Below are 116,049 nucleotides of genomic sequence, written 5' to 3' on the forward strand. Positions count from 1 at the left end.
GAAACTGTTACACATTCTGGCTGTGAGGGCCCGAATGCTGCGATAAAATATGCAGTCATATGCAAAACATCCTGGTTTAAATTACATAATTTGTTGATTTTCTAAGTGAAAATAAGTGTCTGCTCTACAAGGAAGGAATATAAATTTAAATGGGATATATCTGCACATTTTGGTGAACAATTTATTTTTTATTAGCAGGATTTAACAAAAACACAAAACGTAAAATGTGCCATAACTTTTGTACAAGCCATGTTTTATGTTTTATTTTTCCCCAATATGTTAAATTCAGAAAAGAAACAGCAATTGTGTATTAAAATGTGCAGAAGTGAGTTCACTGTTGAGGATGTGTACTTATGTTCACTTAGAAAAGCAAAAGTTGGGTACCCAAACTTTTACATATGTCTGCATTCTTAATGTTAATCCACAGGAAACTCTCACCATATGTTGTAAAAAGCTGTTTTAACTTTAAAAAAATAGTGTTTGGGCCTTAAAATTATGAGTTAATGGAATTTCAAATACTAAGTTAACAGATGTGTTGTTTGCCCTATCAACCTATTATTTGAACTTAAAATTTCTTGGCAGTCTGGACACTAATGCTTTTTTTAAGCACAGAAGGATGACATGAGTGTATACTGTGATTGGTTTAACTGGCCAAGGTGCAAATAAAATAATTCTAGACATATAAATATTACTCAAACAGCAAAATCACAATATTGTCAATGTCTCTCCATTTTTGTCATTCTTTTTTACGTAATTTAAAAATACTCCAGTTGTTCTTTGCATTACGTTAAAATTTAATAAAGTAGATTTGGTCCAAAATGACTTGGAAATAAATCTTGTTACATTAACTTCTTACATGTTAAGGATGTTTTTCCTTTTCTTGTAAACTGCTTTGGAGATATGAGGCTGTTGTTATGACAGCAACAATATACTCAATTTGAAAGGAAAAGTACTGAACTCTTCTAAGTTCTATGATTCGAAACTAAAACATATATCCATAAATGATAAGGAACAAAAGCAGTATACAAAAATTTAAACATTAATAAGCAGTTGATAATCATCTCCAATGTGTCCCATGGGATTCAACCTTCTGATTTGTAAAATTGGAGCTGGGCAAACTTGATGAACACATTCTCAAGCAACTATCGCAGCTTTGCCTTTGCACAGAGTGGATATATCCGTTGAGACATTATAGTTTACTGTGCTATTACTGTGTTCTTTCCAAGCTCACCAGATGTGCAGCTTAACTGGTCCTACGTGCAGAGCATGTATAAGCAGACTGGATGGCCAGCAGATGGCGCACTCACCTCTATTTTTGCAGGCAAGAGGTTGATGATGTTGGGATGTTGGCCCAGCTTGCATAATACCTCCAATTCCCCAGCAAAGTCCTGGTGGTGATTCTCTGAGGCAAACTCTGTATGAAAATACACAGAAAATACGGGTATAAAACAAGTATATAAGAACAATGGTGTTTTTGTAGGTTTATTATGTTTGGATGAGGGAGCATGAGTATGAGTCACCTTAAGAGATTCTCTCCTCAGTAAATTTTCAATTAATGGCTGTCAAAACAAAACATTGCATCTCTAAAGCAGTTGCATTAATAAGAGAAGAAAAAATGTCCATTAGTTTACATTTATTAATATAATTTTTAAAATTCATTTTCAATTCATCCGTTTGTCATGAAATATTGACACAAGGGCAGCTGGCATTTCCAAATAGTATAATAAAAGTAATAAATAATAAAAATAAAAAAATTAAACAAAGTTACAAAGTTAACTGTATTAAAACTGTAAAAAAGTGCTGATCTGTGCCTTAGAAAAAGAGCTGTTCTCAGACCAGCAGCTGAAACAGGCTCAGCTGTATATGTACACTCACCGATCTGGAAGAGGGCCAGTAGAAGAGGACCAGTAAGGCTAGCAGGATCGTGACACAGGTGACGCCCACCGAACCAACCACAGCCCACAACAGCTGAAGATCTTCCGCCATCGGCCTGCCAACCCGCTGAGCGGTGGGACTAAAGATGACAGAGCCTGCCAGACACATCAACACACATCAGTTACCTGTATTTTTGGCAGTTTCCCTACATTAATATATTATAAATAACAACAAATAAAAAATAATGAAATAAAAAACAATAAAGCAAAAAAGCAATACAATCACTCCATTCTAAATAAACATACTGACAGTAATACGTTCAAATGTGCTTTTTTGCTGTTACGGATGTAGATTCACATTATTTTATCAGATCTGCATTGCAATTTTATGATGTAAATAATGTTTCAGGCAAGTGCACTCATGCTGTGTTTAAATACCACTAACTTTGGATACAGCGCATTTGATTCACGTTATTTTACTAGACAAATTGTCATTTTGGCCCATTAAAGGGCAAATAAAGTTGTTTATATTGTAATTTTTATATAACATAATATTTGGCTGATCAAAAGTACTCAACATGTAATAGTGTGTTTCATATGTGCGTCTAATAAAAATCAGCTGAGAAATCAGCCAATTTGGCTGTAAAGAATCAGCCAGAAAAATTCATGATCATTGTATACGTACTTGTTATACATCCATGTTAAATTATTCTGTCTGTCTGTCTTCATATGTTTCAAAAAATATAATGAGGCAAGAAGCTTAAAACAACTAAAATAATGAACAGAGCTGCAAATGACTCTAAAATGACTGAGACAATTATAAAACATTTAGAATGTCTTAAGAATGTCTCTTATTTTTATATCACAAATCACAGAGCAGATAACTTAAATTATTATTAGTAGACATTAACAACATATTAATCAATCAATAACCTTGGGGAAGAGGGTCCTGGATTGGATCAGAGAAAAAGAGCAAAAATTTGCCTATGCAAATTTAGAATCCGGGCCAGTCTCTCCAACAACAAAGCAAACTTGGATTGGCAGCTTTCCAAATCAGAATCAGTTAAAATTTCATGATACCACAAGCAAAGCTTATATGTCTCCCTAACATTTCCTCTACACTACACTCTCAAACACTCAATTTACCAGCCAGTAAAATCAGCCTGAATCCCTCTGAGCCCACCAATCTGCTTAAGTGGGCCACAGGCAGCATTAGAAAGCATCTACTGCCCTCCACTAGTTTTGAGACCACCTAGTGGCCAAAAAGAGTTGTTTTACATTATTTTGAGCCAAATACCCTGCTAAAGCAGGTATAATACAGCATAAGAGGACGTCCCCCACTCTCTGCTAGTTATGAGTGCCACCTAGTTGTCAGATGAGTTGCTTTACCCTGACTGTTAAGGCAGATGTGATGGGGCTTTGAAGCAGGCCCAAGGCTGGTACATGCTTTAGACCCCGTTTTTCCAATATTCCTCATTTCATGATCTTGTCCTTTTATAGGTCACTGCTCATACATTTCCTTCTCTTTGTGTTACAGTAAACTCACCTGGACAGTCAGTCTCCATGATGGCTTCTGGACCCTCAGGCCCCTCCCCTTTGTCTCCTGGCCTACTGAGCCACACCTGGACTAGATACCTGGTTGTTGGCTTTAAGTTTCATTAGTGTAATAGAATCACTGCTGTACACTGAAAAAGAAGAACAGGAAAAGACCATTATACTAAGCAGCCTTCTTTTACAGGTACTGATTATATTGTTAATTTATTTTATGATCCTACACAAATGCACTGATTTCAAGAAAACGGTTTGACAAAATGTTCTTTTCCCACCTCTGATGGAGGACCAAGAGTCTCCTGTATCCATGGGCTTGCAGAGCAGCTTGGTTGACACAGTAGGGCCATCACCTCTGTAGCTTTCTTTTGGCTTCACAACAAGCTGTTTGCTTTTCTTCTCTATTAGCTTTAGAGGAGTGGTGGGACAGAGGGGCTCTAATTGAAGACAAGCAAAACTAGAATATATTCATTCAGTGATGCCCATTTGTTGGCAACGACACCATATGCTAAAGGAACTACATTTCTTGGAGAACACTTGTTTATATCAATAATTATTAATAATAACAAATTATTTTCTGAAAAATTGTGTATTTTATCTTATTTTTGTTAGCCACTGTTTTATAAACAAAATAAACCACTTTAGGCTGTGCGTTACTGCGATTCCCATGATAAAATTGCAGTAGTACTTGGCCTCTCATGGCTTTTTGCTTTATTATATCTGCCCTAATAAAAAAACACCTAACTGAGCTACAGAAATGACAATGAATGCAAACATTTTGATATCTCAGTTATAAATAATCTTTTTTCTTTCACCTTCCATGTATAAAATGCTGTCAGCTACTCCATGATGCGTCTGTGTAAACTTCTAATTCTATAATGTGCTCTGAGCTGTAGGGACGATTGTACATCAATTTTCAGATGTATTCCAGCTGTTATCAGCCCTTTGAAAGCTTAAAACATGGTGCTTATAGTAGTGCTTTAGGAAAAACTCCATAGTGCCTTAAGTTAAAATGTTTAACCACTGTATGATTTTTAAACTGATGCTTTATTGAATGTCTTCTGTAGATGGTTAGGTGTTATAAAGCAACAGCAGCATCAATTTGCAGCTGATCTAATGCTATTGTTTTAGACAAAGATCAGAGATAAGATTATTGTAAATGCGAAATGTGAATTGTGGTGATACACATACCATAATATTACAGATACAACTTTAGCACATTTTATATTTCCCAAACAGATTCAATTTCAGTATGTTAGATTTTATGCTTTTTCCCAGTATGTTAAACTCAGCAAGTAAATAGAAAATGTGCAATAAATTGGGCTCAGGTTTGCTTGCTGTAGAGAATCTTTTCACTTAGAACAATAAACAAAAAACATACTTTAGCTGTGAGTGTTCACACTTTGTACTGGTCAAAATATAGTATTGATATTTCCTGAGTAAATCCCACTGACAGTGTTTATCAGGTAAAAAAGTAAATCCTTAATTTATAATTCCTAAATGTTGTCTATAATGTGTTTCTGAACAAAATCAATTCAGTAAATCTGCACAACTTTAATTAAATAGCCTGTTTTGAGGAAATCAATGACATAAATTAAACAATTTACATTTGTGTTGCCACATAAGCTATACAGCTAACAGTATGACAAGATATAATACAAAACTGCACGAACAGACTGACATCAGAGGAGCTTCTAGGTTTGGGCCGATGTGCATGTTAAAAACATAAACTGTGATGTCCTCAATTTTTTGGTAAAACATCTTTACACCTAAAAATAATTTTAAAGCTGTGAAATCATTGGAATATACATTATGAAACAATCAAGTAGATCTGAATAAACACACTTAGTACCATAACATATAAAACTGAGTGGATATAATTAAAATCCTAAGTCAAAGCTATATGTTATATGTCATGCTGATAGTGGTTAAATGGTGAAAACTTTTTTTTCCTTACAATGCCCTTTATGTACCTCTCTGCCTGGCACACATTTTGTGTTGTTTGGGTTTGCAGCGTTGCATCACACGGTGTCAGAGCTTATGTGAGTAACTTATTCACCAGAGGAGGTTGTTACGCAGGTTGTTCTGCTTCGGCGCCAGCGGGTTCAGTCCCTCTCTCTCTCTCTCTCTCTCTCTCTCTCTCTCTTTTCTTCAAGTTGCTGCAACTCATTTTTGTATTCTGTTTCAAATCGATATGGCTCTACGACATTTTGGAAACAGACCTTATCGGAGTGCTCCACACTGTTTGCCATCTTCCAAAAATAGGTAAGAAAACTGTAGAAAAAAACAAATGAACAACACCAGGCAACACTGGAACTACAGAAAGCGAAAAGATTGAAAAAAAGATTAAACAGCTGTGCGTTTTCACCCAATTCCCAATATAAATTTACCAAGATAACACGGCATAAATGAGATTCCATGATAAATTATTATTTTCAATGATTATTTTTAGTTTGAGTAAACAGTAAACAGTCATACTGATAAATACTTTTTACTGAAATAAATACTGCAGTACTAACCTTTTTTGAACCTTTTCGCTTTCCTTTGTGTATCTGTTCAGTAAATGCGTGCACCCGAGGACCTGATTTGTCAATGGGAATGTGAATTTGAGGGGGAACAGAATTGGTTAGCCGTGTTGAACAGCTGTAGCTACAGGCTAGTAACTACAAAAGCATGTTAGCATTTGCGCATTAATCGAGAATTGAGAATGTGGTTTTGCATGATGACCTCTTGTGTTTGCTGAATGGAAAATCCACTCTGCAGAACTGAAAGCCTTTTAAAATGTAATAAAATGTATTACTCTGCACATTCAAGCAGAGCTCTGCTTACTGCTTTACTTCCTAACCATCATGTCAGAGAGATCTGAGCAAAAAATCGGATTTGAGCAATGAGACCTGTAATGTGAACAAACCCACAAGCAGATTCTCTCTCTCTTTGGCTGTGTTCACATTACAAGCCTCATTGCTCAAATCCGATTTTTTGCATTTACTAAACACTATATTTAACAGAACTTAACAACAGATTTTTTTTTAGCTTTTTTATTTTATTCTTAATTCTAGTCTGTTCAAGGTCTTCTCAGTAAGTTACTTATGGAAGTGTATTTCACAAGAAATTAAGAAGAGAGTCCAATACAAAATCAAAATTTAATGTGCTGTGATGGATATTGTGATGACACGTCGTCAAGACTGTCTACACTGTCTGTTCCATGGAAATGGTGGCACAGGGGCCTCTGTTCTCTTGTAGGATCTGGGTGATGTCACAACTCCTGTTGAAGGGGGAGCAAAGCCAGAGTAAAACCTGCAGAGAGAAAGGAGAGTCCATTAAAGCTATAGCTAATCTGAATGTCAATGTACTTATTGGTACAGAAATGAGAAATGGCCATGTAAATATTGTTGAAGTTGCATATGCATATTTTAATGGTTGATGGTAAGCCAATAGTTTATCGTCACCCCTGTAATCTGTATTGGAGTGCTCCAGCCTCAATCAGGGCGGGGCTTAGACTAGTGGGTGTGCACTGCAGCTGTGTCCTCACCTTTAGGTTGCACTGTAGCTTTAGCTGGAGGGAAACAGAAGGCTCTACATGTCATGAAGGTTAAGTAGTGCCTGAACTGAAAGCCTTACCACCCCACACCTAAACATCTATGCTATGAACTATGAACTACAACTGCATTACAATTCCCACAATTCACCTAGGACTTACTTTTTAAATTGTGCAGCTTCTTCTTCTCCTCCAGGTTGTGCTGTAGCTTCTCCATCAGCTCGAAGTATCTGAAGAAGGTGTCCCTGGGCCAGACGACCTGCTCGCTCTCCTCCTGCTCCTTGATCACGTCTAAGTATTCCATCACTTTGCTCTCCCAGTCTACATCTCTCTCGCCTGGGGAGCAAAGGGAGCTGGATGCTGAAGTCTTCTGCTGGATCGTGGTTCGGCTCATTGTCCTGTTTATGATGTCAGCTTTGAATGAATCTGCTTTCTGCTGGATCTCAATCAGCTGCACCTCTTTCACAAAGTCACTCCTGATTGCTTGGAAGCTGCTCACCATGAAGCCCACAAAAAGATTGCGGAAAATGAAGGAACCAATTATGAGCCAGATGATGACAAAGGCGCCACAGGAGATTTTGTTCAACTTTGGAACCTTCCATCCATTCTCCAGCATGACATTGCTTATGCCTGCAAAACTCTTAGTGTAGGTGAGGTTTTGAATGTCAGATTGAGCATGTTCTTTAAAGAGTGGAATGCCCGTCACAGCGAAGATGTACATTAGTATGAGCAGAAACAGAAAGACAGGAAGCAGATCCTTAAAAGATTTTGTGATAGCCAGCAGAGTGGGTCTAATCTGCCTGAATTTTGATGTAATCTTCAGTCCATGAAGGACTCGTAAGGTGCGGAGAACCTTCACAATTCCAAGAGCTCTCTGGCTACTGCCGCCAAAGGCCATGACGTTTCAGGGAGGACCGACAGAAAGGTGAGAAAGAAATCAAAGATGTTCCATGTGTTTCTCCAAAACTGCCAGAAGTCCTCTATCCATTCCAGCAGTATCTCCAGGTAGAAGATGGCTACTACAACCCAGTTAATGCCGATGAGCACTTGGTTACCGAGGTACAGGTCAGGCTTGTTGGAAATTTCTGCCTGGACTCCCATCAACACAGTGTTCAAAAAGATGAGAAAAATTGTTAACCTGGTAAAATAGTTGTTTTGTAGGATCTGGTGCACGTAAATGTTGATGGGAGGGAATTTTAAAACTCGCTTCTTCAGTCGTTCCCATTGGCTGACATCAACAGCGATGGTGGTGCGAGCCTGAGGAGAGAGCTCCCTTCCCTCCTGGTCTTCCACATCAATTGTGACTTCAGTGCTTCTCTTCACCTGTTGTTCGAGCTGGTAATATGCTTCTTTGACAAGTTTTGCTCGAATCATTTCCACCCTCCGAAAAAATGTCCTGGCCCTCTCGTGCTGGTAATATGGAGCACTTTGAAACTCCTCAGTGTCCATCTTGTCTGGGAACTTTCCATGACTTCCTGTTTCACTGGTGTGTATATATATATATATATATATATATATATATATGTGTATATATGAGGTGACACCGAGGTCAAATTTCCTTAGTTCCCTTAGTTCAAATAAGGGAAAAGTGTGTTATAAGTCAGTGAATAACTATAAAAAATGGGCAATAATTTAAAAGTTCCAATCAGCTGGAACTGTGACAAACTTGCCTGGATGAGAACCCAAGTTTACTTCACTGTTTGGAGAGTTACAGAAAAAAGTAGCAACGTGGGGTCACCAAATCTGTCTATCTCGGCCAAGAAACTAAAAATGGGCCGTCATTAGATAGTCCAGCAGGACAATGACCCAAAACAGATCCACACAAACATAGTTTACTGAACACAAAATCAAGCTTCTGCCACGGCCATCTCAGTCCTATGATCGAAACCCCATAGCAAACCCATGGGGTGAGCTAAAGAGGAGAGTGCACACGAGAGGACCTAGGACCCTGGACGATCTAGAGAGATTAACTTGATTAGTTACTGATTAGTTAAGTGTTAATTAAGAAAATGTAAACACATAGTTACAGTGGTTCAAGATTGATTGCTAAATTATTACACTTTTATTGCAGTTCATTATGCTGAGAAGTAATTGGTGGAGACCTGATATGTTAACACTTGATTCCTTTTTACTTATGCATTAGTTAAGGAATCGTTAATCAGGTAAAAAACATTGTATTTTATTATAGTACGTTAATAAATCTAATGAATGAAAAACTACTATGGTAGTACTTGATTACTTATTGTGAAGTTAATGATTACTAAAGCATTAAGGAACCATATTGTAAAGTGTTTCTGACAAACCATTTCAACACACAGACAAAAGCCAAACTACAGTTAAGCTACATCTATCCCAACATCTGAACCAGTACAAGACAAAACAAAGAAAATTTACTGTATATGTGCAATATAGGAGTGCGTTTAAATGTGTATACAAGAGATTGTGAGCGTGGGTAGGGAACTGAGCACCCACTGCATGACAGGTCCAGTGCATGTGGCTCACTGAAGGAGGAAACTCTCTCCATCTGACATCATATATCTGGGAGTCGACATTGTATAAATGCTTTATTTATAAAATGAAACAATTTCCAGTTCTGTAATGTCTTTTAGTTGTAAATGTAACATATGCTGACATGCAAAAGATTGAAACAGGCTCTACTGCTAGATAATATTAAAAAATAAGGTGTTTTCCAAAGGAAGCACCAAGATATAAGGTACTCTATATGTACATACAAGGAAAGTCATCCAAAGTCAAATATATACATGTGGCAGTGAAATGACTATGGTACACTTTGTGAGTTTCTCTTTCATCATCTCAAGTGCTACATAGAACGTCTGGCATGGCATCTCTGTCCATTGGAAGGAACTGTATTAAGATGTGTGTCCACTTCAGTACTTCATAAAGCAACTCTTCCAAGAGAACGATGAGTCCACTGAGTAGTTCAAATCCCCACAGACCCCAGCAGGTACAATCATATAAGGACAATATGTTAGGCTCCACAGCTTTTTTAGCATTCAAAGGCCAACGACCATCCTATATCACCACGTAATGAGACCATCCACCTCTAACCAACGGAAACAGAGGCCCTACAAGTGTCCTTTCACAGTCTTTCCTTTATAACCATGTGGTTCTGGTCGAGAGTGGCTTTGAGCGATGAAATCGGGCAGGAGGCGGTTGGCAGTAGCGAAGTGCCCTGCTGTGGTGAGCCTCCCTCGGACTGTGGAACCTCCTGGAGTCTGGGGGGGCGGGTAGTCAGGCTTCCTCTGCAGTTGCATCTATTCCAGCATAGGTGAAGTTCTCAAAGAGAGCCATGTTGACGTAGGCCTGTAGGGGAACGCATAGCAAAAAAATTGTTACCATTATTTCATGTAGTTAGCCAAGACATATTTGGTATCACACTGTTTGACATACAGTTCTCTACAGAAATGGACAGAATGACATTCTATAGCAGTAGCAGCCACTTCTGAACTAGAATTTTGTCCATAGTTGTCTCCATTTTTATAGTCATATGATGTCAGAAACAAATAAACTAGTCTGTATGAGATGTATTAATACTTCAACACAGTTTGAGGCAAGCGTATGATGAATTAACAGATGAATTGAGAGATGAATGGCAGTAAACTATGAAGCATGAGATAAATATGATTGAAGGGACGGAAAGATTAATTGATCACATGTCCAGATTCCTGGTTCTTACCTTCCTGGCCTCCTGCATCCTGTTGAGCTGGACTGATATTTGAGAAAATGGTGGTCGCTCATAAGGCCTGTCTCTCCAGCACTGTCTCATCAGCTCATACCTAAACAAAGAAAGTGTTCCTTAAAACGTAGCTTCTAACTGCAGCCAGTGGTGTCTAAACAGACTTTGATCTGTTCTGTCATTCCATCCCTTAACAATTTGTTCATCACGGAAACTCACATTGCAGTGATAAAAATATGATTAAAATATATATGCAACCCTATTACACAGCATGCCTCTTTGCTCCTTGACTGAGTGTAGGCGTTGTTCAGAATTATGTCAACTGTTAAGCCAATCAAATTGCTGAAACTCTTGTCCAGCACATACTGCTTCAAATTTTCAACTGGACTGGACATGTTATTATACAGCTATATTTATGTTAAAACAACTTCTCTCTTTTTACTGATTTAGTAGTAATAATAGGTCAGAGAAAAAGATTGTAAACTTTAAACAAATAAGACTATAAAAGCACTTGAAAAGAAGGCCCTTACACTTCATCATCACAGCTCCTTGGCTTCTCCATCCTGTAACCTTGAGGAAGCTTCTCATAGAGCTCAGCACAAGTCATCCCACAGTATGGAGTCCCACCTGGCATAAAACAGATCAATAAATCACTTATTCACATACTGCAGCCAGTGCAGCTTATATGCATACACAAAGCCTAATTATACTTCTAACACTTTGGCTTGATGTTATGGAAAATGATAAATGATGTTGCATAACACAAAATGTTGCTTCATGTTATGGATAATGTTGCATGACCACCTGTTTCTCCAACATCTACACAGTGCCTGGCGATTGTCATGAAACCCTGCTTCAGACTGTTAACTCCATAAATTACAAGTGTGTGGACCCACAATTCAAATTTTCACTTTCATAACAACTTATCTTTCTTACATACATTTCATACATAGTAATTAAAGAATAATTCACACCAAAGTCTTAAAATTAATAGCTGGATAATAAGCCTGCAATTTAAGAGGTTAGTGCGTAAAGAGTGTCAATAGAGTCTACATCAACTTTGTTAAAATCGCATGCTAAATAAATTCTGAAAGCTTGAACACTTTTACCATCCACCAGTCCACATTTTCATAGAATGGCCAGTTTGCCTTTATCACATCTTTTAGCCTGACACTAGAAGTTAAGGCTGTAGTGAAGATATCAACAGCTGCCAAAAACACTGTACAAAGACAGTGGTTTTCCTAAGATACATCTCAATTAAAGAGGAATGCCACCAAATTTTCAAAATTCCTGCATGATTAAACTGTTTACATGTAAAAAATTACAAAAAAGTCATTCAAAGTGGTTTGACTTGAAATGCATCATTCTAGATCAATTTACAGAGTCAGAACTGCTCACAGTGGTGGTGATAGGAACCAGATGTCCAAAGCGTTTAATGCCTCTAAAAGCTACATCAGAGAATTATCACATTAAATGGTTACAAATACTTTACTTGCCGGAGACATTGCTATATGATAATTTTGCAATAAGGTTTTGGCCTAAAAAATCTTTTTAAATCAATTTATGGCGGAGAGGTACATGCAATGTGTTGTAAAGCAAAAGAGTCCCTAAAGATTTTTTTTTCTTGATTTACCACTATCAACACTGCATATAATAACTCATGTGTGTAGACACGTGTAGGTTCACTGGTTGTTTTGGATAGTAAATAAATGGCTATATTTGGTGTGTAGTCATTGTGACCCCTGGTTCCTATCACCACTACTGTAAAAGATCTGAGTAAACCATTTCACCTCAAATTACTCTGAATGACTTCGTTTCGACTCAGCGGTCAAATTACGGAGACATTTTGAAAAACTGGTGGAATTCTCTCTAATACGAGACACACATCAATCTGTAATGTGTTTATCACTGTTGGAGTTTTAGTAGGGGTTGAACTTTTACTATGTAGAAGAGAAGAGAGAATGTTGTTAACTGATATAATAATATAGTAATATAGTAATATAATGCAAACTTACCTAAACTTACAATCTCCCAAAGAAGGACCCCGAAAGACCAGCTAAGAGAGGCAGAAAAAGTGAAGGAGAGATTTCTGGTCATAGCCATGTCCAGAACCATGAGTCTTTCAAATTTAGAGCTGAGGATTTGTTTTACATGTTCAGTACTAGCTTTCTGAAGTGAAGCGTTTGTGAGAAAAGGTGTTCCTATAGAGTTAAATGTTTTCCTGGTAAAACTTCACATTTTCTTTTTCTTGTTGTCATTTTACAATACAAATGAACTAAGTGACACTTACACATCACTCTTTGTGGTGTACACACTGTAGTTGAGCGACTCAATAGCCATCCATCGCACAGGCAATCTCCCCTAAGACAAGAGGAAGCAAACTGATTAGTACTGTACTTTTGTTTAATAGTGCTGAATTGCTGTGTGAATTATAATCATGTTCAATTACTGTGTGTTAACAGAAGTAAATTCTATTTCAGCACATTCAGTTTCAAAACATACAGCTGCATACAGTACTGTGCAAAATCGGAGACCACTCTTCATTTATTTTTGTCAAAATAGTCATTAAGCACAGGTTCTTAATTTTTCAGGTGACATATCTGAAGAGATTAGATATAAGATAATCTACTTGCATAAGGAAGAGGAAAGTCAAAAGAAAACAAGGGCAAAAACAGGAGTTTCCAAAACTAGAGGTTACAAAATTGTTAGAAGATGAAAATGGGTCTTTTGGTTTTAGGTCATCAAAACTGTCAGGTAAACAGTACTTAAAGCTTTCATCCTTGAGAGAGAGGAGAAAATCAAGCTCCTCTCTTGCATCAGATCAGAAAACATCCACTAGTGTTTATGTCTATCCTTCCACTGTGAGAAGACTCACCGCTATAGCTTTGAAAGGATGTGTAGCTGTGAAGAAGCCATTATTGAGGAAAGGAGGAAATAAAAAAACGAAAATTCATACAACAAAGAAGCTGCTGGTGTTCTCAGAACAATGGACTGGGCAACCAGAATATCACTGAATGTGTTTGGGAGTACCTGAATCACAAAAAGTAGAAAATACAACAAACTTCTGAGACTGAACTTTGCAGGTATGTCAAAATATCCCTGCAGATTTCTTCCAAAATGAATGAAAGCTGAATGAAACACTAAATACTGGAAAAAACGATATTATATTTAGGTGTTTAGGCTTGTGAATAATCTTCTGTTAAATGTGTTTTATGTTTTTTACTGATGCTGAAAAATGAATAACTTGTACCTAATGGCCGTTTTGACTGGAAATGAATTAAATGAAGGGTGATCTCTGGCTTTTTCACAGACTTGTATATAGTGTCTGTCATTCATCTCTGCTTAAGTCATTACTTTGCCTGTATCTGGTCAGGCTCTTACATTCCACAACTGAAGTGCAAAAAGAAGGTGTAAAGTGGCAGACTGGTGATACACACTGTGTATAATACATTAGATAGATTAAATATTGCTTGGCTAGATTATGTCTATTACAGAAAAATATTTTGAGTTAGTTTGAAATACTATTCATTTGATTCATGAAATTTCAGATTGATTCAGCAATGTGAGAAGACTCTTACAAATTCTAATTTATCAATCCACCAAATGAACCAAGCACTTAAGGCTCTTATATATGCTATAATAAAACTTTACTTTACCCACCATGGTCTTTTTGACATACACTTCCTCCCCTCGTGACAATCCAAAATCAGCAATTTTTGCCACCAGGTTTTCTCCAACCAGTACATTCCTGGCTGCCAAATCTCTGTGAATAAACTAGCAGCACATAAAAAGACAAAAAATGGTTTTACAGCAGTTCTGTATGGGGAAATGTTTACAGGCCACACCATTTGAACTGACTAGAACATCAGAAAAAGTAACATTCAGATACTACTGATACTGATAAATACTAATAATACTAATACTAATAAAACTGATAATAATACTCATAATAATTGCTAATCTTGAAATGAAAATGAGAAGTAAGCCCTCATTCACTGTTTGGTGCTATAGCCAGTGTGTTTGTACCTGTTTGTCGCTAAGGTAATGCATGCCGGTTGCCACATCAACAGCGAACTGCAGGAGCTGCTGGGATGTGAGTGTGGAGGCAGTGCCATGTTCTTTAGCGAACGCTGGGTCTGTCTCCAGAACACGGCTTTTTCTCAGAAAGTCCAGAAGATTTCCATACGGAGCATATTCAATAGCAATGTATAGGTAACCTGCAGACCAAAAGAAAAAAAAGGCATAAAAAAAACTAAAAATCATTCTCAAGCAACTACCACTGCTTTGCCTTTGCACAGAGTGGATATATCCCTTTATATAGTTTACTGTGCTATTACTGTGTTCTTTCCAAGCTCACCAAGTGTGCAGTTTAACTGGATCTACGTGCAGAGCACATATAAGCAGACTGGATGGCCAGCAGATGGCGCACTCACCTCTGTTTTCGCAGGCTCCTAAGAGGTTGATAATGTTGGGATGTTGGCCCAGCTTGCACAATACCTCCAATTCCCCAGCAAAGTCCCGGTGGTCGTTCTCTGAGGCAAACTCTGTATTAAAATACACAGAACAGGTATAAAACAGGTATATAAGAACAATGGTGTTTTTGTAGGTTTGTGTTGTGGTGCTCATTAGTTTAGAGTGTTAGAGCCTCACCCTTGAGCATTTTGATGGCAGCGCTTATTTTGGTGCCATCCTTCTTGATCATAGCTTTGATGACCTGGCCAAAATTCCCCTCACCAATGACATCCTCAAACTTAATGTCCTCCCAGTCCAGAATGGGGTAAGTGAGGGGTTCCGGGGTGGGCTTTGGTCGTCGGGTCAGTGTGAGGGTTCCCGAGTTGAACTGCAGGATGGTCTCTTCTCCCTTTGTATGGATGTATGTGTATTTTTGGGTTTGGAGGGTGGGGGTGGAGAGATGGGGTTGGATTAGGAAACATGAGGATTCTCTCTTCAGTCAACTTTCAATTAATGGTTGTCAAAACAAAACTTTGCATCTCTAAAACAATTGCATTATAAGAGAAGGAACAATGCTCATAAGTTAACATCTAATAATATAACTTGAAAATTTTCATTTTCAGTTGATCCATTTGTCATGAATTTAAAGGGCACCTGTCATTTCCAAATAGTATAAAAAGTTAACTGTATTAAAACTGTAAAAAAAGTGCTAATCTGGGACTTTACTTTTGAAAAAGAGCTGTATTTAGACCAGCAGCTGAAACAGCCTCAGCGGTATATGTACACTTACCGATCCAGACTGGTAAGTGAACGTGCGTCTGCGTTTGACAATGGATTTGCGGATGTAGAAGAGGGCCAGTAAGGCTAGCAGGATCGTGACACAGGTGACGCCCACTGAACCAACCACAGCCCACAACAGCTGATGATCTTCTGCCATGGGCCTGACAACCCTCTGAGTGGGACTAAGGATGACAGAGCCTGCCAGACACATCAACACACGTCAGTTACCTGTATTTTTCCTAGATTCCCTACAATAATATATTACAAACAACAAAAAATCAATAAAATCACTTCATGCTAGATAAATATAGTGACAGTAATACAACCGTTTCCTAAAAAGTTGTGACGCTGTGCAAAATATAAATAAAACAATGCAATGATATGCAAATCATGTAAAATCTGTTTAACTGAAAATACAACCCCATTTCCAAAAAAGTTGGGACACTGTGCAAAATGTAAATAAAAACAAAATGTAATGATGTGCAAATCATTTAAACCCTATATTTCATTGAAAATGGTTCAAAGACAACAAATCAAATGTTGAAACTGAAAACTTTCAATGTTTTTTTGAAAAATATATGCCTATTTTGAATTTGATGCCAGTTGCTGTAGTTTTGAAAGGGACATGTTTTCCTGTTCTTGCTTGATATAGGATGGTCTCCTCTGTCGTCTTTTTCATTTCATAAAGCGGCAAATGTTTTCAGTGGCGATAGGTCTGGACAGCAGACAGGCCAGTTTAGCACTGAGACTCTTTTTCCATGGAGCCATGCTGTTGTAATACAGGCAGAATGTGGTTTGACATTGTCTTGCTGAGGAAAGCAAGGCCTTCTCTGAAAAAGATGTCGTCTGGATGGCAGTATATGTTGTCAAAACCTGTATATATGGTTCAGCATAAATGGTGCCTTTACAGTATAGAACACCCATGCCATGTGCACTAATGCACACCTATACCATCATGGATGCTGGCTTTTGAACTGTGTGCTGATAACAAGCTAGATTGGCTTCAACCCAGAGGATGAAGTGTCCATGATTTCCAAAAAGAATTTCAAATTTTGATTGGTCAGATCACAGGATACTTTTCCACTTCACCAAAGTCCATTTTAAATGAGCTCAGGCCCAGAGAAAGTGGCGGTTCTGGATCCTGTTTATATCTGTTTTCTTCTTGCGTGGTTGCATGAACTGTCTTCTTGCGGCAATGAACTGTGTTGACAGACAAGGTTTTCAGAAGTGTTTCTGAGCCCATGCAGTGATTTCTATTGCAGAATCATGCCTGTTTTTAGTGCAGTACCATCTGAGGGCCCAAAGATTCACTCATCCTCTCTGGGATCTCTTTTATTCACAATCATGTTACGGACCTGTTGTCAAATAACCATCAGGTGTGTTTTTTAGCATTACACAATTTTACCAGTCTTTTGTTGCCCCAACTTGCCCAATTTATTTGAAAGGTGATGCTGGCATCAAACTCCAAGTGGGCATATATTAAAAAAAAACACAAGAAAATTTCTCAGTTTTAACATTTTATATGTTGTCTTTGTACTATTTTCAATTAAATATATGGTTTAAATGATTTGCACATTATTTTTTTTATATACATTTTGCACAGTATCCTAAGATTTTTGGAAACAGGGTTGTATTTTCAAATGTGTTAGGAATGCATAATTAGACTTAACATAAACTGACTATAAAGCAATCAGCAGCCTTTTGCTTAAAACAAGATCAGCTAATTTATTGTTTTTACTTCACATTTGATTCGTGTCATTTTAATAGGCAAATGATTTAAAACGGAAACATTTAAAGTGACAGTTTGGCCCATTAAAGAGCAAACAATATTGTTTATATTGTAATTTTTACATTATATAATATTTATAATAAAGAGTAGTAATAAAATAAAACGTACTGGAAAGTGCTAGTGTGTTTCATGTGTTCATCTAATAAAAATTCAGCTAAAAATAAAAAAAAATCAGAATAGGTCAAATATTTATGATCAGTGTATACCCATTTTTTATGTGAAACTGTCTGTCTGTTCACGTTTCAAGAAAGATAATAAGGCTAGGAAGCTTAAACAACTAAAATAATTAACAGAGCTGTAGATGACTCTAAAATGACTAAGAAAGTGGTAAAAACCTCTAGAATGAATGTAAGAATGCCTCTTATTTCACATTACAAATCACAAAGCAGATAACTTAAATTATTATAATTAAAAAACAGCACCATATTATTTAGCATTCAATAACTTTGTATTGCTTCCAAAAAAACTTAAATTATCTAAATTATTTAAACCTACAGTGTATAAGTTAATATTGTACATAAAATAACACATTTTATTAGTTTGACAAGTGATTCCAAACTTATGAATGATAAATATGTATTTAAATATAAGGCAGCTACAATATACGATAAATATAAGGCAGCTTCCTGTGACATTTTGTAAGCTACTCTATGAAGTTCATTTATAGACATGTCTAGAGTTCTGTCCACCATTCTTTTCCTTTAGCTTCATACCATCTCCTAGGGTCTCGGCTTGCACAAATTTGCTCCACTCTCCAGGCACACTGGAAAAAGCTCGCACCCTGAACTGGTACAAAGTGCTTCCGTTCAGGGTGGTCACATCCTTGGTGGTCTTGTTCCCATCATCAGTGTCCACCCAAGGATACAGGCTGTCCTGGCCCACTGGCTTGTATTCGATGATGTATTTGACAATACCTCCGTTGGGATCATCAGGAGGCTGCCAATGAACTCTCACTGCGCTGATGGACAAGGGTTTAGCCTGGACATTCCTTGGGGAAGAGGGTCCTGCATTGGATCAGAGAAAAAGAGCAAAAGTTCCCCTATGCAACTTCAAAATATTGGTCAGTCTCTCATAACAAAAATGCAAACTTGGATACACAGCTTTCCAAATCAGAATCAGTTAAAATTTCACGCTGATGCCATAAGCAAAGCTTACATTTCTCCCTAACATTTCCTCTACACTACTCCCTAAAACAATCCATTTCCTAGCCAGTACAGTCAGCCTGAATCCCTCTGAGCTCACCAATCTGCTTCAGTAGGCAACAGACAGCATTACAGAGCATCTACTGTTCTGCACTAGTTACAAGTGCCACCTAGTGGCCAAAAAACAGTTGTTTTACATAATTCTGAGTCATCTACCCTGCTTAAGCAGGTATAGGACAGCATAAGAGAACATCTACCACTCTCTGCTAGTTATGGGTGCCACCTAGGGGTCAGAAAGAGTTGCTTTACCCTGGCTGTTGAGGCGGATGTGAAAGGGCTTTGAAGCAGGCCCAAGGCTGCCACAGTTGACCAGCCGGACGACCACTCGGTAGTCGCGGTGGTATTCCAGGTTGTAGAACTTTGTGGAGAGCACAGTGAGCAAGGTGGTCTCCTCCCACAGCTTCTCTTCGTGCGGTCCGTAGAGCTGCACTAAAAAGCCACTGGCCTGTTTCAGGCTGCTGGGCAGGAGCCACTTCACAGTGACGTTTCTCCCTTCTTGATGGCTGAAATCAACCTCCGGCCTGACCGTGGGCTCTAACGACAACAGAATATGCAGTCAGGGCCTATCTACTGCGACTGGCAGCTAAAATAACTCTCCTCATTTCACTACCGAAGCCTCAGCACCCAGTCAAGCAACACAGCAAAAACAAACGGACCCAAAATCAGAGGTGTGGACTCAAGTTTGACTCGAGTCACAAACTTGATCACTTGAGACTCAACACGACAAAATCAAGAAAGACTTGCGACTCAACTTTGACTTGAACACCAATAACTTGGACTTTGACTCAGACTTGAGCCTCATGACTTGGAAAGACGCAAGACCCAAAGTGGAAGAAACATGGAGAGGCGTCTGACTGCAGATTAACACACAGCCGGTTAGTTTTCATGTGAATGAATTCGTTTCCTGCCATGAATTTAAAAACTGCAATGTCGTCACATATCTGTTATTGTGCTTATGCTTGGCTTGTTTTATTTCAGAAGACAAGTGAAGCATTAGAGTTCAAGTTCGCCTCCGTAAGCTAGAAACACGCGAAGCATCAATAAGCCCTTGCTCAGCGCTTAAACTCAAGTCTAACTGGAGAAACTAACCAGGCAAACTGACCATTTTCCTTATGGCAGCAAGTCAAAAGAAACATAGTTCTTTCTAAATTACCAATTTTAACAGCTTCTGCAGTTAAAACAAGTGCAACATTCACCGCAAGGCTGAATTTGACTTGTTATTCGCCAGCTTCATATTCTAATTTGCTGTTCCACCTTAAGTTAGTTGCCAGAACATAACTGCCGCACCATTTTAAGTGGAACAGAAAATTCGAATAGGAAGCTGAATAAAAAGTCAACTTCTGCTTTGTGCATTCACTATAACTTTGATGTCTTTTCTGTAAACTTTTTTCAGCTTGGTCGTTTTGCTTTCTGTTGCCATCTAATTCAATTCAAACTAGCCGCTGTTTTAAGTTTGCTGAGCTAGTTTTAGCTATGAACCAATTTTTTAATCCTAGGCACCCAATGTTCCCAAAATAATCAAAAATTATTATCTTCAAATACAATTTTGAAGTAGTATAACTGAGTTTAACAGTACTTTGAAAATTCTTTTTGTGTGTAGTTGCACTACTCTTTGTGTATACCACATGGGCCATGACTTGAATCGAGATTCGACTTTCTTGACTTGGGACTTGACTCGGGACTCGAGTGTCAAGATGTACTTGTCACTTGTAACTTAGTGACTTGTTCCCACCTCTGCCAAAAACACAGCCTAGCCACTCATAAAAAGTAACCAGGACTTCAGACTGCTTGTAAAATTCCTCCTATTAGTTACAACCACCATAGAAACTTATATCTGAGCCTATCCAGGCACCAATGGGGACGGTGACACTGTCTATTTATGCTTGTAATGTTTTAGCCCCTGTTTTTCCTACATTCCTCATTTCATGATCTCCTCATTTTATATGTCACTGCTCATACATTTCCTTCTCTTTGTGTTACAGTAAACTCACCTGGACAGTCAGTCTCCATGATGGCTTCTGGACCCTCAGGCCCCTCCCCTTTGTCTCCTGGCCTAGTGAGCTGCACCCGGACTAGATACCTGGTTGTTGGCTTCAAGTTCATTAGTGTAATAGGATCACTGCTGTACACTGAAAAAGAAGAACAGGAAAAGACTAAGCAACCTTCTTTTTTCAGGTACTGATTATATTGTTAACTTACTTTATGATCCTACACAAACACAGTGATTTCTAGAAAACGGTTTGACAAAATATTCTTTTCCCACCTCTGATGGAGGACCAGGAGTCTCCTGTATCCATGGGCTTGTAGAGCAGCTTGGTTGACTCAATAGGGCCATCACCTCTGTAGCTTTCCATTGGCTTTACAACAAGCTGTTTGCTTTTTTTCTCTATTAGTTTTGGAGGAGTGGTGGGACAGGGGGGCTCTAATTGAAGATAAGCAAAATTAGAATGTATTCATTCAGGGAAGCCCATTTGTAGCCAACCAGAACTGAAAAAATTCCTCACCTTTAACAGTCAGATTGAACTTGCGGGAGTCCTGCCCACCATTGGTTGAAACTCGACATTCCCAGAGGCCACCATGCTCATGTGTCAGTCGTTCAATTTCAAACTGGGCAGTGCTCTTGTTTGAATCCATTGTGGTGCGGGAGGCCTATCAGACCAACAAATTACTGGCAATTTAGGATGCTATATTGTAAACAAGCTGTAGAACAGCTTGCCTCAACCAACCTGAGCTACCTAATTTTCCTCCTACATCTCACATGGAAAGCTCATGATAACACTTTAATTTGATGGTCCATTATAGATGCTTTGTAGAAGCTCATCATGAATGTATCTGTCATAAAAAATCATATATAGTAAATTCTTTTTACTTTTTGCTAATCCTAATTCACACTCTCACTCTAACCTTACCCTCAACCAAAACCTGTCCAGTTTGTTAGCAGTTGTGCATGAGTATTTGTAAATAAGCCCAAAATGACTAGAATAGTAGCTCTTTGTTCACCTTGAGCACTGTGCTGTCCAGCTTGCGCAGCTCGATGCTGGTGTGGCTGGGAAGAGGATGACCAGTTGCAGAACACAAAATCTTTGGGCTGGAGTACAAGTTCCACTCCAGATTGCTATCCATGTCCAGGATCTGTGGAGCACGATCTAGGAGAAAAAAACAAACAGATGAAAAGCCACATAAAGAAAGAGATTCCGCTGATGGTGCAGGCCAAAAGAAGAAAGATAACACCAAATACTAACCTAATTTCTCACAGTGCTGTCCTCTCCAGCCAGTGGGACAATGGCAGCCACTGAAGCGATTACATTTCCCCTTGTTTTTACAATTGCAGCTCAGCAGGCAGTCAGCTCCATACCTTCCTTCAGGACAGGCTAGAAATGAACAAGGTAGAAAGAGTACTAGACTTTTAATGAAGATATTATTTTCAGTATTTCTGTGGGATTGTTTCTGTTGGTTTACTTTTACAAAAAAAATATTTCTCACCTACTTTTACATATTTGAGGCTTCTTTTCTTATAAAACCACTATTTTTAGAGCTAATTAACATCCATCAGGAAAATGTAAAGAGCTTCCCTATATGTTTACACTGTTTGAATTTTTAAACGGCTCTATTTTTGCTTCATTTAAGTCTTAAACCTGTTTAGTGTAACAGCATTTAACAAATTAAATATTTAATATAGTACATTTTGAAGGTACTTTCAGGCTGTGGATGGGTCTCTCTAGTTATATTGCCCAGGAGAAGAATTCAGCTAACAGAGGAATAATTGTTAGTGGGCTTAAGTTTGGCCAGTTAACAGCAGTAGAGTTGTTTCTGGCAGATTTTAGCTACACCTGTGAAAACGTCAGCTGTAGAGATTTCTGCATGGGCCTGACCATGACATTTATAATCTTTATCGTACTGTATGCTGCTAATAATAACCACTAAATACTCTAAGTCTTTTAACTGTTTAACTTTTTTGAACCGTTAAACTTACGTTTGTCACACCGATTTCCATGCCAGCCACTTGCACAGGAGCAGCCATAGGGGTCAACAAGGCAGAAATTCAAACCCTGGCAGCCACTCTCTGCCTTACAGGACTCCTGGCAGTTCCGACCAAACATTCCTTCCCGACAGGCTGCAAGACACACCAAAAGGGAAAGTTAAGACATTTTAGTGGAAGGTTGTAAAAAGGTTCTTCGCAGTGAATAAACTGAACAAAATGGGCTTGTTGGACATTCATGAAGGGCCTCATTTGTCTCACTGCAAACAAACAGGTTTTAGTGCTTAAATAACTAATCATTGGTTTGTCTGAAACACTTGAATGCTTAATTTTACCATTTTTTACAGTTTATTTAGACTGAGCTGATTTCTGTGGCTCTCCTGCCACCTACCTGTCTCACAGCGTGTTCCCATGAAGCCCGGAGGACAGACACAGTCGCCGTCTCTGTCATGACAGACACCTCCATTAAGACACTGAGGGCATTCCTTGTCACAGTCTGTGCCCCATTTGTTCTTTGGACAGGCTGGAAAACATACACAGACAAATCATGTAAGCAACAAAAAACATGTACTAACTTACTCTTTGGAATTAGTATCAAATAAGTGATGTGGGGTTGCCATACCTCGAACGATTAACCGCATCAAGCCTGCATAGAATGGGCCGTGCCCTACATAACTTGCACTATAGATCCCTGCATTGCTCTGTTCAACATTATTCAGGGTAAGAACGGCTGTGCGATTGTGGACGTCTCCCCAATGGGTCATATAGTAGTAGTTACCTGGAACATTTAATAATATTAAACATAAATACAGTTTTACTCATCAGTTTTGCTTACGCTCACCTATTAAGTTTGTTTTTTGTTAACATATATTACACTACATTTGCATCACTGCTTTTAAACAATGTTAACTGTGCTAAATATTGTACAATGAGATGGAAGTCAAATATTTGGACTTGAAAATACTTCTCACCAATTCATCCAAGAACACATTCTGCATCTGCAGACTTCTTACCGTTGAATTTCCATGTGACATCTCTTTTCTCAGTGCCCAGGACTTCCATTTCCACATGCACCATGTCTCCTTTATTAGCCATCAGAGAGATCCTCTGTGGTCTAAACTGACCTAAAGCAAATACAAATGTGGCCTGATATAAAGGCTTACTTCTTTTCACTTTGATAATTTTGAAAAAAAAAGTATCTAAAACTCATAAATTAAACTCTATTGCACATGTCCAGTGACAAAACTATATATGTAATGTGTAGTCATTTACATGTGTCATAGTTGCTGATGAATGTGACAACTGCACGGTGGTTGGACCCCTGGTTGGAGTGGCAGTAGAAGATGCCCTTGTGCTCTAAGTTCGCGAAGCCAGAAGCCACCACTTCCTTAGGCTGAAGCTTCTTCACAGTCAAAGGGGGCATGTCTGTGACACGGATTATGCTGTTGTCCTTTGTGATGCTAAGCTCCAGTCCATCAGTGTTGCGTTCCCCAGAGATGCAGGATAGGAGAAAGTGCTGGTGAGAACTGGCACCATTTGATGTCATGGTAAGATCCATGACCGCATCTGGAAGATATATGTATGTAAATCGTCAAAGACCAAAAAAATAATCTCCGATTATCACTTGAATACAGCAGCTGCTCTTTACATTGTGTCATGATGTACTGACCAAAAGAAAGGCTCCAAACTTTCTTTTTACATTAACTTCCATGAAAAGTTAGAAATGTTTTTTACTTCCCTTGTAAATTTACCATTTTGGAGATACAAGCTTTTCTTTTTTGGAGGCTATGTTTGTGTGCATTTATATATAATTGCTGTCAGAACAAAACCTCATATTTCTGAACTTCTAAAAAACATCCTTAACTTTAAATGAAAGTTAATGGGCAAACTCTTATTTTAAGTAATTTTGGACAATTTCTTTTGGTCCGTTCGTCATGAAATTTTGACATAATCTGAAGGCCTACGGGTGTTTTTTTTTTTTAAATCACATAAAAATGAAAAATTACAAAAATAGAGATACAAGGTTTTGTTCCAACAATGATGATATTCACTATTCACTTTCTTCAAATACAACTCGCTGATTAAAAAATGCACATAGTGCCAAGCAACCTATTGCACCTATTACAATATTACATGGCCAATGGGACTTTAGTCGTGGTTTAGTCGTTTTCCATAAATTTAACCCTATCAGTGCATACTACTGCTTAACATCCAGCATGTACATGATAAACGATAAGCATACAATTACAAGACTAGACAGTATTTGTGTTTAATGCAGTTCTACACACCTTTAAAAGGCATCAACACCACTCAAAATTAAGGTAAATAAAAGAGTTATTTGGAATGATGCCATACAAAAAACACTTTTGTTTCTCCTAAGAACTTTTCAATGGATGCTTCTTTAAAGAGCCATTTTTGGGAATTAGATGTGGAGAAGCTTTTCAAAGCTTAACAAACCTCCACATGATGTAAATGTTCTATAACAATTGAACATTTTTTCCTAGACCTGTACAGCCAAGCCATAAACCTTTAGGGAACCTGTCTTTTTAAGAGTGTAACCTAACTTTACTGAACCAAATCCTGCTAATGTCCCCCAATCCACTATTGTCCCTCTCCTCGTGGTACGAACAATGCCAGGAAACAAGGATGAGCCACAGGCATCTACAGCACACACTAGTGTAAGACTGACGTTCAAACCTATGTTATAGAGGTTATGTTTTAGTACTTTTGTGTCGTGTTGATAAAGTTATATGGTACACCAGTTTAATTCTGCTTCAATTTTATTACACTCCATTATGTTTACGTTTACAAGACAATTCTCCAAAAGGACATCTCTGGGGCTCCTCACTGTGATTTTTTTTGTCACAGCTCGAACTCTTTCCCTGAGGGCGTGCTGTTAGGGCCTTATCAGACTTACAGTTTCACTGTTAAACAAAATTTTACTGATATTCTCACGATATTGCCAATGTACGTCAGGCACGGCCTCAATGAAAGAGTGAGAATGCTATGTAGATTAGCAAATCATTAACAATAACTGTGTCCAGAAATTGAAGTTTAAACAGTTAACAGATGCAGTAAGAAAGTATTTTTTTAGAATCCCTTTTCAAAAGACTGTAGAAATCCAGTGTCTTGTAATAGTAATTAGTATCCAATAGACCAGCGGATTAATGCAGCTTCTGAGTAAAGAACTTCGTATGTGATCAGACCTCTGATCTCAAATAGTCTCCAGAGGACTGTAGGTAATTGAACTTACCTAATGTACTGATGAGACAGAACAGGCCAATGAGGTATATCATTGCTTAAATCCAATTTGTGTTCCGATCTGAAAATCCAAGGGAATTATCCAAGTAAAACAGGCGTCAAAAATTACCACATTCCAGTGGAGTTTTCCAGTTTGCTAGGTGACGGTGCGCGTTACTGCGCATTTCCAATTAGAATTTGATGTTTGGATAAAATTCTCTGTCACATGAACTGGCCTTTCTCACTGACTGTTCACATTACACATGCAGTCTCTACTCTTGGCTCACTGTCCACTCCACTCTGTACTTACTCAGGGTGGGAAAGGAAGGAAAAGGCGTAGAGAGAGAGAGGGAGAGAGGGAGAGTGTGTGTGTGAGAGAGAGAGAGAGAGAGAGAGAGAGAGAGAGAGAGAGATTAAAGTGAGCACATGTAGATTTGCAGAAGCTCAGCATTACATTCTCACTCAAATGGGCTACAATGATTTTATCACAAATAACCAGCATTAACATCATTTGTCCAAGACAGTTATAGCAGCATTTCCATAACAACAAACAATAGTGAGCAATAATAAACTACGCAACTGAAATAGCAGGACACACAGATAAATATTCAAAGATTAAGTAACAAGTACAGTGTTTGTGTTCAGCTACCACCCTGCAGAGTTAGCTACAAGCCTAATCTAACACACCTGATAACGTAGGTCTTCAGGGGCATCTGAATATTAGAGCCAGGTGTGCTGGTATTACACTTTCCAGGTCAGTAGTTGATATAAATAAATAAATCATTTTATTGAGGGAAAAAAAATTGTAGAAAAACAGTTGTAGAGAAGGCAGTTATCTTGTAGATGTTTATCACCTCTTAGGGACACAAAAACTCACTAAAACAAAATTATAAGACAGCACATCCAGGTTGACAAGTTAGGTTTGCCTGAGAGTCATTACAAATGTAAGCCCCTAGAGTTTCCTACACATCATTAGAACTGTGAGTGGAATCTGAAAAAATGATTGTGGCCCATGGAGTCACTGGTATGATAAATAACAGAGGCACAGCAGTGAATCTTCAATGGTGTAAAATAGAAAGAGAATCATTAATGTTGTGAAGGCATTTCGCTTTCACAGAACCTGGAAACCCTACCAGCATACAGGGCATCATGGAATGTTTTAGAGAAAATCCTGACTGCCTCTGACAAGAGGCTAAAACTGGGTCATCACTGGATCTTCCATCAGGAAAGTGCTCCAAAGCATTCCCCAGATCCACATAAAACAGCTCGCAGACTACAAATCAAGTTTGTGAAATGGTCATTAAAACCTGGGTTGGGCTGAAAACAAGAAGTGAACACCAAGGTCTGGAGATATTCCGCATGGATGAATAATCTCTGATTCCTTGCTATACGTGTCCTACCTTCTCAAAAATTTGGCAAAAGTGAGAGATGTTATCTTGGCGAATCTCAAAGATGTCAGTAATTATGACAACTTTTTAAAAAATGTTTTATTTAGATTCTTTGTAGAATGAAACAAAAGGACAGAATAACATCCCCCACACCCCCAAAAAAACAACCCATAATAATGACAAAGCCAAAGTCCAGAAACTGTACATGCACAGCAACCCATGCCAAAAAACAAAAGAGACAAAAACAGAAAATAAAAATACAAAAAACGATAACAAGTATTACTTTCTGGACAGTTTGGAGAAGAAATAATTGAAGTTAATTAACAAGAGGAATGTCATAATTGATTAATCTGCATTGAAGGTGCTCCGTGAAAGGGTCCCATACCTTTTTATACTTCTTGATTGAACCTGTATTATTACAACCCTGTTTCCAAAAAACTTAGGACCCTGTGCAAAATCTAAATAAAAACAGAATGCAATGATGTGCAAATCTTTTAAACTCTGTATTTAATTGAAAATAGTACAGAGGCAACATATCCAATGTTGAAACTGAGAAACTTTATTGTTTTCTGAAAAATATTTGCCCATTTAGAATTTGATGCCAACAAGACATTCCAAAAAAGTTGGGACAGGAGGAACAAAAGGCTGGTAAAGTTGTGTAATGCTAAAAAAAACACCTGGGGATTGATTGCCAACAGGTCAGTAACATGACTGGGTATAAAAAAGCATCCCAGAGAGGCTGAGTCTTTCAGGATTAAAGATGAGGAGGGGTTCACCACTCTGTGAAAAACTGCACGGGCAAATAGCGCAACAATTCAAGAATAACATTTCCCAACATAAAATAGCAAAGAACTTTGCTTTTCATTATCTACAGTACAAAATAACATTAAAAAATTCAAAGAATCTGGAGAAATCTCTGTATGTAAGGGACAAGGCCAAAAACCAGCATTTGTTGGCTGTGATCTTTGGGCCCTCAGGTGTCACTGCATTAAAAACAGACATCATTCTGCAGTGGAAATCACTGCATGGGATCAGGAAACAGTTTGTCGCTGCATCCACAAATGCAAGTTAAAACTCTAAAAGGCAAAGAAGAAACCATACATAAACAGGATCCTGAGACGCCGCCACCTTCTCTGGGCCTGAGCTCATTTAAAATGGACTAAGGGGGAGCTGAAAAGAGTCCTGTGGTCCGACAAATCAACATTTGAATTTTTTTTTGGAAATCATGGACGCTATATCCCCTGGGCTAAAGACCATCAAGCTTGTTATCAGGGCATAGTTCCAAAGCCAGCATCCGTGATGGTATGGGGGTGCATTAGTGCACATGGCATGGGTGACTTGCACATCTGTGAAGGCACCATTAATGCTGAACGATATATACATATTTTGGCAACATATGCTGCCATCCAGATGACGTCTTTTTTAGGTAAGGCCTTGTTTATTTCAGCAAAAAAGTCCTAACTACAAAGCAGCGATAGAACATAGTAACAAATTGAGAGACAAAGTATTTAGAATATGGTGGTTTCTGCATGAGTTCATAAAGTGAATGCTCTTGAGGCTGAGGCTGAAAATTGGGTATATTATGTCTAACAAACATTGAAGATATCAGAAAAAATGGGCTTAAAGAAGATTAAATATTGCGTTCATCTGTGAAAATGAAGCAAAATATTGGCCAACATATAGTTTTTTTAAGTAATCTTAAACCCTTTTGCCACGGTGCCATATTGATCACACCTGGAACAAAGTTCTGATAGCTGACACCATTTTTTAGAGGAAGGAAAATATATTAAAGATTTTTTTTTCTCAATTTCCTCCAAAAGATATGAGGTATAAGTGCAATTGTTTCAAAGTAGATTTATGCAGCATTTTTTTCTTCATATAAATTGGGTAAAAGGAGGTTACCAATGAATCTGGAGGGAACTGTACCCATTTCAACTCATCATCAATTTTATAACATGGTATTTTTACCACGTTAGTGATAATAGATAATCAGTGCTGATACATCAGTTATTCCATTAATATATATTTTTATCATTGCCATATCTATGGCCATGGGCACAGGAAATAATAATGATATAATAATATCAAATAATAATAATGGGTTCCTTCTGGTCCACAGCTTTGCAGAGATTAGCACTTTCCTTCTTGTTACACATCAAATTCTAGTCGTGAAGGCCTTGCTAAATACCTGATGAGCTGAATCAGTTGTGTTTAATGTGGCTATGGCTGTTTAATCAAAAACTTTCTGATTATTGTCATTTTGCATTTAAATCATTCTGATGATTTCATTTCTATGAGCATCTGCAACAATTAATCATGTTTCACAATTAAGGGACTACATTGTTGATTATGAAGAAAATTAAAACATTGTTCAATATTTGTATTATGTGCCAAATTGAATGCAGATTTTAAGACTAGGATAAACCAAATGGTCGAGGTAACAATTAATCTTCATTTTAGGATTTGTGCCTTCAAGAGGAAGCTGTGCAAGCACCCTCATGGTATAGTAATTGTGTTTTATATGGGCATTCTTCAAGGTCTGTTTCAGTGAGGCTCAGCCCAACTTCACCCTGGGAATAGTGCTGGTTGTTAGGCTTTGGGTTTCACAAGCTTTATCGCTCCTGGGTGCTCCCCCTCGTGCAGTACTACCACCTCAGAAGTAACTCTGATCTGCATGCATCTCCACAGAAATGGAAATCCTATCAACAAAGCACTGATAGTCTCTCTAAAAAAGCATCCTATTGCATAATGTTATTTTGAACAACAACTAAATATGATGTCAACAGTAAGGGGTGCTAATAACTTGCTAAACCAAGTTAAACCAAGGGATTAAGCTAGGGTCTGTTATTAGGATTGTTAGAGTAATAGTGTTATTAGAGTAATTTGATGGCATAGTGGGTAATGTTATAACAGGACACTGGAGACAAGGGTGCAATGAAGCATCATGCTCTCTCTCTTGATAAGAGTGTCTGCCATGTCTTAGTTTAGCTGATGGTTCTACTGTACATTAAAAATTAACAAATTTAGTCACAGTGTATGTCCATTTGCAACTTTGCGCCATCCCATTCATTTCAGTGGAGAGCTCTGCCTCATTGTGCACTGTGGCGAATGCAGCCTTGACAAGTTCAGCAGATTCCAATTTTAGTTAAATGCATGCAGCTGCAACAAGCAAGAGTAGATTGACGCATCAGATGTGTGTCACACATAAAAAAAATCCCTTTCAGACATGAAGGAGAAGTTAATAACAGCAGTGTCTGGATTATATATCACTTTAGTTTTATAAAGACATCAAGTCAGAATGCTGTGTGGCAGAAAGTTAGTTTAAAAGAGTACTTTATTGTTCTTTTCCTCCATTTCCAAATGCCCACATGCAGCAAGCAGAGAGATCTGGTGCAAGAAAGTGTATGTGTGCCATTAGCTGCAGAGTCCCAGTACCCTGTATAGCTTGTTAAGATCCTGCTACATGCCCAGAATTACTAGTCATGATCCAAATGTTAGATGTGAATGTATATTTAAAACTGAATTAGTCTATGAATAAAACAAATTCATAGAACTGTGTCAAACCTACATGTAAGCTATCTGCATGATGGCACTTTTTTGCCACATTCCTCTGTGCTGGTCATCTCTGCTTGCCACATGTGGGTGTTTGTGTGACATTTCTGAATCGAAATGAATGAAAAGAACAATGAAGTACTCATTTAAGCTCCACCACCAACACAATCTGCATGTTTCCGCTATGCAGCATTCCGTCTGTTGGTGTCTTTATAAAACAAAAGGGCTAAAGTGTATCACGTACTATACTGGAAATCCAGACACTGCCCTTATAACGCCACGTTCGACCTGACTCAGAAAGGGTAAAACATGGACACCTTGAAAGCAAGTATTGTTAGCAATCAGCTAGCCAGCTAACATTAGTTAAATGAGTAATAAGTTTAACCTTCACGATATTTTTAGCTTCTCAAAACAGTGGTATTTATGGTCAGTGTTAACCAATCAGTGTCTGTATGTTGACACATCTAAAAAAAATCTTATTTAAAAGCGGTTCTTTATTACTATTGACAGTGTGAGCAGCCATGTTGAGCTGACATCCTACGTTGAGCATGCAGCTGAGAACACAATCCCGAGTTTTTGAGTAGAAATTTCCAGTTAAGGGGGGATTTCCTTTATTTTCCTGGTTAGATATGGACAGTTCTGAGTAACGAGCTTCAGTTGAATTTAGCATTAGCTTCTCTTCATGTTTGAAAGGGATTTTTTATGTGTAACACGTGTCTGATGTACTAATCTACTCTTATCTGACTGGCTAGATGCAATACAGCGACCACACTTGTCTGCATAACATTGAATCTGCTGAACTTTGCTGCAGCGCGTTTTGGCTGCCTTCACCGCAACGCAACCCGTCATGCACCACATGGATGTGGCAGAGCTTTCCATTGAAATGGATTGTAATATTCTGAATGTGCCTTTGGATATATGAATAAGTAATAAAGTCAGTTATGGATTCCCTTTTCTTACATTTTATATGACAGGAGAAATGGTATAGTTGTTTTGCCAAATCCCTTCAGTGCCATTTCTGTTATTACAGTTGAACTGTAATTTGCTTGGAACAGGAGTATATTGCTTTAGTAATCTGTGTGTTCTTGCCTGACCATATGCAGTCTTAATAATGCTGACACAGCATAGTGCACATGTGCAGAGCTTTTGGTTTCTTCTGGTTTGGAGATTTTTGGGTTTTTCATAATATCCCAAAAGGGCAGACACTCTGATAATCTTACAATAACACCAGATGGACTTTTGCTTTTCCATATTATTCTTGTCCACAGTGGAAGCACAGCAAAATTGAGCAGCATTGGTGTTGCACGTCTCTGGTTCTTCTGTCAGTGTGGTAGGCGAAGTCAGGAAATGAGGAACAATCTCAGCCTGTTCTGTTGTGTCTGAACGGTCAGCCACCTCTACTGTAATTGTGGGGGAAAACACCAGAGACACACGTTTGCGCACTCATTTGTCCCACTCTGGCGCACACTTTGCCAATTTGTGCATGAGCAGGCTTTGAAATAAGCGATTTGCTGTTTTCTCTCCATTTCCTGATAACCTCACACAATCAAATGTCGACTCAGAATGACATTGTTTGGGTTTTCCTGTTTTGTACTGGTCTAGGAGTTACAAGGCGAAGGAGCAGAGGCTGAGGATTTGGCCATGATTTACAAAACAGAACTTGCATGGGGTGTTTGAATTTTGATTTAGAGTCCTAATATTTAATTCTAATGATATTTTTAGGAACGCTTACTCAGATGTACATGAATCAGCAGAATAATAAAGAAAGGAAATATATTGCGACTTCTTATCAGTGAAGCCACAGCTCAGGCGCTGGAGACATTTGAAGAGCGGAAGGGGATTCACCTCAATCTTTTGTTTTCACGGTTGCCTTCGGAGCAGTGAACTTGACACTGCTTCAAATAGCAACTTGTTTTTCTGGGGTCATTTCCTGTGTGTATGGTCAGAGAAATATAAACATTGAAAGCCATTACACAAAACTGTAAGATACAAAATTTTTTGCCAGGTCACCAAAAAACACCTTATTGTGTTTCTTATTATCAGACTTGCCAATTGTGTCAAATGAACATTTTAGCTAGAAATGTATCTCTGAGTACTGAAGGTCAACATGGTATGGCAAAAAAAATGGTATTTTATGCATTGCGCAAGAAAACATTTTATACAACAGTCCTGGCAGCACAATCTGATTGGTTGAGGAGCGTTCTGCCCATGCTGTTTTTTTTCCACAGTAACTATATCATTCCACTGAGCATGAGCACATCTTGCAAGTTGCTTCAGGCTGCAGCTATCTTTACTGCTACTTTAATCTATCCTACTTCCACCTCATTCAAAAACACAAAATAAACACATTAGATACCTTCTACAAGATAATATTTGACCTGCACCATGTTTAGTCAGATTATGCAAGGGAGTAACAGCAGGCCTGCATCAAGCTCTGAACCTGTTGTTCCCCTAAGCATGCATTTCGGTCAGCAGCTTTGACGGCAGAACAACTAAACAAACTAGAATTAGCCAGAAACAAACAGAAGAGTGATGTGCGTTCCAGCCCTGTTCAGTGAGTCAGATCAATTGGTTTAGCGCAGCAGTAAGAGTCGGCTCTTTTGGCTCACAAATTGCTTTTCATTCAGTTCCATTGTATATTTTATTAGCAAAACTAGCGACATATCATTTACTTTTCCATAAAATTTTAGTCTTTCTTCTAAATAACTATGTAACAAAAATTGCATTTTTTGTTTATTGACAGATGTGCACTATGCTGTGTGAGCATTAAGATAACTGAATATGTTCAGGCAAGAACAAACAGATTACTAAAGCAATAAACTCCTGTTCCAAGCAATTTTTTGACAATTAGTTACTTAAAAAGAAATTGAATACACCAAATGTTCATAAGTAGTTTTACTGGATATATTTTGAGAGGAAGCAATCAATCCAGCAACCAGTCATCAATAAACAAAGGCAGATAAAAGTACTTTGGAACTACTTATTTGGAACTAATGTGGCACACTAGAAAACACGGCTAAGAACTGCATAAAAAAAAGCTAAGGACAAAACAAGAGAAAAACTAACACGACCAGCAGCAGGTCTGGGGTTACCGGGAGATATTGAGAAAAAATACAGAAACAGCCTTTTGATGTAAGTCGGCTCCCAACTTTCATCTTAAAAAGCTCAAAAAGCTGACAAATCACTAGACGAGAATACTATTCAGCAAACAAGATGAGCTGTGAAATGCTTCACAAGCTGGCAGGAACAAAACGATATTCAGATTAATCTGGCAAATATTGGAAAAGCTGAGCTGAACCTGACACTTCAAAGGTTTTATGCCTCTAACCATACAGCAGAAGGTTACTAGTTTTACAAAGTTTTATTACACACTTCAATAACCTAAGAATAGCTCAACCAGTTTGCATTGAAGTTCCTGTAGTTACTGAATAATAAGCCTTAGTATGCAATAACCCTGGGATTCTAAGGGGTTAAAGCACATTTGATACAACGTTGAGGGCTTCTTTGCTTTATTTTTTCTTTCTGTTGCAAATCTGAGCAACAGAACAAACGATTCAGAAATACCACACTTTGAGTGTCCTGCAAAATAATTAATTATATTGCTGTGCAATTCTTTAATTCCAGACTCTATGCATGGTTAAGGCCAACTAACCTTGACTTGACTAAAACAGAGATTTATGTAAGAATAAAAATGTGGATGAACTGCAGCTGTAGCTGCACTGCTGTTTATTTGTGTGTGTGGGTGTGTGAACATGTAAATGTGAAGTTCTGCTGATGAAGTGTACAGACTGTTTGGAAGAGGAAGCCATGAGGGAAAGCAGTGAATGCTGTGTCAATACAGTCTGGGTACTTTGAGTGAGGGTGGGTGTTATAGTAAGGGAAAAAGAGGGGGGGGCTCTTAGAGGGGTTTGGGTGGGAGACTTGGCCTCCATACCTTTCCTCAGCCTACCGCCTATTGTCTACCAGCCTTTTGTTGTCTTACTGTAATTATGCCTCCTATTTGTTGTAAAAGTGATGACGGCTGCTGATTATTTTCTCTCAAGGTGGATGACTGTAGGCAGACGTCTCAGTTCCTTTGTCTTCACACAGGCTCCCTATATAGAGTTCAGGCGTAAATACAGCAAGCTCTGGGGTGAAATCAAAAGATTTTATGACTTCATGTATTTGCATTATTCACATGCATTTTGTTTTATGTGGTTATTATTATTCTTTTCCTATCCTGCAATTTGTCCAGCCATCTTCCCAGTTCTATTCAGGTAAAATAAATAAATATGGTATGCTTATTAAAGGTGCATGCCAACATTTTTCAAACCTCTGTGTGCCACATTGGTAGCATGCATATGATCACGGCAAAGCGACTGCCCATTGACTTGGGAACCCTTGTTAATTTGTATTAAATATGATCATCATAACTGTTGTATTTAAACTTTGCAAGTATTACAGTAAAACTCTTACTAAGTTTTATGCTTAGCCCACAGAAAATGATGAAGATAGATACAGCCAGGCTAGCTCTCCTATCTGGTAGGACTGATCTGAAGGCCTAACATGTCAGATTAATCACTAACATAATTAAGAACTGACAGTAAAATCAACCAATTACATTTTGATTTACAATGGTGGGTAGGACCAATTTTGTGAGAAAAAGGCATGTAGGCCTTCTGGAAGTTTTAGATATGCCACAACTGTGAGTACAAGTGGTAGCCTGGCGAATGCTTGTCAGTCAGATGTTAGAAATGGAAAATAGCAGCAGCAGCTCCATGCCAGGGCTCTTTACTGAAGTACTCACTGTAAAACTTACAAGATAAAAGATATATTATAAGATAAAACATATATTAATATACAATACACACACTTCAAATAAAACATGAAATGCCTTTTACAAGCTTCACATCTTTTATCTACAATGGCCAAAAAAGGTTCATGTGAATTGCTATTAGCTTAACATTAACATAATACTAAAATATCATAGAGGTGTTTTTGTATTCCCCGTTTTTGACATTTAATTCCCAAACTGAAGGCCTAGTGCTAATAATCACGGTTCATCCCTAGGCTGAGATTTTCAGTTTTTCTAAAAGAAATTTTTCAAAATGACTGTCAGAGGTAATCACCCTTATACTACAAATGCAGCAGAGATTAGGTGGAAAAATGCTGGATTTGTCATTCCTTCTGCCCCTTAAGCTTCATGTCCATACTGTAAGGATTATTATTGCGTTATTACATGGAAAACAATGCAGTGGGGTTAATATTATATGATAAGAGTGAGAAATAGAAGTCTGAGAGGTTGGGGATGAAAATTGTAATATTGTATTTAATATGTTACTGATTTAAAGAAACTAAACCATAACAATGTAGTTTGCAAAAATCCCTTAAACAGTCCTAAAAGAACTAAAATCAGCATAAACCATGCCACAATCTGGAATATTTCAGTTTAATGTTTGTGTGTGTGTGTTGGTCAGTTGTAATAGCTGTGTGGCTTAGTGAGAAAGTTTGTATTAAATTCCCATTTCCACCCATTGTAATGGGAGCTGGCAGGTTTCCACACGCAGCCCTGTGCTGCTCCAGTGTGAGAGAAAGAGAGGCAGCGGGTGATATAAAGGGCCAGGCACCAGGGCCACAGTCCCTACTGAGGAAGCTCAGCCGTGGGACCCCAGGAGGTATGGGTGCTCTGATAGCTCCCTTCAGACTCTGCAGGAAATCCCCCAGCGATAAAGGTGAAGCATATCGGATCAGCCATGAAAACTCTTCTTAAGCAAATCTATCATCTCCTTCCACACCGAAGGCTGTTTACGTGCACCATATAGCGAACAGGGGGACTTAAAATGGCACTCTGGTGAAAGCTCACACAAATCCAGCTTCACTATAAGTTTCCCACTGGAACAATTCTGTCAGCTTTCCCTGCTTCTGCTGCAGATGATTTATCCGTCCATGCATCCGTGGAATAATAAACACAGTGGCAGAGGGGAAAAAGAAGATGTCTTGGATTTTTTACTCAGTCAGCTAGTTGCAAAGTGCCAGAGCAGAGAGGATTTCTGACAGAAAGGTCAAGGACATTAACAATGGAACAATATAGAGAGCTTCTGAAGAGACAGAAAGAGGGACAGAAAGGGAAAGACATGACAGCATCTTGTCGACAAGACTACAGAGCGTCGTTCACATCTCTGCTTCAAAGCGATTCCACTGTCATTTTAACCTTATGGTATCATCTGTACAATGTGTATTTGAACAGGGCCACTAAGAAGCCTGAGGAAAAGCACCTATTCTTCAGAATATGCACAAGCCGTCATCACCCAAGCATTCTTTTATGTATCCTATGTCTAAGGGTCATTTTGGGCAGATATATACCAAAACTAATCAGAAATCAGTCCTTGTAACTCAAGAACAGAAGAGGCAAGAATGCAACTTGGCATTCATCCTGTTTCCTCTGTTCTAGGTCATGTCATATATGTGCCATACAGTGTTCATTTCAGTAGTATCATTGAGCACACTGCAAATCTATACAGCGTTGACATATTAACAACTCCATTCATTTTCTGCCATATCGGAAAAAACATTGTAGATGAACTTTCAAGGGCTTGAGGGTGGCAGCATGTCATAGGAAGCATGTTTCTCTTAATGCCTGTAATCTCTGAAACTCTGAAATAACAACTGCCACATATGGCACGGAGCCTGACCTCCAGATCAGAGAGCTTGGGCTCTCTCAAGCACAAGGCGGTGGCACTGTAGTATTGAATTCTGCTTTTACAACAGCTTGTAAGAATAAAATAAACACAGTTCCAGCTTTCTATATTGGCTCAGGGTGTGGTGGTGGTCAGGTGGAAATCCTTGTTCCGGGCTTAGCAGGGCATCTCAGCATGAGCCCTCCCGCTTCCCTACTGGGGGCACAAGTGACCTCCACCTACATGGGCTGGAGAGAGACCTTTGGTGGGTTGGAGGGCGAGCACAGAAGAGAAGCTCTGAATGAAGAGGTTAGGGAATAAATTATAAATTAATCTTATCTAATGTATCATTGGTAATATGTTCTGAGACTTTGGTTTTGTTTACTTTAAAATGTTCTACAATGTAATTAAAATCTGCCACCAGAGAAGGTGAGCTACATGCAAGTCCATGTTGGGCACAGTAAAGAGCATCAGCATGTGAAACTGGAGCTGTTTGTGTTACCGTTTGTCCTGTTTGTTACTGTGTAAAAGAAGCATGGTGCTGTCTTAATTTCTCCATGTGTTTCAGAACTACTTTACAGAGCAGATTAATCTGATGAGTGTTGAATGAGTATTCAAAGATAACTCAGTCAAAACTTAGTGAAGGATGTGTCTACAATTATCATTATATCTTCATCATTCTGTTGATTTTTTATTTGAAACCTAAACATTGTGCTGGACATTCTTTCTGCCTATGCATGTATTGTTAATATGTAGATTTGCAAGATGTGGTTTGGAAATCTCCCAGAAATCCCAACACCTCTGACTTTTAAATTACTATTTCAGGCTTTACAGGGTGACTTGCAGCAGCACAAGCACACCATATTTTGCTATGTTCTTTTCACTCAGTCATGCTACTTCTTTCAATTTCAACAAAAAAATCACACACGTTTCAGCTTTAATGAGTTTGGCAGAGTCAGATATGTCCTTGCAACAAGAACATCTGGGGACAACCATTACAAATTTTGGGCTAAATGTGGGCAGGAAAGTAGACCCCCTCACATAATTAGGGTGGTAACAAAGTTAGTGTGAGTATGAAATTTCCAAACCAATCCAGCACCTTGTCGAGCTCAACAGTGCGCACATCCACACTGTCCAACAGACATGAAGCCTGTCGCTAGCCCATGAATGTAACACAAGTTAGTATGCCTGAAAAGTCTCCCTAAATAACTGCAATAAACATATAGATGTGTGTCGTATGTTCAGAAAACACGTTCCAGGCAGTAAAAATAAGCATTACTTGTTGCAGAAAGAGTTTAGTTAGCTAACGATAGCATTTTGCTTGTGTTATCATTTGTATTCCAGACATTAAAAAAGCACAGAATTTGGGGCAGGCTTTAAAGTACTATATCCCTATTTGTGGTGGATTTTGCCTCAAACCAGAACCAAAAGTTAAAGTTGTTCCCAGACGTATAATCTCATTATGAGTTTATGTCTGGTCCTGCAAGTCTAATAATTTAAAAACTTATTCTGAGCTAAAGTGGATGTGTTAGAGGAGACTTACAAAAGCTGAATTTATTGCATGAAATTGATTTTAGGGACCTGAAGCAATAGTAGAAATGTGGTTCTGAAATGCAGTCACTGCACTGAGCTATCTGACATGGCCCTTTGTAGCCGTGCAAGCTTTCATGCGGAAAATGGTGGTTATTTCAACAACCTGTGTGAGGTATACCTGTCTGACCCAGTTTCCTCAATCAGTATCCCTCCACAGCTCTATTTATTAGGCAGTGGAAAACGTGAGGAAGTGTTCATCAAAACACGGCTGATGCGCTGGATTGTTTTTAGCCGTCACAGCAGACTATTCATGAGTTCTGTTGTTTTAATGGAACAAAACCCGACTATCAGCACTGCACGAAAATTAAGCAATGCCTTGTACCTCTGATCAGACTGTGAATCCAAAGGAAAGCTGTGAAAATACCAAAGAGCATTCTAAAACCATTCTAAGGAAATTAGAGATAAAGTTATAGACATGTACAAGAAAAAGGAAAAAGCTGCAAAACAATACCCAAGTATTTAGATATCTTAGAGAACACTGTTGAATTAATTGTGAAGAAACTACATCACACCACCAAATCATTCAGCATAGGAGCAAGAAGGGAACTTGTGAGGGAAGCTACAGAGAGGCCAAGAATCACTTTGAAGGAGCTACAGAGTTCAGTGGCTGACACTGGAGTAAAGATGCACCAGTCAACAATGTCAAGAGCTCTGCATACAACTGGCCTGCATGGGAAGGTGGCTAGAAATAAGCCATTAAATACATCATGCAAGTCTGGAGTTTGCCAAGTAAGCATCAGAGTGATCCAGCAAAAATGGGGGTTAAGTTTTAGTGGTCAGATGAGACAAAAATGGAACTGTGCATTGTGTGGCACAAACCTAACACTGTCCATTCCTCAACAAACACCATCTGAACAGCAGAGTACAAAGGTTTCAGCATCGTGTTGTCAGGATGCTTTTCCTCAGCAGGGACTGGGCATCTTGTTAAAATTTGAATATGGATTGATTGTGCAAAATATAGAGAGATACTGCAAGACAACTTGCTTCAGTCTGCCAAAGAGAAATTTTACTTTTCAGCAGGATAATAATCCCAAGTTCAAGGCCAAAGTAACCCAGGTGTGCCTGAACAACAAAAAGATGGATGTTCTATAATGTCCAGATCTCAGTCCAATCGAGAATCTTTATCATTATTTAAAAATTGTAGTCCACAAACATCTTCAGCCTGAACAACCTGGAGCAAATCTGCCAGGAAGAATGAGTGAAAATCACTCTCAACCAGTATGCAAAGCTGGTAGAAACCTATTTCAACATATATAAAGCTGTTGTTGCAGTAAAATGTGGTTCTATCAAGTACTAGTCTGAAGGGGTTGAATACTTATGCAGCAGCATTTTTTAGTTTTTAATTCTTTGATAAAGATCTTCTGACAAACAATGAATTATAATCTGAAAATTTACTTTAAGGGCATATTGGTTTGCAATAAAAAATACTGTCTGGAACAAGCTGTACAAGTGTCATTTGTAATCCAGATAAATCTGATGTCTTTTAAGGTTGAATAGCTTTGCACAGCATTATATGTATAAGATAAATCATGGAATTCTATCATATACTTGATCAACAAATTTGGTAAAATGCAAAAGCAGATCAGACCTATGTGAGAACTGTGTGGGTACAGCTAATGAGCAGCTTGATTGACAGCTCTCTGTTCAACACTCCTAGCCTGCTCCACCACTCATACAGAACTACAATCATTATCCAGCTTTTATGTGACGGTAACTGGACGGAAAAAAAATCATGGACGAACAGATGTGACATCAGCTTTTTGAGTGGTAGGGGGCATGCTTACAGAAGCGTTACCCAAGATTAGGACTGCCCAGATTACATCAAGAAGAGAGAATTTTTGGTCAATTATTGGACACTGGAACGTTATTCGAAGGACATACTTGGTACATGTTTACTGTTAAGAATGCAAGAACACAATTAACCTAATTAGAAAGAAAACCCAGATTCAGGTTCCCTGTTCCCCCACTGTTAACTATACCGAAGACTTCTCATTGTGATATCACTGTCATTATGAAAACCTGTCTTTGTCTGCAGTGATAAAGCTTTCATGATAAACAAGAAAAAATGTTGCCATACATGCAGTATGCCAGAAATAGCTTTCAACATGACTGCCTCTTCCCGTTTCCTGTGGACACAAGCTCACTATCCTTTGTCATACTACTTATTAACTTTAACACCATCCTCCGACCACAGTCATCTACATAATTCCTTTCTCGCTGCTGCTGATAATGAGCATCACAGGCCATTATAGGCCAATGACTTCCATTAAACCCAAGCGCTTTGGCAAGCAGACAGCCAATTTAAATGCATAGAATTAATCTGCATTACACTTCCCGATCACCCTCTTTCAAAGCTTATCATGTATAATGTTGGACACTTTCTTTGCTGTCTATCAAGCTGTGACTGTCGCTACAGGAACAGCACAGCCAGTTTGTCGTTCCTTTTATCAGGATGGGGCGAAACTTAATCCTGCCAAAACTCCTGAGGAACGTTGAGACCACAGCTAGGAAACACTGATAGCATCCACAAGTGTGTTGTGGTTAGTGGGCTGTGGGAATGGGGGGAGGGGGGGGAGAAGGGGGAGAAGGCTAGGGAAGGACACAGCAGTAAATACCAGATAAAAGACACTTTTAAGCAAAAAAAAAAAAGGTTTAAAGCCATTTATCTAGGGACATAACATTAGAATAAATAGAAATGAACATTAACACAGTAAAAAGTAACAGGAATTTCTTATTCTCAAAAATGTTATTGATAGCTTGTGAGATGGTTTGAAGGACAGAGGACTGGTTTTAATGCACTCCAGCAATTGCATGGATTTGTTCAATTACACCAACAGCACACCAGGTTCAACTTAAAAGTAATAGTTCAGTGAAAAATATCAATTTCAAAACGTCCCCTTACCTTAAATATAATCAATCAGATATGATGATCAAAAAGATATGTCTAAATTTTGCTCAAACAGACTTGCCTCTGTGCTTTCTAATGCTGTAAGAGATTCTGTTATCTATAGAAAAGGATACTGCACTGTAAACAAAATATGTGCCAGAAAAAAATGTTAATTAACAGTGCTTTTCTGTTTTATTTCTGATGGTAAAATCTGTAAAAATGTATTTCATTTAAATTCTTAGAAAAACAACAGTTTTACTAGTTTAACTAGTTATTCTAACATACCGTTTTGAGCATAATAATAACAGTAACAACTATTAAAATAAACACAAATGCCTGAGAAATAAAAAAAATGATATTTTAGTGAATTTACATTCTAGTTTTGTAAATTAACAAACAGCAGTGTTAATGCATGGGTAATTTACAGGCATTTAACCTTTTTTTTCCAAAAACAGGTACTGACCATTAGGTTTTACAGTACTTTAACAATGAGAATATTTTTTACAGTATGCAGTGTGTTATACCAAACAGTAGTTGAAACCTGAATTTTGTCCATACTTTTTGTCCATTTTTGGTGAGGTATAAGCTTCACCAAAATTATCTTGGCTGAATGAATGCATGCAGGGTAAGAGGCAGTGTCCATTTTACAGATAACAGTATGTCATACAGTGTTAGAAACCACATAAGCAACTTAATTGAGATTATGCATTATCACAACAGCTCAGCATAGCCTGAGGCAAATGTGTGATGATGTAGTTTGTACGATGCAGTATATGCAGTTTGTACGATGTTAATTAGTGTTTATAAGCTTTTAGTGTGGTTCATTTGACTCATAGCTCCAATGTAAAACTAAAGAAACACACTTTACACACCAAACATGTCTATTATATGCAGGGACAACTGCATACATTTGTCTTTTGGCAAAATTATCATTATTATTATTATTATTAACACTTACTGCCTAGAGAAATAGCTTCAAATATAATATCTTCAGGTAGCCTTAGATTAGCACTGTATACATGCGATGTAGACAAAGTTGCGGACAGAGACGCTGTATGACTGCACAAAACAGCGAAAGATCCAGAAAAAGGTAGGGCCAGTTAGTGAGCTGCAGCGTTCCATGGAGACTTTTGGGCAGGAAGCTGTGCTGCTGGACCTGATATGTGACCAGGAAGCAGGCCGAGCAGGAATCAAACAGCGGGCAAAGCAGAAACAGGAAGAGCGGCTGGTCTCCTGTCTGCTGAGTGTTTGCTCAGCCTGCAACCCTGCATTACCCATGAGCCCCACTGGAACACAGCTGGAGCAGTAGACACTTGCTTATAGTGGGATAGTTCAAGGATATAAAGAGGGCAGGATAAACTGGTTTAGTGTACACCAAAAGAGCCCAATTAGGGTTTTGTTGTTGGGATTTTTGCACACCGGTGGAGGAGCAGATACATCTAAGTGGGGTATTATTATGATGGCCTCTAAAGGAAGCAGCACTAAAATCATGGAATACTCAAATGTATTACTCGGCTAGTAGCTGTTGGCTAATAAAGGCAGCCTAAGTGCTTATGTCAGCCTCCTACAGATCACGTCCACACCTGTTGTCCATTTGTCGATGTTCGCCAACTTTACGGAATGTGTGTCCAGCTGTATTTTGTTTGGGAGACTTTGACTTAATATTTTTGGGTGGAACCAACAAGAATGGTTTAGCCTCTTTTCTTCCTTTTACAAGCTTAAATTCCCAAATTTCCCAAAAGGCTTCATTTCTTATCTGGAATTTTGAGTGACCCTAACCTTGTGTCTTTCTAGCAATTAAATTCACTTGTACATTTTTCACTATCAGTTACTTAGTTACGGAAAGCGATGCATTTAGAAAGGCGTGTTGTGTTAAGTAGCATCTCTTTGACTTTATTGTGCCTGAATGCAGTCTCAGGTTCTTTGTTGAAGCCTGCCTGTTCACACACTCAGTGAGGCCAAGCCAAACACTCTGCAGATAAAATCTCTGATTAACATACCACTTGGACAAATCACTTCTCTTTTACAGAGGGAACAGTCTCGGCGGTTCCCATTACGAAAGGAAATGAGTGTTTTTCGGATACTTAAATGGAGCCAAAATCACAAAAATAGTCAAGACCACCTAAGTGAGCACAGCCAAAAAAGTGGTACGGTAACATATCAGATAAAATGCTACAGACAAACGGACTGATTGTGTGTGTGTGTGTGTGTGTGTGTGTGTGTGTGTGTGTGTGTGTGTGTGTGTGTGCGTGTGTGTGTGTACAGTATGAGGAGGAAGGCTGCTGACAGATGCGCTCATACTAAACACACTAACAGCAGTTAAGGTGCCAAACATGAATTCCTTGACCGGTTCATCTGCGTCTTTTCTAAGACAAAGTGTCCATTGTTGTTGGCCTTGTGTTGTTTTTTCCCTTTAAAGAGAGTGAAGCCACTGCAGCTGTCCCCAGGGGTGCTTCATAATCCTTTCTCCTTCCTTTTCTCTTAACCTCCTTACACACATATACACACACATATACACAAACATAAGTTTACCCTTTACAGCCTCTAATTTGTCTTCCAAGCGGTGAATACAATGGCGCCAAAAAATCAAGAGCCACAAGTGTACACACACATACACCCACACACTTTATACTTGCAGACCTACTATATACATACAAATACAAGTATGCATGCACAGATGCACACATGGCTCTAAGAGGTGTACAGGAAATTACCCTATTGTTTTCAGGGTTCCTTCTCTCTCCTCGACCCCCCCATCGCCCCCCGCCCCCCATCAGTACAGTCAAGGTTAGTCACTCATAGTCAAACAGCACTTATGGCAGAGAAGCTGTTTAGCTACTGTAGACCGCTCAAAACTCAAGAAAATACTCATCAAATGTACAATACTGCGCAAAAATCTTACCTTTCATTTATTTACTTTCCAGCCAAAATGGCAATTCAGTTATTCACTTTTGAGCATCAGCATAAAACTGTTTCACAGAAAATTACACAAAAACCTCAACAACTACATACAATATCAAATTTATAAGTATTTAGTGTGTGTATCTCTTGCCTTTATCACAGCTTCTATTCTTTTTGGGAGACTTGCTTTCAGTTTTTCAAATAAATCTACAGGACCATTTTTCCCCACCTCCTTTCTTCCACTTCATTCCTAGAACTTTGAATGCAAATTTTCTTCCCTTTTTTGGACATTTTCCCCAATTTAGCCATGTAGAAATTCCAACCACAAGCTAGGTCTCCCTAATCACATGATGATTCCAGCACAAGGAGGGTGAAGGCTAGGACATGCTTCCTCCAAATCATGTGAAGCCAGCCACCATATCTTTTTAAACTGCTGCTATCGAAACGTCATTGGACAGTTCATCACGCTTGGAGGGGAACACTAAAATTCTGCCAATTCTGTTGGGTCAGCTAACAGATGCCCATGCTGACTAGCATTGCACTGAGTGATGGGGGAGAAGGAGAGCTATCCTACACACCGAGAGAGAGCAAGAGCATCAATTGTGCTCTCTTAGACTCCTGTCCACGGATGGCTGCAGCATCACCAGGGATCGAATTGTGGTTATGCCACTTGGGAGCTTTGTCTTCTTTTTTGTGTATTTTGTTCTCTCAGTAAAGGCTTCTCAACAGCTATACATCCTTTCAGACTCATAGCACTCTCACAGTGGAAGGATGGACAGAAACACCTGTGGATTCTTCCAAATCTGAAGCAGGAGTGGAGCTTGATTTTCTCCTGTCTCTCAAAGATGAAAGCTTTAAGTTGTGTTTACCAAAAATTATAAATAAATGAAGGGTGGTCTCTGACTTCTGCTCATTACTGTATCTGACTTTGTTCTGTGAAAAGCTAACCTATGAATTGAGCTTGGCACTTTGAGACTGATACACTATCATTAAACTGGTTCATAAGCAACATACTGTGTAATCATTAAACTTAAGGTGACCAGATCTCTGAAATGAAAACATGGGGCATTTGCAGTTTGATGGTCAATATGTCATTAAAATATCCAACATTTTTATCCATGAAATAAAAAAGGGGGACATTTCCGGTTTCATGTATTTTGATCATGGTAACTGTTGTGCTGTAATAAACTATGGTGAATGCCGACTGACAAAATTGGGTACTACCTAATTAACTTTGTAAACCGTGTCAGAAAATCATACAGTAGCCTTCCATGGTGAGTGAAGCTATGGTAAACTATGGAACACTCAATAAAGAATATGGTCAGCACACATGGGAATAAATTCCAATAGTCCTATAAAAGATTTATATTTCTTATTTTTCCACTCACAAGATTTGTCACTCATCGCTTTTTAGAAATAAAGTTGCTCAGTAAAAAGGGTCTCAAAAGTCACTAAGTCCAACGGCTTAGGCAGGGATGAGGCAGGTATATGTTCACCACAAAACTTACAGTGGTTGTATGAGCTCATAATTCATATTTATATTAAATATTTTGGCATTAAAAAGAGACCCGTGGCTATAGTCCAATAGCCAGACCATAATAATAATAATATTATTAATAATAATAATAATAATAATAATAAAGTTCGACTTCTACAGTGCCTTCTCAAACCCAAGGTCGCTTGACCCTAAACACACCCCGGGCTAGCTCAAGTTCTGGAAAGTGCAAACTGATGCAGTTTAAAAAACTGCACTTTGTGTAGATTGCATGGTAGCCTACATTCAAGTAGATTGTATACCTATACAATCCAGATACCTAATCAACCTACCTATAACCTGATAGTATGATTCAAGTCACCCAGCGGTGCTTTTAATCCCTGCATTACATTGTGTCTTGAAAAGATGTCTGTGGTGATGTTGTGGACTCACTTGACACTTGCTAGCTTCTGGTCGAGTTTTACACAGCAGTATTCTCTAAAACTAGGTGAGCAAGTGATAGAAGTGGTTAGTAGATAGCAGGAAGCAGGCCCTTCTGTTGGCCAAAACAAGCACAATGTTAGAAGTCTGCCCGTCCGCTCTGCTGCCAGGACTCTCCTAGGGCTTTACGGTGTGTTTTTAATTCACAGTTAAAAACAGGGACAATTGGTCACCCTAATTTAATTAATCCTGAATAACATAAGAGTAGCATTAGTGGACTCTGTGACAAGGCAAGACAACACAAAGCAGAGATCAAACCAAGTCTAGAAGTTAGAAGCTAATAACTGAATAATAAGCCAGCAGTTTAAGGGGTTAGTCCATCATTTAGAAAGTAAACTGAATGCAGATTTAGATTTACATACAACATGAGGGTTAATTACAGTGTCCAATGTATGACTGATTCTTATGACTCTCAGGAAGCCCATGCAAAGCTGCATGCTGTTATTGAGTTACTCATTAACTTCTTCCTCAGGTGATAAGTTAAAGGCACACCTCGCACAACCTTTGCACAACATGCCTCCATTTTCTTCCTATGGAAATGTCTAACACAATGCTAAAATGTGACGACTGAAGAAAGCAAACCACTACTTCGCTATATTTAGAGGAACAGCAGAGCCAAAGCTCAGGTAGGTGAGTTTCAGTACAAGTCATCTGCTTGGTGTCACATCACTATTTACAGAAGCCTACAATCATTTATCCACTGTACGCTACTCTGATGGGATCATATATATGTATACACGGTAAACTTTGTATGTTAATTACGTAACTTCAAAGGAAAGCCAAAATGATGATGACTAACATAATAATCTAACTCTATTACATTCTATTCTATTACAAAAAACAAGGATGAAATTATGATAAAAACCTGTATGAGCCACATGATTAGTGAAGATCAAGTTTCCTGTTCAAACCTATGACAATATCAACGGCATTGCAATAAACTGCACAAATGTGGCTTGAAGAGACTGCTGATATGAACTAAATGGGCAGCATCATGTGTCTCTCTCTTCACTTGTGTTATGTGTTAAGTACAAACACATTGTGCTCAAATAACCCCTATGGCTCTTTATGTTGTGTTCAACCACAACAAGACGAACACTTACTAGGTAGGCTGGACTCTATTTTGTTTCGCATTTATATAACAGGCAGCACACCGCCAAGGTGGAGAAAGGTAGGCCTCAAAATCATACTTCACCTGCATGGTTGCTTAGAAATAAACACAACTAAGACGTTAACTGTGCATTTCCCATTGCTTGCATGTGTGATGTATACAACTTAGCGAGGAAACCTGGCTGTTTTATGAACCAATATCAACAGCTGTTTAGGAGATCAGACTTTCAACTATTTAAAAAAGTAACAATGACAATGCAAAGTCCTCGAGACAATACAATGAGTACTGACTCAGAAAGGAGTAAAGGAAGACTGGAGAAGGTGTGGGGGAAGGGTGAATTTACTTACAATGGTGCTGCTGTGGAGGAGGTCAAGTGAAGGACTTGTTCTGTGTATATGAAAGGCGAGGTGTGTGTAGGGAAGGTACTGCCAGTTTTCTCCTGTAAACAGTGCAACAGATAATACAGTGAGTTACAGTTACGATGAAATAGAAATAAAGAATTAAACTATGGTGTGCAAGAACATGTCAAACAGGGATCCAACCCATTATGTTTCATTCTTCCTGCTCATGGATTGAAAAATGCATTTCTGCCATAAACATTCTATTATGAAACTGTTTCCATCTCCCTAAGACACACAAATACACAGGGGTGAAAAAAGCTTAAGCAATTGTACTTTGTTGCTATACTTAAAGGGGAATTTCATCAATTTTTTTACATTTCTGCATAATTCAAGTGTTCAATTCAGTTGTGCTTTGATGTGAAACGGTTAACTGTAGAGAAACTTACGGACTCAAATTTCTTCATAGTGGTTTTGATAGGATTCAGGGGTTGCAATGTCTACAATGCAAACATAGCCAGGTTATTTACTATCCAAAACATTCAGTGAACCTACGCGTGTCTAACTATTTTGCTTACTATATTATACTATACTATTATAACACCCTGCATGTGCCTCTCTTAAAAATACATTTTAGGCCAAAACCTCATCATAAAACTACAGTAGTTCACAGCCATCAGACAACATATTTACAATTATTTTAATAATAACTTCAAATATGTGGTTCTAGTGAATAATTCTGACTTAAAGCATTTCACTTTAAACCACTCAGAATGATTTTATTTACATCTTAACTATTTAATTAAATAGAAACTTTGATACAATGCTGGAACTGCCCTTTAAGTAATATTCTGAAGGTTTTTTTTACTTGAGTATTATTGAAATTGAATGCTTGTACTTTTACTTGTACTTTTTTGAAATTCAATACTTGTATACTTACATAAACAAAACATACACTCTCAGAAATAAATGTATGAAACTGTCATTGGGGCAGGACCTTTCTTGCCACTGGGGTAGTAACCTCAAGGGTACATCTCAGTACCTTTAGTCAGGGAACATAATTGTACCATAATCCACTGAAATTAAATTTTCTAAGTTGTATTGACTCCATACATCCTGTCTCACCTCAAGGCTTTTTATTTTATTGTTCTGTTTTAAAACATGAGGTTATGGAAGGTTCAAATACGTACTTTTCACCTGGAAAAAAACCTATTTAAGGTATACAATTAGACCTTAAAACCACTGTTGTACCTTTGAGGGAACATTTACACTGTTTGTTCTTTGATCAATGAAAATGTATCTGCACAGTACCTTTATTTCTAACAGTGTACTTTTTACTTACTACATTTGAAATAAAATGGTTCACATGCTAATATCTTTGGGCGAAGACCAGAGCTGCCTATTATTTGCTACACTACACACAGAGTTTGTTAGAACGGTGAAGACCAGGTGGACTTGGTAGCCTGGGTTACGTAGACTATTCTCAGCTTATGGCAAAGATTAAAGTTCTTTAAACAACACTTACTTTTTACTTTTATATACTTGAGTGTATTTAAAGGGGCCCATATTCAAAATTTATTGTGTACGAAAAAGAGCAGAATTGACCAGCCTGTTTTTGTAACTGTGCTGACACATGCAAATGGCCTCTGGTCTGATTGGCTGCCCTGTATTATGCTTTATAAAAAGCACTTGGGCTGAAACACCCCTTATAACTTCAACGTGAATGGGCAGAGACAACTGCTGTAAACTGAATGGGCAGATATGTGTCAATGAACTGGCTTTTTCGACTTCACAAAAACAATAATATATCCATACATGGACTGGATAGTGAACAGTACATTTCGAAATTTTAACAATGTTTACATACTACATTAAAAACCTTTTTTGCTGTCTCCATTTTCAGTGTTTTTTATTGTTTTAAGCATAATTTGAACCAACAGAAGTGATCTAAAATTACTCAGAAAAAAATCTTGTTACTCTGTCTTCCATTACAAGTTAAGAATGTTTTTCCTTCTCCTGTAAAGTTACCATTTTGAGTTTTTTCGGAGGAAAAAAGTGAGGAGAAAAGTGTTTTTCCATGATATAGGCCCTTTAAATGTAGGTACTTTTTGACTTCACTCAAGTACATATTTGTCTCCATACTTACACTTTTAATTGATTAAGGCTTTGACACAGTACTCATACTTGCACTGAAGTAATATCAAAACCTCTTGAGAAAACACTATTTGTGACACCTACTTTCACAATATGTGAATGTTTCATGATAAATGGAAAAAAATTGACATTATGTAAATTCAAAATTAAGAGCAATTTCCTTCTCCTAAAAGGCTACTGTTTTGGCAAAGTTTTTGTACAACAGAGACAATATGTAGACCAAATATCATCGCTACTGGAGCAAAACTTTGTATCTCCAAAATTCCCACACAGCCACAAGTGGTCATACTTAGTAGGGTTTTGGACCCTGAGCCCTTGTTGTGCAGAGGGTATCTCAAGACAGGAAGAGATAAAAGGGAGCTCCTGACGAGTGTTTACAGCCAAGATGCTGAAATGAATAGCGCGAGAAGCAGAGAGGAAGTGCTCTAATAACACAGCAGACGTCTCTGTGAACAATGGCTGCTGCCAAGACAAGATTTTGATAAACATGAAACACACACACACTTCTGTAAAGAGCATATACATGCATTTACACACTCAAAGCACTTACATGCCATTTGTAGGTTTCTCCCACACTACACTAAGACTTCGAATGCCTTTTTATAGTTTATTCCTGGGAAGAGTATGTATGGTTAACGCAGTTACTATGTAACTGTTGACTTCAAGGAGGAAAACTGTTCTGGAAACATGCTAGCAAACCTCGTTTATCAATTAAACTGGCTTCATTATAAATCACTGTAACATGGCAAAGCAAGTATCTTTTAGTTTTTTTATCAACTATAAAAAATACAAATCTATATGTGTAGGTTCACTGATAGTAAAGAAAATGTCTATGTTTGTGTTTAGACAACACTTGCTTCATATCACCACCACTGTGAAGAAACACTAGTTGGATTTTGTATAATTAAAGCTGTAAACAGAAGAAGACTCATATAGCAGCTGACTGTCCTTCCGGCCTCACTGGTTGTCACCACCACTGTCAACCTGCTTGCAGATCCGAATGCTGCACGTTTTCTGTGACATAGCAAACTACATAACTAGCTAACTAGTTGATGACACTTTACCTGAAGCCTGCTATATAACATGGACATAACTATGCCATGAAATTGCCATGGCAGATGTCATATGCTGTCATGAGATGTAATATAACACTGTTCTGTTTCCATTACCAATAACTGTCATGAAAGATGTTTTAATGTTTGACATTATGATGGCTTTCTAGTCTAGACTTAGCAAAAATTAGCATATGACATAAGTTGTCATAACATCAAACATTATGACAGCTGTGATCACTATTACCGGTAACCGCAACATGACTGTTTCTTCAGTGAACTGTTCAGGAGAGCATACGGCATCTGCCGTGATATGTTTATGACATGGTTAAGTCAATTTTACATAGCAAGGTTCAGTGAAGTGTTAACAAAAAGTCTTAGCTCAGATTTACAGCTATGTTTATAGTGGTGATAAAGTATCTCCTAAACTGCTGTCAGTTGAAGTGGGCAACCACAGTTTTGATCTCACTTCAATGAGATCAGGCACTCAGTAAAACTTCTCTCTTATTTGTGCAGGATACAGTCGAGCATGTGGTCAGTAACTCACACTCTGTGTGTGTTCGGCACTCTCTGGGCCTCAGGTTTAAGCCAAACACTCCTAACTGTGGGCTCTTGTGCGGTCAACAGAGAGAAGGTGAGTGAGAAACACTCTCGTCCTTTTTTTTCTTGAGCCACAGAAAGTGTGACTGCACTGGGAACATCCTGTTTGTAGGCACTCATTTCCTGTTTTTGACGACAGGCATCTGACTTGAACATGTTAGTGGTTATTGTTTATACAAATGATCAAATATAGAATTTATGTTCTTTGTTGTGCAGTGGCAGACTATAATAGGTCAACTCAGTTTGGATATGTAAAATAGTCAAAGTGTGAACTTAAAGGACCTATATAATTCCATGCCTTTTTTATATCCACATACTCAGCCTATTATAGTTTAGTCCCACCCATTCACATTGAAATTATAAGGAGAGTTTCAGCCCAGACTGCTTTTTGAATGAGGCACAATATAGAGCGGCCAGTCAGAACAGAGCTCTTACATACATCAAAGGCATGGTCACCAAAACATCATGTTTATTTATAAGGATAAAGAAAGGTTGAAATGGTGATGCAAAACTTAATTATGACTGTCTTTAGCACAAAAAACACACAAAAAGCTAAAAAAAAAATGTAGGATATGGGCCCTTTGAAATTACTACAATTTCAAACAGTATAATGACCAACTGATAACTTGTCTCACACGTTCTGTGTAAATAGTAACCGGCAGAGCTGGAGGGATCGATCGGCTAAGTATCGGTATCGGTCGATTTTCAGCCAAAATATGCGATGAGCCGATATTTCTCTAACATGAACTTAACCTAACTGGCAGCTGATCAGTGACGTAAAACATATCAGGCATATTTCACCTGAGGCGCCAAAATTCAAACAAACTTGTTTGAATAGAAAATTCAAACAAGAAGCTGGTGAATAGGAGGCCAACCTCAGCCTCATCATATCTATTTCACCAATAAAAAAACATTTCTGAAGTATTTTACATATTAGGCTTCTATTTCGCTGTAAACTGTGCGAACATGCAGAGCTGTAATTCACGCGGTTTGTCCTCCAAGCTTTGAGGATTCGTCTCTGTTAGCACGTTAGCATCCGAGCGCTAATGTTAGCTTAGCTTACACTGCACTAGCTTTATGACCTACGGCTTTGACAGGGACTGAAATAAAAATAAAACGCTGAACTACAAAAGTAATCGTGTGTCAGCCATTTAACATTTTCAGTACATTTTAAAACCCACCCGTGAAGCAGGAGGACTGTTTTTTCGTGTTGGCTGTGCCAGTTGTGTGGGCTCCGGTTATTTCAATGGTAACGCTACCGTGAGGCACCAGAATGATGCTGCTGCACCATTTAAGGTGGAACCGGAAAATTCGACCAAGAAGCTGGAAAAAAAGAAGCTGAACTCTGCTGTCGAAAGAATTGAAGGCATGAAAAGGGATCAAAGACGAACAGTTGCGCTGTTTCTGGGTGATAGGTTGATAACAGTAACTTATTTTTGCTGTGTCACAAAATCAGTAGGGTCAGTGCTGTTTTGTCCTATTTGTTAATGTGGTTGTGGTTCGCAGCAGCAACTGTTGTGACAGTTTGCTAACCCACAACCTAACTAGCTAACGTCGGTTAGCTACGTTACTTCTTCTGTTGTTCGCTCTAACGTTATATCATGGCATTTGTCTGTCCGACGTTTATAAAGGGTTTTATGGCCGTTAAGATGAAAAATATCGTTCGCCTCGGAAGTGCGCTTATACGAGCTTGGGGGCAGACCTTCTGAAGGAGCACTGAAGGGAGGGGTGTATTTGTTTTGCTGTTGAGAGTCGTTTCTGCGCCTTCAAATGTGGCGTCCAGACCCGCCTTCGATCAGTAGCGACTATCGTGTTGAAAGGCGATCCGGCCCCCAAAACACTGATCGGTCTATCTCTACTTAACTCTAGTGAAAGTAAGTTAACACATCCTGTATGGATAACAAACATTTTAATGTACAATTACTGTTTGCTGAATTTAAGACACTGGGAAAAAATAAAACATATAATGTGGCCTGTGCAAAAGCTAAGACCCAGCAAATAAATAGAATATGTGCACTAAAGCCTGCAGATCCATATTTAAGTGTATTCACTCTAGAGAATGTTAACTTATTTTCACTTAGAAAATCAACAGAAACATGTCATTTGACTGAAGATGTTCAAACGTTTGCATATGACTGTACTATCATATACTATTTCACATACTATTCTGTGATACATCACTTAATTGTACAACAGCAGTTTTCACAGAACCTCTTGTATTTGTGAGACGGAAACCTATAACCAGTTTTCTGTCAAAACACTTTCATTTCTCAGGCTACATTTGACTGCAGCAGACGAAACCTGACATCAGTACCAGAACAGATATGGCCAAACGTGACCAAGCTGGATCTATCGGAGAATCACTTAGACCTCGCCCGTTCTAATGGCCTGAAAGAGCTGCAGCACTTTGACCATTTGATCTCACTCAATCTATCAGGAAACTACCTCCCCCTGCTGGGGAAGCAGCACTTCTCCCCTCTCTTATCTCTGCAAGTACTGGACCTCAGTGGATGCAAACTGGCTGCAATAGAGGCTCATGCCCTGTTGAGCTTCCCCAGGTTACAAAAGCTTTATCTGAGGAATAATTATCTGCAAACTCCCCTGTCGGCTATATGGACTGAGTTTGTGGATATCAGCAGTAATCTTCAGTCAAAGAACAGATTCAAAACGATTGAGAGAAGAAGAGTTTATAAGCAGACGGCTGAGGAAAGACAGTCTAATGGTGTGTATAAACATATTTTGTCTTCATCTATGTCTTGATTAGTGTATGTTTTAACTGATTTTTTTTTAAGAAGTGTCGACCTTGGTCACATTTATCAAACATCTAAGAGTAATCCTGATTATCTCAGGGTGGCCATATGTTTAATCAGAGTGCCCTCATGTTTTTTAATCCACATAATTGTATTAATTAGGATGTAAAAGGTCACAACTTGATCCTACATTAGCACTTATTGTTCGGACCAGTTTGATAAACGTCTCAGAATAATCAATAGTGAGCCAGGATCAAGAATTTGACCTTTTACATCCCAATGGCCCGGGCCCTGCGTTCTTCCATCAGAATTTTAGATAACCACAATTAAATTAAGGAAGACATTTTTACCAATATTAAAGGTCACCATTCTTTCCCTTCTTTTGACATAGGAAATGCTCTTAGCATAATCACTGAGAGTCACTTCCATCGTAAACTGCTGGCAGAGACCTTGGTGGTCACCACTGATGCAAACACAACCAACAAAAACGGTTGGTTATTTTTTTTTGTGTATGTCGTTTATGTTTGTGTTCATACTCATTTAGAATCTGTCTGGTAAAATGAACAAAAAAGCCACTTGGAAAAAAACTCATATCTCACAATTAAGACTCACATTTATGGGATAGTATTCCATTATTATGAGATACACTATCTTTAATAGGATAATAAGACTAGTATGAGACTTTCTTGTTATTGTAACTTAGTAAATGGCTTATTTTTTTCTAGTGGTGAAAACAGGCTTCGCTATCACCATAAAAAAAGCTATGAAAACAGCAAAATACCAATATTTTAGAAACTCATCACTAGTTAGATGCTAACTTACTCATTTGTTCTGAGAAGAACCAGAGTAGCGAGTTTTTCATTAACTTGTGCTACTATCTCCTTACAGACACTGACAATGGTCTGAAAAGTGCTTCAGGCAGCTGGAAGCTCCTAGTCGCCATTTTGGTCACAGCCATCGTCATCTCCATCCTCATCGCTGTTGGTGCAAAGTGTAAAATCTTGCACAGGTACTTGGCCAGTTACAGGCATTCGAGGCTGAGTGAAACTGACACATCCAGTCACTGCGATCCTTCTAGCTTTGAGGTGGGCTTCTCCAGCCAGGCCCACTCAGGGAGGGGCACACATTCAGGCTCAGACGAAGGGGGTGAGATGGAGGAGGACGACGATGGCTTCATTGAGGACAATTACATTCAGGCCAGTGAGAGGGAAAGAGCAGAAAAAGAGGCAGAGAAGTGGGACAACGAGGAGGACGAAGAAGACGAGGACGAGATGGAGTTCACCATTGGCTAGCTGAAGGAGAACTGTAAGAGCTTTGGGCTGACACTAGGGGGAGCCACTTACAATATTTGCGATGATGATGGAAGCAGCAGGACTTTTTATAAGCTTATTTATGACACTGGTTCTTTCTTTACTTTTATTCATTTTTCGTGTACCATGTTAACTTTGTGAAATAATCAGTCCATTCATGTCCAACAAGTAAATTTAGTTTAAAATTGAACTTGTTCTGATAAGTAATGAGACTTTATGTAGTTATACAGTAGATGAATATCTAGCAGTACCCCATCTGAGTTTTTTATTATGACATTTTCATTTTCACTTTACAATCAAATTTCTATTTTCTGTTGTTTTGTTTTGTTCAGTCGTCTCAAATGGCTTAAAGACTAAATTTACTATTATAACCTAAGTGAAAAACTCATTTTTTAGTCATATAGTTTAATAGACTTTTAAAGTTCATCATATTTGTACTCTGGCAGCCTCACAGAACATATGGGTCTAAGAAATCTCTCATGTGGACATGTAAGGGTTAATAACTCGTATGGGCTCGAGTTATTAACCCACCTCGATTTTTGACTGCCTTTTCACTCCTTTTAAGCTTCACTGAATAAAAGTCGTTTTAAAGAAGCGTTTTGTGCTCTTTCTCGTCGTCCCGGGTATTTAAAATGTCCCTCAGCGGCTCCAAACAGTGTCAAACAGTTCAGGACTGTGAGTGAAAGTCGTGATGCTGGAGCTGTTTGTGAGCGCTCCGCAGGGGGGCGTTCAGTTTCTGACATAAACCGCTAAAATCCGACTGCGTTTACCGAGTGAATCCCCGCTTTAAGCAGAACTCCGGGCGCTGCCGGGTCGTGTGGAGGCGGTAAACTTCTCACGGACTGAGGCTGAATGTGAGTGTAAAGCTGACGGAGAGCCTCATCTGGCGAAAAGCTGAAAAACCGGATCGACGCCTCAGCACCCGGAAGAGCGAGCGACGCGCGAGGGATGGAAACATCGGCTCGGTTTTCTTCTGCAGACGTGAGATAAAACCGTAAAACTTCCTTCTCTGTTGCCTTCCGTTGTCTTCACACATTAACGTGGGCAGAATGGCAGCCTCCGCTATCTTCATCCTGGACCTGAAAGGCAAGGTAGGGTCGCAGTGAGACACAGGACCACCGGCAGGTCAGAAGTGAGTCTGCACCTGTCGGAGAGAAAGAGGGATGGACTAAAACCTACACATGTTGCTCTCACGGAGTAGCCTAAATAATGCCAATATGCCTGTAGTGTCTAAATACGGAGACTGACCACAGAAGCACATGTACGTGGCGCTAAAATACGTAGATAAACTGTTTCTGAGGGAAGTTGAACGTGGAGGACTTCACGTGATAGACGGACGAGCAGCCAGCCTCAGAGTAAAAGTAGTGCAAAAGTAAAGGTGGATTCTGCTAAAGGTAAAATTAGAAGAGCTCAAAAGTAAAAGCAGTGCTAAAACGCAGAGTAAACGTAGTACTTCGAGGTTAAAGTGGTGTAGTTTAGAGGTGAAAGAGGTAGATTTTAAAGATAAAAGTAGTATGACTGGTTTCCTGGACCAGAATAAAGAGGAAGTGATTTTTCCAAAATTCTACATAATTAAATGCAAATAAAGTCGTTCAGAGTTGTTTGGTGTGAAATGTTCTGTTGGAGAAACTTGCCGAGTCAGAATTGTTCACAGTGGTGGTGATAGGAACCAGACGACCACCTCTAAAAGCTCCCTCACAGAAAGTTATTGCATGAAATGGTTAGATATATGCTACCTGATATCTGACACATTGGTATATGGTAGTTTCGTGGTTTGGCTTAAAATGCATTTAATGCATTTCAGTCCATTCAAGGGGTACACACAGGGCGTTGCAAGACAAAATAGTCCCCCAAAGAAACTTATTTAGCCAGATTTTAATATCATCAGCATTACACATAGACCTAAAAATCAGAAGACACTTGTAGATTCACTGGTGGTTTTGGATAGTAAATAAAATGGCTGTATCGGTGTTGTAGACATGGCGACCCCTAGTCCCCATCACCAACACTGTACAGAAATCATAGTCGCTACAATGAACCATTTCGCATCAAACCACTCTGAATGGCTGTTCACATCTGAAGGACTGAATTATTCACACATGTTGAAAAATTGGTGGAATTACCCTTTAAGCCTTGACTAATAAGTCTTTTTAATGGTGAATGACTTTTGACATTTGAGTTTAGGACAAGGCTTAATTCATGTTCAGGAAACTGACTCACAGTGTTTAAAGGTAAATGCAGAGTAGTTTTTCGAAGTAAGTGCAGTCTAGTTTAATGGTAAAAGATGTAGAATTTAAAGGTGAAAGTAGTTGCGTTTAAAGGTAAACAGAGTAGAGCTTTGAAGTAAAATGGTGTGTAAAAGTGAAGTGTTTAAGGTAGAAGGAGGGTAGTAGGCCATGTGAAAGTGAAAACAGAGAAGTGTTTAAAGGTAGAAGTAGACTAGTGCTTAAACCGCAGAGTAGTATTTCAAGTTAAATGTAGAGCACTGTTTCAAGGTAGAAGTCATTGGTTTAAGGCCATCGAGAAACAGTTTTAGTGTGGAGTACTAACCAAACTTGTTCTGCCCCACCACCACAGGTGGCATAACTTTAATGACCTGGAAGTGAAATGATTGAAACCAGGTTGGGGTTGGCCTAGCCCTGTTTACATGTTAACTACTGTTTACATGTCTCCTAATGTATCAAATATGTGTATCTAGTATTTTCACTTGCCATCTCATCCATTCTTTCATTATTTTAAACTGGGTTACATGATAAATTGGAGGCATTACTTGAAAAGCCATTGTGCTAGTTTAGTATAGAACAGTCTCTTTTAGTTAGGGATAATATAGGCTACCTCTGAGAGAGAAAGAGAAAAAGAAAAAGAAAAACCAAGGCCAAGAAGTGAGGCAACCAAAGGGCTTTAGTTGAATGGATTACTCTCTGATATAGGTGCGACCCCTGGCAGTGCTGATGAAAGCTTTCTTGTCTGTGCCCTAGAGCAATCCAATATCTTTTACCTTAAGGCATCTCTGCTCAATCGACATTATATTAGCAGACACTCTTTGATTTCTTAGTCATGTGTCTTTTTCACATCTAGCACACTATTTTTTACCTACTGTAATATTAGATTTCTGAGTTTTTTTTTCTTGTAGTTTTTAAATTAAATGGCATATTCAAAGAGGAGAAGTGAAGGTGCTTCAACTCCTTCTCCCTTTGATTGGTTGTTATTGACTTTACCTTCACATGAAAGGCTCGGCTCTCATTAAGAGAGATCATATAGGTAGTTGATATCGATTAGATTACCAGGCATGACCTAATTACGCTGTTAAAAGAAAGCAAAAGATACAATACCATGCTGACTGGTAAATATAGTTGTAGTTAAGCTCAGGCCCTAAGTGTTCAGCATGCAGTTGTTTCAACGTCATATGTGTTAAAATGTGATTTTATTCAAACTCAACATTATAGCAGGTAATATAAACCAATAAACAGAGCACAGCTTAAACATTCATGACAAAATTATATTTTTTGGAACATGTTTCACAGTGATATAAGCATGCCCAGTGCACTGGATAAAAACATGAGCAGATTGTGATAAGATCAATTAGGATTATGTCATTTCAGTGCACATGAACAGTGTTCAATGTTTTCAACCCAGTTCATTTACAATGTTTGATTCCCATCATGGGCGGCACAGTGGCGCAGTGGGTAGCGCTGTCGCCTCCTAGCAAGGAGGGCCTGGGTTCGATTCCCGGCCAGGTGACCAGGGTCGTTTCTGTGTGGAGTTCACATGTTCTCCCCGTGTCTGCGTGGGTTTCCTCTGGGCACTCTGGTTTCCTCCCACAATCCAAAAACATGCAGTCAGGCCAATTGGACAAGCTAAATTGCCCCTATGTGTGTGAATGTTTATGTCTGTCTGTCTGCCCTGCGATGGACTGGTGACCTGTCCAGGGTGTATCCTGCCTTCCGCCCAATGACAGCTGGGATAGGCTCCAGCACTCCACCGCGACCCAGAAGGATAAGCGGTTTAGATGATGGATGGATTCCCATCATTTATAACTACGCCCAGCACAACCTTGATGATTTCGTTATTACTGAGAAATTTAATGCTTCTGGGCAGCTTCTTACTGGGCTTAAATGTAGTGCAGCGACGCAGTCGTTTTCAAACCCCCTTTAAATCTCCTTTTCAAAAATGGAAAAGTCACGCACGTCTTTTGATGTTCTATAACGAAAATAAATAAATTCAAATCTCACAAACCATTCTTTCTATCAGATTTTATTGATTTTCTTTTGCTTTCCTCTGAATCAGTTTAAGGCAGAATTAGCGTATTGGTACACCGCTAACGGAAACGTACAGATTATCATTTGATAACTGTGTTCTCATGCTGTTGCTTTTACTGCGCAGAGTGCTTCTGATCACACAGTATGATAAACAGCAAGGTAAAGGCATTCCATCGGTAGATCAGTTTTTGAATTCTAACCACAAATTTGGTAGTATTTTCAAGTTTTGTTTTATAGCTTTTATGAAAAATAGATGCTATTCTATGGACTTGTTCTGAAAAGATGATTGAAAATCATGTGGAAATATATATACTTCATATCCAAAAGTATCCAGTTAGTGAATTTAGCTACTTTAATGCACACACAGTTTATATGCTGTAATCTCTATAGAACAGCCAATAAAATTGGGTGCTCTGGGGCAGCCAGGCAGGGATGTCCAAACTTATCTGCAAAGGGCCAATGTGGCTGCAGGTTTTCATTCCAAAAATTATAATTTTAGCTTTATAAATTTGAACTAAAATGTTTTATATTACAATTATCAAATGCATATCTAAAAAGCACCATGAAATAGTCCTTCAGGTATATATTTAAGTAATAAAATCGCTGTCCAGAAAAACCTGTATCTCCAAAATGGCAGCTTTACAGGAGAAGGCAAAAACATTCTTTACTTTCAATGTAAATTAATGTAAAAATATTTTATTCCAAGCAGTTCTGTAGCATTTTGTTTGTCCATTCATCATTAAATTGTCACACAATGTAAAGGGCAGCTGCTCTGGTCAAGTGATGAAGAAAAATAACATTTTTGGACAGTGATGATATATAATATATCACCATAATTACTGGTTTTATTTTAGAGCAAAAGAGCTTGATTTACTGACCAAACCACTAATTTTGCAGTAGCTCTTTTGTAATACTTAATGTTCTAAGCCGAAACAAAATCTTCAGTACACAAAATATGTTCAGCACAACATATTTTCAGTGACTGTTTCCATTTTGTTTCTTATTTCCTGATTTTCGCTCGTCCCTATCTGACCTCTGCGCAAATATTTTTTCTTTAAAAAAGTAATGAAGTTTATTCATAAGTCTAGATTCCTCCAAGATGATTTTTATATTATTGCTCTGAGAGGTCAGCAGATATTTGACTCACCCACTCACTCACTCACTCGTGCTGACTCAACCTTTTTTCCTCTGATGAAATAAGACTGGTTTTGATAATATCTCTTGTAAACAGCAACTGAACGTCCGTCCATCCATCCATCATCTAAACCGCTTATCCTTTGCATAATTTTACCATCTGCTAACATTAGGCACTAATTTTCTGATCAATAAGAATGAATCTGTATGAATGGATGAACAGCATGTTTTCTTTATGCTATTTATATAACTCGCAAACAAGAAGAAATATGTAAAATATGTCATTGATTTTTGTATTAGTGTATGATTTAAGTAGCCTGATTTAACTGTCACCCCTCTAGGTGCTTATATGCCGAAACTACATGGGCAACATTGACATGAGTGAGATTGACCACTTTATGCCCATCATGATGAAGAGAGAGGAAGAAGCAGAGCTATCGCCGCTTGTGACGCATGGCTCCACCCACTTTTTATACATTAAACACAGCAACCTCTACTGTATCCTTTATAAGTAGCTCATTTGATAAGCAGCGACAGTGTCTTTCTTATTTCTTATTGCTATGGCTAATGTGTATGATATTTTTGTCATAGCTCTGCACATAAATCCTTGACAGTTGGTACTCAGTGGTAGCAATGACCAAGAAGAATACAAATGCTGCCCTTGTGTATTCCTTCCTGTACAAAATAGTGGAGGTAAGTGTGCTTTTCACACATCCCTGTCTGGAATGCATAATCTGTAAATATTAATGGTTTGTGTGACTATGTGGATGTATTAGTGGGGAGATAGTAAGTGGATGAATTTTAATTGAGGACTCTACAGGCAATAAAGTATTTTTCAGCTCCACTAACAGAATAAAATATTTTTAAAAAAAGTTGATTTACTGCATTCTGATTTTGTTTAAAAAAGCTCTTACCTAACCTGTATGGACCAGTATAATCTTTATATGATTCTTTGCAGTATGGTCACAAGTAATTTTTTTACGGTATATAGGGACTGTATATAAACTCTCCATTAGTACACTTGATGTTGGAAGAAACATTGAGTGTCTACACACTTCTGGACATATTTGGTTCTGTTGTAGGTCTTCAAAGAGTATTTTAAATCCTTGGAGGAGGAGAGCATACGAGACAACTTTGTGACTGTGTATGAGTTATTGGATGAGGTCATGGATTTCGGGTTGCCTCAGACCACTGACAGCAAGATCTTACTAGAGTGAGTACTGGCTGATTCACTGTTCATTATTCATCATTCCAACGGGCACCATCCACCACTATTCACAGCTCAGCATTCACAGGCTCCCTGTACTCCCTATTCATTCTCTGTGAACTGAACATAGTTTTACAAACAGAGGTCTGCTTCAGCTTGCTCATATAGACACACACTCTGGCAAGTGAGGTATTTCTAATGTTTCTGATCATAAACGGACATGCATCATCACAACAGAATCTGCATTATGTAGTGATAAATGTAGGATAGCAGATGTATTGTATGATTGTAGGAGCCAAACAGGACAACACAGTTTTCCTTTGGAGACTAAAGAAATGAATCTTGTGCTATATGCTCATTAAGAAATATTTTCATAGATTAGTTTTTTTTCTTCCTTAACTTTGATAAGCAGCTACAAAGCACCTTTGATTGACTTATTTATCACATTTATCAGTATTGATCAGGTCCATTTTGCAGTTAACTGTGTGCAATCTCTGATTGTCATCAACACAACGCTTTGTCAGCTGAACCTACATCTGGTCTACATAAAAAGAACACATACTACATAGGCAACAGACAGCCCAACATATAACATATGTAATCAAGATATGCATTTATATTGGCTGTTGTTGTATGCAAACCTTTGTTTTGTTGATGATAAAAAATAAGTTAACACAACCTTCTACAGCGAAAAAAATCAAATATGCATATTTTGCAACTTGTCTGCAAAAGTTTGATTTATTTGCTGAGTTTAGCATAGAAAATATAAAATGTGCCATAACTTTTGCGCAGGCCACATTTTATGTTTTTTCCCCAATATGTTCAGTAAATAAACAAAATTGTGCTTTGAATGTGCATAAGTGTGTTCCCTTTAGAACATGTGTTAACGTATTTTTACTTCAACAAAATATGCAATTTGACCAGGCACCCAAACTTTTGCTTTCGACAAACAATTCTGTGTTGTTGAATGGTTAAAAATAAGCCTGAAGGATTTTATTGATTTGAATTTTTGACATTTTCCAATTTAAGAGAACAAATTCTCATCATCACAACACAAAAAAATGATTATTTTTTTTTCTCAAGTTTTCTTTTCAATCTGTGTACTGTTATCAGACAGAGCATTTAAAAGCTAATTACTAAAAACATATGTGTTTTACAAAATAAAACATCTTGCAGTTTTATCTCATTACTACACCATATTGACAGCAATTGAGGTTTTTCTTTTTACTTGTGCCACCTAACCTTCTGTTCTTCTGGTTCACTTCCTTAGAATTCACAATGAAAGCATTAAAGAGATTCAACAGTCAAAAGTAATACAAACGTAATAAAAAAATTATAAATATTGAGCATGAGAAACATTCGTGGACACATTGTATTAATGAGAATTAGGGTAAAAATAATTAAAAAAAACAAAAATTATAATAATTTAGCTTTTTGGTGTACCATATAGGCTGTTTCATGAAAATGATCAAAAATACTATAATGCAGTCACAACCTCTCTCACATCTTCTTAATAGTGACTCACACACAAACCACACTTTTTAGACTCACAGTTTTTAGACTCACTCATTTACTCACACTTTTTAGACTGAGAAGTATTTGTATGTGTACATCATATAGGTGATGGAAATGGAAAGTGGAAACAGGTTTAGCTGTTTGTCTGCTTATGTGTCTCTATGGACATATATTTTACTCCCTGGAGTCTCCGGCTGCACTTTCATCACACCAACACAACCGCTTTGTTTACTGACTCAACAGCAGCCACGTATCTCACCACTTCTGTGAAATATCTTGTGCAGAAATAATTTCTTCTGCATTGTGCTTATTTATTTACAATTGAAACTTTCTGTGACCTGGTGTCTTTCAAGTATTTTAACATTACCTGTGGTCTTTTCAGTCTTTTCAGCCTAATTTGCTGGGCTTGTGTACTTGGCAACTTCTTACCATAATGAATTAAATGTGAGAGTGGGCTTATGCAGTTTTTCAGTTTTAAATAACCTCATAATGTGTCCCCTGAAATCATATCTGATATCTGATTGTATAAATGTTTTGACCTTTGTTTATATTTTGTTAATAATAAATGCTGATTTTTGGTTGTTGTTCAACTCTGTGTCAGGTATATCACCCAGCAAGGGCATAAACTGGAGGTTGGGGCTCCTCGCCCACCGGCAACGGTTACCAATGCAGTGTCCTGGAGGTCAGAGGGCATCAAGTATAGGAAAAATGAAGTGTTCATGGATGTCATTGAGTCTGTCAACTTACTGGTAAGTTCACTTAAAGGTAATATCTACATTTTCATTTTGTAGTCATGGTTCTGTGTTGCACTTCTTAGATAAACTATATAGGAGTGAAGGTTAATTTAAAAATGCATGCCGTTGATCCTTATCAAGTGAGCGCACAGTGTGGAGATATGAGTTAAGGGAATTGAGAGATCTGTCTGTTCTTGTTCTCACTTCTAATGAAAATAGCAGTCTAAAAATAATCATTTTCTTCTAGTTGATTCCTTATAACCACTGCTGTCAACAAGCTTACTCTGCTGCTTTTATCAGCAGTCATTTGCAAAAGTTTGAACACCCCAATCTACTTACATGTTTTGTTGATTTGAAATTTGTTGAAGTGAAAATAAGCTAACACATCATCTACAGGGAGCCAACTTAAATATGGCATTTTTCTGTAAATGTTAGTGTACAGTTTCTATTTATTTGCTGAATTTAACATGTTGGAAAAAATAAAACATAAAATATAAAATGTACCATAAATTTGCGCAGATCACATTTTATGTTGTATGTTTTTCAATATGTTAAATTCAGCAAGTCATTGTGCACAGTCATTGTGCGTTAAAATGTGCAGAAGTGTGCTTTGTAGATGATGTGATAACTTATTTTCGCTTCCATTTGACTTGGGGTGTTCAGACTTTTGCATACAACTGCGTTACTTGTTAATCGTCATCGTGATTTTGGCCTTTGCAGTCCTGATTTCACAGAAGGCAGAAACATGCAAATAGGAATTTTAATCAATCACAGTGTGTTTTACTGTATATTGACCACAGTACAGTGATCACAGTACTCTGACTAATTAGAGGTCCAGATGATGAATATTGCAAGGCACAATCCCAATATGTCGCTTTATATTCACAGTGTTGTGTCCGTATCATGCATCTTAAATTCTAATCTGTACCCTCGCACTATCATTCCTTTATTTAGTGTACCTTAAGTTACCTTCTTTCATATTCTTCTCAAGGTCATAGTTTCCAGACTTCAATTATCTAACACAAGTAATTACATATTGCAAGACACATCACAATCCCAATATGTCGCTATATCATCACATTACTAATATTGTGTCCATATCTGTACTTCTTTATCATTCCTTTACTCAGTATACCCTAAATTACCTTTCACTTTCTTCTCAAGGTCATAGTTTCTAGAGTTCCGTACTTTGAATGATAGAAGAGACTTTGATTGTTTTTCTCTGCTGTTCCTCTTGCTTGCTTTATTCTGCATCCTGTCCCAGGATGAATGTCCCTGGATCTTGGTGTACTCCTCAGGCTGTGATTCTGAAAGGCAGCCCACAGCAGCTCTCAGGAGCACCGCTCTGTCTGATTAACAGCAGCCCCACGTTTCATTGCTTTCTAATGGGGCATTACCATTCACATTACCATGCAGCTTTCTCTGGTTGACTTTTTCTCCTCTGCTGCATTTTTGGGACTTGTGGTGCTTTAGGGTTTATTTGGTGTCCTTATCTTTAATTATTGTTTTAATTGTATTAATATTATGAATATATGATTATTACCATATGGTATATATTTTTTGGAAATAATTGCAGTTGATAATGATTATGGAGATGAAGTTTTACCCCACACACATACTTATATAATGTCTTTCTCATTGTGTCACTGTGTTTCTTTCTTGGTGTTGTACCAGGTCAGTGCTACAGGCAGCGTCCTGCGCAGTGAGATTCTGGGCTGCATCAAACTGAAAGTGGTTCTCTCAGGCATGCCTGAGCTGAGGCTGGGGCTCAATGACAAAGTGCTCTTCGAGATCACTGGCAGTGAGTGACCATATTTACTTATTAGAAACCGGTCTTGTCCACGAACAACAAATTGAGTGTCAGTAAATATTGTGATAGTTAAAATACAAAAAAGAGTTACACATTTGTATTACTAAGTTGAGCACTTTATTAGCCTGACAAAACATAGAGAGAAGGAATACAAGGGAAGGAATTAAGGCATTATGTTTTGTTTATATATATTTACATTCAATATTGTGCAGCACAACATTACACAGTGAACGCTTGGTTAAGGACTGGACTGCATTATTATTCACCCAAATTATTTATGTTTATTTGATTGTTAGTTGTTGATTCATCCAAACATCCAAAGAAACGTCCATGACCAATATCCGTGGTCAGGATGCACACATCACCTGACAAAACACTCATATCACATTTGCATATTGTGCATTTACGCAATATCAACACTATGAAGGCCAATTTCACAATAACAGTGAAGGAATAGTCTATTGTGCAGCCTTAGTGTGTGTACAAAGACCTAATTTTACCCCAGTCAGGGCAGGCAGTTCATTCTCTACCTATCGTATTTGTACTCCATTGGTAGCTTCCCTCCCATCTGTTTCTTTTCCTTAATCACCACCGCAGGCTTTTGCACAGCAGGTGTCAATCACCCTAAAGATCAGCTCCCACTTACGCATTCATCCCCACATCCAGACCAAGCTGGAGCAGAGAATAAATCCATTTCAAGTGCTACTAATGCTAGAAATGTTACCCCATCAAATTGGACGATAAACAAGTCATTAAATGAGTTTACCACAAAGGACAGAAGGGCACAAACATGCTGTAACATTGAGAGTTCTTTGACTGGAAAGAAAAACAGTATTATCAGAAGTTGGAGGAAGTGATGCAGGCACATTGTCTTCCTGATGTACTTCCTACTACGAATCTATAATCCAAATGTAGAGAACTTCTTCTAACTGGTTACAACATCCTAATCTATGATCATCAGGTGGCAATATGAAACCAGTGATGCATATTTTTTAAATGAGGGAAACACTGCTCTCTGCAGGACAAGATAGTTAAATATCTATTTAAACAGGGACTCGATAGAAAGATGTTCTTGGGATCACTGGCATTGTGTATTATGAGAATGTTAGACAAAAACAAAAAGGTGGAACGAGGAACTATGTCTATAACCAAAGCCAGACAAGATGACAGAGATCTATTTGGGGCCACTTAAATTGTAACACAGACTCATCTTTGTTTAGTGACACATTGCATTTATTATGATTTTCTTCATGATTTTCTCATTTTTGACAGTCTGCTTGGGACAGTTTCAATTAATACACAACCCCATCAGTATTTGTTGACAAATTGCATTGTACATTATTTTTTTAATCATTTAGTCATTTAGAACTCAGTTTTGCTAAAATATTATACCAAACTCTTAAATACCCAGAGTACTCAGAGACGATAAACAAGTTAGTTCTGGAGTGACTAATTTGGGACACCAATCAGCTTTTCTCACTTTTGCTGGCACTGGACCCTGGGGAACCAATCAGGAGGCATTAGACTGAGAGGTCACACCTCTGTATGACCTTTAGATGGCATCAGTGAGTGTTTGAGTATGAGCAATGAGGGCTGGGTCCCAGCAGGCCTTTCCTGCTACTGAGGGAACACAGAGACTGCTGAGCTGTGCCTTCCAGTGCACTCCGCACAGCCCTTTTATGCTCGCCTGTAAATGTCAGTGATACAGACAAAGAGAATTAGACACTCTAGACAAGGGCACACTTTATATAAGAACTGTCATACAAGTACCCAGAATTCAGCAGGTTTAAATGCTCATATAAACACCAACTGCATCCTTTTCTGCTGCTTTGTTTCCCTTCTTTGGCCCAACCCCACATACACACAAATTCACACTCACACAACCACACAGCAATCCCAGTTCCATGCTGTGAAAGGTCCATTTCACAGACTGGAGCTCAGAGCGCAGTGTTGAATTCCCAAAGCTCACTGGTATTAGGGACTTTAGGACACTCCCAGGCTCTGAGTCATTAAAAGCCTGCTCTACAGCTGATGCCTTCTCCTGCTCGCAGGTCAAACACCCTGCAAGAGCCAGCAATCACACAGGCACTTTCCTTTGTGTTTCCTTTAGGCTATATCTGCAGGCCGAATTAAATTAAAACAAAATATCGGAACACTTTAATATAATCTACTTTATACACTTCCATGATGTTTTACTGCACATGATTTATTATTTGTATTTCATTTGCATCCTGTCTATCATAAAGTAAATACAAGGTCAGTACAGAAACAAAAAGGACACAAAGGTTTACACAATGTGTGTCATTCCATTCACTTCAGTCTTCTATTCATCTGACAATCAGAATGTTTCCATGTCTGTAGAGTGGCCAATTCTTGCATGACTATGTCATATAATGGTTACAGACAAAGATTATGTCAGGGAGAACATCTTCAAGGAATCCTAACTCTAAGGAGGGTTCTCCACTGAATATCAAGCCATATCTTCCTTTGTTAATCTGACAAAGCTAATTCAGAGTCATCATTAAGCAATAATACAACTGGATTCAACACGAATTTCTCTCTTTACATAATGTTATATGAAATTATCACTGTCCTTAGTGTTTTTTTTAATTGGAGCTGCACATTACATTGTGTGAACATTTCATCATGAATAGAAATGGCCCAAAATTGGGCTGAAACTTATAGTAAAAGGGAAGTTGCACTTATTATATGTTTTATTAATATGTTTTAGGCCAAAACCTTATCTCAAAGCTATCATAAAACAATGTGTCAGTCACCAGCCAACATATCTGTATCCATTTAATGTTTGAGGGAGCTGTTAGAGCCATTAAGTGCTTCACACGTCTGATTACTATCACTACTGCTGTGAAAAGCAGACGATTTGCAAAATTCTGAGAAATTCCTGCCTCTTAGTTATTGTTGCTACATCTGTCAAACTTACGTGGTAGTATCTGTAATAGATGAAAAGGCTCAGTGGTATAAAGGAAAATGTAGAAGCACATATTGGAGTGCATTAAAAGATTTTCACTTAAGAATAAATTGGCTTTACAAGATGTTCAGTACGACTTGCATGTTTGAGAACGTACATATTAGGCATGTAGGCCCATTTAAAATGAATGAAAATGCATTCTAAAAACCTCATTTACATGAATCAAACCATAGGATATCATTTAGTCACTTTAGGCATTAAAGTGTCAGGTTCTCATGTCTGAGAAAGAGGAGGTTTTAAAGAAGGAAGCTACATCTTTGGATGAGATAATGGTAAAACTAGAGCTAGTCAGATCAGTGTTAGGTGCTGAGGAGGACTTGTCATCTTTAACATGAGGTCTTTTAGCAAACTTCAATGAAACAGTACAAAGAACAGCATGTGTGAGCTCTGTTGAACCTGATTGCTTTATAAAGCTAACTGATCCTAACTTTTTTCTTTTAAGTTATTTATCATAGGCATTGCATTAAAATGATTTTTAGCAAGTACAGTAACCCAGGTAAAGTTCACTCTGTCTATTAATAGTTTGGACATTGAGCTGTGAGTAAGAAATTTTGAAAAATAGGCAGAATTCCACTCTAATTTACATTAAAATGAAGAAGTTGCTGTTTTGGAGACATTTTCCTAAGACAAAGATGATATATTTATTTGTGTGTGCTTTTAATCTGTCTGCATTGCTCTTGTGTGTGACTGCAGTGCTTTATGATTGATTATCACATTTAATGTGCTGCGTTAAAGTGCTGGTGTATTATGTTAAATGAATTAAATGTGTGTCCTTTGTCTTTCCACAGGAGAGAAGAGTAAGTCAGTGGAGCTAGAGGACGTTAAGTTTCATCAGTGTGTGCGTCTCTCTCGCTTTGAGAATGACCGAACCATCTCCTTCATTCCCCCTGACGGAGAGAGTGAACTCATGTCCTATCGACTTAACACCACAGTGAGCATTACACACCCCCCAGCCCACCCACACACACTCAGACTAAACCATCAGAACCAGCCTTTTTTGTTCGTTTGTATGCTACAGTTGTGGAAATGAGCACTAATTTATTTGGGTCAGTCCTAATTTAATGAATCATCATTGTAATTCTTGCAGGTGAAGCCCCTCATATGGATCGAAAGCATGATTGAGAAGTTTTCTCATAGCCGAGTAGAGATCAAAGTTAAGGTACTAGCGCACATACACACACACACATACACACGGCTCAGACGCATTGTACACTTCACTGCCCTAGTCTTCACACTTTCCTGGAAGCTCCAAGGTTTACCTGACATGTCTTAAGAGTTAGTTGGTTCTTAAACAAGCAGGCTTTGTCCTTTTGTCCTTACCCTGCTGAAACTTGACTGATTTAAATTCTGAAGACTGTCACTTCACAACACTATGACACAGTGTTGCATTTTAACCCCTTTAACCCTTGCAAGTCTGTGGTTCTTCCTTTATTTTTGCTTTACTATTCAAATGTAAATATGTAACAACATATTTAACAAGATAAAGAGTAGGATGACATTTACACAACACAAATCATAATATCTTTTCTCTTACATACTGATACTATCTATTACCTGTCAAGAGGTTTTCTTTTAAAACAGGTCTTTTTCTTTATTACCCTTCACTTTGTAGGTTGTCCAGTTTCAGGTGGTTAATCATAAACCGAATAGTAATCACAGAAATAAATTCAGACTCTCTGTAACCATAGGGTCACATTCATACTGTGTTATTATGCTTGGCTGAGCGTTGTGTGTTTTGTTCAATGTGGTGCGCTTTGTCCCTCAGGCCCGCAGTCAGTTTAAGAGCCGCTCCACAGCCAACAACGTATCCATCCTGGTGCCCGTGCCCAGTGACGCTGACTCACCCAGATTTAAGACGAGCACTGGCCACGCCAAGTGGTTGCCTGAGAAGAGTGCTGTTGAGTGGGTCATCAAGTCCTTCCCAGTGAGTGACGCTTTTACAGCACCTTATAGAACTGCCCAAAGGAATGCTGTAATATCTTTATAAACAACACATGATATACAGTTCTATTCAAAAGTCTGGAATCACTCGCCATATTAATATTTTCTTGTTCTTTTATATGCAATAATAACATATTCAGATTTAAATATTGTTAAATCACCTAAATGACTAGTATTTATTTTTTAATATTTCAAGTATTTTGAGACGAAAAAGTGTAAAGTAATACATTATTGTTATCTTTTTAAACAATTTTATCTTATCAGCCTTGACAGTTGTTCACTTTTGAAATACAAGGCATTCTGTATATTAATTTTATTAAAACTTAACTCCTGAAATTATACAGCTTTCTTAAGCAATGTAGAATTGAGTACAGTTCTGTTCATCATTCTAGACTCATCTAACATTTCTTTATAGCTTCCTATCCTACTATTAGTTACACTATACGTTGACAAGTTTGTAGACACCATTAATTGTTTTCAAAAATGCAATTTAAAAGAGTACAATTTTCAAATCGCAAGAGCTGCAATGTTTTAAGGGCCCGTATTGTGAAACCTTTAATTTTCCTCATATGTTTGAAAGAGTTTGATGTAGTGTATACAAATTGCTAAAGTTTCAAAATGTGTATTTATTGTTTCTATGATATCACAAAAACCAACATGTTTACACATATCCACCTATTCAGCATACAGCTGTTTTCCCCTGCCTATCCACATTGAAGTTATAGGTGTGTTACTGAGTACTGTGTGTGTTACTTACAGAAAAATTGCAATTAGTTATTTTCCCCAAAAGGTTCAGCCCTAGTATCAACCTCGACTCTACTCTAGGATTTGCACTAGATGCTTAGCACTGGGCACGGTGGTCCCATGGTGATATTAAGACACATGATGGAGGCTCAGCGTCTTGTTATATTGGCTGTGTTTTTCTGCAGAGATTATAGAAACTGTGTGTGCACAGTTGGCTGCCTGTGTTAGCTATGGGTGCACCTTAAAGTAGCTGAATTCACTAATTGGAAGGGGTGTCTGGATACTTTTGGACATATACATGATACCTGTGAAGTTGCACGGGACTTGTATGTTCAACTCACTTTAAACATTTATCTGTTTTTTTTATAGTTTTTATAAAAGTATTTTAATTACTTGTATATTACTGAAAACATTCATTTAACTTTTTTGCAAGTGCATTTTTTTATCAGTAAAAGGAAATGAAGGTGTGAAATGCATGAAACACTCTAGGCATGTGTCTTCAGTTACACCATGATAGCACTACTATAAGAGCTGTGAATTATTTTGCTGTATGAGCAGACCCCTGCATCTTACAAGCAGAGGAAAACCACAGTGAAGACTGCCCAAATCAATTTAATCAAGCGAAACTCTCAGAGGAAGTACATGTGTAATAATGCTTTGGACTCACAGGAACTCATGTGCAACTCAGCACTCTCCACACAATATGTAGTGGAGCAATGAATTACTCATATTAAAGTGTCACACGGTTATTAAACCACTGAGACACATACAGATACAACCAGCAAATTGTGAGAATATCTCATTACTGCGTGCAACATCTTACAACAGCTTGGGCAGCAGCTGGCTTAATTATGACTCTCAATGGGCCACATATGTATTATCAGACAGAAGGTTACAGTTGATCTAATGTAACTGAACTAAGGTATTTTAAGTGCTTTCTTATGGGTTCTTTTCTGTTTTCTTTTTTTATCTCTAGATTTATGGAGACAGTGTTATGCAGGAAGTTCAAGAACCTTTTGAAATAGCTTCCTTTAGTTTTTAACATGCAAAGGGTACATTTATATTGTGTACTATTGTGATAAGGTAACATGGAAAATATTTTGATGTAGTTGCGTTTATGATAGTTGTTAAGCATTATGATACCAGATACTTCTTTTATTGTTTGAGCTGTACTTAAGACTGTGTCTATCAGTGCTGATAAGAATGCTCCATATTCAACATCGCATTTCTCGGTCTGAAATAGTGAGCCATGTTTGTTGTGTGCGTGGGTGCATGTTTTCCCACTGTAGTTTCAGTACGTATGAAGTGTTACGTAAAGCCACAAATGTTCCACTCATGCTATTAAGACACATTTTCTAATATATCTCCATGCAGACCTGGGCCCATATTCACAAAGTGTCTCAGATTCTGAGTGTTGATCTCAGATCTACATGAATCTAATCCTAAGTGAACACTCCTACTTTAAGAAGCTTTGCGAATACAGGCCCTCGTGTTATAACTATTGACAAAGAGGATAAAAACTGTTAAATAGGGATCCTACCAGATTTTTTCAGTATTCCTGCATAATTCAGTCATTGAGCTGTGAACAAAGTCATTCAGAATGATTTGATGTGAAATGGTGCCTTGTAGAGATACTTACCGACTGATGATCTCTACAGTAGTGGTAATAGGAACCAGGGGTCACAATGTCTACACTGCAAATATAGTTATTTTATTTATTATTTAAAATTACCTGTGAAACTAAACGTGTCTTCTGAGTTTTTATATGTAATGTTGATAATGGAAAAATAGCATTAAATCTGAAAAAGTTTGTTTTCTTTGGGGACTGTTTTACCATTAAATGCTTTGGATGTACCTCTATGCCATGAACAGATCTCTTAAAAAAGTTTTAGGAAAAAATCTTATTTCAAAACTATTGTACCTCAAGCATATGGAAATGTATTTGTCACCATGTCATGTAATAAGTTCTTTTGAAGTGCTGTGATAGAAGGCTGCTGTTCTTTTGATTTTGGCATGGTGAAAGCTTATCTTGCACAGTTTTTGAAATACCAGCCACAGTACAGTAAATAAAAAAATTTGACTACACATGTATTCTTCTTGTATTTATCTTTGGAAATGTAGCTGATGTTCATAGATAGGCCTTTGATTCTTTTGTTTCACAAAAATGAAAGCAAAACAATTTGTAAAAAATCTGTTCCATATTCAAAGTAATTGGAAGTTGCCACATTTAGAGGAAAGGATGTTTCATTTGTCCACACAATTCTCTGTACTGTTTTAAAACTATTGCTGACATAGTCTGACATGACTGGACAACGAATGAATTTAACATAATTTGGGCACTTTTATAAAGTATTTTAAATTGTGTACCTATGTAAAGAGTTCATGTATGTTTACAGGGAGGGAAGGAGTACATGATGAGGGCTCACTTTGGACTGCCGAGTGTGGAGAGTGATGAACAAGAAGCAAAGAGGCCGATTACTGTGAATTTTGAAATCCCTTATTTCACTGTGTCTGGGATTCAGGTGGGTCTGGAGTTTAAATGCCCATGAGCGTACATTGTTTAGGTTCGTAAAAATTTAAGTAGCTAATAACTGTAACGCTGCCTATGTTTCCATGTATTCAGGTCCGATACCTAAAAATCATTGAGAAGAGTGGCTACCAGGCGTTACCATGGGTACGATACATTACACAGAGTGGAGGTAAATCACACATACACGCCCACACACACTGAAAAATGTAGCACATTGAATTTACTTGATGCACATAAATAAAAAAAGTCTATTTATCTTGACAATAATTGAGTTTTCCAGTAAAAAAAACCTTACCCCAGTCCATCTGCAGAAAAGATTTGTTAGTACATCTAAACTAGTGTTTTAAGTGTTGAATGTTGGTACTATTGTATGTATTCTGGTATTGTGACAAAATACAGGATTACTGGAAGAAGATTTATTTTGCTATACAAAAAATTGTTTACACACAATTCGCTGTGTCTCCATCTGTATCTCCTTTTAAGTCTGTAAGGGTGTGTTAGGGCAATAATAATTTCAGTTGTGTTTTAAAAATTCTAAGTTGCTTTTCTAAAAAATGCATCGTAACTAAAGTCAGAGCTAGACATTCCTTCTAAGATGTGGTTGAATTTGATGTCTAAATGGTTACCTTTGGAGAAATTATATATGAAAGCCCATTCCCACCAGGCAGAGGAGAAAAATCGCCAAAGGTTTTCTTTCTGGCAGCAGTATGTCAAAATATTGACTTATTTTCTCAAAATACTGACTTTTACTGAAATTTTATAACTTATTATTTGACATAGTATCTCAAAGTCTTATAGATATATAAGAGAAAATAAGTAATTATTTTGAGAAAGTAACTCATTATTTCAATACACTAAGTAAATATTGACAATCAGTCATTATTTTGAGATACCAAGTCAATATTTCAAGAATGCAAGTCATTCTTTCAAAATGCTCAAAGTCAATAATTTGAAAAAGTAAATTAGTATTTTGAAAACATAACTCGCCATGTCACGGTACTAAATCAATGTTTAGGGAAAAGATGTTCTTAAGTAATAAGTCAGTAATTTGAGAAAGTAAGTCAGTATTTCAAAAACATAAGTCAATAGTTAGAGAAAGTAACTCATTATTTCAGGATACTTTGTTAAGAGCATGCACACATGCACAAACCATACTATCTAGATCTACCTTTGACCTGCATGACAACTTGAGACTCCCTAGCTCTCTCTCTTTCTCTCTCTCTCTCTCTCTCTCTCTCACACACACACACATACCCCTACCCACTCTCCCTCATGCCACATTTTAATAGAGTGTAGACTATCAGTTTTCCATTTGCATCAGCGATACCAGAGGAGAGGGAGGCACTCTAATCCTTCAGCTCTTTTCACTTATTCATTAGAAATGCTAAGCAGGCTGCCAACTTACACACATTTAGAATGATATACACACTACCCATTCTTTCAGCAATTAAACATTGATTTTATTTATTGACCTTATTATATGATTATATTTGACAGATTATCAGCTGAGGACAAACTGATGGGATTTGTTCAGAGCGATGGCTGTTTGTGCAGACTGTCCTGGCCTTCTGTTCTCCTCAGAGCGAGAGAGAGAGCGAGAGCGAGAGCGAGAGAGAGAGAGAGAGACAGCTCTGTGCTGTTCTCAAACATCACTGAACCGGTTACAGCCTCTCTCTCTTACACTTTATCTATGTTAGTGTGTGTGTGTGTGTGTGTGTGAGAAAGAGAAAAAGAGAGAGAGAAAGACAGTAAGTTTGCATGTGCATTAAAGGGTCCATGTCCTGTGTTCGTTTTGTATGTTATTGTTTTCTCTTTGAGGTCCACTTATAAAATTTGTGTGGTTTTATGTACCAAAAGCAGTCAGAATTCATTTTTATATGGCCATTTCCAACCTCTCTTTATTCCTTAGAATTAAACAGGCTGTTTTTGTTACTGTGCCTTTAAGACTGGTATAAGGTAAATGAGCCCTGTTTTGATTGGCTGCCCTATATTGTGCCTCACTCAAAAAGCAGTCCAGGTTGAAACATTCCTTAAAACGTGAATGGGTGAAGCTAAACTACTGTAAGCTGAATAGGTGGATATATGTAAATGTGTAGGTTTTTATGACAGCACAGAAGCGGTTCATTCAAAAAAGCTTAGTATCCATATATGGACTGGGGAGTGTTTACATATGACATTAAATAATTTTATTTTAAGGAAGCAAAGAAAACTCAGTTTTCCTAGATATGAGCCCTTTGTAATGTCTTTGTAAAGTGAACAAAGCAATAAGAAACTGGTCATGCAATGTATTATTCTAGGATTATTTTGACAGTTAGGTTTGGTATTTGGTTGGCTTTGTTTATACATGTGTAGTCTGTTACTTGTTTAGCATTAAGTTTAATTGTTAGTATTTAACAATAGAATGATTATGTAAATCCATCATTTTAAGAAAAGTCCTTGGAACTAGTTTAAATATATCTTTTATTACTCCTTATCTATCCTGAAAGAAGGAAGTGGCCATTTTTATTATTTTGTTTTTATAAAACTTTAAGGCATAACCCCACTGACCGGTGGAATGAATACCTTGTGCACAAAATCAATGATTAATAAGGCTGCACACTGTCAGGCACTGGTGTAACACTATATTTTCACCGCAGTATCCTTGTAGCCTTGTCTATTGTGTTTGCATTTGCAAATGCGAAAGTCTAAAGAATGTCTCTACTCACAAATGCAAGCAAACTCAAGAATCAGAGAACTGCTGAATTCTCAGTTACTGTAAGAATGAGAGTTTATAATGAATTCATTCTAAGGAAACCTGGATTGAGGAGCTAAATGTACAGTTTTGTGTACTTCTGTCACATATAACTCTACAGCACGTGCAGGGATGAGAATATCTCAGCTAGAAGACAATGAGAAAGGAGACTCCATATCACTGCCTGATCTGTCTCCAAATCCTATGATTAAGCATTAGACCAGAAACGTCCTGCTTTAAATTTCCGCTGTCTTCTACGTGTTATTGTAGAGAATACACTGCCATAATTCCCTGTATTCAGCATGCATCACTTGTTCTATCAGCGAGGCTGCCGTGCATATGGAATATTGTTGGCACCTCTGCAGAGGCAGCAGAATATATTATTTGTCGTAAGTATGACTGCCTGCCTCTCTTTCACATTCTCTCACCGGGGGCCAATGGTGTGCAAACCTCCAGATAATTATTCCACCACATTCCCGACTCTGAAATGTGTTTTTGATATCCCACTTTTTTATTTATTGATAACAGCTCTCTGCTTCCACTTGATACTGTACAAAAGGTGACTGGAAACAAATAAACTGCAGTTTTTTTCTTTTAAATTAGGCTTGTTTATTCTACCTGCTTACTGTTGTTTTATCTCTTCCCTTTATCGACTGATAAGTGTTGCCTGGTTATTGAGGTGTTGGACTGTAATTCAGATCTCATTTGGGTCTAGTACTGGGGCCTATTTGAGAAACACAAGTGAATATATCGTTGTCATTGTCTTTGAAATTGTGACTTTACAGGAAAAGGAATAACATTCTTTACTTTTAATGTACATTGATGCGACAAGGTGTTATTCCAGACAATTTTAGGTTATTTCTGCTGATCTTCAAAATTTCACACAATGTAAAATGCATTTGGCATTTTTAAATAGTGTAAATAAAATTGAAAACAACAAATATAATATCGTTATAAAGCAACCTGGTAATGCAATTATAATGCCTTAACAAGCCAGAAGTTAGTAATTAACAGGCTGCTCATTATTACCTAATTAAGCAATATCTAAAGAGTTAAGCATTAAGCATTTTCCAGAACACTTTTATTTGTGTATTATACACCATAATCATTTGCACAACATTTTAGGTGTCCATTATTATGCCTTTAGTAAGCTTTAATAAGCGAAAAGAGCTCTTGGAAAATGCTTAATTCACTCTAGTTACTGCTTCATAATTTACTAATAAGCATCCAGTTAATTTGCAGCTATTGGCTTAATAAGTTAGTTACTAGCTATTGGCTTGATAAGGCTTAATAAGGGTATAATGATTGACATTAAACATGGTGTGCAAAAGATTATGATGTATAATACACAAACAAACAAGCTCTAGAAAGTGCTCATTTCACCTTAGTCACTGCTTAATAATGTAGTAATAAGCAGTCAGTTCACTACCAGCTGCTGGCTAGTTAAGGCTTAATAAGTGCATTACAAGAGCATTATACTGCCCCCCCCCCACCAAAAAATGTTGTACCGATATGACAGCGACAATATGCAGTTGTTTCTTTAACCTGTGCAATATTTGCTGTGTGTGCATATCTGTATATGTGCATATTACAGTGGCTGGATAGCCAGGCTTATGCTTGTTCTTACTAGGCTTGCTCCTATCAGGCCCTGCATAAGAGCCTGGTGACTTAAAGACAATAGCTCACAGAGAGAGCCTTTGTCCATGTGGGGACTGACAACAGTTTAAGGACAATGGCCTGCCTGTTGAGGGCTAGAACAAGCATCAGTCGACACATCCCACCCAGCCTCTGGCGCTGGCCCTCATTCAGCCCTGCCCTGCCCCCTCAGGACCCTCAGTGACTCAGCTGTAGTAATGCTTGTGCCATAGTATATGTAATGCTTCCACATACACACTCACACCAAGCAAAGAGGAATAAACATAACCTGCTCATACCAACCAGCAAGTATATTTGGCTTTTTGTTTATTACTATTTTTTTATTATGTATTTTGCAAGGTGCGATCCCTAAATGAAACAATTGCTTTTAATCACCAGTCTTCTCTTAAAATTTCATCTGTTTCAGCACTGGAGCATAGTGGCTATAGGAGAAGGGCCAAGTACCAGTGGTATAAGATTTCATGGGCTCCAGTACAAACAATGCATGTGCACCCATTTGAAAATGACCATTAATGAACAATAATAATATAAAAACAATAAAATTGGTTCTCTGATGTTGGATAATTGTTAATAAGTTATTATGTAATTAAGTAATTGTTGGCTATGAGTCTTGGGTATAAAATTCCATAAGTAGCAATGAAAGAGGTTCAGGCAAGGTGTTAGAGTGTCTACTCACCAAGCGCCCCCAGTGCTAGAGTCCCCTCTGCCCTGCCTGCACTGCTGGTAGCTATGCCACTGTTACACAGTCTCTTGTTTGAAGTTGTCTATGAGAATTGTCATGAAAAAAACTTAATAGGTACACATACACATGCATTTTTGGTAACACTTTCTTTTACAGTCTCCTATGTTCTAGGTATTAACCAGGCCAGTGTGTGGTTCCAACTTTATAGTATTAGATAATTATATTGGGTAACATAATGGTGAGTTCCACAACAATTAAATTTAGCTGAAATAACAAACAGGTTCTATGTATTAACTGGGTGTTTGTATGAAACAATCTCCAAAGTTCTGTGTAATTATTTTTGGGTAAAGTGATGGTGAACCAGACAGCTACTAAATTGCACTGAAATACCCAAAAGGTTCCAGCTATTACGCTGAAAAAGGACATAATAAAATATCCTATAATTGGATCATTATTTGGAGAACAAACTGGCAAGTACAAACAAACATTAAATTTCACTCTAATGTCACTTGTTTAGGCAGGAAAGTAAACTGGGAAATGAAACTGAAACTGTGCTGTAATAGAAAGTGACGATTCTTACTATGGTTTTTACTGGGTTCTTACCATTTAAATCGATTTACCATTCCGTTTTAGCAATGGCATTACTGTGAAAATTATTGCAAGTATGTTGGCATTTACCACTTTAAAAAATTATCCATTCAAGAGTTATTTTAGTATTTCCTTTTGTTAGCACAATGTTTGTTTACGTACTATTGTTTTAACTACACAGTACTTTAGAGTTTGTGCCCTACACCAGTGTTTCTCAACCTGGTCCTTTTTTCATCCCTGTGTGTTCTGAGTTAGGTTGGAGCAAAAATGTGGACCGCCTGGGGGCCCTTAGGAGCATGTTGGGAAGCACTGTCTCACACTAAAGCATTTTATATCCTTTTAGTCATTTCAGTGTAATTTAGCCAGACTGTGTGGAACTTAGTAGTACCAAGTAGAAGCATGTACACCACACAAATTTTGCTAAATGCACTGGCCATCAGTGCACTGAAGTTTGTAAGTATGGTTATATTTCAGCTGTTTCCACTTCTTGTAAAAGTTGCCCAAAACAACAACAACAAAAGCCCTAAAGAACAAGTGACATAAAAAAGAGGCACACCATGTGCTTCACTATCACACTGACTGATAGAGAATCGCTTTTATTTGATCAAGAGTGTTCACCGCACCGAGGCAGAGAGAGGTCGCAGTATAAAATCACAGACATGCAAACTGACACGGCTGATACGTTCTGTCACACACGCTAAACAGCTCTGACAAGCAAGGTCCAGATGGACCCCCACTTGGCACACTCCCCTTTGCCCACATAAATAAGAGTGTGAAGGACATACGCAGTCCACTGACGTTGGAGGATTGATGTTTGGTGAAGCCCAATGATATTGGAGAAAGGCAATGGTTGTGGTGTGAGACAGCAGCATATTTTACCAAAAGTAATGAATGATTTAAACTCCATTATTTGCCCTTTCATTGGTCTGTTATTTGGGTGAAAACTGACAGTGTATCACTGTAAAGGCTTAAGGTTTATGCTTAAAGCTCCTCAATATTGTCCTGGCTACGTTTCAAGACAAGAGCAAGACCACTATAGGCCTACATCTTAACTGACAACGAGATGTAGATACATATAACGTGTCAAGTGCGATTTGTACTGATGGTTGTAGCTTCATACATTCTTCAATCAATATGTGTCCATTGTGCAAAAGGTTCATTAGTGGCTATGTTTCTTTATTGATCCGTTCTTGCTGGAATACAGTCTCAAATGAAATGGAAAAATTATCTTATAGATCCGTTTACACATTTCTCTCGCATCTGTATTTTTGTTCAAGCTGCGTTCATATGAGGATCCTATAAAGGCAGTAATATGCAGTCACACAGTCATATGAGCTGAGCCAGGCTTGATGCAGTTTCCCTCCTGGCACGCATCTGTCCCGAAACGGTGAAGATGCTCACCATCCTGTCCCGCAGGCTCTGCTCCGGCCTCGTCCTCTCTAAGAGAAAAACCACAGCTGAGTAAAGGCCAACAGCTAACACTGTAAACCCTCCGCCCGCTAGCAGCACCACTCCTGATATAAACATGTCATTCAAAGCCTGGCCAGGTTTGGGCATGTGGTAAGCCAGGGCAATGTCCAGCAGCACAGCTCCACAAATGAGCAAGGACAGTCCTGTAATGAGAACGACCAGGACGTCTGATAAGCCGCCACTTTTCAGCACATTAATGCGCCGCCGGCTCCTCACGCAGTTCATGTCCTGCACAGCGGAGCTCAGCAGCTGCTTTAGGAGAACAGCCAAGGCCAGTAAGCACAGTGCTGTCCCTGCACCCAGACGCCACTCGCTGGACAGGCTGGTGGTGGTGGACAGAAGGCCCACTCCACCCAGGCCGCAGCCCAGGATCAGGGCCACCGAGGCACAGTAGCATAGCAGAGATTTCCTAGGCTCATTGAACCACCACAGCTCCACCTGCTCCTCCAGGAGGTTCTGCTGGATGCGGGCCGGGTCAGCATGGTGCTGGTGGCCCCGCGGAGGGGGGAAAGTCCTCCAGCTCCGGCATGCCGCTGCCCGCTGCCGGGCCACTGCTGAGGCTGGGGGAGTGCTGCAGACGTCAGGGAGCTGATGAAGAACAGCACCTGCCAGAAAGTGAACAATGCTTTAGTTTCACTGAAAACTTGCTAAACTGCTAACTGTATAAATATTTACAGTTGTATGCAAATGTTTGGACACACTGGTCTAATTACATGCTTTGTAAGTGGGAGTAAGTAAGCATCCTCTACAGAGAATACAATTCTGCACATTCTAATATAAAACTTAAATGTATTTGCTGAATTTAACATATTGGGCAAAAAATAAAACATAAAATGTGGCCTGTGCAAAAGTTACGGAACATTTAATATTTTATACGTATTTGTATTGTTTTTTCAACATGTTAAGCTCAGCAAAGAAACAGACATTGTGCAGAAACAAATGCCATATTTAAGGATGTGTTGACTTATTTTCACTTAGAAAATCAACAAAATGTAATTTGATAAAAATATAAATATAAAAAATATATTTAAAAAATTAATATATAATATAAAATAAAATCAAATATAAAATATAATAAAATATAAAAAATGTTACACCATACTATAATATCACAATATCTTCAACTCAAAAAACCCTGAGGACCTGTATGTGGGTCTACAAGTCAGTTCTTCATTCTCATAATAAATATAATCATAAATGCACATATCATAGTAGTATTACAGAATCATAAGTATTGAAACTTAATAACTGAAAAATACAGCTAGAATTATAGGGGTTAGAGGTTTAAGACATTAAGAGAAAGAGCAGTAATCTCATTATAAACTAGGGCCCAACCGATTTATTGTTTGAGCAATAAAATCAGCTGATATTAGGGTCCATAAATTTATTAGCACAAGTAACAATAAAGCACCGATAACGTCCTATAATAAACATTATATCACACTGACATAATTGTACTGGAAAACTGAAAAACATCTTTAAGGCAATGATTAACTAAAACTGACATGGCCTAATGTTACTGGTTTACTGAATTTTTAGATTCTTAAAATTGGCATAAGTATTGATGCCAAACTGTCATATTGTCTAGGCCCTACTACAAACACAGAACAACCCACAGTCATATGCACACTTACCAAAGTGTGGAAAGCAAGGCACCATTCAAACTAACAACAAATACAGGCACTGAAGCTTTCAGCATTTCACAAAGCGCTCATTCAGTGAAAACCATGGCATGCAAATGTTTGGTCTAAATTCAAACTGAGAAATCAGCTGTAACATCTGTCATCACTTTCTGGTCACATTGGAAGCTAAACTTACAACTTCAGGATCCAACACTATTCAAAATCACAGCCAGGCACAGCAAGTCGAAGGAAGCTTCTCCACACACCCCATTGTACAGCTTCCTCAAAGGAAATTCAGACTGGGGTCCAACAATCCTTCAAGGGCTTAACACCTCTGTTGTGACTTCCCTCTGACTGGGGACTGGGGAAATGTGTGTATGTGTGCAGGAGACTACAGTATAAGGAGAAAAGAAATTCCCCTTCGCTATGGGCTCAAGTGTTAATCCCTTTATCAATGGCCTGTCCCTGTGGTCCCAGCGACCCTCAAGGTTGTGGCACTGACAGCTTGTCTTTACAATCCTGTCAGCGGCTTTAGTGGAGCAGTCAGCAGCCAGTTGCCTGCCAGCCTTCTGCCTTTACTCTCATACAAAACTCCACAGTATACACCACACCCCTATACCCAGAGGGCCAATTACATTAAAAAAAGAAGAGGGACACTGGCCTCTAACGAGCATGGTGGTAGAGGGGATAGTTTGTCCAAAAAACATCTGCATTTGAAAATGCCAGCTGCTCTTTACATTCTCTCAAAACTTTTCATTATTTTACATTGGAAGTTAAGTATTTTTTTCCTTCTCCTGTAAAGTTACAAGGTTCTGTTCCAACAGCAATTATATGTAACTATGATATGAATATTATCACTCTTTCACAAACTATTAGATAATGATTAAGGAGCTGTTTATTAGGACCTGTTATTATAAAGTATCACCAACATTTCTTCTGAAATCAAGGGTATTTACAGGGAGTTTGACCCTTCTTTTCTGCAATAACAGTCTCTACTGTTCTGGGAAGGTGTTACACGAGATGTTGGAACATTTCTGAGGATTTGATTGCACTCCGCCACAAGAGCATTAGTGAGCTCAGGTGCTGATGTTGGATGATTAGTTCTGAATTACTACTGGAAACAGCACACCAAACCATGCCAAAAGTGCTGGATGGTCCAGCATGGTGACCTTAGGCTCATGTGCAGCTGTTATAGAGCATCCCATTCTTTTAGCAATGCTGTTGTAAATTACACAAGCTGTGTGTGCAACTGAATGCCTTAAAGTATCTGAATTCACTAATTAGGGGTGTCTGGATACATTCACAAATCCATTTGTTTATATAAAACAATATATAGAGCCAGGACTCTTGACTACTAGACTTTTGACTACTATACAGATAACAACATTAATCGAAAGGGGATGAAAAGTGCACAAAGCACAAAGTGTTCTTTTTTCCTGTTTGTTGACTATAATTGTTTTTCGTTGGTGAGTGGCTGAAACGGCTGTGCAGTTTAGTGTGAGCATGTGTGACACTTTGTTAATTAAGTCCCTATAGACTTGAGCCTCTTGTCACTGTCATGCAGCGCTTTGAAATAAGGCACAATAATTGAGGAGGCACATGAGCAGAGAGGGGAAAATGAATCACTAATAAATAAAGCTAAATCAAGATGGAAGCGGGAACCTAATCTTTAATCAGTAGTTCATGTAACAATGGAAGAAGATGGATGTAACTTCTTTGTAGGGTGGCCAATATAATATACTCACAATATGACAACACATAAACATTATTGTGATAAATTACATGACAACACTCTTTTCTGAGTATGTCAAAGGTAGCGTCAGTACTTCTAGAGCAATGAGCAACTTGGTGTATCGTAAAAAAGACAGATGCAGGCCAATTACAGAGAACCTGTAAAAACAACTACATGTGATTGGATGTCAGCTCATCATGCCGTTATCTTACACTATTTGTTTGTTTTTACCATTTATTTCATTTCTTCCTGTACCTTCCTGTAATATATTTTTTTCCAAATGTTAAATGTAAAAAATCTAAAAATTAAAGAAATGTAAAAAACTATTTTGCCGGTGCATTTTGTCTATTCTAACTCACAAACCTCAGAAATCTACATATCGTGGCATTTCCCTTTTGAAAAAAAAATGCATTTAAGTGTACTTTTCAAAAGTGCACTGTTATATTATATATTATATTAATATTTTTTGTTATATTATATTAATATTTTTAATGTCCACACTTTAAACATACTTTTATACATACTAAATGTATTATTTTGGAACAACCTATGACAAGTTTATTTAAATTGTAATTAAGCTATGATTAAGTATATACTAAATGCATTATAGTGAGTGTTTTCCAAACATCTTACATTGCAGTTAAGTCAAGCATGTAATTTGCAGACATAACTTAGATTTCAGGATCACTACATACACCTAAATTCAACAAATAAATATGTAATGTTAGTTAATACATTAAATATAAATATATTATAACTAAACACAATCTATACATATTTCAGTTACATTTAGGAAATGTTGAAATGCATCTTCTACACCTACAAGATCTTTTCTGTTCTAAACTTATGCCTATTTAAGTTAACTTATGCAATTTCTAAGACACACTTTCTGCTACATTTGAAACAATTTAAATGTATACTCCTGAGTTAAACGATATGCATATTTGATTGCTACTTATTTTGATATATATATTGCAATTAAAATGCAACTAAAATGTTACCAACATTTCTTCTGTAATCAAGGATATTAACAGGGAGTTTATTCCCCCTTATGCTACAGTAACCGTCTTTACTATTCTGAGAAGGCTTCATACTAGATGTTGGAACATTGCTGTGAGGAATTGATTGCATTCAGCCACAGGAGTATTTTAGCCAAGTGAGGTCATGTACTGATGTTGGATGATTAGTTCTGGATCACAAATGCCACTCCAGCTCATCCCAAAGGTACTAAATGGTCCAGTGTGGTGAACTTAAGCTAAACTAGAAAGTACTAAAGCATGCTTTTTACTTTAAAGCATTGGTTTAAAATACTTTTAAATAATACTTTTAGTATTCTCAGTATACTTCAAGTATACTGTTGATGTACTTAAGTATGCTTCTTTTTCACAAAGGTTATCATGTATGATTAATATACGTGTATATTCATGTTGTTGCAGTATCACCCACCATAAGAACTTTGAGAATATTTGCAAGTGAAAATGCACTTTTTTCTAATGACTATGACAGAAAAAAAACTCACTTAAATCACCACTGGGTTTGGAAACCAATTTAGTCTACTCAGCTTTGGGTTCTCTAGCTGAATATCTTTAGGACATTAATGATAAGAAAATAAATCAGTTTTCTTCTGAACATACTGCCTCTTAACTCTTTATCAGTCAAAAGTCCCTAAAGGACTGTTCTTCATTAGCTTACTCTTTATAATGAGCTTCACAGCCCAGCAGTGCATTCTTTGGCACAACTATCAGATCATGTTCATGCAGAGTGCTGGATTAAAAGATAAGTAAAAAGTTCAAAGTTACAAGACAGAAAAGAAGGGTGTAAGATACACAGCATGGGCCAGTCAGGTTTATAATGACTAATTACTTTGGCCCATGTTAATAGTGGATGGAATGGCAGCACAGGCCTTGGTCTCAACCTTTGTGATGACTTACGTATCAGTACAGCAGCCTTGCTTAGAGCAGTGCACCTGGCCATGGACTGTGAACATGGCCATACTGTAATTCCTATCAGTAAAAATGTTCCTTACAAGGGCATTGTGGGAATGACTCATTGACAGAATGGAGTCTTTCCCTGGTCAATAATTTACACTGATCCATGCAAATAAAAAAGAGAAAGGACATGCTCATAAGGAAATTACAGCATACCCAACACTAAACCTAGCCAAAGTCCATGGCACACCTAAAAGAGAGGCCATACAAGCCTCTGAATGTGTTATCATTTTGTTGTTCACCATTTGCATATGGATGATGTCCATGGGAGAAATGAATCCTGATTTGAAAAACTGCCCCATCATACCCTATGGTTAACCGACCATAAAAGTTACAAATCCTATTCGCTGTAGTTGGTTGTATGACCAAATATTTATATCATGGTATAATTAAAATTTCTTATGGTTTTAGTGTGTATCACAAGTAAAGTCATTTTAGATACTTAAGAAAACATATTTTTGTGGGTTAATATCAGTGGCTTATTATTCTGGGATGTCCCTTCACTTTTAAATAAAAACTATTTAGAACAACAATGTAAATCTAAAATATTTTTTATTGTGCAAAATAGTAAAAGCAAAAGAAAACAATATATAGATAAACCTGTCACCATTGCTTTCTAGCACTAGCCCTGTGGGCCCAACAAAAACGGTGCTAAATGTAAATTTCTACAAGGCTGAAGTTGGCTTCTTATTTCACAACGTTTTGTTAGAATTTTCTTTTCTAACTTAAATGGAGCAGCAGTTACATTATGGCATCTGTACATGCGCCTGAATGTAACTGCTGCACTATTTAAGGCAGGAAATCTAGAATAAACAGTCAACCTTAGCTTCATCGAATCTATCAAGTCATTTGTCTCACGTGCATCCCATAAACTCATCCCTCTGGCCATCAGACACGGCTGGAATTTGGGATATTACAGTCATTCATGCTTCTGTACCAGTTGCTCTATGACTTTTTTGCGCAGAAGGCCCGAGACCATAGTGTTGTCTGGTGCAGCTGCCCGAGTCAGGCGGCTCCACAGGCGGTATGAGAAAGAGCGCAGCTACCGCTCTGGTGTCCCTGTTAGGCAAACCGCAAAAGACCAGGCATTCCTTTATGTCCACTGCTTCAAAAATAAAGTGGACTACATCACATGCAAGAGACTAAACAGCAGCTGCATTTTCATTTTTGTTTGAAATGTGACTGAAACAGGGGGCGGCACAGTGGCTCAGTGGGTAGCGCTGTCGCCTCACAGCAAGAAGGGCCTGGGTTCGATTCCCGGCTGGGTGACCAGGGTCGTTTCTGTGTGGTTTGCATGTTCTCCCCGTGTCTGCGTGGGTTTCCTCTGGGTACTCCGGTTTCCTCCCACAGTCCAAAAACATGCAGTCAGGCTGATTGGACTTGCTAAATTGCCCCTAGGTGTGAGTGAATGTGTATGTCTGTCTGTCTGCCCTGCGATGGACTGGCGACCTGTCCAGGGTGTATCCTGCCTTCTGCCCAATGACAGCTGGGATAGGCTCCAGTTTAGATGATGGATGGATGTGACTGAAACATCACTGACTTAACCACTCAGCTAAAGAGGCTAACATTAGCACGGTTTGCATTGCTTATATGTTGCGTTATCTGTGCTTATTTCTGGCAGAGTGGTCATACTCATACTTATACCTGAGGAAAAATTTTAACCAGCATACCATCCACTACCCATACTTTTTACCCATCATACATTTTTCCTTCAAATATCACTGTGTCATTTGAATTACAAGCTTGTTAAGTATTCAACTTAGGAATTTTTACATCATAACACAAGCAACCTCACTAAAACACCCCATGCACCCCAGCAAGCTTTGTAAAGTGTTGGTAAATAATAGTGTTGTAGTAGAGTCAGTTGACACCAGTGACATCCAGGGAAAAAATATACATAGGACGAAATGTCTCAGCTTTAGAACACTTTTGTTTACCCTAGGGTGTGATAGGGGCAGTTCTCGAAAATGTTATGAAAAAGTAACTGCTTAGACATGGCGTTGCTATTTGACCATGTTACAGAAAACAAAATGACACACATCCTCAGAGGTCTATGAGTACCATTCAATGGGCATAAAGTCTGGGTTTTAACAATGTTTACCTGCAAGTAGCACTTTGTGTAAATATCCTCTTGGTGTCCTGGGCTGTTCAAAAAATCAAACAATGCTCCACCCTTCCTGGCAGTGATGTGCCAAGCATTAAGGCAGTCTATGTTTAGAGTCAGGCCCGTATTGAAGCATTACGCTTTGGTGTCAGGGTCTGTAGGGCGGCAGGACATGTATCTGAATAGGAAGCATTCACAAAGCACGCTCTTGTCTTTGGTCACCATGCAACAGCCGCTGCCTTGTTTCTTCCCCGCCTGGTTGCTGGACAGTGACAATGAAGTAAGTCTCTGTTTCCTTCTCTAGGCCAGGATGAGGTTAACTTCTCACTAGAACAAGAATAAAAAGACACAATAAGATCTAGGGGCAAAAGGAGGAAGAAGAGGTTGACTAGTTCCTTTTAGTTTTCAGATGCACACAATGTCACATACTAATGAGAGAAGTTATGAGATATGAGAGTGTATAGGCAAGAGATAATAGCAACTTTTTCATTTTTAACCCCTTTAAACAAGTGCCAGCATAAGGCCCCACACTTCAAATCCTCACAACTCCAAAGTTCAGTCTTAGAAGTTAGTTGCATTTACTGCATCTCATGATCCAGGTAATCCTAAACACATTCAGTTATGTTGAGGTCTGAAATCTGGGGTGGTCAGTCCATTGTTCTGAGAACACCTGCTGCTTCTTTGTTTGATTTGATTTTTTTAAATCTATTGCTAGATTTTCTATTTTCTCAGTAGCAGCTTCTTGACAGCTACACTTCCTTTTAGACACTTAGTGATGAGTTGTCTTCTCACAGTGGAAGGATGGACAGAAACACTGAATTTTTCAGATCTAAAGCCAGAATGGAGCTCTTTCTCCTCTCTCTCAAAGATGAAAACTTCAAATACTGTTTATCTGATGGCAACAGTTTTAGTGGTCTACCAGGCCTTGCATGGTTGTTAGGAGACCCATTTTCTATACAATTTTTAATATTTTTTCAAGTCTGATTATGTTTTTTCACTTAATTTTCCGTATTTTTCCCTGTTTATGCAAGCGTATTACCTTATATCTAATCTCCTCAGAAATATCTCCTGAAAAACAGATGTCTTTTACTTTTGACTGGAAATCAAACAAATAAAGCATGGTCTCTGGCTTTATGCACAGTACTTTAAGTATCTAAGTCAAGTAATGTTTGAGTAACATAAGGTATTACAAAGCAGAGACCACAGTGAATCTAGAAGCAAAAAGCTACAGAAACTGGGAGCTAACGGTTTTGCTCTTTTCTAGATGCATCCAGCAAGTTTTATCTCAGAAAAATAGCATAATGTACCTGAAAATCTAGTACATGGTAATCATGGTTTTGAATAATGCAGAACAAGGCTCTAGAAGCGTTGTTTTATCATGCACAACTCTGATAAGGCCGTGCTTCCTAGTGCTGCCTCTACTCTCCTTAATCCATGGGTTATCAGCCTGCACACATGGCTCAGGTTACTGTGAGGCATAACCTGAGGAACAAACCAGACACAGCAGCTGCTCAGGCTCACTATGCACTATACACCTGCACCTACTCTGTATCTCTCTAGTTCATTCCTTAAGCTGGCTTTTTCTCTCTTTTCCTCACTATCTTGCATTCTGTAGTCTCACCAACTTTCTCTCTCTCTGTGGAATTGCATTGGGGTTCTGTTGGCTGGCTGGGTTAACCTGCTTGGAAATTAAAGCCCCTCCTTCTCCTCCTCCCCTTCTTTTTCTCCCAGCTCTCTGTGTGACAAACTCTACCTTTATTGTCCCGCAGCCTCACCTGTGCCTACTGTTGTTTTGCACCGTTTCACTTCAGGACCCACTGATGTCACCACCTCTCTCTCTCTTTCTCTCTCTCCAAAGCACACACTATTATTCCCCCATCTCGTTTCACCTCACTACCATGTTGCAGTGCAAGCTAAGAGGCACAAAACAAACAGATATTATGAACAAAGATGGATTGCTCCATCTTTCTTTTGTGCATTTTTTGCGCCTCTGTGTTCTTTGTGCATGGTCAACTTGATAACATTTTGATATAGCTGCTCTTTTACAGATGCCATAATGTGTGTTTTAGAAAATGCACTGTGTCATGTATCAGAGTATTTCTTGATTTCTTTTGATTTTAAGTTTTTTTAAGCACTTTAGCTGGAACGCTGTTTCATTATGTCCTGGTTAGGTCTTTAATATCCTGTAAACTCATTGCTTTGCAGTGGCTGGCCGCTCCTATTGAGCACAGCTGCAATATTTAAGGACTAATTAAATCACCAATTAACATGCGCGTCCGCCCAGCTCCACACTGCTGACAAAAAGAAACTGGTTCACCTTTTTTCTTCTCTTCCTCTTTCCCTCTCTCCGTCCCTCCCTTGCTCATTTTCTCCCTCTGAGCAGTGGCAGGCCCCAGAATATTCAGATTTATCCTCCAGGCCAGGAGCAGCGTACACAAGACCCATAACCTGATCCCAAACAGGGCAGCGATTCAGCTTTCCCCCTGCACTGTACTCCACCCTGACCTCCATCTGTGTCACAGTCACCGGCCAGGTTACACACCTGCACCCACTCGCCTGCTCACTCACACTCACTCAGGCCAAGGCTTCTCAATGACTGCCTGTCTGTCTGCCCAAACGGCCTGTCACAGAACATTCTAGCATTTCTGGAGCTTGATGTTTGCCATGGAGAGAGCTGAATGTTTGTTCTGTGCAGCAGTGTAGATAGAAAATTGAGTCAGGAGTTGACTTAAGTTTTAGCTTTTTCTCTGCACTTAACAGTTTTTACCTCTCAAATAGGCCACATCTGTCCTTGAAGGCCAAACACTGAGTGTGTGAGTGTGTGTGTGTTACCATCTGTTTCTCTGCATACTTTGTTAACCCTCTTTTACCCTGTTCTTCAGTGGTCAGGACCCCCACAAGACCACCCCCACAGAGCAGGTATTATTTGGGTGGTAGGTCATTCTCAGCACTGCAGTGATACTGGCATGGTGGTGTGTTAGTGTGTGTTGTGCTGGTCTGAGTGGATCAGACACAGCAGTGCTGCTGGAGCTTTTAAACACCTCAGTGTCACTGCTGGACTGAGAATAGTGCACCAACTAAAAATATCCAGCCAACAGAGTCCTGTGACCACTGATGAAGGTGTAGAGGATGGCTAAGACAGTGGACAGTTAGTGGACACCATGGATACTCCAGCAGCACTGCTGTGTCTGATCTACTCGTACCAACATAATGCACACTAACACGCCACCGCCACGTCAGTGTCACTGCAGTGCTGAGAATGATCCACCACCCAAATAAAACCCACTCTGTGGGGGTCCTGACCATTGAAGAACAGGGTAAAAGAGGGCTAACAAAGTATGCAGAGAAAAGATGGACTAAAGTCTGTAATTGTGAAACTACAAAATGCACATATGTGGTTACAAGGAGGCTTTTTTAATGTTATGGCTGACCAGTGTGTGTGTGTGTGTGTGTGTGTACAGTATGGTGGTATTAATCGTTTGGCATTGATATTTTTCTATGTGTAAAGATAAGGCCCACTCCCAACATCATATATCACGTATAAAATTATGGAATTGGCATTTAATGCATAATGAAATAGGAGAGGCAGAGAGAGAGAGAGAAAGTGAGAGAGAGAGAGAGAGAGAGGCAGTCTTAGGCAGTCAAGAAGAAATGTTGAAACTATTTATCTTGGCAGTAAAATTGTATTTCCTTATAAAAACACTATATAACACAATCAATACAAATAAACATAAATAATGAAAAACAATATTTTTGTTGTTTTTTTATAATAATAATTTTGTGTTACTTAAGTTATGACCTGTCCAGGGTGTATCCTGCCTTCTGCCCAATGACTGCTGGGACAGGCTCCAGCTCCCCCCCGTGACCCAGAGGGATAAGTGGTTTAGAAAGTGTGTGTGTGTGTGTGTGTGTGTGTGTGTGTGTGTGTGTGTGTGTGCGTTTGTATTTAAGCTATTTCTTTCTTTATACAGTTAGAGGAACACAGGTTTTGTTCCTGACTTCTCAGTGCACTTTGTTGAATTAGAACAGCAGTGCACCTGATTTAACTGTTTAATTTAATGACGAATCAATTAGCTGAAGCAAGTACTGAATAGTAAGATAACTGTGCTTCCTTTCTGAGAGCTTTGGAAATGGATATGATAACACCCTGACAGACATAAAACAATGTGATACTTATTTGCTTATTTGTACTACTTTATTTGTAGTGTTAGTTTTTTGTTTGTTTAACAAATAAATGCCACTGTGTTAAGTGAACTACACTCGTCCATTTTGTCAGGTCCAATAAACATGTAGGTGCACTTTGTAGTTCTACAATTACAGAATGTAGTCCATCTGTTTCTCTGCATAAATTTTGTGCCACGTCCATCAGTGGTCAGGACACCAACAGGACCATCAAAGAGCAGATGTTATTTGGGTGGTGGATCATGTTCAGCACTGCAGTGACCCAGACATGGTAGTGACATGCACCTATATGGTAAGTGTACCTGATAAAATAGACAATGAGTGTAGATACAAGGCAGTTGTAATATAATGTAATATAGTTATATTAGGTATATATAATGTATAACTTATGTGAAATACATCCATTTTAGAGGAAAACGCAAGAAGCTGTTTGCCTGTTATCTGTATATGAAGAAATGTCAGCATGCCAACAGGCCCCAGGGTGTTTAAGGGTCAACAGTGTGGTTCAAAGTTTACAAATTACATCATGACGTCAGCATAATATCAGCATCATTCCCTGTCTCCAATAATAAAACACACCCTATTCACCATCGACACTACAGTCAGTGCAGATAAATTAATAATAAATAAACGATGCAAAAATAATTTCCATGTACTCCAGCTGCTCAATTTGAATAACATACGAATTTGTAATTGTCCACCACAAACGTGCACATTTTATTGCCTTCGCAAAAGCTCAATTAGCTTCAGAAACAAGCTCAGTCATTTAAAGTAGCACTTACTTACCTCACAACTTATTCAGCTATTTGTATGTGGATCATGAAGCACCAAACTAACTTACCAGCCTTATATTTTTCTATTAGAAGCTGCTTCTTTGATCTTAGACACAGCAAAGTTGTCAGAGAAGCAGCTTCTGACAGAATATAAAGGCGCGCAAGCTCGTCTTTGCATTTTTAATCCATATTCGCGTGTTTTGAAGAGCAGCCGGCTGGTTTCCTCAGCAGACAGAGCTCCTCTCTGATGTGTGAGGCAGTTTGAGCCCCTACCTGTGCTGAGCAGACACGCTCCGGTCACTCGCTCCGCAAACCGCGTCGTTTCTCGCCGGCGTCGTTTAAAATGAGCGAAACAGCAGAGAAAATATGTGAATATCGGAACCGCCACCGTCTCCCAGCGACCACAGCGTAGAGAGATGAAGTCGGCAGGGGAGAAGAGCAGCTCAGGTGCGCTCACTCCCTCCATCCGGACTTTCGCCTCGCGCCCGTATGTGTGTGTGTAGCGGTGTTCCAGTGTGTGTTAGAGGGGGCGTGGCCTATTTCTCGCGCAGGTTTCGTCGTTTCAAGTGATAAAGTGAAACCTCATCTCCCGTGTTACAGTAGGAGCTAATAGCATGTACACCTATACCCTCTTCTACTTTCTGTTCTCTTTGCTTTTCTGGGTCATAATGAAATGGTAGAGGTGTGAACAGAGTCAGAATGGTTCACAGTGGTGGTGATAGGAACCAGGTATCTGGAGGTATCTGAAGAGGCCTCTGAAAGCTCCTCCACAGAAAGTCATTATATTAGGTGGTTATGAATGCCTGATGTCTGAGACGTTTTTGCCAGTCAGGATTTCCAGCAGATCCCTAAACAAACTGAACAACTCCAATATCTCATCTGGAATGGATGTGTTTACTTTAGAAGCTGAATAAGGAGGCAAGAACTCCACAGCTGCAAGAACTACACAGCAAGAATGTTTTTTGCTAAGAAACATTCAGAAAGCCAGAATCAAAACAAGCCACTTCCAGGTCAAACTAATGTAAAGCCCTCCTGACAATGAATGCTCATGCTCAGGAAATCGTCTCAGGTTAACAACCGGAGAATGTTATTATATATGGTTCTGCTATGGTTACAATGTCAAGCTTGTAACAGTAGAAGAGCCCTTTTTGGTCCTATATAGAACCATCTTCAAAAAGAGCCATATATGCAACACATTCTCCATTGATCTGAAGAACAGTTTCACCATGCAAAGAATCACTGAAGCATGGAATGGTTCTATGTAGAACTCATGGTTCTATATAGAACCATTCCCTTTACTAAAGAACCTTTGAAGAACCATCTTTTTTAAAAGTTTATGAGTGTTTCCTCACAAGAAAAAGTGATTGATGTGAAGTCTGACTAAACAAACTCAGTAAACAATCAATCAAAAAGACTAACCATTGTTAACCAGGGCAAAAGACATGTTTTTTACATGTTTACATGTTAGATATGTTTATGGATTTACACAATGAATCTTCCTGGAACACATGCACAATAGAATGTATATAGTAATAATAATAATAATAATAATAATGATAATAATAATAATATAATACACACACACATTTTCTAAACCACTTATCCTTCTGGGTCGTGGTGCCTAAAGCCTATCCCAGCAGTCACTGGGCAGAAGGCAGGACACACCCTGGACAGGTTGCCAGTCCATCACACACAGACATATACATCCACACATACTTTCACACCTAGGGGCAATTTAGCATCTCCATTTGGCCTGACTGCGTGTCTCTGGACTGTGAGAGGAAATCCATGCAGACACAGGGAGAGCATGCAAACTCCACACAGAAAGGAGCCTGGTTGCCCATCCAGGGAACTGAACCTAGGCCCTTCTCGCTGTGAGATGACAGCACTACCCACTGCATAATAATAATAATAATAATTACATCCATATTTTCTGAGGTATTTATTTACTTAAAAATACACCTTGACCTCAAAAAATGTTATTATCCACAGTGTCTCAGATAAAACCTATATCTATATATTGGCTAGTCCAGTTGAAGTCCATGTAGGTTTTCCTGGGCAGCCCAACTGGGCCCCAGTAACAACCCATGTGCAAACCCAAGCAGAGCCCATGGAACCCAAAATGAACCTATCTGACCCACGTTCAGGGTCCCACATAAATGTTTCAGATAGGTTCACTAGTTGTTTTGGATAGTAAATAAAATGGTCATAATTGATTGTACACCTTGCAACCCTTAGTTCCTATCACCACCATTATAAGGAAATCTGTGTCAGTTTCTCTACAATGCACCATGTCACATTAAACCACTCTGAATGACTGCTCATATCTCAAACATTTAAAATTATGCAAAACCTTTGACAACTTGCTGTAATTCCCTTTGGCTCTTACAATTACTTGGAAAGGTTATATATAAATAAAAGCACTTCTATAAATATCATATATAAAGCACTTCTACGAAGAAATGTGCTCTGTACTGTCATCATTGAGCACTACTGCCCAAACACCCAAAACATGACTTACACACTGAAAATGTAATAAAGTCTGTATGTGCTGACTTTATTTGATTGAATGGAAACATGGCATAATTACATCCATGTATGTTTTTGTTTTTGTTTTGGCAAGTCTATTGTCATTTTGTTGGAGACAAAGTCAAAAACTTAGCCATCAACTTGGTCTCTTTGCTAGAGGTGGATGGAAGGAAGTGCTGAGTTAATAATGGGGTGTAGTTTAGTAGATGAAGGAGAACTGAAATGCTGGACCTCAGCATTTCTCTCCTCTTCTCTTCCTTCACTCTCACATGGAGATAGTATAGCACTGTTTTGTAGAACTTCCGATAAATAATTTGATATCACTGAAGATGGGCTAATGTCTGTCATATGTGCAGCATGATTCAAAAGTTAGGAACCACTTAAATATCTGTGAGGTGCTTAAAGATAGACTAATAACATCATTAACATTATATAGTAGCCCAGTGGTTCCCAGCCCTGCTCTCAGAGTATCCTCTGTCCTTCACATTTTAGTGTTTACCCTCCCCCCAAACCCACCTGAGCCAGCTAATGAGTTTATTAACAAGCCTTTCATGAACTGAAGTGGGTCTGTTAGGAGAACTAACACTACAATTCGCACGGCAGGGGCTACACCAGGACCAGGATTGGATAAGTACACCTGATGGTATAAAACATAAGGGTAATGATGAGATTGTGCCAACTGTATGTCTATATGTCCGATATTTGGGTGTTTCTTGACTGTTGACTCTCACACACACACAAGTATGTTAAAGTATGTGTAAACTCACTTATAAAAACATAAAGGGTTGTATAGGTACATAATATAAACAGAAAGAGACATCACTGAATGCTAATGCCAATAAAAAAACCCTTCTTTGATTTTGACTTAATCTTAGAAAAGACAGTATTATACTGAAGCTCAGTGTACTTTTGCTCAAAATGGTGACCTCTAGTGGTTGGAAAAATAAATGTCATCACCAGCCATTACAGTAAAATGTGATTCATGTAATTCTTTGGATGATCCACACAGAAATAAGGTGTTTTTCCCTGAACATAGTTTTTTTTCCCTTCATATCGTATGTTGTCTCTGCCAATAAAAGAAAAGCAAATCAGTTCTGTGGTTGTGAAAGATCAATCAGGTGGTCGGTCTTGTTATCGATATATCCATACTGATGACCTCACCAGAAACAACAGCACAAGTCCTGCAGTTTTTACTATAAACTCCAGACTGGAGTGTTTTTCAGGTGCGTTGAGGTGACCGAGCTGGTTCTTGCAAGCTGAAAGCACAAAGGCTTCAGCTCCTTCCTCAAATCATTAATCTCACTAATCAGAGTAATGTTCTCCTGCACAGGAACACACACAGCCACACACAAACAGCAATGTAAACAGGCAGACGAATGTTCTTACAAACACACATCTATTAATCACTTCTGCATAATCGCCTGCTCTCTCTAAATGTCTGTAAACATTCATACTTTAAGGTGGAAACTAAATACAGCATATTTTAATAGATTCACAGAGATGGAGTTTTACTGAGTGACAAAATTTCTAGAAATTCCAAGACAGAAGAATTTAGGTTAGGTTGACAGTACACACCTTCATATGCATTCAGAATACTGAACATTCTAAAACAGTGAAATTGTGAAATTCTGGACACAATACAAAAGCTGCACCCTATCAAAGAAATGCATTCAGAAGAAATACATGCAGAGAGAAGGTTCTTCTGCCATAGCAGAATCGTTCTTGTTTCTCTAAAGAACCTTTGTTTGACTGAGTCTGAAGAACCTTTTTAAAATTTAAAGAACCTCCACTTAACATAAACATTCTGGGGAGAACCCTTAATTTGGTAAAGAACCTTCACAATGTGCCTGTACTGAGAGAAACATGTTACAAACAAATTTCAATGCATTTAAATGTCTTCTGGTAGAATTCTGTGGTTCTCTGAGCGATATGTGGCTTGATCCTTGGTCAGCTTAGTCTTGAGAGGATCCATGTTCTTCTCCATGTATTCCCCGTGATGAGTGAACTCCTTCGGAATATTTTCATCCATGCTTACTGTGTCCATCTGCCGTACACACACATTCATTTGCAGGCCCTTCTTTTTGTACAGCATTATATTCTGGAATTTTCTAAAATCTGACCATGTCGTACTGCTGGGCATTGTGCTGGTGAAGCTCGCCAGTGTTCATCTTCAGTTTCATGGGCTCCTGGTTCAAACCCATGTAGTGATGGAGGTCAGTCTGAAACCTGCACACCAGCACTTCCACACTGCACACCAGTTGGTTAGTTACTGTTAGTACTGTTAGTAGGACAGTTAGTACTGTGTATTAATGTGTCACACTAAATGCACAGTTAAAATAACCCACAGGCTTATTATTTGGTTATTCATCTTATTATTAATTCCTTTGCAGTGAAAATGTTTGTTTTAGTGCATAAAGCTAGTAAAAAAACATGATTGTAATGTTGCAGTTCTTTTTTATAGTGTAGCTACTACTAAAATGAATTTTATCTCTGATCCTCATCTCCACAACCCCTGAACTTAAATGCCCCATCATCTGCATCTTCTTGTCACTGGTGCTGAGTCTGAGCTTGAGTTCAGCCATGGCCTGCCTTTGCTCTGTGTTTCTCTAGTGGAAAGTGTTCAGTTCTTTCTCCATCTACAAAAAAAAGGAGATCAACTATCGATCTCTCTGTCTCTCTCTGTCTCTCTCTCTCTCTGTCTCTCTCTCTCTGTCTCTCTCTCTCTCTCTCTCTCTCTCTCTCTCTCTCTGTCTCTCTCTCTCTCTCTCTCTCTCTCTCGAGCTGCAGTTAGTGCTGATCTGTTTCACCTCACCAGTATCTTAGGCTCATTTGAATTCTAATTGCCAAGGCAAGCCTTGATGTGACATGCTACATTTTGTGCAAGGCTGTTTTCTGTCGATGCTTAGCCAATACAGCGCATTAAGCATCTACAAATGTAGTCTAAGCGTATATGGGATTAGTATAGAGTTAAGTGTATATATATGTTGTGGAGTTCATAGGTATTATAAATGTGTATCGGCAATACATATATATGTATATATATATATATATATATATATATATATATATATATATATATATATACATATATACCACTATTTTACCACTATCTACTACGTATAAAAAGTCAGATGATACGAGTAGGTTCCCAGCAAACTGGACCTTGTTCTGGGCCTGTCGGAAGAGAAAAAGAAAGGGGTGATTTGATCATTCCTCTCACCTTCCGACCTCACATCTCCACTCTCACCCCTGTCACATGCCACCAAGGCAGGCCATGGGCAATGCTTCTGGTCAGCTTCCTGTTGTCCACCAACCTTTCTTATGAAACCCTGTTTACTGCACTCCGGCATCAAAACCAGGAAAGTCCTGGCCTATGAGCCCAGAACCGGGTCGGGTCTGGAACCAGGCAAATAGTGAGGGGCCACTCTTGCTGCCCATTGCTGATCCAGACCCAGGCAGAGGGGAAGTGGCGAGTGTCCCTGTGTACACAGGAGACAGGGATTTTCTCATCAGCGTGGGTGAGCCAGGGGGTCATTGAGGGCCACCCCAGTGTGATGGTGCTGCCAGAGTCCAGTAAGACCCGTCTTTTCTCCCATGCATGTACAGTTCCTGGGTCTGGCCATCACCTGTGAGCATAACAACCTGCCAGCCAAGCCCTCGCCTATAGGCACAGTAACACAAACAGGGAAAAAACACAGGTTGGAAAATTGTCATAAAAATTAATTATGACTGTTTTGATACCTAAATTCACAGAAATGTCATAAGGAGACATCAGGGAAAAATATAAGAAAAATGTCAAATATGGGCTCTTTAAATTTTGTCTTTGCAGTTCACCTCTTGAATCTGTTTCTTCATGTGACTGATAGCGTTCTCTCAAGACTCTTTTCACATCTCCTTCACTTTGTAGTCCAACATAACCTTGAACCTCTTCTGTTCTTGTTTCCTCTTATTCTTCTCATAGATCTGCTACTGCAAGATACATATACCATAAAACTTGTTTTGGAGCTGAACTTCATGCCAAATAAGGTAGATTTCACACTTGACATAACATAATTGACTGAAAGTGCAACAGTAATACCAAAACAAGGCCACAGATCTGTCTCAAGTAGCCATGTTGTCATCACACACCCTGCAGCAGCCTGCTTATTTTGTTTCACTCATGCTGTATCATCATAATCAAATTTAAATCACTGCAAGAGAGTCTATGAGCTATCTGGGTCTATCACATAAATGCTCTATTTCAGTTTATACATTAGCATTTAATATTGCTCTCGTAGAAGAACGTTTAATGGCAAATGTTTCTGTGGCTTTTCTCTCCCTCTCAATCCACTTGGCCCTGGACGCTGTGCAGAGCAGGTCTAATCTATCTGATAGGGCATTTTTAACATTTAAAAGATCAAGTGTGCTCTCAATGACAGTAAGTGAGCGAAGTCCAAAGGCAAGAACTCTGGAGTGCGGCAGATTCAAACACCCTCTTCTCGTCATAATCCTAATGATAAAATATGCGCACCCTTTCAAAGTGAGATGAAACACACTGCATGTGTCACACATCAATTGTGTTCGAACAACAAGCTTGTGTTGGTGGTTATTATTCACTGTGAGCACTGTGGTTGATGCTGGGGGGCTTTGACAGCGGAATAAAGGCAAGATAATAGATGTGCACTGTCAAAGGGACAGAGAGAGAGGGAGATATGAAGAGGGGACAGGAGTGACCTGATATTAGAGAGTGAGAGAGAGCGTGAGAGAGAGAGAAAGAGAGAGAGAGGGAGAGAAAGAATATTAAAACAGGTGTGTGATCACATGCTGATGCTGTGTGATTATTCATTAGTTGCAGGCTTGCTGCTGGCTCATACTGAGCGACACGTTTACACTGACCTTGGCTTGGTCTCATGTGAGAGCACATGGTCACTCAGTGGTCACTCATTAAATCTGGGTCAGGAATGATGACCAGCTCATTCATTCATCATGAAAAGTGACGATATGCAGTCAGAGATGGGCAATACACAGAAATAAATTACTCAAATTCAAATGTGCGCCTCTTGGGAATAAAATATATTAGGCGAATGACTGTTTTTACTTAATTCTGATAACAATTATGTTTGTGTAATATACATTACCTTTAAAGGTCTGGAATCCCTTGTCACATTACCAATGATATTTCATATGCAATAACTGTCTAACGTGTTCCAAAAGGCAAGAACTCTGTGAGGTCATTCAATGATAAATTATGTATCGCAATTATATATTTACATTTGTTTTTTTAATAAGGTTATCTGCCTTGAGATGTTATCTCAATTTTTTAATACGATACATTCTGGATATTCATTTTATTATAACTGAGCTCTCATTGTTTTCTTAGTACAGCTTTCTTAGTCATTTTAGAAACTTTTACACTTGCATTCTTGAATCTAGACTCATCTAACATCTATTCATTTTTTATTACAGCGTCTTAGTGTCCTGCTAATTATTTAAAACTTGTAAAGTTGCCCAGAATCCACGTAGGACCTTGCAACCAAGCTGATTTTACATTACTGAAAACATTGAAACTTTTGAAAAGTGATTCCAAACTTCCAAACAGTACAGAGTATTTTGTAAATGTAGAAATGATTCTCACATTTCAATCAAGTAAACACATTACTTTATCAGTGAAACTAGTTACATTAGCATTTGTTATATGAAATGACCAACTACATTTTGAAGAATTTCTACTTCTCTAAGTAATGATATTGTTTTACTTGTATTGGTTATACTTGTATGTATGGTTTGGCCACATTTGTGTGTAGTAGATTCACAAGCATGCAAATAACAACAAATAATTAATTTCTTTAGATTTCGTCTCTACCTCACCTACCTCCTTCTGCAGGTTACTCAACTGTTCACAGAGGGAAAGACAGAGTGTGGACAGATATCTGTATATACAGCTTCCTGCTGTCCAACGCTGTGCACAAAGCCTTACCTGCATGCCACTGACTCTTCTGATGATACTGCTGCTGCACACACAGACTCAAACTATTTAATCATAGACGTTGCTTCACTTGCACCTCCATCTTGCAAAGCTCTGAGTGCTTATCATATTCATACCAACAGATCATCATTACAGGCTTCTAACAGTAGTCATTGATGTTCATGGTTCTCTGTTATACACTTCTAACAGTACTTACTGGTTTTCACTGGTTAAAGTGACTGTTTTTCACAGATCTGTTTCTCACTCTAAATACTTCTGTCCAATGACATGCTGTTTTTTTCCATTTCTTGTTTTAATTAATGGTAGAACCTTATTCTCTGTTCATGTTGCTCATATGTTATTGTTTTGCTATCGGGTGTCGGTCAGAGGAGGATGGGTTCCCTTTTGAGTCTTGGTTCCTCTCAAAGTTTTTTCCTCTTACTCTTAGGGAGTTTTTCCTTGCCACTGTTGCCAATGGCTTGCTCATGAGGGCTTGGACCTGGATTTTTCTGTAAAGCTGCTTTGCGCCTGTTGTAAAAAGCGCTATACAAATAAACTTTGACTTGACTCTTGTTGATTGATGAATAGTCTGATGTACAATAAACCCACCTAAATGCTTTGGCAACACTGTAACTTACCATGGTCACACCAACAAAGCATTTCTGAGTTAAATATCTCTCGATATTTCTTTTATCTTTACATTAAATTTGGTCTGCCTGATACAGTAATTTACCTCTGGCTATGCAAAAGAGACATGCTGTAAAGTAGCATCAGCATGAGGTGAGTTTGAAACATTTATGTTGATGGCCACTGAAAAAGACATCCTCATGATGTTGAAGAGGGAGTTATTGAGAAAGCTGCTCTTGTAGCCTAATAAGGTGAAATGAAATGAATAAAATGATTGTGAAAATATTAATTGTAATGTAGCATCTCTCTACAAGCCTGAACCTCTCCCCCTCTCTCTGACAGGATGTTATCACTTGTTTTTTAAGGATTCATTGAAGAATTCATCCGCATCCTTTTAGACTTAATGAGTTAGCAGTTAGCAGTTCATTCAATGCTACTTTGTCTGGAAAACACCAATCATCTGATTAATCATTTACTTCCTCTCTCCCTCTGTCTCATTATGTCACTTATTGAAGGTATTTGTCACATGTTGTTTGCTCTTACTCTTCCTTGATTCCCTTTTATTTATTACACAGCTTTACGTTTTTAAATAATGGCACAGTCAGTACACATAGTCAGCGGAACGCAAAGATGGGTGGTGTGTGTGATCGATTGTGGTGCGCTGGTCTGGGCCAAAATGCCAGAGCCAATTTTTTGTCCCTGTCCATATATATTTTTTTTACTTATTTACTTTTGATCTTTCATTCAAAATATTCACAAAAATCTAACCTAAATCTAATCTAAAAAAAACCTAAATCTCATTAGGAAATATTTTTCTCAAATCTGTGTGTGCCACAATTATTGGCACCCCTTCATTTAAAACTTTGTGCAGCTTCCCTGTACAGAGATAATAGATAATATCTTTGTGTCCATGCCAAAGCCACCTCTGGTGTTTGTTGCCAAAATTCTTTATTTTGGTTTCATCTGACCATGAACACTGTCCCACTGTTCCAGTAACGTTTGCCAAACTGTTGGTGCTTGAGTTTGTTGGTCCTTGACAGCAGATGCTTTCTTCTGGTACCCCCCCCCTCCACCCCCCAACAAACAACTTGTGGTTACATAGATGCTGTTTGATTGAAGTTTGGGAAATGTTCTGACCCCAAGACCTAAATTATGCCTACAGTTCCACATCTGTGATCCATGGAGATTCTTTGATGATACTTTCTCTCAATATGAAAAAGGGTGACAATATTTGTGAAGGGCACTGTATGTGTGTGTGTGTGTGTGTGTGTGTGTGTGTGTGTGTGTGTGTGTGTATGTGCGTGTGTGTGAGAGTGCATGCATGGCACTGAGTCTACAGAGTTTGGCAGTGAGCTAAACCCTTTCAAGAATGTGATGGAGACAAATATGCCATCCTTCTTTAGCTCTAGTGATTATTCATGAAAAATGCAGTGATATTATAAATAAATACAAACAAAACATTAATGTAAAGATTCATGCAGCCGTCCACATGTTTGTTTCTATCAACAAGCGATCACAAGTTCGATCCCTGGTGATGTTACAGCCATTCGTGGCTGGGAGTCCAAAAAAGCACAATTGGCCTCGCTCTCTGGATGGGTAGAATGGCTCCCTGTCTCCCCCATCACTCAGCACGATGCTAGCCTGCTGACGCTTTCCTCCAAGCGCATTCAGCTGTCCAATGACATTACATTAGGGGCAGTTCGATAAGATGCAGTGCCGCTTCTCAGATGAAGCCTGTGCTGTCTTTCGCCCTCCTAAGTGGTATCGTGTGACTGGGGAAGTACTAACTAGTGGGTGGAACTGGATACAACTAAACTGGGGGGAAAATTGGGAAAAAAAAAGATTAATTACTGATTAAAAAAAATAACATAAACGTATTAAAACTTTGCCTTCCACAAAAAGTATAATTTGTAATTATGAATCTTAACTAAAACAGCAGCTACGTATCTAAGCAACGTTGCAGTACACTGACGCCAAGAGATCATGTTGGCTTGCTATCTAGTTATCTAGTTGGCTTCATATTGACTATGAAAGGAATTTTACAAAGCTTGAACTCTAAAATGTTATTATGTTGGAGTAATGTAACATGAATGATATGACAATGTTTAAAATAATTACAAAACGCAGAATTCTAAACACAGTAAATATATCTAAAGATACCAATGGGACATATGCATGACCCTGCATCCTGACAAACATGTTTATGTGTGTAATTGTTACAAGGTTCAGTACAGAATTTCAGGGGAAATGATGTTTGCCTAACAAAATAATATTTGGATATACTATGTGAACTGTTGTCCATGATCGCTCAGTATCAGTTGTATTAACAAAATATCCCAACGTGCAGCACTACACAAATGTCTTAGGCACCTAATCAAACTGTTCACAACCATTCATCTAAGTAGTAAATGTGTTTCTGCCAGTAAAACACGATATAGCTTAAAAATATAATGCAGACATATATTACTGCAATATAAAGCAACAAGGCATTTGGTTCCAGACTTCTCCCCAGTGCCCCCAGTCAAACTGGGTACTGGATGATAACTACAATTAATACTGAGTTGACAGTATTGATTACTACCTATTGTGTTAATATTATTTGTATTTACTCTAATATCAGTGTTTTCTGAGCAAATAAACACTTACTTTTTAAATTACTTAAAAAAGCTTTTTAAATATGATTTTCTTAGGCACCTTTTGCACAGTACTGTATATGAACAGATTTACACCTCTAAGAATCATGTTTAGTGTTGACCTTCAAAATTCATTAAACCGAGGTGACCATCAAGGGCAAAATGTGTGTTATTGGTAATTGCTGACCATCTTCCTCAAAGTGTCCGAATCGCCCTTCAGCGCCTCTGTCTGCATCCTCTTCTGTCTGCTTCTTACACTCCTCAAACTCTCTCTGCTGGCCCTGAATGTCCTCCTGACACTGCATGTGCATGTATGTGTTTATGTGTTGATATCAGAGAGACAGAAAAAAGATAAACAGAGACAACATTAGCATAAGTGCTCACAAAAGTGTCAAAAAGAAATCTTCAGGGCAGCGTCACGTTTGGTTCCTTGAAGAACTTTCCAAATCAGTGCTTCTTTAAGAACTCAACCTAAAGCACTCAATGGAAAGGCTCTTTGGGGAACCAAAAGTAGTTCTTCTATCGTACTGAAGAACACTTTTTTGCTTTGAGTCCATTAAACTGCACATATCCATTGGGAAAGGCCAAAAAATGAGCAAAATATCGGAGGCAGAGAGAGAGAGAGAGAAGCAGAGAAAGAGTCATTCAAGCAGAGAAAAAATAGAAAGGCAGAGGGTTGTAAAAAAGGAGATAAAAGAGGAAAACAGAGAAAGTGAGGACGGCATGATTTAAATGAAGAAAACAAAGGCACAGGTAGATGAAAAGGTCAATCCAGGTCAAGCCATCCATAACAAGCTGAACACTTCACTTTGAGCTTTCCACTTAAACCATCCTCTTTTATCCCGATCTCTAACATGGCCTTTTCCATTCAGGGTTGCATCACTGGCATGGAGACCCTAATAAGATTAATTTAGCTGGGGCTCAGGAGTGAAATAATAAGGTGATTATGCAGAGCCTTCATCGCTCAGCCTCTCCCACTGTTCCGGATTGATGGAAGCCGACGTCGCATTTCCTTCATGATAGCGGCGATGTCCTCGGCCAAACGCCAGGGTCCCCCTTGATTAATCTGTCTCCTCTCTTCTAATCAGTGTCACAGCAGGAGAGAGTGGCCATGTGCTTTAAACATCTTGCTTTCACGCCCTGATTTGGGGCTGCTTTATGAGACAGACCACCCACAGTCACAGGCAGACACACTCAAATATGCACACATGTACACAACCTGACAACTTCCCTCTGTACAGACATATAGGTATTCAACTGTCTGGAATAATGTTTAGAAAGGTTGGAATTACCAATTTTGCTGCAGATCCATGTGTAAAATGATTTTAATATGAAGCTAGCTCTAGGAATGTTATGGGAATTATATCAGTATCAGCAGCTTTTTGCTTTAAAAAAGGATCGGCATTGGATATTAGCATTGCCCCACAATTCCCATATTAGTGCGACCTTAGCGAGCACTCTACAACTTTTATAATTTTATAGGAAGCTGTAAAAAATAAAAAAAAGATGTGTCAAGAACAACATATTTAGAATTTTGCTACTCCTTCAACAGCTTTTGAGCTGGAACCATGAAACTTTGCAGGATCATAGAGCCTATACCCAAATTGTTTGATTTTGCATAGCAACGGCCTAGTAACACCTTAGCTACCAAGTCAGGTACCTTAGCAATGGCCTAGCAACAGCATAGGAGCCTAGCAATTTCTTAACAATGACCTGGAATAGCATGACTAGGTCTAGCAACACCTGGAATAGTACAGCAATGGCCACGCAACACCTTAGCAACCACATGGCATAGCATAGTAATGACCTAGCAACACCTAAGCAACCTCCTGGGACAGCATAGCAATAGCCCAGCAACACCTTAGCAACCACATGGGACAGCATAGCAAAGGCCTAGAAACACCTTAGCAACCACATGGGACAGCATGGCAAAGTCCTTGCAGCATCTTAACAACCACCTGGGATAGTATCGCAATGCCCTAGCAACACCTTAGCAACCACCTAGCAACACCAAGCAATGCCCTAACAACAAGCTGGAATACCACCGCAAGCTTGTGTAAACACCGTAGCAAATACCTGGAATTACTATATAAGTCCATCTAACTTATCAAAAACAATCAACAGTGTTCTATTTTAGAATCATTATTCGTTGGCTTGAGTTGTAAAGGCTCCTGTTGTTTCCAACGTAGAAAAGAATATTACAATACTGATTAATGTAAAAAGAGTTTTTGGTCTCTAGTTTATAATATGTCAGCAACAATTATTAATACGACAAGTGATTTTAAACTTTTAAACATTAATGTATGCATTGTAAATCTTTTGCATACCTGCTGTATCATCCCTCATTGGCTGCATCTTTCACAGAATAAATCACATCCTGACCCATTTGCGAGGTCAACCCTAATGCTGCCAGCAGAATGACCTTGTCCAGCACCATGGCCTTCTCCTTCATCTTGGCCTCGTAATGGACTCTGATCTGCACCAGGCCAGGATCTTCTTCTCCTCCATGACCTCCAGCATCTCAACTCCGCTGCCTACACTGAGACTGCTTCTGCTGCTCCTGACAACATTCATCACACTACTTCATCAGCTTCTGCCTGTTCATGCACTCTGAGCTCTGGGCTAAGACGACAGGGGGTGAGAAGAATGAAGAAAATATAGGAAAGATGGATAAGGACTGACTGTCTCATGTGACTGATGGGGGAAGGGCAGAATGAGGGTTAATGTTAATGTTAAACAAGTTTAATTTCAGCTGGATTGTGGGCAGCGTGGGTGAATGAAACTCAAGGACATAAGCAAACTATTTCATAACACTTTTTAAACTGTCTAGACAAAGTCGAAATACAGCCCTCTCTCTTTCTGATTTCATCTTTTATACTTTCTCTCTCTCTTTTTCAAAACCAACACTCCATTTATCAATAAAGAGCTACACAGACTATCAGACTCTTACAGGACTATTAATAACACTTCTGAAATTTGAACTGACAAAACCTGAATCCTAATGCTCAGTGACTCTATTTCCTGTCCAAATTGCCTTGTAAACTCTTTCATCTTCTTGTTGTAAGTCTTGTCTTTGAGCCTGAGTTGGTATTCATTCTCCATCTTCAGCTCATGCACCCTATCCTTCAACTGCACAATGGACTGAACTTGTTAGTAATTGGTGTTAAAAAAAACACAATAAGTCAATTCATTAATTTGGGCAGTGTGACTGGAGTGATGAATACTTGTATTTTTTTATAGTCATACTTTTCCTCCAGGTCAGACTTGATGATGAACATCTCAGCATAACAAAACTTCCATATCTCTTCAGCCAGATGAACAGACATCCTTCTCAGACACTATTAGCAGCAACCGGTTATCAGAAATTATGACCGTCTAAGGACACAGAGATAATTCACTTTTAACGGTAAATGTCTCCAGGGCTTAAGTCAAAAATCAGTCTCGCTGATGTACATGACCATGATAGGGGCTCAAATTCACTACAGTAATACAAAAATACACTTCAGGTGCTGACAGTTATGCATAAAGCGTGACACAATATTAATTGGAAACCACAAAAAAAGGGCGGATAATGTTTACTAAAGAAATTCACATATGCATGCAGCTAGTCGCAAAGTCAGAGGTTCATTTTTATTTTGTTATCATTACAAAATTCAAATGTTTCATTTACATTAAATGGTGTAATCAGCTGATATAAACATAAAATATATGACTGACATCTCTACAAGGGTGTTTATAACCCTATATTTATTTCACATGATATTGGTATGGCAGTTCTTTGGAAACCTGCTGTGGTTTATTCAGGTTCTCTAGGTGGCAGTTGCGAATACACTAACAAATTCCACAGAGTAAAGTCAACTAGGCACAATCAACTCAAAACATTTGATAACATCATGGATATTAGGAAATACTTCAGCTAATTCCAGCTGCCAAATCCAGTGCAATTCAGTTCATTCAAATACAGAAGATACGACCAGCAGCACAGATATGCCTTAGGTTGCTTTTTTGTTTAAAATCTGCAGCAACAAACCTTAGTGATAGGAGCAACAGGGGCCTGGTGAAAAAAGTTGCAAGTAGGTAAATAAAAAAACAGAATTTTCTGTCTTTCTCCAGTTGTTCTACCACATGGCCAATTCCTTCCTGCTTAGGATATCCTAGATTATACAATGCTGCTAACACTTGCTTCTTTGGACTTTTCAGCTGCTCAACAGTCTGTGGTCTTTGTTGTCTGATTCTCCTTTTCATGACGTATTACGGCAGTGACACGGGCAGAATGAGGCCTGTTATTGTCTTGATGAGGTAATCATGGATGTTCCAGGAAAAGACAGTGTCTTGATGGCAGCATACGTCTCTCTAAAATCCCAATATATGCCTCCTTGTCGATGGTACCTTCACACATTTGAAAGTCACCCATGCTGTGGGGACTGATGCACCCCTATACCATGACAGATGTTGGCTTTTGCACCTTTCACTGATTAAAGTCTGGATGGTCCCTTTTGTCTTTGGGACAGAGAACTCCACACCCATTTTTCCCACAAACACGCTGAGATCTTTACTCATCTGAGAGTTTGATGATCTGGTCTTTCAGACCATCTGAGGTGAGCTTGGACCCAGAGAACTCAGTGGTGTTTCTGCATGGAATTGATGTATGCCTTTCTCCTTGCATAATAGAGTTTCAGATTGCATTTCTTGATGTGGAGATGGACTGTGTAAAGTGACAATGTTTTTCTGAGGCAATGCAGCTGTATTTAACACAAAGCAAGATGCTTTCTCACGCAATGCTGTCTGAGTGCTCAAAGGTTGGGCAGCCAAAACATTAAAAGTAATTTCTTTGTACTTTTTTCAGTGAAATATATAACAGCAATATTACCACTGTAGCTTCACTTATCCAAAAACTTTTGCCATTAACAGATTTGTGTTTAATGGATTACATGTCATTTGTAAAACCTAAGAATGAAATACTAAATAACTTTATACCAAACTGTGTAATAAATTATTTTAAGTTTTAGCTATTGTGACATACTGAGAAAATAAATATTATTTTTGGGCTATACATGTCTTATTAGGGCTTTGTAAGTATCATAAAAGGCAAACAGATTTACACTACAGAATACATTTAATTAAGAGCAAATTACAGTTTTTCTTTTCTACATATACATTTTATTGCTGTTGCTTCACAGGATGAACAGTACTTTTCTGTATTTTCACCCAGATTTTCTCATATTTATAAAAACAAATCAAATTTACAGCACTATGCATGTGAACAGTGGATATGGCATTTCAGAAAAGGTGATATCTATAATATACATAATTTTAATAAAAGATGTTAAGGCGTGACAGGAAAATGAAAATTTGCATGTTGATGGCGCTCTAAGAAAACTCCACATTGAGGGATCAATGAGGAACAAACTGACTATAACAGAAAATATGTGGTGGAATAAAATATTGTTTGCTGTACAACTGTTCAGCAGGGTAATAACTGCATTACAACATTTCTGATGCATTTGCTGATCTGATTTAAGCTCTTTTCACAGCGTTTACAATGGAGACATTTGTAATAGTTTTCTGCAAGGCTGTCAGCTGGGAATGGTTCGGGGAGGTGTTTGATTGACTGCTCAGTGATTGTTTTTTTCACAGACTGTCGAGAAAGCAAATCAGAGACAGAAATTGTTGTGAGCTCAGTGTGTGTGGGGGGGTGGGGGTGATGTTAGGTGGTGAATATTTGTCTCTATTTGCCTTCAACAGCTCCCTGTCCCATCTTTGTTGGTGCACTTGATTTAAATGTGACCCTCAGGGGTCAGTTTTTCTGTCCAGGCTAAAAGAACCTCCTGAACTGATGGGATAATCTGTTTTAAACAGGGAGACAATCTGCACTGAAAGTGCTTCTTTTGGCCTTAGCGTTGTGGTTACTGGTTGTGTATGACAAAGTGCCACTTGAGAGAGTCAGGGACCTTTACCTTTACTGACTCAGCAATTAAAATTGACACTATTTCTGCAGTGCATGCCATCCATACATCCTCTTTACAATGGAGTGCACCTTCAGCCACATAGAAAAATAAACACCTTGTAATTGCACATTGTCATACACACTACTATTCAAAGGTTTAGAACTACGTCACTGTTGTTATTTTATTCAAATATAAATTATAGAGTATATATTGAAACTAATAAACACCAGAAGATATTTTTAGATGATTCATTCAATATCTCAAGTCTTTTGGGAGTGGCACTGAGTTATGATTTTCTAAATAAAAAATAAGTTAACTCAAAACAAACTTAAAGATGCAATTTTTCTACAAAGTCTAGTGTAAAGCTTATTCTTATTTGCTGAATTTAACGTATTTGGAAAAACAGAAAATATGAAATGTACTATAACTTTTGCACAGGTCACATTTTATGTTTTTATTTTTAAAACATTTTAAGCAGTAACTGTTCATTAAAGTGTGCAGAAATGTGTTCTCTGTAGAGGATGTGTGCCCAAACGCTTGCATGCAACTATAAGTCATTCTGGATTCTGCATTTTATTTATTCATGTTGATGTTTATTGTTATTATAACTTCATTCTCAATGTTATACTTATTACGGAATCATTTACATCTCCACTCATCATTTTGGACACATCTGAAATTTCTTCATCTTTTACAGCTTCCTACTAATTGCTTAAAATCAGAAGTTATACTAGCATCATGTTCGAATCATTTATTATTTATCTGCAACAAATTTGACTTTTATTATGGAGAACCGTGATTCCAAACTTTTTAAAAATCATGTGTTTCAGTGTACTTCATTTTAATATACTAATGCATGCTTCCATCTTATACACAGACAGGCATTTAAATCATGTTTAAAACTATTTAATTTTATCTATGTGACACAAAGCATATCACTACATATCTTATGAGTTGATACTTTTCCATTGTGACGCTTGAGGTTGAGGACGTTCTCAAAGCTGGTGGTGGAGTAAATATGTATAACATTCCCACTGGCTGCAGTGATCACCATGACTAAAAGCACACTGTCGACACACACAGTATAAACAGATAAGAGTTTCAACAGAGTTCAATGAATGGCTTCAACAAACACTGAAAGCTTTTGAGGTCAATGACAATCACTTGTTTTCTATCAAATTTTATTATACTGTACATGACGTTCCTTTATTAGCCACCCACAAATATTCAGCAAACATGGCGGGGCAAAAACATTGAGTAACACTTTCTATGACTCTATGACTCTATTTAAAATGCTTTATGAATGCATTTATTAGGTATTACATGGCACACAAAACGCCTTATAAAACAGAACATAAGCCTGATAGTTGCTCTTAAGTAGTCACAATTAGATGTTCATTGTAGATGTATAGTATGCACTAAAGCTGCAGATAACACTTTATGCCAGGTCATTCCAGGCTTTAAATGAAGAAAGTTTTTTACATTGCATTTCAGTACATAATACCTTATAGAGCATTATAAGTGCTCTTCAAAGGTTTTAAGTGAGGTAATCACATCTAACTGGACAGGAGATACATTTAATTTGTGTACTCAGTAGTACACTGGTTATTGTAAAAAATGAAACAAGCAACGTCTCACATCCTGTTTTCAACATTTTAAGAGCAAATCTCAGGGCATGAAGTGAAGAACTGCTTCAAATTCTTACAAAACTAAAAGCAAAATGTGTGGTGTGCGAAATGTCACTCCACAGTTCATGCCATTGAGGAGTATGTCTTGCATGCTGAGCATCAGATGTGGATTTTATTAGTCTTTAAAAGCAGATACCATTGTATAGAGTGCAGACAAAGTGATCAATAGATAGTGTTTGTACATTTGAGAGACATTACATTTTGTCCCATATACACATTCTGTGGTTCACATTGTCTGTATACATTACAACGTTATCTGCTGTTAGGTTTACATAGTTTACACCACTGAAAGATGCATCTAAACAGTCAGATTATTTCTGCTAAAGCCTGTGAATTTGCTCCATCTTACTGACCTATGATTACTGTTGTATGTTGTATTGATTGTTTATTATGTATATTTATTGTACCAATTTATTGTGCCAGTTTCGCAATAAATGCAGCACAATAGTACAGGAGGAACTATATTCTATATATAGAATGACAATAACGTATGACTTGAAATCCAGTCAAAATGAGTCAGTTAAAATGTTCATTGGTTCACATTGATTGACTACACTCCTGGACCCACCTCTCTGCAGCTGCGCACAGTGAACTCCTTAAAGGATCTAATGTCATCGATGAGCAGACTCATGACCTGCAGATTATCAGAGAATCTCACCAGCAGAAACAGGCCTGAGGGCTAGAGAGCAATGCTGTAGGCATCCTACCGAAACTTCTTATACAGCTCCAGTGCATAGATTTGCAAAAAGAAACCATAATCAGACTTTTTTTTGTTCAAGAATTTTTGCACAGACAAGGAAAATGTTTTCAGTTAGACAGTAGTTCATAGTTCATAGTTCACTTAGTACAACAGCGCATACATCGATTGCTGTACATTCTAAATACAAGCTATTTCCTGTCTCTATTGTAATTGCTGTGTCTTTATTTCACTGGACCTCTACAATCATCTGCTTAACATCTGTCTGCCTTCTGCCTTCAGCCTGTTCTTTCATTGCATTAATTATAATGATTATTTAATGGGATCGTGTTTCAGTCTAGCATGGCAATAGATCAATATTATCATTAAAAAATCTTTACTTGGACTCAAAGTTGCAGATGCATACAGGCTGGTCAAGAGAGCAGGTGTCAGTGATGGGTTTGTGGCTACAAATAGACAGACCAGTGATGACCCCAGAAAGAAAGGACTGGAAGAGGTACTCAAAATGGGTCCATCACCCTGAAAAAAACACAAAACAAACATAAGTTTGTTACTGTCCTGCAGTTGTTCAAGGTTAAGGTAAAAGTACAGACAAAAATTTGATTAACATAATTTTCCTATTACCTAAATTAGCCAAGATGTGTGCTTTTTCAGTTTTGCATTTGAGCTACAAAGCTAATGTAGCTAGCAAGTAATGGGAGCTTATAGCTAGCTAACACTGTGTAAATTCCATGGCTAAATCATCACATACGTTCCAAACTACACGAAGTTTGTAAGTTATTTCAAACAGACTTTTAGTTTCTGACACTATATGACGTATTGTTGCACAAATGGACAAAAATATGGGCAAACATGGCTGCTACTACTGTGTTAGTTATGTGACTTTTGTCCATTTATATAGATAACAGTGTGTCTTACTGTGTCAGAAACCACACAAGGAAAACTATTTGATATTACTTAGCATAGTTTGAGATGAGTATGGGATAATGTAGACATGCTCTCTGTCTCTCTCTCTGTCTCTCTCTCTCTATACACACACACACACACACACACACACACACACACACACATACATACATACATATATATAGACCCAATTCCAAAAAGTTGGGATGCTGTGTCAAATGTAAATAAAAAAAGAATGTAATGATTTGTAAATCTCATAGATTTGTAGACCCATATTTTAGAATATACAATAGAACATAGAACACATATCAGATGCTGAA

The 116,049-nt window shown here is 38.3% G+C and overlaps 4 protein-coding genes across 6 annotated transcripts; 2 read left to right on the plus strand and 2 right to left on the minus strand.

Moving 5' to 3' along the window:
- Window positions 1–9,505: 9,505 nt before the first annotated feature.
- tie1 (tyrosine kinase with immunoglobulin-like and EGF-like domains 1) lies at window positions 9,506–26,408 on the minus strand. 2 transcript variants are annotated; one of them, XM_036570656.1, is made up of 23 exons: window positions 26,113–26,408; window positions 24,132–24,425; window positions 23,873–23,983; window positions 23,482–23,637; window positions 23,251–23,382; window positions 22,854–22,994; window positions 22,123–22,251; window positions 21,881–22,026; window positions 21,385–21,529; window positions 21,144–21,302; window positions 20,872–21,009; window positions 19,130–19,414; window positions 18,392–18,682; window positions 15,900–16,087; window positions 15,308–15,518; window positions 15,091–15,201; window positions 14,684–14,874; window positions 14,318–14,431; window positions 12,948–13,018; window positions 12,673–12,713; window positions 11,188–11,284; window positions 10,658–10,757; window positions 9,506–10,284 (listed from the first exon to the last, which is right to left on the minus strand). In XM_036570656.1, the coding sequence occupies exons 1-23, from the start codon at window positions 26,153–26,155 to the stop codon at window positions 10,213–10,215; spliced, it is 3,366 nt and encodes a 1,121-aa protein (XP_036426549.1). In that variant the 5' UTR covers window positions 26,156–26,408; the 3' UTR covers window positions 9,506–10,212. The 2 variants fall into 2 exon arrangements, with proteins under 2 accessions (XP_036426549.1, XP_036426550.1); XM_036570657.1 differs by lacking the exon at window positions 19,130–19,414.
- A 21,124-nt stretch (window positions 26,409–47,532) lies between these two features.
- Window positions 47,533–56,961, plus strand: cunh1orf210 (chromosome unknown C1orf210 homolog). 2 transcript variants are annotated; one of them, XM_036570659.1, is made up of 5 exons: window positions 47,533–47,681; window positions 52,223–52,340; window positions 54,581–55,028; window positions 55,448–55,546; window positions 55,945–56,961. In XM_036570659.1, exons 2-5 carry the CDS (start codon window positions 52,236–52,238, stop codon window positions 56,346–56,348), a joined length of 1,056 nt encoding a protein of 351 aa, XP_036426552.1. In that variant the 5' UTR covers window positions 47,533–47,681; window positions 52,223–52,235; the 3' UTR covers window positions 56,349–56,961. The 2 variants fall into 2 exon arrangements, with proteins under 2 accessions (XP_036426552.1, XP_036426551.1); XM_036570658.1 differs by having other exon boundaries at window positions 47,533–47,677.
- A 384-nt stretch (window positions 56,962–57,345) lies between these two features.
- On the plus strand, window positions 57,346–77,115 carry ap1m3 (adaptor related protein complex 1 subunit mu 3). The gene is made up of 12 exons (XM_036570660.1): window positions 57,346–57,457; window positions 62,101–62,257; window positions 62,385–62,452; window positions 62,842–62,972; window positions 65,083–65,230; window positions 66,890–67,016; window positions 70,803–70,945; window positions 71,102–71,173; window positions 71,780–71,938; window positions 75,096–75,221; window positions 75,323–75,398; window positions 76,727–77,115. The coding sequence occupies exons 1-12, from the start codon at window positions 57,416–57,418 to the stop codon at window positions 76,747–76,749; spliced, it is 1,272 nt and encodes a 423-aa protein (XP_036426553.1). The 5' UTR covers window positions 57,346–57,415; the 3' UTR covers window positions 76,750–77,115.
- Window positions 77,116–81,446: 4,331 nt separating this feature from the next.
- LOC118808181 (transmembrane protein 125) lies at window positions 81,447–95,272 on the minus strand. The gene is given in 4 exon segments (XM_036570661.1): window positions 81,447–82,833; window positions 82,835–82,961; window positions 89,800–90,129; window positions 95,031–95,272. Coding segments are annotated over 2 exon segments (672 nt in total). The 5' UTR covers window positions 82,886–82,961; window positions 89,800–90,129; window positions 95,031–95,272; the 3' UTR covers window positions 81,447–82,212.
- Window positions 95,273–116,049: the final 20,777 nt, after the last annotated feature.

This window comes from Colossoma macropomum, unplaced genomic scaffold (genome assembly GCF_904425465.1).
Source record: "Colossoma macropomum unplaced genomic scaffold, Colossoma_macropomum, whole genome shotgun sequence".
Lineage (NCBI taxonomy): Eukaryota > Metazoa > Chordata > Actinopteri > Characiformes > Serrasalmidae > Colossoma > Colossoma macropomum.

What these genes read in the sequence shown, in the direction of transcription:
- tie1 (XM_036570656.1), bottom strand. Translation starts at nt 26,155, where the DNA reads ATGATATACCTCATTGGCCTGTTCTGTCTCATCAGTACATTAG. An exon ending in GTTCAATCTGACTGTTAAAG is followed by an intron (nt 21,303 to 21,384) that starts GTGAGGAATTTT and finishes ATCTTCAATTAG; the next exon opens with AGCCCCCCTGTCCCACCACT. An exon ending in CTCCTGGTCCTCCATCAGAG is followed by an intron (nt 21,010 to 21,143) that starts GTGGGAAAAGAA and finishes CTTCTTTTTCAG; the next exon opens with TGTACAGCAGTGATCCTATT.
- cunh1orf210 (XM_036570659.1), top strand. Translation starts at nt 52,236, where the DNA reads ATGTGGTCAGTAACTCACACTCTGTGTGTGTTCGGCACTCTCTGGGCC. An exon ending in TGAGGAAAGACAGTCTAATG is followed by an intron (nt 55,029 to 55,447) that starts GTGTGTATAAAC and finishes CTTTTGACATAG; the next exon opens with GAAATGCTCTTAGCATAATC. An exon ending in AAACACAACCAACAAAAACG is followed by an intron (nt 55,547 to 55,944) that starts GTTGGTTATTTT and finishes ATCTCCTTACAG; the next exon opens with ACACTGACAATGGTCTGAAA.
- ap1m3 (XM_036570660.1), top strand. Translation starts at nt 57,416, where the DNA reads ATGGCAGCCTCCGCTATCTTCATCCTGGACCTGAAAGGCAAG. An exon ending in TTGAGTCTGTCAACTTACTG is followed by an intron (nt 65,231 to 66,889) that starts GTAAGTTCACTT and finishes GTGTTGTACCAG; the next exon opens with GTCAGTGCTACAGGCAGCGT. An exon ending in GGGTCATCAAGTCCTTCCCA is followed by an intron (nt 71,939 to 75,095) that starts GTGAGTGACGCT and finishes GTATGTTTACAG; the next exon opens with GGAGGGAAGGAGTACATGAT.